Consider the following 139,910-nt stretch of genomic DNA (forward strand, 5'->3'; position numbering starts at 1 on the left):
CACGTAGAAAAAGACGTTTCAGAAGTTAAGAGTCATCACAGTGGTACCCATTACTATCACAGTGATGTCTTGATCACACTGTACCTGTAACAAGACTATTGCCTTATTTTATACATTATGACCCTTCTCTCCAGGTCTTTCATGGTTCTTTCTGTCCTGAGACTATTCTTTTAGCTTCCCTCCAATTCTGAGAGCACCAAATAAAATCTCTTTAATCCCTCATTGCTTCAGAGAGCCAGAGCCCATCTCTATTACTTGCTACTAAGAACCCTGACTGATTCAACAACATCCCATATAGGATAAGTGGTGTCACAAAGAAGAGAAGAACCTGCATGATTTTCCAGGTGTCCTCTTTTGTGTCATTAGAAGGAAGAGATGGAGGAATGGAATCTTTTTCTGGAGATCTCAAAGAACACAATGATGTAGTATCGTCATTGGCAGTGGTTCTGCTAAAAGGATAATAGATATGGCTTTTTGCACCTTATTAATAGCTTTTTTGATTTCAACTTGGTTAGATTTTAGTTCTTTAATTTCTCCAGAAAGGGCTTTAATATCTCCAGAGAGGGTTTCTCTAATATCTTCCATGCCTTTTTCGAGCCCGGCTAGAATGTTCAGAATCGTCATTCTGAACTCTTGATCTGACATATTACCCATGTCTGTGTTGATTAGGTCCCTAGCCTTTGGTACTGTCTCTTGTTCTTTTGTTTGTGGTGATTTTTTCCGCCTTGTCATTTTGTCCAGATGAGAGAATATGAAGGAGCAAATAAACTACTAAAAGGGTGGCAAAGACCCCAGAAAAATGCGCTGTAACCAAATCAGAAGAGACCCCAAATTGTGGGGGGGGAGAAAGGGGATAAAAACAGCTTCTGAAAAAAAAAGAAAAAAAAAAAAAGAAAGAAAAAAATTTAAAAAATAAAACAAATAAAAAATATAAAAAAGAAAGAAAAAATATATATATTTAGATGAACTAGTCAAAAAATGTTAAAAAAGAAAAGGGTAAAAGTTTAAAAAAAAAATTTAGCAGAAGAAGAAAAAAGAAAAAAAAATTGAAAAAAGAAAAAAAAATTGAAGTAGCCGCAAGACTAAAGAATCATGGGGAGAAAGCCATGAGTTCCGTGCTTTGCTTTCTCCTCCTCTGGAATTGCTCTGCTGTCTTAGGAATTGAATCTGCTTTCTCCTTGATAGATGAACTTCATCCTGGCTGGATATTTTGTTGATCTTCTGGGGGAGGGGCCTGTTGTAGTGACTCTCAAGTGTCTTTGCCCGAGGCGGGATTGCACCGCCCTTACCGGCGGCCAGACTAAGTAATCGGCTCGGGTTCGCTTTTGGGAGCTTCTGTTCCCTGAACGCTTTCCGTAGAGTTCTGGAGGACGGGAATGAAAATGGCGGCCTCCCAGTCTCCAGCCTGGAGGAGCCGAGAGCCTGGGGCCCCACTCCTCAGTGCGCCCCCAGAGGACAGCACCCAATCACTCCCGTATCCCCAGCCTCTAGCCGCGCTCCGAGCTCACCCAGCCCGCGACCAGTTCAAGGTAACCCCGAGCTGAGAGTTTAGTCCTCGGCTCTGTCTCTGCAGCCGGCTTCTCCGTTCTAATACCTGCGAGCTCTCCGACACTCCGACACCCCCGATCCTTCTGTGACCCTGCGGGGCCTGGGGCCACGCTGGCCCCGCGTGGGCTTCACCCCGGTTTAGCCCCTGGAGCAATGTCCCTCAGTGGAACAGACTTTTAAAAGTCCTGATTTTGTGCTCCGTTGCTCCGCCGCTTGCCGGGAGCCGGCCCCTCCCCCCGCGGTCTATCTTCCCGTCGTTTTAGATTCACTTCTCCGCCAGTCCTACCTTTCAGAAAGTGGTTGATTTTCTGTTTCTAGAGTTGCTGTTCTTCTTCTCTTCGCTCTCCCGTTGGATTTGTAGGTGTTTGCAATGTTTAGATAAGCTATCGAGCTGATCTCCTGTTACCTGATGTAGTCTCAGGCTGCTACTTCTCCGCCATCTTGACTCCTCCCTAGATATGGCTTTTTATGGTTTCTTTTCCTCAGGATTAGATGACTTGTCTGTACCACAGATGTTCAGTAGGAGAGTGTTGGACACAGTCCCTGTGTCCAATAGCCTTCGTCCTATCTTTTCTTCCCTGTGGTGCCCAAGGAGAAAAAACCAGATTTGCTTAATATTTTAAAATTAAGCATAATACATTAGCCTTGCTAGACCAAGAACTGCCACCTCCCTCCCCAACAGAATCATACAAATCAGTTTGTGGGGAGGGGCAATAATTTTGGTGACAGATAGCTATGCATCAGAAGAAGGTAGTGGGTAAATGTAAGCATTTATTTGGCATTCAAAAATGGTTCTCTTGTTGATAAAATTATCCTGGACATTTCTCTACATACTTGACAGCATGAGACAAAACAGTAGTGGCGGAGCTTCTGGGTGCTCAGTGGGTTAAGGTCTCTGCCTTCGACTCAGGTCATGGTCTCAGGGTCCTGGGATTGAGCCCGCATCAGGCTCTTTGCTCAATGGGGAGCCTGCTTCCTCCTTCTCTCTCTGCCTGCCTCTCTGCTTGCTTGTGAGATATCTCTCTGTGTCAAATTTTAAAAAAAAGAAAAATCTTTAAAAAAAAAACAAAACAAGTGGGAACGAATGGCACATCTTAGAAGAAAGATTAGGATGTATCAGGCTCCAAAGTTAAGTCTTGCTTGGTGCCCTCAGTGAACTGTACCAGCAGCATCCCTCAGTGCAGGAACATTCAGAATTGCCCCATCTGAAGGTGGTTTCGAGGTTCTCAGCAGTCTTACCCTTGTGTCTCTGCAGTGCTGTGGGGTGGAGTTGAAGACTATGGCCATGGTTTCTTGAGTTCCGATCCATGTGGCTCTCTAAGCCAGTGCTGTGCTTCCTGTGGGAGTTAGACTTCTCATTCCCTCCCCAAAAGGAGAACCCAAAATGTGAATTATTCTTCTAGTAGAGGCAATGCATTTGACTGGCTGGGCATATTTTTTTCTTATACAACCAACCAGGCTTAGCAGCTTTACCCCAGATGCTGAATTAGCCTCAGAAGCAAGTTGACAACTTGGTCCTGGCCTAGAGAACCCAACAGGCTGGCCACTAAGCTCCTCCTCCTTTTCCTCAGTGTTACAAGAAGTGAATACAAAGGGATCTTTCCTGCAACTCTTGCTCTAAAATTGGCAGGAGAAATTAAAGCAACAGTGAAAGATTCACTTGCCCAGTCAGGAATATTTCTGTTAGTTAGGCATAGGCTGAAGAGAGATTAAAGAAGAATACTTGTGCAAAGAGGAAAAAAAACATGAAAGAGCTGGAACTTAAAGGTAAGTATCACAGATAAAGAGCAAAGCTAAGGTAGTCAGTCTCTGACTCAGCGCTTCTGAGTTTCTTACTCAGAGGTTTCTTTCCTTAATGAAATGAAAGTTGATGCTTTAAACCTTATGTGCTCACATTTCAGTTTGGGGAGGGTTGGCAGGGAGATGAAAATCAGGTCCTGTCCTAGTGTGAAGGAGGAAAGATAGCTGGGAGTTGAAGAGCACAACTGGGAAGAGGGTAGGGTACCCTGAAATGGGTGGGAGGTGTCCGAGATGAGACTGACCCCCTTCACTTGGTGGTTTAGAACTGTGGTCCTCAAATCTGATGTGCGTCAGAGTTACCTGGGGACTCGTTCCAACACCGACCGCCAGAGTCCACTCTCAGGGTGGAATCAGGAAGTCTGGGTTGCGGACCAAGAATTTGTATTCCCCATGAGTTCCCAGGTAAGGTGGATGCTGCTGGTCTAGGAACCACACTTAGAGAACCACTGATCCAGAACCCTGTGCTGGAGACAGCAGGTTGAGGCAGAATATGGAGCCTCATGATGTCTGTTGTTGGCTAATACCCATGGCGGTCACAGCACCTGGTTTGCAGACCTATTTAGTTCTACACTTGGGCCCAATCTATATTATGGGTACTGGTGAAAGGCTCAAGGGGTACATCGTAGAAGGAAGTCACATACTTTCTTGGCTCTCTAAAGTACTCTAGAATTTATTCCCTGTCTCGGACAATATTTCTGCACATAGAAGATGTTAGAACTTTTCTCCTGGAGGCTAGAGTAGCAAGCACATCAGGAGAAAGGCCAGGCCCAGTTGTCCATGGCATTATGTAAAAATGAAGAAATGTGGGAAGCAGTTAAGATGGCGGAGAAGTAGCAGCCTGAGACTACATCAGGTAACAGGAGATCAGCTCGATAGCTTATCTAAACATTGCAAACACCTACAAATCCAACGGGAGAGCGAAGAGAAGAAGAACAGCAACTCTAGAAACAGAAAATCAACCACTTTCTGAAAGGTAGGACTGGCGGAGAAGTGAATCTAAAACGACGGGAAGATAGACCGTGGGGGGAGGGGCCGGCTCCCGGCAAGCGGCGGAGCAACGGAGCACAAAATCAGGACTTTAAAAAGTCTGTTCCACTGAGGGACATTGCTCCAGGGGCTAAACCGGGGTGAAGCCCACGCGGGGCCAGCGTGGCCCCAGGCCCCGCAGGGTCACAGAAGGATCAGGGGTGTCAGAGTGTCGGAGAGCTCGCAGGTATTAGAACGGAGAAGCCGGCTGCAGAGACAGAGCCGAGGACTGAACTCTCAGCTCGGGGTTACCTTGAACTGGTCGCGGGCTGGGTGAGCTCGGAGCGCGGCTAGAGGCTGGGGATACGGGAGTGATTGGGTGCTGTCCTCTGGGGGCGCACTGAGGAGTGGGGCCCCAGGCTCTCGGCTCCTCTGGGCCGGAAACTAGGAGGCTGCCATTTTCATTCCCGTCCTCCGGAACTCTATGGAAAGCGTTCAGGGAACAGAAGCTCCCAAAAGCGAACCCGAGCCGATTACTTAGTCTGGCCGCCGGTAAGGGCGGTGCAATCCCGCCTCGGGCAAAGACACTTGAGAGTCACTACAACAGGCCCCTCCCCCAGAAGATCAACAAAATATCCAGCCAGGACGAAGTTCATCTATCAAGGAGAAAGCAGGTTCAATTCCTAAGATAGCAGAGCAATTCCAGAGGAGGAGAAAGCAAAGCACGGAACTCATGGCTTTCTCCCCATGATTCTTTAGTCTTGCGGCTACTTCAATTTTTTTTTCTTTTTTCAATATTTTTTCTTTTTTCTTTTTTCTTCTTCTGCTAAATTTTTTAAAACTTTTACCCTTTTCTTTTTTAACGTTTTTTGACTAGTTCATCTAAATATATATATTTTTTCTTTCTTTTTTATATTTTTTTATTTGTTTTATTTTTTAAATTTTTTTTTCAGAACCTGTTTTTATCCCCTTTCTCCCCCCCCACAATTTGGGGTCTCTTCTGATTTGGTTACAGCTCATTTTTCCGGGGTCTTTGCCACCCTTTTAGTAGTTTATTTGCTCCTTCATACCCTCTTATCTGGACAAAATGACAAGGCGGAAAAAATCACCACAAACAAAAGAACAAGAGACAGTACCAAAGGCTAGGGACCTAATCAACACAGACATGGGTAATATGTCAGATCAAGAGTTCAGAATGACGATTCTGAACATTCTAGCCGGGCTCGAAAAAGGCATGGAAGATATTAGAGAAACCCTCTCTGGAGATATTAAAGCCCTTTCTGGAGAAATTAAAGAACTAAAATCTAACCAAGTTGAAATCAAAAAAGCTATTAATGAGGTGCAATCAAAAATGGAGGCTCTCACTGCTAGGATCAATGAGGCAGAAGAAAGAATTAGTGATATAGAAGACCAAATGACAGAGAATAAAGAAGCCGAGCAAAAGAGGGACAAACAGCTACTGGACCATGAGGGGAGAATTCGAGAGATAAGTGACACCATAAGACGAAACAACATTAGAATAATTGGGATTCCAGAAGAAGAAGAAACAGAGAGGGGAGCAGAAGGTCTATTGGAGAGAATCATTGGAGAGAATTTCCCTAATATGGCAAAGGGAACAAGCATTAAAATCCAGGAGATGCAGAGAACCCCCCTCAAAGTCAACAAGAATAGGTCCACACCCCGTCACCTAATAGTAAAATTTACAAGTCTTAGTGACAAAGAGAAAATCCTGAAAGCAGCCTGAGAAAAGAAGTCTGTAACATACAATGCTAAAAATATTAGATTGGCGGCAGACTTATCCACAGAGACCTGGCAGGCCAGAAAGAGCTGGCATGATATATTCAGAGCACTAAACGAGAAAAACATGCAGCCAAGAATACTCTATCCAGCTAGGCTATCATTGAAAATAGAAGGAGAGATCAAAAGCTTCCAGGACAAACAAAAACTGAAAGAATTTGTAAACACCAAACCAGCTCTACAGGAAATATTGAAAGGGGTCCTCTAAGCAAAGAGAGAGCCTAAAAGTAGTAGATCAGAAAGGTACAGAGACAATATACAGTAACAGTCACCTTACAGGCTAATAATGGCACTAAATTCATATCTCTCAATAGTTACCCTGAATGTTAATGGGCTAAATGCCCCAATCAAAAGACACAGGGTATCAGAATGGATAAAAAAACAAAACCCATCAGTATGTTGCCTACAAGAAACTCATTTTAGACGCGAAGACACCTCCAGATTTAAAGTGAGGGGGTGGAAAACAATTTACCATGCTAATGGGCATCAGAAGAAAGCTGGGGTGGCAATCCTTATATCAGATCAATTAGATTTTAAGCCAAAGACTATAATAAGAGATGAGGAAGGACACTATATCCTACTCAAAGGGTCTGTCCAACAAGAAGATCTAACCATTTTAAATATCTATGCCCCTAACGTGGGAGCAGCCAACTATATCAACCAATTAATAACAAAATCAAAGAAACACATCAATAATAATACAATAATAGTAGGGGACTTTAACACTCCCCTCACTGAAATGGACAGATCATCCAAGCAAAAGATCAACAAGGAAATAAAGGCCTTAAATGACACACTGGACCAGATGGACATCACAGATATATTCAGAACATTTCATCCCAAAGCAACAGAATACACATTCTTCTCTAGTGCACATGGAACCTTCTCCAGAATAGATCACATCCTGGGTCACAAATCAGGTCTCAACCGGTATCAAAAGATTAGGATTATTCCCTGCATATTTTCAGACCACAATGCTCTGATGCTAGAACTCAATCACAAGAGGAAAGCTGGAAAGAACCCAAATACATTGAGACTAAACAGCATCCTTCTAAAGAATGAATGGGTTAACCAGGAAATTAAAGAAGAATTGAAAAAATTCATGGAAACAAATGATAATGAAAACACAACAGTTCAAAATCTGTGGGACACAGCAAAGGCAGTCCTGAGAGGAAAATATATAGCGGTACAAGCCTTTCTCAAGAAACAAGAAAGGTCCCAAGTACACAACCTAACCATACGCGTAAAGGAGCTGGAGAAAGAACAAGAAAGAAACCCTAAACCCAGCAGGAGAAGAGAAATCATAAAGATCAGAGCAGAAATCAATGAAATAGAAACCAAAAAAACAATAGAAAAAATCAATGAAACTAGGAGCTGGTTCATTGAAAGAATCAATAAGATTGATAAACCCCTGGCCAGACTCATCAAAAAGAAAAGAGAAAGGACCCAAATAAATAAAATCATGAATGAAAGAGGAGAGATTACAACTAACACCAAAGAAATACAGACAATTATAAGAACATACTATGAGCAACTCTATGCCAACAAATTGGACAATCTGGAAGAAATGGATGCATTCCTAGAGACATATAAACGACCACAACTGAACCAGAAAGAAATAGAAAACCTGAACAGGCCCATAACCAGTAAGGAGATTGAAACAGTCATCAAAAATCTCCAAACAAACAAAAGCCCAGGGCCAGACGGCTTCCCAGGGGAATTCTACCAAACATTTAAAGAAGAACTCATTCCTATTCTCCTGAAACTGTTCCAAAAAATAGAAATGGAAGGACAACTTCCAAACTCATTTTATGAGGCCAGCATCACCTTGATCCCAAAACCAGACAAGGATCCCACCAAAAAAGAGAACTACAGACCAATATCCTTGATGAACACAGACGCAAAAATTCTCGCCAAAATACTAGCCAATAGGATTCAACAGTACATTAAAAGGATTATTCACCACGATCATGTGGGATTTATTCCAGGGCTGCAGGGTTGGTTCAACATCCGCAAATCAATCAATGTGATAGAACACATTAATAAAAGAAAGAACAAGAACCATATGATACTCTCCATAGATGCTGAAAAAGCATTTGACAAAGTACAGCATCCCTTCCTGATCAAAACTCTTCAAAGTGTAGGGATAGAGGGCACATACCTCAATATTATCAAAGCCATCTATGAAAAACCCACCGCAAATATCATTCTCAATGGAGAAAAACTGAAAGCTTTTCCGTTAAGGTCAGGAACACGGCAGGGATGTCCATTATCACCACTGCTATTCAACATAGTATTAGAAGTCCTAGCCTCAGCAATCAGACAACAAAAAGAAATTAAAGGCATCCAAATTGGTAAAGAAGAAGTCAAACTATCACTCTTCGCAGATGATATGATACTATATGTGGAAAACCCAAAAGACTCCACTCCAAAACTGCTAGAACTTGTCCAGGAATTCAGTAAAGTGTCAGGATATAAAATCAATGCACAGAAATCAGTTGCATTTCTGTACACCAACAACAAGACTGAAGAAAAAGAAATTAAGGAGTCAATCCCATTTACAATTGTACCCAGAACTATAAGATACCTAGGAATAAACCTAACCAAAGAGACTAAGAATCTATACACAGAAAATTATAAAGTACTCATGAAAGAAATTGAGGAAGACACAAAAAATGGAAAAATGTTCCATGCTCCTGGATTGGAAGAATAAATATTGTGAAAATGTCTATGCTACCTAAAGCAATCTACACATTTAATGCAATCCCTATCAAAATAACATCCATTTTTTTCAAAGAAATGGAAAAAATAACCCTAAAATTTATATGGAACCAGAAAAGACCTCGAATAGCCAAAGGAATATTGAAGAACAAAGCCAAAGTTGGTGGCATCACAATTCCGGACTTCAAGCTCTATTACAAAGCTGTCATCATCAAGACAGCATGGTACTGGCACAAAAACAGACACATAGATCAGTGGAACAGAATAGAGAGCCCAGAAATCGACCCTCAACTCTATGGTCAACTAATCTTCGACAAAGCAGGAAAGAATGTCCAATGGAAAAAAGACAGCCTCTTCAATAAATGGTGCTGGGAAAATTGGACAGCCACATGCAGAAAAATGAAATTGGACCACTTCCTTACACCACACACGAAAATAGATTCCAAATGGATGAAGGACCTCAATGTGAGAAAGGAATCCATCAAAATCCTTGAGGAGAATGCAGGCAGCAACCTCTTCGACCTCAGCCGTAGCAACATCTTCCTAGGAACAACGGCAAAGGCAAGGGAAGCAAGGGCAAAAATGAACTACTGGGATTTCATCAAGATCAAAAGCTTTTGCACAGCAAAGGAAACAGTTAACAAAACCAAAAGACAACTGACAGAATGGGAGAAGATATTTGCAAACGACATATCAGATAAAGGGCTAGTATCCAAAATCTATAAGGAACTTAGCAAACTCAACACCCAAAGAACAAACAATCCAATCAAGAAATGGGCAGAGGACATGAACAGACATTTCTGCAAAGAAGACATCCAGATGGCCAACAGACACATGAAAAAGTGCTCCACGTCACTCGGCATCAGGGAAATACAAATCAAAACCACAATGAGATATCACCTCACACCAGTCAGAATGGCTAAAATTAACAAGTCAGGAAGTGACAGATGCTGGAGAGGATGTGGAGAAAGGGGAACCCTCCTCCACTGTTGGTGGGAATGCAAGCTGGTGCAACCACTCTGGAAAACAACATGGAAGTTCCTCAAAATGTTGAAAATAGAACTACCCTATGACCCAGCAATTGCACTACTGGGTATTTACCCTAAAGATACAAACATAGTGATCTGAAGGGGCACGTGTACCCGAATGTTTATAGCAGCAATGTCTACAATAGCCAGACTATGGAAAGAACCTAGATGTCCATCAACAGATGAATGGATAAAGAAGATGTGGTATATATACACAATGGAATACTATGCAGCCATCAAAAGAAATGAAATCTTGCCATTTGCGACGACGTGGATGGAACTAGAGCGTATCATGCTTAGTGAAATAAGTCAATCGGAGAAAGACAACTATCATATGATCTCCCTGATATGAGGACATGGAGAAGCAACATGGGGGGGTAGGGGGACAGGAGAAGAATAAATGAAACAAGATGGGATTGGGAGGGAGACAAACCATCAATGACTCTTAATCTCACAAAACAAACTGGGGGTTGCTGGGGGGAGGTGGGATTGGGAGAGGGAGAGCAGGCTATGGACATTGGGGAGGGGAGGCGAACCATAAGAGACTATGGACTCTGAAAAACAACCTGAGGGTTTTGAAGGGTCAGGGGTGGGAGGTTGGGGCAACCTGAAGGTTTTGAAGGGTCAAGGGTGGGAGGTTGGGGGAACAGGTGGTGGGTAATGGGGAGGGCACGTTTTGCATGGAGCACTGGGTGTTGTGCAAAAAGAATGAATACTGTTACGCTGAAAAAATAAATAAAATGGAAAAAAATGAAGAAATGTGACTTTAAGAAAAGATATGATAGAACAGATCCTATAATTCGGAGCAATCTTGATATTGTCAAGATGCTGGCAGCATCCATCCTTTGAATCACAAACTCCTGCTCTTGGACATGCTCGTCTGGGATGCCCTGGCAGACTGCTGGTGGCCGCTGTGGAGATGAGGATGTCATTCTGGCTCTCATTAGTGTAGATGGATTCTTCTTGTTATGAGCAGTTCAAGGACTTCTGCTTCTTAGTGAATCAGGCAAGATATTTTTGGCCTGCTAAGAACAGAGGAATGTATATGTGTGTGCATCTTAGAGCATAAGTTTTCAACTGTTCTGTTCTATGGGCCCCATTATACTCTTAGAAATGACTGAGTACCCCCAAAAGTTTATGTTTTCCAAAATAAAAATAATTAGGAGGAGAGTAGCATTGTTTTACGTTTTTGCAAACCTCCTTCATATCTGGCTTAGAGAAATACTGGATATTTGCTACAGTAGCTTGAAAAGGGAAGAACATTTGACAAACCTTTTCAGATAATTGTGGATATTCTTCTTTTTTACTACATCAAAATTTAACCAATGGCAGTTTCTTAAAGATCAGTTGCAATGTAGAATCCAAACCCTATCAATGATCTATTAATATTCTGTTGTATTTGAACACTAAGCATGAAGAAAGATCTGTCCAGGGTGTAAGAAAACTAGAAATTTTACTGCTTCATCTAGGGTATCCTTAATTGAGGCTCTTTTTCCCCCTCGGAGTTTTTGATGAGGAGGAATTTAATGACTAATGACTGGTTTGTGCGAAGACATCAACAGTTGTACCCACCATTGCTTCCGTATGAATGTCAGGAGAGTGGAAAAGGTAAATAGCACTTTAGTATCATTAGGAAGATAGTTTTAGCTCCATGGACTCCTGGAAGGGTCTCAGCAACCCTCAGAGGTTCATTGACCACAGCTTGAGAACCACTATGCTAGGAGAATGAGGTAACAATTATCTCCTATATTTTTATCTTACTGGCTCTTTGATCCTTTCATCTTTCAGTGTTATTAATGAAGAAAACCCCAAGATCACATTAAAACTCTTCTAATTTATTCACGACATCTAATTATAAGGCAAAACAAGTCACCAAAAAAAAAAAGAAAGAAAATTACGAAGTCTCTTGAATGCAATAAAAATAGTAATTAGTAACCCAGTGGGGAGTTAGCCTCTTAGCAGTCAGATAATGAATACAGTATAGTCTAGAATATGTGGGAAAATATAAGATCGAACTTGCTGTAAATTTATGGGAACCATCACGAGAAACTTAAGAAAAATAGAATATAATCATGTCCATTATTTTTTTGGTCCTTCTATTTGGTAGAAATAATGGGTATGACTGGGACCTCTGAAAACCCCATGATGCTATGGGGGAGAGGTCAACCACGGAGCTAGGGCTTTGGGGATGACCTCTAGGGAAGGTGTGGGTATGAGGACTACTGAAATGTAAAAAGCCCTTATACCAAACCTAGGCATCCCGATCCTGAGCTGTGTCCAGCATCCTGCTGACCTGCGTGTAGCCACTCCAGATTCATGAGAGATCAAAGAGCAGCAGAGTCTAGCTTCTCAGTCAGTGCCAAGGTAACAACCACTTTGGCTCCATGCCCTATATCATCCTGGATCCTTGTCTTCCCCTGACATAGAGGCTTAGAATTCCTCATCTTGACGCCTTGTCCTATAGACCTCCAACTTGACCTTGACTCTACAACTTTGTATAAAGCATTCCCCAGGTTTGGCTCTTAGGGCTTCTGGCTCTTTCTCACCCCATACCCACATAAGGCTGGTCTGTGATCTCAGACTTGAATTGAGAGCTGGTGTTTCCTTGGCCTTGGCTCCCAAACTTCCTGAACTATTTGTATTTTGGTATAGATATCTGGTTAACAAATCTCCAAGGCCAATGGGATTCCTTTGGAACCTCAAGAAACTCAGAGAGCGATTTGTGGTACAGGTATGGCCACGATGGTTAATGAATTGTAATGAGGAAACACAAAACATACTTAAAAAAAAAAAAAGTCTCTTCTCAGAGAGTTTGTTGGCACTGCCCATGCTTTTTGACATGTAGAACCAAGGCAACCCAGGCCACCCAGTTGCTCCCCACCCCAACCCCGATTGAAACAAAAGTGAGCATTGGGAGTCTTTCTGAGGATTAAATTCGGGATTTGACCCTTCACACGATGACTGAAGTGATCTGAAATGAATTGAATCAACAGCCAAGGGAAACTTCTGTAGAAACATCAAAATTACACACGATGGAAGCATGACTTGTGAAGGAACCCCAGAGACCACTGAATGCAGCTCCGAGTGACGGAAATGTTGCTTGTCCACCGCTTTATCTTCAGAGCCCATCCAAATGTTGAGCACATACTAAATGCTCAATAAAGATCTGATGGGTAAAGCAATGAATTAATGGATCATCTGGACAAGAGTAAAGAGATCTTCGGACATTAGGGAGAGGGAACTCCTGTCTCTCTAGATCTTCGTCCCATGAGTTTGGATTTTAAGGTGCCTCAGTGCAATCAATGATAATTCTAGGCAACGAAGATAACCTCAGCCCTTTGGAGATAGGCAGGGAGCAGGAAAAAGAAGTAGGCATCCTACAAAGCATGAGATGACAGGATTTTAATGCCACATGGTCTGGTTGTATGTTAGTTTCTTTATTTCTCTTTTGTCATCCAAAAACTTTTTACTATTTTTTTTTACTATTTACTGTTTGTTTGTTTTTTTTTACTGTTTACTATTCCAGTGTTATTGCAAATGAGCTGTAAGAAATGGATGAAAAGAGTTTATATCCACACTTGGGCCAAAGCTTTAAAAAAGAGCAGGTCCTTTTAGGCTGGCCTAAAGTAGCTGTAAAAAGAAGCCTCAGCAGGGAGGCAGGTGTCACAATTACAAGGGCCCAGCTGAACCTCTTTGGTGATTCTTACTTCATTGATTCCATTTTTTTTTTTTTTAAGAAAGTCAAATTTTTGCCTTGCCGTATTATCTCCGGCCTACCGGACCCTGTTACTGTATACAGCTTGGCACAAACTGAGGGCTTGTAGGCGGCAGAGTCTAGAACACATGCACGTGGCATTAACCCAGGACTACTTCTAACGTCTGACTGCGATAGGTCACAGGGCTGTCCGCACTGGATCACCCATCTCGGCATGGGCGTGGGAGAGGGGGAGCCACCCAAGTGACAGGAGCAAATGACTGCCACTGCTTTGGAAACGTGTCACCTGAGTGCACGCTCTTGATACCAACATTGTTGGGTGACACACTGATAAGGCCGAGTATCGGTGAAGGGCACGATGGTGGTGTGGGCAGCTTTTGGCCATGACTGGTTTTAAGTTTTAATGCAGTCGGCCCTTCCACAACTAGATATTTTTCAGACAAGTGGCCCTCCCAAAGGGGGGCGAGCTCGTTCTAGCTCCTGACTAAAAGCAGTGAGGAGCTCTGGAGTTCATTCAGTTCTACAGTTGGGTACATTCAGAGATTACAAGGGCAGCTTGATGTGAAAACCCTCTGAGAAACTGGCGGCTGTGGCTGGCCTTTGGAAACTTCCTTTGTTTCGCAACTCGGTATATGATAATATATTTTAAAAATCTGTACCAGATTGAATTAGAAACAAATTTGATACCACATTCATTGGCTTGATCTCACTCCCTAGACTCCCCGGTACATTTTGTCATAGAGCTTTTTCTCAAGGGCAGTCGGAATCACCCAGAACAATAGCCATATGTTTCCGAGGTACAGAACTTGGGCCCTGGAGGTGGACAGACATGTTCAAGTCCTGCTTCTACTGTATGGGCCACATCTTGGGCACCTCTGCCCTCATTTCCCCATCTACACAGTAAAGAGGGTAACAGCCGCTCGCCAGGGATCATAAGGATTAGTGGCAATCGATGTGATGCACCCAGAAAATCCCCTGAACTGTAATAGGGGGTTCAGCAAATAATAAAAGCCACTTTTGAGAATTAACATTGACCATTCATGTCACTGACACACGCCTTCCATCTCCTAGGACACTTCTACTTTAAAATGTCCAGTTCCTTTCTGAAACCAGGCGAGAGAACAGGTGTTCAGGAGACGTGGTCACTTCCTGCGTCCCACACCCCCTACTCCCGCTTTCCCTTCCATATGCCGGGGGCCTCCTTCAGGCAGCCCCTTTGTGGGACCCATGTGCCGGGCGACAAGAAGGGGGTTTGTCCGAGCAGGTCCCTGGGGCTGCTCTGGGATGGCAGACTGGGGAATCTGTGAGATGTGCCCTCCTCGAGGGGTGCGTGGAGCCACTCACTGGGCGAGGCCCAGCAGGGGGCACGCGGAGGGCACGGGGTCTGCCTGTTGTCGAGGCCCTTCCGTGTGGAGCGCTTTGTTTCCCCAGAGTGGGCCTCGGACTACGTGTGCGTGTGGTGTGGTATCGGTGTGTGGTGCGTGAGCCTGTGGTGTGTCAGTGTGTGGTGTGCCTGTGGTGTGGTGTGCGTGTGACGTGTGTGCGCTGTGTGTGGTATGCGTGTATCTGTGGTGGTAGGAGATCTGCGTGTGTGGTGTGCCTGTGGGGGGGGTGTGTGTGTCTGTGTAAGCACGTGTGTACACGTGTGATGTTCTTGGCTTTGTAAAGAGGGGCCTTTCCTGAGTTTCTTACGTCGTGCCCGCAGCCGGCAGTCTCCCCTTCTTGGCACCCAGCCAGCCTCGCCTGAGTGCTTCAGGCCCTGGCACCTGCGCCTTTTGGATCTTCCACCCGCTTCCCAGGGAAAAGCAAGACTTTGCCCCAAGATGGGAAGATGCCAGCTGCATTCCTTGCTTCAAAGCGAACCAGCCTTTCCTGAGCTCCACAATGAGAAGCCCCACCTTTTTCCTGGCCTGAATGTTTACTCCTTTTCCTCAAGCGTCTAGGGACTCGGGTCCAGCTCTCCCCACTTCAGCCTCTTTCCAGCCGCCTGGGTCAGGGGCATTCCCATCCGCAGCCTTCCTGGCCTTGCCTGCTCCCAGAGATCGGGTGGGATCCGCCGCGCAGGCTCGGGTGGGATCTGCCAAGGAACTCGCCCCCCATTTCCTGCCTGCTGCCTCAGAGTCTCCAGGTTCAACCTCCTCAGTCTGCCCGGGATCAACAGAGCTTTCGTAAATGCTCTCTACACAGTGTGGTTTGCCATGTGGGAGGGCTCTCGGGGCCACCAGCTAGAATATTTCCAGTCAGATTTCCTCTGGGCAGGGGGTGGGGGGACCCGGAATGACCATCCTGCAGTGAACTGTCCATCCTGGGACAAGGGTCTGGGGGCTGCACTGGCTGCCGTGAGGTCCCTCCGTTCTCCCTCCTGGGGGGGATTTTGTCCCACGGTGGCTTTTAAGGGAAGAAAAAAGCAGATTTGGAATGAAGTCTCCAGGACTCGCTGTGGTTCTGAGGGATTATTTCCCTCCTCCTTAATTACTTCTAAGCCATATGCCTTCCGCCCCTCCCGGTGAGTGACCTGCGTGCCGCCCGCTGGGGGCGCCTTCCCCAGGCCCTGACTTTGGCACCAGCCGGGCTCGGCCATCTCCCATGCCTGCTGGCAGCGGGGAGGAAAGACTTTGCTCAGGAGAAGATAGATTAGTTTGAATCCAGCCTGAAATTGTTTCCTAAGTCCCCACAGGCTGGGGGATCAGCGCTGGATCCGCATCTAGGGAACCACAGGAGCAAAATCTCAACTACCCTGGAACTCGGAGAGCCAACATTCTCTGCCCACGCTGCAGAGTGGGAGGGGTGCCCTGCCTCCTGTCCTTCCGCAAGGTCCCCTCCAGCTCCTGCCCCTCTCCTCCGGCGTCCTCCTCCCTCGCCTCCCTGTTCTCTTCACGCTTTGGCGTATGATCGTCTTAAATACAAAGAGCAGATAGGAGAAAGGTGACTCGTTCCCGTGCATGCTGTCAGGGAGACATTCCAAAATGGAACACCGTGATTGTGCCCCTGGAAAAGGCCTTAGTCGCTTGACCTGGAAATCCTTGGTGCCTAAGGTTTCATGATGATCCCCGGGAGCCACGCAGGAAGGTAGCGCTGGGGAATGCAGTTACTGAAAGGCTGAGAAGAGTCTCCTTGCACGTTTTCCCTTTTCGTTTGCTTTCCGGGCAAGTGCAAAGCGAGGCTGCAGCGAGGTTCCCAAGCATTTCGACCGCATCACGGTGTGCTTGACTGGTCAGATAGCGGAGTTCTGTGATGCTCGCGCTTCCCAGGGATGTAGAATTGCCGCAAGACCCTAGATTTCCTTACATGGCCCCAACTCAGCCTCTCCAGAGGCCATGGGCCCCTTCTTTGCCACTCCTGTCCCCTCACAAAACAGCACACAGAGGCTGTGGCCAATGGGAGGCCTATCCTGAGCGCGAGTCTGGTGGCTCCTGTCGCGTCTGGGGACTGCCAGTGACAGCATCCCATGATCTCAAGCCCTGACCATTTCATGGTCACTTTGTGGGTGGTGGGATTTTGACTGGACCGGATTCTAGCTAGTACCTTCTGAGCTCTTGGTCTGCTAAAGCACCTTCTCACTTAACCTTCAAACAATCCCGGGCGTCTGTGCGGCTCAGTCAGTTAAGTGGCTGCCTTCGGCTTCTGGGATGGAGCCCCGCGTCAGCTCCCCCCGCTCAGTGGGGAGCTGCTTCTTCTCCCTCTGCCAGCCCCTCCCCCTGCTTGTGTTCTCTCTATGCCAAATAAATAAATAAAATATTTTTTAAAAACCTTCAAACAACCCCACACTATAGGTATTACCATTATCCCCATTTTTCAGATGAGAGGACTAAGGTTCCACTAAGTTGAGTACTTGGCTGACGTCACACAGCTTGTTCACTGAGCTGGAACGCAGGCCAGATCTGTCACCAGAACCAGAGTGTTCTATTCCCCCTAGGACTCTAAGACTGAACAGTAAGCATGTAGGAAGGAACTCTACCTGCCTTCGCAGAGACAGTGTGTCTGACCCTACGGGCAGGGATTCCTTCCTGGGGCTCATGTTCATGTCCAAAGCTGGGCTTCAGCTGCCCCTGAAAGCCCCCGTGAAACTGTGTGCAAGGTGCTGTGGGTATGTGTGGTGTATTTTTTTTTCTGAAGAAAGAATGCATGATTTCAGTGATTCTTGAAAGCCTCGTGCCCCCCTAAGGTTTAAGAACCCCAGACATTGTGACACAGGGTCACATCAGTTCCCTCCATTGTCTGTCCCTCTTTTAGGCTTTCTCTTGCCCCACCCAACCCGTGCTGCCCACTCTGTTTTGTTTCATCACTGGAAATCCAACCCAGGGCCCGTTTGATGGTAACAGGAGGTGAATGGCCACAAAGGCAATTGACCTCGACTCTCACACCGCTAGCGGACGTCCGTATGCTGCTGCATCCTTCTGACCTGCTGCCCAAACTCCACAGATTCGGCACCATCCCTGGGGGTACACAGTGGACACAGAGCCCGAGGAGGCTCCTGGCCAGTCTACTCTGAGGTGTTACAATAGGGTGTGAGGGTCTGATCTTACTGGTGTGAGGGGCGGTGGACCAGCCAAGCTAGTGTCCCTGCCTCCCTCTGCTGGATTCTCACTGGCAGCTTCTTTTGGAATCATAGGTGGCCTCACCCATCCTTTAGGCAGGATCTTGAATTTGAGCACAGGGATGTTCTGAGAGTCACATGTCTGACCCTAGCCTTTTTGACTCATTTTCCTGAAGTAGGAACTGAAAGAGGAATTTCCTATGGAGCAAACTTGAGCGGGGTGAGGGGTACAGAAATGAAACCCCAAACACCAAACGTTCCTAAATGATAGTTTTCTTCTGAATCGAGGTCATTTTAGAAATAAAACCCTGTGAATTATGGGCAATCATTAGCACCCTGGACCCCGGTTAGTGTGGTCCAAGTTAAGAGGAGGCGTGATGAAAATCTGGCCTTCACTTCTCATGCTCTCTTTTTCTGAAATTGGCCAGAAGGCCATCACACCTTCCATCAGTTTTCCCATTTGTCTTTCATTGAGGACAACTGGCCTTCATAATCAGGAACAAAGTCCTCTTTAATCATTCTTCCTTCATCCGCGCCCCATTCCCCAACCTGAAAGCAGCCTGGCTTTGATGGATGGAGACCCCATCTCACTCCTCAAAAATGCCCACAGTAAGAGAACTTCGTTCTTTACCTTAACTTGTCTGATCGTACCTGACACAGGATGCCAACTGAGCCTTCCATAGAGTCAGCTTAACAACAGGTCAATCTATCTGAAAGTCCTTTGGGAATTGGTTTGCTTGAAACGGAGAATTGATTTTAGCCCTGAGCTGACTTACATAATTTTTGGAAGAAGGCACGTGGAGGTAAATCCATATAAGATTTGGACCCCGGTTCGCGGCCAGCGGTGGACCGCAGGCTGGATCAGAGGGTGAGCCACGTGTCGTGGGTCACACCATTTTTGCATGTTCACTGGTTGGATAGAAGAGAAAGGTCCAAGGGAAAGCCCGGTCTTAAAAGAATTTCTTTCCTTAATCACAAGTTTTAACAATTCATAGAGAACAGAATACAGTGCAAATAAAGCACTTCTTATTCTGGGCTTTTGGGAGAACTGAGTCAGAGATTTGAAAGGGGGATGGCTTGTTTGGAGCCACAGGGGAGATACAGATTTCCAGGATGGGTTAACATTCCTCATTCAGAAACTGACTTCGGGTCCTGGACCTGGTTCTGCCCCTCCCAACCTGTGACCTTGAATAAGCAGCTTAACTTCCGTGTGCCCAGTTCCTTACATGTAATATGGGGGTAGTAACTTGCCTTGTAGGGCTGTCTTGAGGATTACAGGAGTTAATGTATATACTGCAAGAGTTGAAACTGGCTCGTGGAAAGCACTAGATAAAAATGACCCATGATTGAGGCCACTGCTGCGATTGTTGTAAATACTACCTTCATTTTCGAGGATGCCAGAGTCTGAACCTCCACGCTTTTTAAGGGTGTGGTCCCCACCAGCTCATCTTTCCCTGGCCAGAGTCCCATCACCCCAGATAAAAGTCTGGTTCTCCTCATCTTAAAGGTCTCTTGGAGAGGAGAGTCCACCAAAGCCTCTGTTATCTGATCTGTAACCATCCTTTGAGTCAGAAAGTTTTCCTTATAAGTAAATTAGCTTCTCTTCTTGAAATTAAAGCCATTTTCTCTCATTTAAACCACTTTAAGATGGAGAAGTGTTCTCGCCTTAAAATAACTCTCCTATATTTAAATGCTTGATTAAATCCCTTTTCTGCCTTTTCTTCTCCTGAAAAGAATCAGAGTCACTTAACTTTTCCCTGGGGTTCATTTCTATTACCTACTTGAATTGTTCATGTTCTTGCCTTCCTGTTTTCCGTCCCTCCCTCTTAAAAACCAAAGCCATGGCTGAAAAGAGTCAGTTATGACAGTCATTGCTGATGCAGCGGGCAAGGGAGAAATTTCTTCAAACCTCTTGCCCATTCTATTCCTGTTGTCTTGGTATCTGCCTTGCTTCCATGGCCACAGTCAAACATACCAGTGAATGATGCCCACACTTCAGCCGAGGGGACACTTCTTGACCATCTTTGGTGTCTTATCTTGCTTCTACTTATCGTTCACCATCTTCAGCTCTTCTGGTCTTTCTGAGCCTGTCAAGGTTGCTAGACTCACATCCAAATATGGAGTTAAATCTAATGAGCAAGAAGGTGAGCTCCCCGAGGTAGAACCTTTGACTCTCCATCCCGGGACTCATCATGATGACTAGCTCACAGTAGAGCTTCAGCAAACTTTGTGAAATGCATTTCCTAAGTCACCGCCAACAGCATGAGGTCTCGTTAGGACTGAAGTAGGCCCTGAGGACTAACATGACATTCGTGGATAGATGTCCTCTCCCCCTATTCCCATGTGGAAATGGCTGGGCAGATGTAACATCTCTTAAGCAGGGTGTACCCACATGGAAATGTGGTTTGTAGACTTTTTTTTACCAGAGTGCTATTTCATCTTGGAGTTGGGCAATTTCAAGAAGCATTTACAAAGCCTCACAAAAAGAAAACTTGATCTACTTCAGGACTGGATTCCATTCTGATGAGCTCTTCGGAGAGATATGGAAGGGAAAAGTAGGACATTGTGAAATCAAACCAACAATTACAATGTCTTATAACTCCAACTTGGTTGGCAATTATTGGTTCAAGTCACACTTTCCACAGGGTCAGTGTCTCAGAATAGTGTTCTTCAAAGATTACACAGCCACTTGTTAAATATGCATAAACCAGATTTGTTTCCATCTACCCCAGTATGTGTGCCCTCCCCCACAATCAGCTGGCCATACTCTCTGCTCCTGGTTCTGTCTCTTTCCATGGCTTTGTTACTTCTGTGTTTTTGTTTTTGCCAGGGATGCCCTGCCCCTTCTCTAGTCCAGGGACATCCTGAGAAGCATTTAAAGCCACCTTGAGGTCCTCCTTCTCACTGTCAGTATCCTCTCTTTGTTCATACGTGCAAGTGTTGTCTTCCCAATTACTCATCATTGAAGGTGGGCCAGCAGCAACACTTTTTCCCCAATTTTGTAGCCCCCAGCAGAGGGTAGTACAGAGGACAGAGCTCCCGATCAGTGGACTTTAAACCTAGTCAGTTTCCAGAATCACCTGAGCCGTTCTTAAAAATATCTACCAAGTCAAAATCTCTGGAAGGGAGGTCCAAGAATCAGCTTTTCACATTTTTTTTAATGTTTAAATTTTTTTTTTAATGTCGCAGGTAGTAAGTCTGATGATAGGTCAAATTTGAGAATGACCAATGATGTGAAAGGACTCTGTGTCAAGTTTTTGGCTGTTCAAAATAGAGCTTCTGAGTCTTTGACTTGGCCTAACAAAACCAAAAAGCTTTCTTCCTAAGAGGTGCTCCGTGAGTCCTGACCACTGGAGTCCATGAAAACATTTGGCTGCTATGATGCTACACGCATGGAGATATTGGCTTTCTCTTCCCCAGAGATATTTATGTCTTTCCTTACTTCGCATCACATCTGCCTCCAAACTAAACACCACTGGTCTTACTAGCCAGTCGATTTTGCATCCAGATGAATGGGTTTTGCTTGGCAACTATCATTTTCCATCTCTCCTGCTATAAAAGATGGCTTTTCCTTGGCCAACAAACAGGACAAGTTCTCTTCAGCTTTAGTGCTTAGTAATGGTTTTGTTCATGACGTGCTTGTCCATTCTCAGAAGGGCCAGTCCCAACCACTGTCATGACCACTTTCACCATCTCTTTTAGACAGTGCCCACTTAAATGTGGTGCTGGGCCACTCATCTGTTCAAGGACAGCTCAGGCTGCAGACTAACCTTTAGACACATGCAGCCAGCTTTGCTCAGAGGTTTGCCTGCTGTCTTTCTAATCTGTGGTTGGGACTCTCCTATAAGCCTCTGACCTTGGGCCTAGGATATGATTTAATATGTTGACATGAAAAATTTTCTGAATCTGAAGGCATCAAATTTAACTTCTCGTGTGCTATCCATTTCTTTTCTTTCAGCTTACCGTAAGGACATAATATCAGTATTAATAAAACCATTTATTGAGAACCTAATATGTGTGAGACAATGTACTAGGTAGGTTCTGGGACTGCAAAGATTCATAAGATAAGGTCCTTGCTCAAGAGAGGACCACACTCTGATGAGAAATACAGGATTCCATTCATAAAAAAGCAATTTACAAAGCCACACAACAGATATCAAGCCTAAGATGAATGGTTCAGGCACTAACCACCCTTAGGATTTGAAGGAGGACTTGACCATGCAGTGATTGAAAGCCTGGGGGCGGGGAAGGGACTTCCTATAACATGCAGGCTGGCATACAGCAGGTACTCAGTAAATGCCTGCCAAACAAATAAATGAATGACAAGCTGGATGGTGGGAAGATAGGAACAGGGCCTTGGAATATAGGAGGAACATATTCAGGAGAAGGGCACGCACACACACACACACACACACACACACACACACACACACACACACCCCAGCTGCTGTATCAGTGAAGCATGAACCTGTTTCACTGGGGAGTAACATGAGTGAGAAATTTAGGAAAATACAGCTTTGTTAAGGTCAATCTTTTTATTGTTGGGAATCATTAACTGGGCAATAACTAAATCAATAACACTAAACATTGTTTATTTAGTAAATTATTAGTAAGCAAATTATTAGTAATTTAGGAAGTAAATTCTTTTCACTAGGTGAACACACGCTGTGTAAATTCATTGGTTCACCATTTCATAGGACGCAAAGGACATGCCTTTGTATAGATGCCTTTGCTGAGCTACATTTGGTCACTACCTGATTTATTTTGTAAGCAATTAATTTCTATTCCACCTTTCCCTAAAACAGATTTAATATTAAACAATTTATGAGACCTAAGCTAGGAAGTAAGATACAAAGAGGCAGAGAGATGAAGCAGAAAGGACTGAAAAGCCACTGGACTCGTTGAATCTTCTTGCAGCTTGGGCTAAAAAGAAAGCACACGAGTGACTGAGAACGATGAATCAAAGAAGTTTCTGGGAGAAGAACGGAACAAAACCTTTCTCCTTGCTCCAAATTTCTGAAGAAAACATTGTCATGGGGCTGTTTTTAACCCTGATGCCTAGTTAATTGCTGCTTTTGCCATTTTGACTACCAGTGAGACTCTTAGTGCCAGGTAGCCAGTCAACTTTCTCTGTGCCCGGCACTGTGCTAAATCCAATACATGCATTAAAAAAAAAATTTAATCCTACAACTGCCCTGTGAGTAGGTCCTGTCCCTCCCCGCTCTTGCCAGAAGTTCTTTGATACGCGCCTCCCTTCCTAAGAGCAGCTGGCTGCTCTCCCTGAGCTGGTCCTCTCCAGTTTGGGAACCCTCTTGCAGAGAGCAAGCAGACTGCAGCCAGCAGGACCCCTGCCCACTGGGAGATAAGAAGATCCCCCTGCAGAGACCACTTTGATCCAGACAGTGGAGCAGACCCAAAAGCTATGTCCCATCCGAGCAGCTCAAGGAGACTCAGGAGGAGGTCTTGAGACTACACAAGAGAAGAAGCATCTCTGGTCATTGGGGACACTGAATGGTCAACCACCATCTTAGTTGTTTGGAAGAAACCATGTGCCCTGAACTCAGAGTCAAAGAAGATGTTTCCAGCCGTGAACACTAGAGCAGGTCACTCCACATCTCTTAGCTCCAGATTCCCCTGTGAACAGCGGCAGGAAAGGAGGTCCGCCCTCTCCAGTGCGGATTCCGGGGGGCCGGACTCGGAAGTGTGTGTGAAGCATCGAACGTGAAAGCTACAACATATGATTCTGCTCCAGTTCAAAATTGTGCGTGTTCTTGTGTCTGCATGAGACCAGAGAGTCACTAAGAGTTCCTCTTATCTGTGCCTCAGTGTGTCTTCTTTTATTCTTTTTGCTACCTTCGTGTCCCCTTCAACCTGCCCCAGGTCCTGGTGGCTGGCTGCTTCTCTGCCCTTCCTGTCCTCTTCCTGTCATCACTTCGGGTGGCAGGACTGACCGTAGATAGGAAAGGAACGGAAAACGGAGGAAAAGAAAAGTGAAGAGAAGAATATTATTTATAAACATCCTTATTTTTTTTAAAGATTTTATTTATTTATTTGACAGACAGAGATCACAAGTAGGCAGAGAGGCAGGCAGAGAGAGAAGAGGGGAAGCAGGCTCCCCACTGAGCAGAGAGCCTGATGCAGGGCTCAATCCCAGGACCCTGAGATCATGACCTGAGCCGAAGGCAGAGGCTTTAACCCACTGAGCCACCCAGGCGCCCCACATCCTTATTTTTTTTTTAAAAAAGGGACAGTTGTGGAACAAACACTCCACCTCTGTGGTGTCACCCTAACCTACCAGCTCACCCTTTGCCACACCCTCGCGTTTGTTTGTACGCGGTCGTGATTTTCAAATGTCTGTGATCACAGAGAAGCTGCGCGATGTGGCTCTGGGAGTTCTCATGGAACACTGCCTTGAACGGTTCCCAAGCTGCTGTGTCACTGTCATCATTATTTTCGCTACTGGCTATAAACTAGCCCGTGGAGTAAAGTGTCTCACGATGAAGATCTGAATTTTATAATTGTTGGACATTTAGGTTGATTTTAATAAGTACCACCAGCCCGAACACCTTGTGTATGTAGTCTTCCTTCCCCTTGTGAATTAAAGGAAAAAGTGTTTATAATTTTTTTTTTTTCTAAAAGCCAGGCAGAATTTTCTAAATTCCCCCCACACTGAGGATTTATCAGCCTTTGCTGACCTATTCTGCCTTATCTTGCTTTATCCTCCTGGGATCTTCTGGTCAGTGAGGCAGGGAATTAGCTGCTGTTCCTAATCATGACTTTTCTCTATCAATAAGTCTGTTTGAATGTTGTTTCTTGTACTCTCAAAAGGCCAGAAGGGGCGCCTGTGTGGTTCAGTGGGTTAAGCCTCTGCCTTTGGCTCAGGTCATGACCTCGGGGTCCTGGGATCGAGCCCTGCATTGGGCTCTCTGCTCAACAGGGAGCCTGTTTCTTCCTCTCTCTCGCTGCCTGCTTCTCTGCCTACTTGTGATCTCTCTGTCAAATAAATAAATAAAATCTTTTAAAAAAAAAAAAAAAAGGCCAGAAGAATTAGGTAGCTAGCCAGAGAGCACTTGCCTCATGGTGGTCAACTTTGGAGACATGATCCTGTCCGAAGTACCCAGAGGAAGTCTACCCAACAGAATGACCATGTTGCGCAGCAGCGTCCCGCTCAAGCGCTGGGGAAGGTGTTGGTTCTTTGGCCCTAAAGCAGATAGATAGATAGCTATAGCCATTGGGGTCCAACCAGAAAAATGAGAACTACTCTAAGAATTTAATATAGCAAGGCAGGGACATAGATAATGGAAAAGCCAAGAAACCAATTGGGAGTGGTGAGGCAGTTGAGTGATCAGCGGAGGCGGGAACTTACTTCTATCCCCAGGCTGAAGGACAGAGCCAGGGTCATCTGGTAGAAGCTGGGCCCAGGGAACCTGGTCCAACAGCACCAAAGTTATGGCAGAAGAGACGCAGCCCTGCTGGAGACACCATCCAAGACACAGAGACACGGAGAAATACCCCGGCTTTTCCTCCCTCCAGCCTTTCAGTCTCCCCACAACGCCTCTCCTTGGTGGACTCAGCTGGAAACCCTGTGTCTCAAGAGTCTGGGACACATGGCTTGCAGGGGTGAGCACTCCCTCCCCCTGCACTGCCGCCATGACCCCAAGTGAAGTAGGGAAGGGATGAGGAATGAGCCCCAGGGCAAACAAAGAATAAGCACAAAATTGTACTGCCAAATAGTCATTCAAAATGGCACCGAGGCAAGAGAGGAAAATCCTGTGACGTGCTGGCCAAGAAAGCAAAAGAGAATGAAATGGTTTGGTTTTAAGTACCCGGATCAGCCATATGCAAGTGAATTGCTAGTTGCAAATGGTGCCTCTAGCTCCTGGGAGCCAGAAAATGACTTACTGAAGACTATTAGTAGGTCACAGAATCTCTAGGAGCCCAATGTCAGGGGTGGAAACTTCAGGAGCAGGAGGGAACACAATACAAGTTGCGCTGGGGTGGGGGTGGGGTGCAGGAGGAGCTTTGCTGTGGAGGCAGGGCCAGGCCAGGCTCCTGGGCTCACCCAACAGACAGTCTGCACAGACAGCTGCTTCTGAGAGCTGGTGACTCCTGCCAACCAGCACCGACCTCCTGTAGAGTGGATTCGTCCCTCTTCCTGCCTCCCCCTGGTCTTGACTAAGTTGAAGGCAGCCAAATGCCCAGCCTGTGACACACACCTGCACCCCAGCTGCAAAGGTGGCTGGAAGAGAAAGTCTGGCTTCTACTTTCAGGGAGGGTGACTCCCATGGAGTGAATCATGTTGCTCTCCCCACTGGAAAAAAAAAGTCCTGTGTTGGAGCCCTAACCCCCAGTGTGACTGTTTTTGAAGACTGGGATTTTAGGAGGTACTTAAAGTTAAATGAAGGCGTGAGAGTGCGGTGTCCATCTGATAGCAGGGGTTGCCTTACAGGAAGAGGGAAAGAAACACACTGAGGAATACACACACCCAGAGAAGCCCACTGGAGAAGGTGGCCGGGCGGTGTGCAAGCCAGGAATTGAGCTCTTGCCACACCCTGACCGTGCTGGCACTCTGATCTCCGAATTTTAGCCTCCAGAACCGTGAGAGAATGCGCTTCTGTTGCTGAAGCCACCTGGCCCATGGTATTTTGTTATGGCAGCCTGAGCAGACTGAGACAAGGACTCAAGGCAGGAAATCCAAGTGAGGCAAAGGAAGATTGTTCCCAAGACGCTGAGTGGCCATGCAGAGGATAAATGCCCACTACGCCCACATTACCAGCTTGTGTTTCCTACAGAACGTTATCAGATCTTGCCACCCCTGTGACCATGAAAAAGGACACAAATAAGTGCACAGGTGCTGAGACAGTACCGTCCCAGTGCCCCTGCCCCACGAGAAAGCTGGTTCCTTTTGCGCCCCAGACCTGCTGGGGGCAGATCTGCATCCCTTGGCCATGTGCTGCTCTGTCTTCTGATGGGGTCACACCAGCGAAAGTAGGCTTTATCAAACCTTAGCCTGAGAAAGGGAGCTTGGAGAATATACTGCCTGTACTGCCTCTTTTCCACCCAGTGCCAGATTCTTCCAAGTCTTCTAAGAGCTCTAGTTGTTACAAGGATAGTCTTTTTTTCTTATTTTGTTTTATTTTTCAGAAAGAGAGAGAGAGTGAGAGCCCAAGCAGGGAGAGTAGCAGGCAGAAGCAGCAGGCTCCTTACTAAGCAAGGAGCCAGATGATGGCAGGACTCGATCCAGGACGCTGGGATCATGACCTGAGCTAAAGGCAGATGCTTAAACGACTGAGCCATGCAGGCATCTCAAAGATTGTCTTTTTCTAACTGCTACTTGTATTTCTGCAAGGAGGCTCTTCTTCCACAAATTCAAAATTAAAAGAACAAGTAACAAAGAAGGTAAAAGATTCGTCCCCACTCAGGGGCAAGTGTTGGAAGGACAGAGCCAGGATCATCCCTGGGAAGGTTATTTCAAGAACATCTTGTTTTCCGGGAGTATCAGACAATCTTCCATTCATTTCCTTTGAGATTAGGCTCCAGTAGAGAAAGTCTGCCTGAGTTATTTTTGTAGTAGCCACTAATGGAGTGTCCAGTGATGTGTCTTTTACAGCAGTAGGTTCTGGGAATAAACAGTTGAATAAGATAGCATCCTTACTCTCAGAAAATGCATAGTGCGGTGAGAAAGGCAAGCGTCGAGATCCCTGGCTTGCAAATATAAGAAATACAAGAGAAAAATGAACAAAACATGATGATGCCTGTAGGAGGGAGAAATTGACTGTGTTTGGAGAGACCCAGAGAGGGTTTCAAAGACAAGGGGCATTTGGGGATGAATGGAGAGAGCCTGAGCGTGCGTCCAAGGCTTCTATTTGAGAGAATGGTTGGACACAGCCACTGTGGTGTCTTGGGGATGAGGTTAGGTAAGCTGGGGCGGTGTGCCTAGGTAATGCCTCAGTAGGAGTTTCTCTGATAAAGGAATAACTAAAATGGAGACTCAGGGCCTGAATCTGGGGTTGAGTAGGTGTATTTTCCCTAGGCTGATCTTTAGAGGTTCTTGAAAGGGACTCCTTGTTCCTTTCTTCCACCTCAAAAACAAACACCCTGCCTACAGTCTCTGCCACATCCCCTCCACCCCACTATTGTAGTACCAAAGCAGCCACAGCTGGTCCAGAGATGAGTCAGTGTGGCCGTGTACCGATAAAACTTTATTTATAAAGCATCTGGATTTGGCCCAAGGGTCATGCTTTGCCAACTCCAGCTCTACGGGATCAGATCTGAAAATACAGTCATCATGTACTCCCGGTTTGTGATTTTAAAGCCTGTTTTGAGGTTCTATCTGCAGATACTGGGGAAGGGCACGGGGAGCTCAGGAAGGAAAATGAGGTGCAGATCAGAGAGGTCTTAGCTCTAGGGAGGAAAGGGCCAAGGTGGAAAGCAGGTCCCACTCATTCTTCCTCTTGGAGTGTCTCCTGGCCGCCAGCCGACTGTCTCACTGCGGCTCCGACTGACTGTGTGTGTTTGGGCCAGCCGCCGCCAGGCAGGAGCTGAGTTCATCCCCGAGGTGACTGTGCACGGGATAATTTATATTTTGGTGTAAACCCACCTCGAGCTCCTTTGAGATGAAAGAGTCTATATAAAACTGAGTTATGACCCAGCTTCATGGGAGCACTGCTGAGTTTTTCCAAAAGTGGAGTTAAACCCCTCTGGCATCTGGGAAGGGCTGGCTGTAAAGGACGGTTGGCCATGTCGGCGGCTCTAGCTTTCGCTGTGGATCTGTGTGCGATAAATCATTCTCCTCCTCCAAGTCCAAGGCGGCATTCGTATTTGCCAAGACGCTCAGGAGGAAGATCTCCAACTGGTCTAAGCTGAGGCAGATCTTTGCTTTTTAAGTTGTTTGGGAAGTGAGAACACACACACATTTGCACTTGCTCATGTACACACACACACACACACACACACACACACACACCCGTTAAGCTCCCGTGATAACGTATTCCAGAATAGCTTTTCCCAACCCTGTAACTTCACATGGATTGTCAGGACACTGGTTTTGTTTTTATGCGAAAGATGTGAGCTGGTCATGCTCCTTCGACATCCTGTCCTTTTTAACGCCCGGAAGACTCGGTTTTGGGGGAGCAAAGCTGTCTCCAGGTGTCCCCATCGCTCACAGAGGCCCAGGGCTGCCCCTCGACAGTATCGGACAGGGCATACCAACGTGCCTTTTTTTAGAAAAGACCGTAAGTGTCTTATCTTACTCCTTTGGAATTTTCCACAGTTATTTAACCTCTAGTTTAGGAAAAGTGGGTTTGAGGGTTCTTCAAATTGTCGCCGAGCGCTTACATCAGATCTGCGAGCTCATTTCACTTGAGGTGGATGGCGCTCCTGCTTGCCAACCTACCTCATTTCCATCTCTCCTCCCCGCTGACTAGAAACCTTGTGGTTAAAATAACACACAGCCTCTGTTCGCAGCTCCGACTTAGAGCTGCTATCGGAGGCAGATTGGGGATTTAAGGAAGTCTCAGAAGATGCTTTTGAGTTGCTTTCTCGGTGTTCAATTTAGACTCTCGTGAAGAAATCGGGGAGCTGGTCAGGTAAAGAACTTCTTTTCTTTTTCATTGTTTTGTTGGGGGCAACGATGAAGAACACTGTGTCCATCGCTTTGGAAGAAGCCGGCTGCGTTCTCGCTGTTGACTCTTGAACGGGGCTTGTGTCTATGTCTCTGAAAGGGGAGTAAAGCGTGACTCGGGAATCGTGCTGAGAGACTGCAGTGGCGAGTCTCTGACGGCGGAGAGAGAGGGCTGGAGGCTTGGTGGGGACAGATGTGCCTCCTTGGGGGGAGCAACAAACCGCCTTTGGGGGTGTGCAGGTCAGAAAAATAGGAAACAGCAGTCGGGTTGGTCTGTCTCGGTGCAGCGTCTGGAGTTCGGTGGCGTGAGCGGCGTGCCTGGCAGCGGTGCCCAGCCCTATCTGGGCATCACGTCTTCTTCCCGAAGAGAACTAAGCCCATTCCCTTCCCTTGATACTTTCTCCTCCAATACTGGGTGCCACCATTACCTGTCTGTCTGTCTGTCTATCTCCCACCTCTAAATTGTTGTGAAGCGTCGCTCTATCTCATTTTTAAATATGTTTAAACTCATGCCTTTCTCCAGTGATAGAACATTGAAGATTGTCTTACATCTCTTTGTCAAATGTATTAACATTTTCCTTGAACACCTGTAACTATGGCTTCTTGAAATAAAATAACACTCGTTTGTAGACTGAGCCATTTTTTCAGAAGAATTTGCCACCGTCCCTCCAGGTCTTTCTTCAATTATACTTATTTTTCTTTTTCTTTCTTTTTTTTTTTTTTGCAAACATTTATGCCTATGAAGTATTTCAATATATCTCACCCCGGCTGAACCAGGTGTTTACTTACTTGATGATCTTTCTCTCTCTCCCCGTCCCTCCCTCTCTCCCTCTCTTTTCTTCCCTTCCCATCTTCCCCTCCCTCCCAGATCATGTTCCCTATTATGTCTTAATTTGAAGAAAATTCTATTCCTATTTGGTGTTAGAGCCAAATCAGTCAGCCAATCAGCCAATCAATCAGTCACTCACTCAGTCCCTCATCAGTCAAACATTTGTTCGAGTGCGGTCCGCACGCTCTGTATTGGGATAGTCACCCGGGTTGGGGGAAGATCTGTACCATCCCCACATTTATCGTGTGTATGGGCTCCTCCATACAGTCAATAATTAGCAAATACCATCTGTACAAAATGAAGGGCTAAATTTCCAACTTCGGATTATGGGACACTTCGAAGTAATGACACGCCGCCATTCCCGAGAGCGCACTACGCACCAGGTGCTGAGCTCAGCACTTTGCCGTCATCTAGCTTGATGATTCTCTCGACAGTCTTCCTGTTTCAGGGCAGGAAACTGAAGCCTGGAGAGAGGCTGATGTCCAGCTTCATACGACTGATAAGCAGGGGACTGGATGCACAAAGCTTCAGTCCCGCCAGGGCGCAGGCTGTGGCAGGTGTCAGAAATTGTGTGCGAGAAGTGGTCCGTGGGCTGGGCCCCAAACTGTTGCCCAGCCTCCAAGAGGCAAGAAGGAGCAGCTCGTGGGCGAGGGTGGGCAGGGCAGGGAGGAGGGTCAGTGTGGCTGGGGGCTCGCGCCGCAGGGCTGCCGGGGAGGGGAGGCACAGGGAGGACCTGGGTCGTGAGAGGCAGCGGTGCTGGGTGCAGAAGGAGCCTTCTGCTGCTGGGCTTAGGCAGGAAACAAGGAAGAGGGTGGGATCCTGAGAAATACTGCTCAGAGCCCAGCGCAGGCTTTGCGGCTCCCTGCCTTCCCCAGGTACCGCAGGGCTCAAACCCTCCGCCTCTGCTCACAGAGAGGGTTCTCCCTCATGGGACAAGCTTCCTGGACTCTCCTATTCAAGGAGCAGCCTGCGACCACCCCTGTTTGCTTCTTGTTGTGGTAAAATAGACATCACATAAAATGTAATTTTTCAACCATTTTCCAAGGGACAATTAAGTGGTATTTAGTACCTTCCCACCCTCGCGCAACCATCACCGCCGTCTAGTTCCAGATAACACTGCCGTCAACCCAAAGGGATATCCTATACTCTTTAAATCCTATATCCACTCCCCATTCTGCCAGCCCCCCAGGCCCTGACCACCAAACCACCGATCTGCTTTCTGTCTCTATGGCTCTGTCTGTTCTGGACATTCCACATAGACAGAATCGTTCAATACGGTCTTTCGTATCCGGCTTCTTCCTCATAGTGTAACGTTTTCAAGGTGCATCCCTGACGGAGCCTGAATGGTCCCTCATGCCTTTTCCTGGCTGAGTGGTACTCCCTTGCATGCACAGTCACATGCTGTCCGCCCACTCAGCTTCTGGTGGGCACGTGAGTTTCAGCTACCGTGAACGGTGCCGCTGTGACGTTCATGGGCCAGGCTTTGTTGGGACATGTGTTTTCCGTTCTCCTGGGTGCGTATGCAGGGGTGGAACTGCTGGGTCATATGGTAACTCTATGTTAAGTTTGCAAGTTGCTGCCAAACCCCAACAGCTGTGCCGTTTCACTTCCCACCGCCACGGACGAGGCCTGCAGTGTCTTCGCATCCTCGCCAACACTGGTTACTTTCTATTTTTCTTTCCTTGCAGCCGATCTGGTGGGTGTGAAGTGCCATGTCGTTGTGGTTTTGATTTGCATTTCCCTGATGACACCGAGCATTTTTTTTTTTATGTGTTCATTGGCCATTTGTCCTGTTCCATTTTTATTCCCTTTATTTGGCTCTATTCTTATTTTTTAAAGATTTTATTTATTTATTTAACAGAGGAAGATCGAGACAGAGAGAGCGCGCATGAATACGAGGACGGGCAGAGGGAGAGGGAGAAGCAGACTCCTGTTAGCAGGGAAGCCAATGTGGGGTTCGATCCCAGGACCCCGAGATCATGACCTGAGCCAAAGGCAGATGCTTAACTGACTGAGCCACCCAGGTGCCCCTTGCCTCTATTCTTGATACATAAGTCCTAGGTTTACCTCTTCTTGTTACATTACATGTTCAATTACTTTCTATCTCTCCTGTGACTAAGTAACCTTCATGAGGTAGGGACTCTGACTGTGTTGTTCATTATTGTATCTCAGTATCTAGGACAGGCTTGGGTATCACAGTAAAAAAACTCAGTATGTATTTGCAGAATAGCAGAATATCAAACTATGGCTATTGCCCCCAGCCCTGGGCCTAGGGCTTCTCCTCCCTGCTGGGGGCTCAACAGATGGGCAGCACAGGGAGGGAAGAGCCACAGCTGGTGCCTACACCACTCCTGACCGAGTTCCCACCCTCCCTGCCCCCAGCCCAGGTGGCCAGAGCGACAGTGCCCTTCCACACCCAGCCAGCCCTTGGACTGTGAGAAGTGGGAGCAGCAAAGTAGTCACAGAGATATTCAAGGTTGAGGTCGCGAGAGCCAGAGCTAAGGCGGCAGCAAGGAGAACAGAGTGGGAGGAATACAAAGGAGGGGGATATTTAAGGAAAAATCGGTAGAACTAGATGACTGGCTGAAGTGTCAATCAAGGTAACTTCAAATTTTGAACTTGGAAGGTTGGGAAACCGGGGGCACCATTAGCGGTGAAAGGAAGTTGGAGAAAAGAGTCTCTGCGAGCAGGGGAAAGGAGGATGGCTTTACGCTGAGTTTGAGAAGGCAGGAGATCAGGCGGTGGCAGACACAGCCCTGATGCTGAAAGGGAGAGGGGAGAGGGACCCAGAAAGGGAGGGCAGACCCGGAAGTGTCGCTATGGTGAAGATGGGTGGAGGAAGGGGGGTGAGCAAAGGGAAGAGGGGCAGGGGGAAGGGCGTGGAGAGAAAACCAGAGTCTGGAGATGTTGGAGCAGAAAAGACAAAAGGAGGGGATGTAGAGCACAACAAAGGAAATGGGTGTGGGGGGCGGTGAGAGGTGGTGAGAAAAGGAAGAAGCAGTGAGGGGTTGGTATTCCAGAATATTTCCCACCCGTTCAGAAGCAAGTAAGAGGGAGGGGCGGGGAACAGGGAGATTTGCCAATTGACCTGGGGGTCCATCTTCTTTCCTTGCCCTCCCCTTTGCCCCCATCCAGTCTCCCCAAACACCCCAAAACTAGCCTCTCCTAATGACCTACAGCCCAGGACCGTCCAGGTGAAAGGCTGTTACTGAGTAAAGTCCAGACTTTCATTTAGAGAGTTTGCAAGGATATCCTGAGACAGGAAGACTTTGAAGCCTAACATGGCTTCTTTGTCCCACGGAGCGCTAGTCCTGCTGTGCCCATGGGTGTGCTCTGCACTTTGCAGAGCGGTGCTGGAGCGAGACCTCGGTGCACATGACAGGAGGTATCTAAAGATCCCCAAGCGCGGGGGGCATGTGAGAGAGGCGGTCTGGGGAGAAATGAAGGTGCTCGGTCCCTGGAGGGGGGGTTCCGAGCTGGGAGATCCGCTCCGAGGTCCTCTGTCTACGACTCTGGATCAGGCATTTCATTTGGCCAAGTTGCGCCAAGGACTCCAAGCTCAACTTCATCCAGAGTCAGGGTGAGAAAAACATCTCCCCAAGTGTCCAGTGAGGAGCAGGTTTATGGGAACTTGCCAAAAGCCTAAGCAAGCTCACTCCGTTTTTAAATGTTAAGGACATGGGAGTTTTCTCTTCCGTCCAAATGTAGGCTGAAATGTATTCATGAAGACAGCACTTTCTACCCAGGATGGAAAACTCTGATTTGGGGAAGAGCATTTTGTGGCAGAAATCTAATCTCTCACAGACTCAGTGGAAACTCCAGTGAGGGGAGGATCCCCGCCATCTGCCCTGCTGGCGAAGGACCCCAAGGAGGGTGCCCATGTGTGAGGACCTGAATGCTGGGGACAATAGCGTAGCTTTGTGTCTTTGTGAGCCTCTCACTTTGAGTGTTTAATATTGTTCCATGCCTGGAGTCCTGCTGATAGAATTTTCACATCTCTGTTGCAAAGTCGCGTTCACTAATCATAAGACTGGATGCCTACACTTCCTCGGCTCTGAGCCCAAATAAAGAGGAAACTTCTGAAAGTCAAGTGCACTGTACAGAGACTCCATGACAGCCCCCCCGTATGTGACCACTCTTATCACAGAATAGGCTCCTGACGTTTTTCTGGAACCTGACCTACTGACCAAAGTGTCCTAGGCTGTAGAAGACCTGCCAGGATAGGGTGCATGTTTTATTAGATGGTACTGCCAAACATTTTTTAGACTTTGCAGGAAGTTGTCCCTTAGGCAATTAAAAAGCAAATAAGAGTTTTGTCTTCCTTCTGAAATGCTGGCGCTTCAGGACTGGTGTCCTTGGATGTTGTGTTTTCTGATGTCATTCAATCATTCCCTCATTTATATACTTATTCAACTAACAAATATTTGTGTAAGCTCACCATAAGTCCCACTGGGAGAAAGAGGCAAGACCCTATCCCTGTTCTCAAGTCTTAAGAAACAGTCCAGGATTGCCAGGGGGATGAAAAGAGATCACGGAAGAGAAATGTACAGAAACCAGGTTCTGGGGAGGGCGAGCGAGTAGGGCTCCTTCATACAGCTCTGACCTCCCCGCATTTGAGCTGAGGGGCACCGCCCTAGCAGGTCCAGCCAGGAGGATAATAACTGAGAAATTAAATGGGAGAATGGGCACCTTGCACGTCATCCAAGCTCAAAGATCTACGGCCCTTTGGGTTCATCCCGATCGACCCTTTGCGCTGCTGCAGACCTCGCAGTGACCAAATTCCACACAATGTGCTGCTTTTATCTGAGACACCCTTCCCTGCTGCAAAACATCTGTTCAAAATCATAGATGGTGTTTAATGCATCATCTGGAATAACGGTTTTAATGTTCCAGAATGGCGCTGGAACAGAAATACCGGCTGGGGTCTTAGAGCCCTGGAAGGCTGTGTCCTAAAGGGAGGGACGTGTTCCTTCCTGGATGTCGCCACGAGGACATAAGTGAGGAGAAGGGCTAGCACGGTTGGGTGGATGCTGGGTCTGAGCCGTTGGAAGACCCTTGGTGGACTTCAGCACATAAATTGTAAAAATCAGACTTTGACCTTTTATATGATCAGAAGCGGTAAGGTCAATGAAGGCCAATGCTCATTTATAATGGCAGATGAGGGGCGTCTGGGTGGCTCAGTGGGTTAAGGCCTCTGCCTTCAGCTCAGGTCGTGATCCCGGGGTCCTGGGATCAAACCCCGGGTAGGTCTCTCTGCTTGGTGGGGAGCCTGCTTCCTCCTCTCTCTCTGCCTGCCTCTCTGCCTACTTGTGATCTCTGTCAAATAAATGAACAAAATCTTTAAAAATATATGTATATATATAATGGCAGATGATTAGCATAAAACAACCACCTCACAGGCTTTGAAAAACATTATATGAATTATTTTATAATAGTCTTACCTTCCTGATTTTTAATTTTCTTAAATTAATATTAAAATTATATTTATGATTTCAGCACATACAAATGAAGGTGAGGAATTGGGCCAGAAAATTGGCAGAAGGACCCCCTTAGGGGTTAGACTTCATCCACAATAAGGGGCTGGTGATAGACATAGTGAACTTCAGCTTTTGTCGTCTTGTCATCCTTTTTGATACCAGCCCTAAAAGGGTGTCTAAAAGTTATTTTCACCTTTCCCCTGGGTACTGCTCAACAAAATCATTGGCAGGTAGACTTAGCAAGCCAGGGCAATCCCGCCCCGTCAGTAAGAGGGTGGATTTAGAAACAGAACCCACTTGGTTGGTTCTCCAACCTGCCTCTCCCTAGCACATTGACTTCCCTAAGCTTAGGTTTCCTGATCTGTAAAAATCAAAATAATAAAAGCTCCTAGCCCTCAGGAATGTTATGACAACGAAGTAAGTTAATGTATGCAAAGCTCTTAGCACATCCCATCCATGTTAACTCTTATCATCGCAGGTAACCTACGAATAACAGAATGAGCCCCCGTCTTTAGCCAGCTGCCAGCCTGCCTCTCCTCCCTCCCGTGAGTTTAGCCAGAAAGCTCAGCTCTGATGAAGTTACTCCTCTGCTTGAAACCAGGGAAGGAATCAAGTCCCAACCACCACAGTGTGGGGGGTGGGGGCGGGCTTGGTAGGGAGTGCTTAGGAAGGTGCTTCGCTCTCTCTTCCCAGCAACCTGCACTCCAGCACCCCCTAAAGTCACAGCCCTTTCCTGAAGGAGCCCTAGGCTCCAAGGCCTCTGTGGCTTAGCTCCAGGTTCCCTCAATCCTGGGGCCCCTTCCTCCCCATCTCTGCCCAAGCGCGGGTTCCCATCAGAACCAGTCAAGCGGGAGTTCATTCCTTCCAGCGCGTTTCTGTGATGCCCCCTGCCTTCGCTGCAATACCAGCCGCGCTCACTTGGAATTGATGTCTCCTGCCGTACACAGGGAGCTCCTTGAAACCTGCAACAACGTCTTGCTTATTGTTATGCCTCCTGTGGTACTTTGGTGGTGTTTTGCGCATAACCGAATAGCAGAAAATGTTGGCTGAATTGAATTGAAACATCGATTCTCTAATTGTAGGTCATTCCGGGAACAATAGGGAAGCTTGTTAGGGATCAAAAGAATGGGATACTTGGAGCGCCTGGGTGGCTCAGTGGGTTAAAGCCTCTGCCTTCAGCTCAGGTCATGATCTCAGGGTCCTGGGATCGAGTCCCGCATCAGGCTCTCTGCTCAGCGGAGAGCCTGTTTCCCTCTCTCTCTCTGCCTGCCTCTCTGCCTGCTTGTGATCTCTGTCAAATAAACAAATAAGATATTAAAAAAGAAAAAGAAAGAACGGGATACTTAAGTCTGTGTGTGTGCACGTGTGTATGTGTGTGTGATGTATGTACAGACACATTTCCTCATGCGCGAAATAAACATACGACGTGTGGCGTTCCTCCCGACTCAGAATCTATGAATCTAAGTTATGGGCTTTCCTCACCTTACCCCACAACTCTAAATATTGAGGCAAAAGCAAAGCTGGGGCTCTGCCCTCTAGAGCCACGGGAAGTTGACTAGGCAAGACGTGAGTCACCGAGAGTGGTCTGAAGAGCAGCGTGCCTGCCTCCCCTGCAGCCCAGCTGGCCTTCCTCGGCCGGTGGACTTGACTCATGATTTCAGTCCCGCTTTTGATGTCAGAAGTGGCAGATTTTCTCTTCTCCCTGTAGCACCTCACAGCCATGTGATTACCTTGCCCACAGGTAGACACCCCATAACTGTCTCTTGAGTGAATGAGCAAATAATCCTTACTGGCATCCAGTAACAATAATGACAATCATTCTAAATACATTTATGACCGGAGTCTGTGCTTAAACACAAAGCCACGGTTTCTGCCGAGTGATGAGTCCTCCTCTAGACATTATACATATATTACCTCACTTAACTGTCGTGACATTCCTGTGGGTGAGGGGGCTACAAATTCAGACTTCTCCGTTGTATGTAGCAATGATCATGTAACATTATTTGTTGAGCTTATCACTATGTAAAAGCATTCTATGCTCATGTTTATTATACATCTCCTTGTTAAATGTCATCCATGAAGATAGGGAGTTTTCCCCTCATTGTACTCATCGCTGTTTCCTTAGCACAGTGCCTGGCACATAGGAGAAGCTCAATAAATGCTTGCTGAAGACAATTGTAATTTATGTCAAGAATTTGGTACTAAATAAGCTCTATGAGAAAGAGAAAAATCATTTAATCGTTGAAGGAAACTCATTCTGAAAAAGAGAATGAAGCCTGAAATTGATTGGGTTTAGGGAGGCGGGGTTAAGGCTAACAGAAGTTTGTTTGTTTGTTTGTTTGTTTGTTTGTTTGTTTTTGCCTCTGATTTCTTGATGGGGGCAGGAATGAGACAAAAAATGGGAAGACAGGAATCCCCCTGAAGGTTTTGGAAATGATGATCTAAGGCTTTTCTTTCATAATATTGTTCCCCCTTTGGAAGGGAGGCAGAAAGAAGAATTGGGGAAAACTGTAGGTTTCATTTTCCCCACTTTATAAAACTCTGAAGGACAAGAATAAAAACTAGGCAGATTGGAAATTCAGAGGAAGTCTACAGAAGAGATCACAGAAAAAGTCCGGGTGGAAAATAAACTAAAAATCGCAAAGGACAACGCAGCTCTCCTGGCAGAAAGACAGCAAACGGGGAGTCCAGAGGCTACCAGTGAAATCGAGTGAAGGAAACAGTGGGAGGAAAAATCCAGAAAATGCATCGTTAAGGAAAGCAGCACAGATGAAGTTAGGTTCTGCCAGCACGAGTCCTAACTGTTGAAAGGAAACGGGAAGCTTTGGGGGCGAAGGTAGTAAGCGGAGCAAATAGCAGAGTGGTGGGTGGAATTTTTAGGCTGGAGATTTCATGGCAAAAAGTCACGCACAGTAAGAACCTTGGCATGGCAGTTAAAGGGAAGAGCCATTCCAGAGACTAAAGGGGCTTTATGAAAAAGACATGAACATGTTAGGAACTGGAGGACAGTTGTCCCACTAAACACCCTACACACAAACCAGAATGCATAATTCATTCATTTGGCATTTATTAAGCCTCAGCCAGCTACTGGGGGTAATGGGGGTACAAAGGTGGACGGATCAGGCCAAACACAAGCCCTACTTCTTCGAGTTTGCAAATGAATACATCAGAGAGTCTCACGGATGAATATATAAGTTCAAGTTGGTGTTCTGGGCAATGGAGTCCAGACGGAAGTGTGGATAACAAAGGAACCAGGTCTACATGAGCTGGGGAGGGGATGGACGTGTAACCGGGCTTTCGAAGGAGTGGCGTTTGAACTGGGATCTGGAACAGGAGAGGAAGGAGGTTGGGTGGAAGAATCCTTCTGGATAGAGGGAACAGCGTGTGCAAAGCAAGTGAGGTGGGAGGGGCTGACAAAGTCCCGTCAGGCAGTCCAGGGAGTCGTGGTCCCTGTCTGAAGTTTCATCCCAAGAGCAGGAGGACATCAGAGGGAACTATGACTTCTTCCTCCTGGGAGGAACAAGATGCCCCCAGTAGCTGGACTTTTCAGATAACCCAAACTCACCCACTGGTGTGCGAAAACCACCTGTATTTTTCCCACCCTTGATGGACAAAGGTCTTGGAAGAGGCTCGCCAATGTATTTCCTATCCTTCCCAAGGCTTACTCCCTGAACTCTTAGCATTTTCTTGATGGAGCAACGCAGCAAAACCTGTACTTTCGAGGCACAAAAGCTGCTTGTCCTTATGCTCAGGAAGCCTAGACTGCTTTTCTCTTTGAGTCCTGGTCTGTTCTTGACCTTTTTCAATTCCAGCGGCTGCCGCTGCGTCTGCCTCATTGTCTAGTTGAATGCCCCAGTCTGTTGCAGAAGGAAGAATCAGAGAACCAAATCAGGAGGCTTCGGTTCAGCTGGAGTACGTGGGGTTCGTGGCTCCCCGGGTGCATTTTGGGTGTCCTTCGGTGTGCACCGATGCTCTGAACAGCAGGGCGGCTGGCGTGGGCTTCAGCTGGTGCCCTAGGGCTGTGCTGTACAGTACGGCAGCCATGGCCACACGTGGATTTAAGTGGAATTAGTTAACACTGACTAAGTTAAGAATTCAGGCCTTTGTCTCATTAGGCACATTTCAGGTGCTTGGTGGTCACATGTGGCCAGCGGCCACCATACCAGACAACACACGTCCAAACACTTCTATTATCACAGAAAGTCAAATGGGGCCGTACTGTCCCAAGATGTTGGTGGAGACCAGGAACCAGATCATCTTCACTATTGTCATTAATATTTTTAAACCTCTATCTGACAGTGACTCTAGACACGGACCAAATGCAGAACTGAATGTGGCCTTTCCTATGCCTCCGAGCTGACAAAAATACAACCCGCAAATTATTCCTTTAGAATTGTTATAATTACTGTAATGCTATTGAAGAAATGCTTAGAGATCTGCTATTTCCAGCAGAGCAATGGACTCAAAGCTCATTAAAATTCTACAGTTGCTCCCTGGAAAATCTGAGCTCTTGCTCAGTTCACCTTCCCACAGCGTCTCCAAATAGACACACGTCACATGCATGCCATGCAGCCTTAACGATGTGTTTGAGACATTCCATGACCCCCCTCCACGAGCTGCTGTCAGTTTATACCCCCACCTCAGGAAACCAGGTACATTCAGGAACCTGAGACCTTGGCACAAGCAGATGCTCATTAAAAAAAAAAAAAAATCAGCTTGTTGAACTGATGAGATACTTATCCTATGTTCTGAGCTCAGAATAGCAAATGAAGAAATAGATCGAAGATATTCTGGCTGGATGTTATATGAAAGTCATGTCAAGGTGTGATGAATAATGCATTAGAGAGTCCTTGATTTTCATTATGTGGCAGCTTGAGAATGTGGTCTGTGCCCGGAGGTTTCCCTAACCAGCACAGTCATAATGACATGTATACGGGATCACTAATCCCTGTGATGGCTTCTGTAGGCTAGGTAGCCTTCTCATGGAACAGATGAGGAAACGGGTTCGGAGAGATGGGGTTGATGGCAAGCAGGAGTCTGGCTCTCAGCTGGTGTGACTCGTATCCCCTCAGGACTAGCCACCCACACCCCGCTGCTGCTCTCAGGCACACGCTTCCCTGTCTCCTGGGAGGTGGGCTAGGAAAATGCGTGCACCAAGGCCAAGGGACAGAGAAAGGAGCCCTTTCTGGTCCTGGCGGCTCAGATCTTTCTGGAAGCTTCTCCTCATTGTAGCTCCTCAGGTGACAGTATGACTTGTATGCCCTGAACCCTAGCTTTTACTGACAGTAGAAGAAAAAAGTAGAACGCAGCATTCTTTCTCTGACTGTTGTAGTCAGCTGACTCAACATGACATGAGTTTCAGAGAGAAGTTCCACTTTATTTAAAAGCGAACAAATAAGCAAACAGAAACAAAACAACCTGCAAAAAAGTTCTCCAGGACGAATGCGAACAGCCTGTCTCTTGCTGATTTGGCCATGTGTCGTGACCACTGCTGCCGGGAGAATGCACCGTTCAGGGCAAGGCTGGGGTTTCGGGGTTTTGTAAGGGTTCTCCTCTAGAGAATCTCAGCTCCTAACCTGAGTGGCTCATAGATTATTTTCTGAGCAGCTGTCCTGTGTCGGGCTCTCAGGATCCAAGGACGAGTGAGGTGCAGTCCTTGCCCAAGAGGGGGCTGTGGTCTGCCCTGGGAGAGCCACAGGTCAGCAAATAATTAAAACACCGCAGGATAAATGGAATGATACCAGGACGTAGGAGGTGCAAAAGATACATGAGTACAAAATGCCTACTTTCAACCCCAAACCCCAGGTTAGGGCAGTTGGATGGGGATGCAAGCTTAGAGATGGGACAAGCTAGGAGCGGGCTATAGGCCACGATTAGCGCTGAGCCATCTGGACAAGGCACCTGGGGCACAGGTACCCATTCCTGAGGCCACAGAGGAGCTGGCCAGGACCTAACTTAGAATGATGGTCTTATAAACCACGGTTCACTCAGGGATAGAATCAACCTTAATAACCGATTGGTAAATATCTATCAGCAATACTGAACGAGAAGTGAAGAAATGGGTCTGGGACCAGATAGTGATTTCAAGAGTTGAGAGTCACGGGCTCATCCATTGGGCAACACTGGGAACCGCAAGTTCGAGGCGGGAGAGAAGAAAGGGGGGCATGGACCCGGGAAAGACCCAGAGTTCTAGGGCACGAAGAATGGACGTGAAGTTTGCCCCAAGGCCACAGGGAAAAGGATGAAATGATCAGAGGGACTCGGCATCACAGCCCAGTCTACGAGGCCCCGGCCCGAACCCACCCCGGACTGAAGTCTGGAGCACCGGGTCCAAGGTCCCCCTCAGACCATCGGAACGGGCCTTGCCTCTGCTGAGAACCAGATGCCCTCCTCGATGGGGGACTCTGGAGGCTCGTTTCCAGAGGGAGTGTGGGAGGAAGAAAAGATGGGACACCACCCCACACCTCAGCGAGAGCAGGGAGGGAGAAAGCCGTGGGGAAAAGGAGAGGACAGGCAGGCTACATCTGTGACGCACGGGCCAGAAGGAAGGGGGTGGGAGTGGGCGGTTGGCCTTTGCGAAGGCCAGGATGGCGTCTCGGCTTTCAGCGGCCAGAAACCCAGTTTCTCCCCGTAAAGCCGCCCTCCTCCTCCCCCGGGACTGCGTGAGGGAGGGCGCAGGCGGCAGCTCAAAGCTCCTGCGCTTTCAGCCAGAAGGCGGTATTCTGCACAGATGCCGGGGCAGCGACACCAGCCCCCCAGCGGTGGTCGGACCTGTCCCAGTATGTCCCAGAAGCCCCTCTCCCCCCACACGTCATGAGTTTTCCTCTCCATACAAGGGGTGACGGGTGACAAGGCAGGAAGGCCCGTTCCCAATGACTTCCTCACGTTCCTCCCTTTCGGCTTCGAGGGGCCGCCTCACCCTCCCAGAGTCCCTGTGGGCCCGGTGAAGTGCTGCGGGAGACAGACGGCACCAGGGAGGTCCCCTCCCTCTATAACGGGGTGCCCAGCTCTCGGCCAAGAGCCTCAGGATGGCAAGCAGCAGCCGATAAACCGATATCCGACACAGCCACCGTGTTAGAGTTTCCTTCCGAGATGCTTATGGAGGAACCTTGACCTTCAAGTAGTCGCTGCATCCTGAACCCGTCCTTGGTCCCTGGGGGGCCCTCGGCTCTATTGCTGTCACCTGACTGAGGGCCCGAGGGGCCAAGTACTGCCCTGACCATCCACGAGGGTCACATACCAGGGGCTGGAGCTCAGCAGGAGCTGGGGGGTGCCAGGCCCTGAGCCCCCCCACCGGCCGATATTCCTCATGGACTCAGCAACTCTGCCCAGCCCCTTTCTCCTTGCGTCCTGCTGTCCAGAAGGGACCAGCTGTGGGCCGTATGTCTGTCTCACACCTCTCCATAGGCAGCTTGCATGCCCCAACGATTTTGCTGAGTCCTCAGTTCCAAATGACCCAAACTGACGTGGTTGTCCAGATGTGGCCAGCAGCGGGCGTGTGAGCAGCGTTAATGCTGGACACCCAAAGTCAGTCTAGAATGAGCGCGCCACTGGGATCTGCACAGAGAAGTTAGGAGACCATCTGTGGCCTTTGTCAACATTTAAACCATGCCCAGTGTGAGTGACACCTTGGTTTCTGCTGAAGGCACATTGCTGTTGTTATTAAGTCTCCGGATGTCAAAGCACAGCACTTTCGCATCTCAAAATGGGAAAGCACAGCAGACTCAACATCTGGGACCTTGGGTATCTGCACGTAGGGCACTGAATTCCTTCTACAGTATATCCTTTCCATTATTTTTTAATTTCTCAAAAATGCCTATTTTCTGGCTAAAACCCGTGGCTTACTTAGGGCATTTTGCATTCTTTCCATTTTCAGAATCAGCGTATGTAGTTGGCTTTCTTTACAGACCCTTTTCCATAACAGAATTCTTTCTGGAATATTCATAAACATCGCCAAGCTGCGGGCAGGTGCCGTGGGCTGAGCTTCTGACTCCTGGCTGCTGCTCAGGTCATGATCTCCGGGCGGTGAGTGCAGAGTCTGCTCGAGATTCTCTCTCTCTCTCTCTCTCTCTCTCTCTCTTTCTCCCTCCACTCGTGCTCCCTCTCTCCCTAAAAGAAATCATTATAAGAAAGAAAAAGGGTTACCAAGCAGAAACATGGGGAAACCTGAGTTGAAATGCAGACAGATGCTAAGACGAAGGCCGAGCTCATCGCCAGCTAAATCGCTCGCCCTCACCCCACGCAATCGCTCTCAGACCCTTCTAGTGTCTCAGCCGAAGAACAGATTAGTAAATGTCACAGATTTTCGGGGTCATTCACAGAGGGTCAAAACCAGGAACAGTCAAGCGGCAAGTGCACACCGGCTCTGGCCCTGCCATTAATTCTGCCCTCGGGAAGAGAGAGGCTTCTTTCTGGAAACCTTGGACCACTCCCAGTGGGACACACAGTGCGGGGCTCTGTGTTCAGAGCTGAGGCCTTCCCTCAGGATGTTGGCCATGGGGGCAGGTGCCCATGAGGAGAGCCCTCAGGTTGGCCTGTTGGCAGGGCCCAGAGAGAAGACCGGGGGAGTGAGGGGTGCTGGTGATGGTTTCGGCAACTACGGAGGCTCCCAGCTGCTCTGCTCCGCCTGCCACCAGAAGCCAGGAGCTGCGGATGGGCACTGCCTGGCCTGTCTTCAGCCCTGCCTCCTTGTCACGGCCCTGCTCGGATCCCCACATCCCACAACGCACTCCCCAGCCCCTGCCCTGCTCTCATTTCCACTCTCCACTCGCCTCTCTCCTTCCAGAGGCTCACTCTGTGTTATAGAAAATGGACTCTGTGATTTCGACAGAAAGGAGGTTGGGAGGGGAGGGCACTTGAATAGAGTTTAGAATCTACTTATTGCCATCATGAGGAAATTCAACTAGTTTTCTATGCCTTTCCACCTCCTTAACTCCTACACCCATCCGAGACAATTTGACGTCAGTTCCCATGTGTGAGCACCCCCTCCTTCTGACAGGAACTTCCTTGAAAGATAAATTTAAACAGAAATTCCATTATGCCATTAGAATCTCATCCAGAATTGCATTTATTTTTGAGAAGTTTTTTCTTAGCGCTGTTTAGTGATCTTTTAATTATGCCAAACAACTGTCAGAAATCATATTGCTGGGCTTCTCGAAAATGTACCCGTCGCCTTAAGTCACCATATTGCTCTTCCTCCAGAGTATCACTGCTTTTGTTCAGCCACGAAGAGGAAGACAAGCCTCTGGCCCCCCGAGGCCCCAAAGGAGATGAATGAGCATGGCTGGGAGGGCCCAGACCGGCTAGGACTGCGTCTGCGCCATTTCTAATCTTGCCTGGGGCCTGGCTCCAATTCCCTCTTGTGCCCCCGATCTTATTTATCAATAGTATGTGAATTAGAGCAGAAGCTACCAGACAGTGAGCTAATCATGGCCTACCCTTCTGCCTGAGGACAGCTGTGTCCCAGAGGTCAGGATATACCCCATACCCTGCGGTGACTGGATTTCCAATTTTAAGGGTCCTGCTTCTCAAGAGTGGATAGGGACCTTTGATTGAGGACGGAAAGGGATTAAGGAGTAGACAAGGATACGATCTAGAATGTTCACATTTTCTTCCCTTAACTCTGTCTTCTATCCACCCGTCCCTCTCTGGCTGCCTATCACCCGTGCAAATTCTCCTAAGAAGTTCGTCAAGCCGCCCTCAAGTAAGCCAGGTGGTGTCCAGGCTGAGTTTTGGACCTTGGTGTATTCTTAGAGTATTTTTAGTCGTCCTTGGCTTTGGAAACAGAAGGAATTTACAGAACACCATTTATCACACTGCCGGACTAGAAGCTTTTTGGCTAAATTAAACCCCTAAATTAGTTAAATAGGTTCCCATTAGATTGAGAAGGAAAATATCAGCAAATTCTCCAGTTGTTCGTAAAAGTTAACCGGGTTGTGGACTCTTGATGTTCACTACTGGGACCCAGACATTCTTCTGACCATTTTCATAAACATAACGGGGAAGGAAACAAATGAGTCATTTTGCATTTATTTGGAAACAATTGTGTTTTCATATATTGCAAATAACATTTATACAGCGGAGTTGATGTGCGCGAGCGCGCGTGTGTGTGTGTGTACTTTAAGAGTCCCCAAATACAGAAAAGTCTTGCTGTTTGCTAGACAGCTAGCACCTGCTGTCCTATTCCAAGTGATTAACTCATCTACAGTGACTTCTCTTTTGATAAATCAGACAGCGTCCCTGGCTCCCAACACGGTGGTGGCCGGCCTATATTCTATGAAACCATTACCCAGGGACCTCTAAATATTTTGATGCATTTCGGAAGGGACTTCCACAAAGGTCTTCCAACATTGCCGTCCCTGTCCCTGGATAGCCATTAGCAGCAACGTAAAAAAAAAAAAAAAAAGGAAGGAGCATTCCCATTTCACACCCTTTCTCCCCGATGCTCCGCTGAGATCTGACAGATGGAAACACAGCAGTAGTTTCGCAAGTGGCTGCCAAATAGGGCAACCAAACGAGGCAGGGAGAGAAGGGGTGCTATTCAAGATGCCGAGAGCTGGATACTCCTCCTGCTTTCTCGCAGGTAGCCGCTCACCATGCCACGGCGGTTCCGCTCCGCTCGCCAGACCGAGGCAGCTGGAGGTGGGAGGCGCAACCTCACCACCGAAGGAAGAAAGCCACCCAGCCCTTCGTTTCACAGATGGGGAGACCTTGATGCAGATGGGCAAAGTGGCTTATCAAGGACATGGAATGATTCAGGAAAATTCCAGTCTCTCGACTCCCCGTTCCAGTGGTCAGGCTGTCACACCCCGTGCGCTGTGTCTATCACAGAGGCAAAGCAGGGCTTGAGGCACGAAGGCCTTCTGCTGTCCATGGCTTCTAAAGTTTGTCCTAAAGGCGGGGTGGGGGGGGGCCTTCTTGATTTTGGTTCATGAGCTTTATTGTTTATACATCCCCTCCCTCCTTGGGATAGAGATCAAGGGCTTGGAACCAAATGGACTTTGCCTAGTTCCTGCTTTTGAATCACTGAGTTTTTGAACCTGATCAGCTTTTTTGTTTGGTTTGGTCTTTAAAGAGAAAGAAACTGAATTAGAGCCTTTATCTTACTATCTCCCAAACTATTTGATTTAAAGCCCGAACCCTGAGCTGCCAAATCTGTCCACTTGCTCTGAGTAAACAGAGGAACCAGGAGGCCTGCCGTGAGGGCTGAGACCAGCAGACTACACAGGGTTGTGTTCTAGCACGTCTAAGGGACCCTTTCTATCTGAATGTCCCGTGGGGGGAAATACTGCCATTTTCTATGCTAATACCAATGATCTATCTTTGGGGGCCTAAAGTTGGATCCACAGCTTCAAACTGCTTATTTATACTGTTCATACGCGACTACTTTGCTTTTTCCCACCAGCTCCGCTCTATCTTTATTAATTTTAAGCAAAAATTTACTCATGTTCAAGGAGGTTCCTGGCACCATACTAGGTCTTTTTTGAAGAGAGACGAAGGAAAAACAGCCCTGACTTTTCCCTTGCCACATTTGGAACCAGTCGAGACAGGCAATTGTGTTACCGATAAAATGATATTGGAGAACGTGGTTTCAGTCTACTGGCCAAGCGGGCTCAGTATCACGCCCCTAAATTAGACCTGCTCTCAGCTGTAGACAGCGTTGGTGCTGAACAACCATGACCATGTGCCTGGAGGACCAACTCACAGGGGGGGTCGGGGGAGGAAGAAAGAAGGCGCTGAGCTGTGTTCAGTTCCTCCCAGATTGATAGTGAGATGCCATTTTGCCTGCTGCTTGGGGTGCAGTGTGCGCAGTGGGGTGGAGAGCCTGGAGTCTGTGTCACCAACGGAGATTAGGGCTCCCTCTGTCTTACTGGTGTTCCTACGTTGGAAGAGCCAGGATTCCCGCCCAAGTCTCTAGAGTCTGGGGTTCAGTCCATTATTCCTACCCTACTCTCTTAACAGGGGACAGCAGAGTTCTTTAAGTGAGACATAAAAATCTACCAAAACTAAGAAATTTACTCTATCTTTAAAAAAAAGAGAGAGAGGTCTAGCAATATGCCTTTTAGAAAGCTCTTTCTGACTTCTCAGATCGATTGGATTTCTTTGTTTATAAGAAGCATTGAACATTTTTTTTTAAGATTTTATTTATTTATTTGACAGAGAGAGATCACAGGTAGGCAGAGAGGCAGGCAGAGAGAGTGAGAGGGAAGCAGGCTCCCTGCTGAGCCGAGAGCCTGATGTGGGACTCGATCCCAGGACCCTGAGATCATGACCTGAGCCGAAGGCAGCGGCTTAAACCACTGAGCCACCCAGGCGCCCCAGAAGCATTGAACATTCTTAAATCCGATGCCTCACATTGGAAAGAGTTCAGGTTTACTGGCTGGAAAAGCTAGGTGGATGTCTCCCTTCTCTTCACCCAATGTATGAGCTATGGGAAGGACTGTGGTCAAAAAGTTAGGACACCTTTTGTCAGTTGGAAGAAAAAGCACTGAACGGCTCTTTTCAATAGTGGGACTGGATTTATACCCAGGCGAGGGAGTGTTGAATGATACGGCCTTGGGATGTGACTCTCGGCTTGCAGCAGTCACTGCTGAAAATCAAAGCGAAGATATCTGAGCTTCCCACCTTGGGCCTGCTGACCTCATCCTGCAGGCAAACCAAGAGAAGTGAGCTCTTGATTGATTTATCTAACTAACGCAGCTCATTTCGAACTCAGTACTAGACTCTATTATCTGCCCTGTCAGTAAAACGTCCCCTTTGGGTTAACGGCCCGCACAGCTGACACATCGTTTACTCGGATTTGCCTGCCAAAGGACAGCTCAGTCCTTTGTGGAGGGGAGATGTCCAATGTCCCCACAGAGGCAGATAATAAGTAGACTTTGTTTCTAATTGTTTTGCTGAGCAATTCATCTTTTGTGTACTTCATTTTTCCTGGAGGAAAATTTCTTTTATGAAAAAAATTAAGTGTACTGGTTTATTTTTCTGGTGACTGTTTGATGCTAAGAAATAGTCTGAGCTTTCCATTTTTCAAAAGAGTTGGCAGAGATACAGAGTTTTATACATTTTGTCCTACAATCCCACCCAATTTGCCATATCCTTTCAATTCTTAACCTTTCAAAGGAGTTCATTTATACAAACTAGAGGGAAGACTAGATTGGGGTTATAATTTAACTAATTCTCTCTGCTGCCATAGACTGATGTACAGGTGAGCAGGGGTGGCACTTTGAATTCCATGGATTGGGCACCATCCCCTTAGATCCATGGGCACTCTTAGATAGAATAGGTAAACTGAGTCTTCAGTGATACCAGAGATTGGGCTCTTGGCCTAGGTGCAGTGACAGAGGGAATCGTCAATGTCAACCCATCATTCCCGAGTCACACATACAGTTTCCAACATATGACATTGGTTCTTGAAACTTATTCTCATTTCTTTGGCTCATAACTCACATTGTCCCTCACTTGGAATCCCTTCCTTCCTCCCATCCTGTAAGGACATTTCGTTCCCTTCAAGTCACCCTTTGTGATCACGTGGCTCTCACTGGCTTCTATCTTCTCTGAGTTTCTGCAAAGCCTGTGTCCTATATTGCAATCCAACACATCTTCTCTCGAACTTCATGGTAAATGTACAGAAATCGATGACTTTTATTTATTACAGAATTTTTGAGCTAGAAGGAATCTTACAGTAAAGGCAAAGGGGCATATGTAGTCACGCTAAGAGTACAGACCAAAACAAAGTCACATAAAAATAGTGGCAGATAAAGCAGATGGTCCACACCCAACTGGGCCACAATGTGCTTGTTTTATAGTGGATCATTTTAGTTAAGCCTTGCCTGACTTCACAGTTTGAGGCACTGACTTTAACACCAAGTGTCCAGGTCAGACCGCAAGACAATCAAATTACTCCTCTTGAAAGCGTGAAAATGTAGAACTTGACCTTGAGTTCACAAAGAAACCAAAGGATTAATTGGACAAAAAAAAAAACCAAAAAACAAAAACCAGCTTATATGACTGGACGAAAGGACAGCCGTGAAGAGCAGAACTCCTGCCTTTCGCATTTCTAGTGTCAGGATTCGAGAGTAGTGCCAGGTCTAGTCCCAGGATTGTGACTTGACTTTTGAGGGAGAAGAGACGAGGGCAAGCCAATCTGAAGACCATACGCAGGCAGAAAACAGAACGATCATGGACTGGGTGACTGTGATGATTTCCAGAGTGTAAATGATTTTATATTAAGTCAATTTAATTTCCCTCTTCCACCTCATGGATAAGAGACATTCTCAGATTCTTTAAAACTGTTTTGTCCAATTGCATGTTTTTTCTGATGGTCTACAAGGCTGCGTTTCTGTCGTGATTCAGGACTGACTTCTGTAAGGGCCAACAGAAGTTTCATTTGATGCCTGTGTAAAATGATGGATCAAGTTGTTTAAACACAGATGGCATGACCTAGCAGATAGGCATTTGAGGTTTAACTCTTAAATTAAAACTCTCCTGGCCTTCTGTAGCTCTGTAGTCCGGCGTACACGAAGAACTCTGCTGTTTCTATAGAGTAAAGCGAGACACCCATAAATAAAAATATTTGAAATCTTGAAAACTCTTTGCAGTTATGTAAAATGTTGTTTAATGCTTTTATCAAACCATTCCATAGATCCATGTAAATGCACGTAGGCAGAAAATCTAATGTAAGTGACCATTTATAGAAATGGTCCTTTAGAAAATGCCCGCTTAGCCTTGGGTGGAGGCGGAGGGAAGGCAGGGGAGAGAACGCTTGGTTTCCAGCAACTGCTCTGTTTCTAAACCACGGTCTGGCCCTAAAGAAGTAACTTGCTTCATCTGTAATGACTTCCGAGGTTTCTCCAGAAGAGTTTTCTCTGGAAAACTCTAACTTTCATAAAATAGATTTTTTTTCCTCCTTCTTATGCTTAACATAAGAGATAAAACATTTCTACAGATGAGGACAGGAAGAGTAGGCATTTCTGGAAAACCCTGGAAATGGGTACCTGGAATTGGTCAGGAATTAACTGTATCACCTCTTAAAACACATTTGGAATTAAGTTTCAGACCATTTGGTCAGAAGCCTTTTTTTTTTGCATTCGGTGACATTCCTTAATAACAAGTTGTCATAGCCTTCCCATAGCAAAATTTTTACAAAGGAATCCATATCCTAAGGGATTAGAATAAGTGAGAGTTTTTCTTAGCACTACCTGAGAACTGACTGTATTTTTCATCCTTTGGGAGGCTGCGTTTGACAGCTAATGGATCTGTTTTGTTCTAAAACTACCATCTGCTCCACGGCACGTTTAAAGGTTTCTCTCATCACCATTATGTGGGAGATGTATAAATATATATTCATAATTATGCATTTCTAAGAAAAAGGCAAAAACACAATTACACTTCGGCTTCAAGGAGGCAATATTTAAACAAATACACCCGCAACTCCTAGTTCCACATGCATTTGATACCGCTGAAGATGCCCAGAACATTTTATGTTGACTCCAGGTTGGCAGGCAGCGCCGGAGGTCAGAGCAGGACTGAGGGCTTCCAGGCACCAGTCCACGAACTCCAGGAGCGGCTGCACGGCCGCTGGGTGCCGTCTTCCCAGAGGCGTGTCCCGCCACAGTGGGCTCCCTTCTAATCCAAGACACGCCAGCACCAGCGTGCTACCTGCCGGCATTTGAATTCCGGCTTCTGATTCAACCCCATGCTTTTCCCTACTCCATCTGTGTGTCTGACCCTTTCTTCAGCCCCGGGAGCCAGCTCTCTCTCTGATAGGCCATACGCTGGTTCACACTGCATTTTGGCCATTTTCAGTGAATGATTCCTGACTGATGTATAAAATATCAAAATAGAGTGGCCCTCTGTTCTAGTTTATTCCCTACTCTCTAGTTAACTTGGGAAACTAGTCCACGGTATGAGTTCGCCAGGGGCCAGTAAGGTCTTATTTCTCCCAAACAACATAGATGCCTCCTAAACTTGACCTCAGGAAGCATTTGCCTTCCCCTGGGGAACTCCAGGTGGTCCGCAGGAAGGGGGTTTTGGCCACGGGAAGCTGTTCTCTTGTTCTTCCGTGAGTCTGGAATATGCACAGTGCCTGGTACAGCCTTAATCCAGGACCACCCTGGTGAAAGAGTTTGTTTTCCTCTTTCTGTAAGCGGAGAACAAGTCTTGGTAGACTCCTGGTTTCAGGTGGGAAAGGGGCTCCAGAAGCCAGCTGGGCAGGAGGGGCCACAGACAAGGAGACGCAGGCTGAGGGGGAGGAAAGCGACTCAAGGAAGGCCTCCGTAGGGGCAGGCCTGTGCTATAATCGTAGGGATTGCTGCTGGGACTGGGATCCAAGGGGTCCCGGAGGATGATGAGTATGGGGAGCATTCCAGAGGCGGCAACGGCCTGTCGAAAGGCTGAGAGGGGAGCAGGCCTAGCACAGTGGACGGAAGAGTGGTCGGATGTAGGAGGGCGGACTGGTAATCCATGAAGCACACGAGCGGGAATTTAATGTAGGAAGCGTGCGACCTGGGATTGGAACTCAGCAGAGGCTCTACCAAAGGTCTGCCAACAGAGGAGTAGGGTGATCCGCATGGGGTTTATGACAGATTGCTCTCCAGGCGTTGTGCGGGAAATCTGCAGCAGTAGAGGAAGGCCAAGGGCAGAGCCCCAAATGGGACACCATTGCCAGAACTGTAGGAATAGTTTGGAAGGGACGGGCTAGAAGGACGCAGAGTGATGACCTTCTGTTAGGGGAAGAGATGTGCGGGCAAGGAGGGGCTGCAGCTGATTCTGAGCGGAGAGCCCAGGAACTGAGAGGAGGGCACGTTCATGCAGTGCTTTGAAGACGGGAACAGGGAAGGGGTGAGGGAAACACCTACTCTGTAAGCAGAAAGGGGCAAGTGATACTTTGAGACCTAGTGGTTCTTCTAAGACGAATTCCGAAAAGAACAATTTTTTTTCCACTCAGTGACCATTAGATCAAATCACTGGACGGTGAGAGGATCGATTCCATCTGGACTCACTGTAGGAAACATCACAGCTACTCAACTCAGGTAACTCATTAGGGAAACTTGCTTAGAGATTTTTTTTTCCTGCCAAGACTTTTATGTGGATATTATTTTCATTCTTGTTCTTTCTTCAGGAGGGGGGTGTTGTTTGAAAAACTGAACAAATGATGAATAATAACCGGCAATAACCGTGGACGTAAGACCTGACCTGAATTCTTCGGACGTATTCTCAGTCCACGGAAATCCTTCTGAGTTTTAAGCAAGGGAGACAAATGTGAAGTCCTAGTGTCTGGTTTTTGCGAGTTAAGAGTTAACGATGAATGTATGAGAACCATTAACCACAGGTGTGACACTCCAGAAACCCTCTTGCCCACTGCCCTTTAGTATCTGAAGGGGAGCAGCCAGGGTGTGCGACACGTGACCCAGCCCCAGCCACGCCCACGGGAACCTGTCCGGGGAGCTGACGCGGGTCAGCCAATCTGCGGCTGGAAACCTGGGGAGAAGTTTCTGCACAGGAGATGATAGTAAGCTAATCAGTTTCTTTCTCTTAGAAATTTCCTTCCTTAGCAACTCAAAGACCAGAAGAGCCTCACCAGTGTCTGACAACTGGAGGCAGGAGCCAGATCTGTGGAGCTCCCACGGCCATGTCCACAGTCTCAGATACGGTTGGCTGCTTCCGGGGCACGCAAAGATGACCGTGCCATCTCACCATCCATTGCAATGGTGTATCTAAGATGCCTTCTCTCCTGAGTGGGGCCAGCATCCATCCCCGCATCAGGACCGCCATCCTCCGAAGTGTCACCAGGGAGAAAAGCTCTGATATATCTAGTTCAAAAGAGGAACACATGCTTGCCCTGCCGCCTTTTTATGTAGGAGTATAAAGGGGCCTGCTGCCCCGATCACCCGAGAGGCAACTTCTCTGATGGATCCTTCCACAGACAGCTCTTTCCAAATATCACAGGTATAATTTACTGGCCTTGCTGTTGGGTCAGAGCAATCAGCCTTTCCCTCAAAAGCAGAAACCCTGGCCATGGTCACCTTCTGTCTAGCTTTTCAGCCATGAAAGAATCTATTTCAACTATCTTCCCGGGCCTGATTTGCCTGGGTTTGCACTAAGCGGCGGGTCTCGGATACTGCCACATTAACAAAGGAAACCCTTCATCCGGCCCGCTGGGAGTGCAAAGTGTCTTTCTTGATTCAGATGTTTGCCTTTCTACAATTGCAATCAGTCCCCGTGCACTATGTGGTTGTGACAGTTACAAGATGAAATCCCCGCAGAGCGGCTCTGAGATTTGTCAGGAAATAGGCTTCCCACGCGCCCTGTTTGGCTGACCAGGGCGAGCTACTGAAATTTCAATGGAAAAGCCATTCCTATCTTTAGTGACTCGGTTATTAAGAGCGTGGAACGCAAATCAAAACCACAATGAGATACCACTTTGCAACCATCCGGGTGGCTATTTTAAAAAAGATAAAAGCAACAAGCGTTGGCAAGGCTGTGGGGATATTAGGACCCCGTTGATTGGGGTGGGAATGGGAAATGTCTTGGCCAGTGTGGAAGATAGGGAGTGCCTCAGAACGTTAAACGTAGAGTGACCCTATCATACGCAGCCCCGCTCACTGCTGAAGACCACTGGAGGCAGAGACTCAAACAGCCATTTCCGCACCACTGTTCACAGCAGCCTTACTCACAATTGCTAAAAGGTGGGACAACCCGCGCCCATCCATAGGGGAGCAGATAAGCAAGATGTGGTATCTACACAATGGACTGTTTTTCAGCCTTAACAAGGAATATAATTCTGGCACATGCTCCAACGTGGAACCTTGAAAACTCTGTACTGAGTGAGATGAGCCAGTCACAGCATGAAATGTATTATAGGATCCCATCCCTACACGGTACCTAGGAGAGAGAAGTTTCTTTTTTTTTCTTTTTTAAAGATTTTATTTATTTTTTTGACAGAGAGAGAGATCACAAGTAGGCAGAGAGGCAGGCGGCAGGGTGGAGGGGCAGGCTCCCCACTGAGCAGAGAGCCCGATGCGGGGCACCATCCCAGGACCCTGAGACCATGCCCTGAGCCAAAGGTAGAGGCTTAACCCACTGAGCCACCCAGGCGCCCCTGTTTTGTTTTGTTTTTTAAGATTGTATTATTTAAGAGAAAGGCAGAGTGAGAGAGCGAGCGAGCATGAGCATGAGGGGGAGGGGAGAACAGAGGGAGAGGGAGAAACAGACTCCCCACTGAGTAGGGAGCCGGATGCCGGCTTGGTGCTAGGACTCCAGGATCATGACCTGAGCCAAAGGCAGATGCTTAACAGACTGAGCTACTTGGGCACCCAGAATAGGGAAATTTAAAGAGAAAATAGACTAGTGGCAGAGGCTGAAAGGAAGGATGAGTGGGCAATTACTGTTTAATGGCTGTGGGGTTTCTGTGAGGGGTGATCAGAAAGCTCCGATCACGGACAGTGGTAGCGGCTGTACACCGTGGTGAATGTACTTGATGTACCGAATTGTACGCTTAAAGATGGTTGAACTCGTGAGAAGAAATATATGGAAAAGTACATTTCTCCTGTTCAGTTCCTTGCCGAGGGCAGAGGCAGCTCCGTTCCGCGTATTGTCTTCTGCTCAAGGGTTGGGAAAGAAGCCACACCCCATGTGTCCCCTTGTCACACAGAAGACTACAAGCCCTGACTCTGGGAGGCAGGTTTCCCTGGACCATTCTGGCTGGCCTGCAGCAGCCAGATTAATATTCTCTGCCATTCCAAATGTCTTCTTAGATTTTTTCCAGGCTCAATCACATACGTGCCCATTTATTCGCCTGCCATTCCGGGCAAGCGAGTTCTGCTGGGGAATGTGCCTTCTCCTCTCTCTGAGAAACCCTTTTAAAATGAATAAAACATGGGCCTGAGCAATTCAGCCTTCCCAGCTGGTTCTCACCAGCTTCGAGGATGTCTTTTGTTTCCTTCCACCCTTGACAAGCATGATGGTTTTGCTCTCATGCTGACTTTCATTCCTGTGAAGCTGAGGAAAACGGGCCTTCTGTCTGTCCCATCAAATACAGACTCTCGTGATCTGCAGTGCGGTGCTACCCGGGACTACACGTGTGTCCTTGTAGTGTCCTAACCGCACACGGAGCGCGCATCACCACTGTGGCACAAAACTCCAGCAGGGCCGACGGGCCAGCTCGGGGATGCATCCCTCGCTAAAGCGGCAAGCCCTGTTCCTACATCTGGCCGAGGGAGACCCGCCGCCTTGGAGGACTACACTTGGTAACTCAGCTCCGGCTGTGGTTCCTGCAATCAACGAACACCTGGACAGTGGCGCTCTTTCAACAAAAGAAAAGCATTGGCATTCTATCTCTAGAAAGAAGAAACTGTCCTGATTCTGGGTGGGCACCAAATGCTCAAAAAGTCCTGTTTGAACCATATTTGTAAATTAGAAGTGAAAACACTTACGCCCCAGGAAGCATCAGGCTAACTCCATTTGTCATCTCAGTCAAGAAGATTGGGAACAAATGGCAATGTTGGGAATAAGTGTTCTACTATAATGAGGAGACAGCCGTGACAGGAGAACAGAGCAGACCAGAGGCAGGACAGCTCTGTTGATTTTACCCTGATTCTTCCAGGGGACTTCTTCCCCCTTCGGCAGATACTAGTAAAGCAAAAACAAGCTGCCCTAATTTCGAGGCCATCTCCCCGACATCCTACTCACTTCAGTTTTTTTCCACTGTGCTGCTCCATGATCTGACGGCATGAACCTGACGGGTTGGCATCTGCCAGTGTTTGGTGCTTGGCATTTCTGACGTGACACCGACTTGCTTGTATGGAAGCATTTTTATCCAGAACGATTGTAAGTTCCTAGAGTGGCTATGGGGTGCAGCTTCGCTTCGAAGTCCAGCAAAGTCGGAGCACCCCTTGGGCACTGGATCTCCTTAGAGGGCCCTCAGCTCAATGATTATGTGACAGTTACCCAGGGTCATGGGTCCCGACAGGAATGTTAAATCAGTGAAGCCGTTCCGTAGAACTGGGAGAAAGCCGGGTGAGATGACACCAGACTAACAGGTCTAATGAGAAGAGCATGTTGTTCCTCAGGAATCCTACTAAAAACATATTGAAAGCAACATGTCACAGAATCTCTTCTATGGGCTTTTTCCTGGGAGTGGAGGGGAAATGTGCTTGTGTTAGAGCCTTCATTTTCAAAGCACATTTCTTTCCCTTCAGAGGTTAGGACAACCCCGACCCATTCCATTCTGGATTCCAAGACCTTTTTTCCCCATGAAAGAATAAGATGCTTCCTAAGAGTCCATATAGATTTCCTGTTTGTGTAACCAGAATTTAAATAAAATAAATCTTTTAAAGATAGTCTGAGGTCAGAAATGCAAAGGAGGGGGCCTGCCTTCTAAGAATAAGAAGGTTTTGCTTCACATAGGAGAAGCATCCTGTGTTGGGATGTGATGGATACAGGGAAGGGAAGGGTGGGCAAGCCACAGGTGAGGTACGCTCCGTGACCTTCCTCTCCCACAACCCAGCTCAGAGCCTTTTTGGATTCCTCCTCCACAGGGGGATCCCTGGCAGCTGGGGGTAAGCACACAGCTGCAGATCTTGCCTTTCCCTGGAAACCGTTGCTGAGCTGTTTGCATCAACACTCCCCCTGCCATGACCCACTCATACATGAGGTGAGACGCTGCCTGCCTGGGAACGTTTGGAAGCCAGGCTCAGATAGCCAGGCTGACCCTTCTGGATGTTTAGGCCGGAGAATTTGGCCCAAGATACATTAGGGTACTTAATCTTGAAATCACTGAAACTTTCAGTAGGTTTATAGTCTGGTTGCGTTCCTTTCACCTTGGTCAGCTGCCTACGGGGCGTCCTTCCATTACATTTGGAAGGAAGGGGTGAAAGGCGGTGCGGTAGTGGGCCAGCCACAGATACAGTAGGTGTTAATATCTAGAAGAAGAGTCATGTAAATTTATCCTGCTCATATATGCTTCAAAGTATATGCTTGGCTTAGTATCAGATGGCTATTTTGTCCACAGTATTTTTGTCAAGATTTCTAACACATTTATTCATCCTCTCGTCACTGGGCCAAAACTGGTCTTCTGAATCCTGAAAACTAGTTCTTGTACTGCCCTCCACGCATATACACACAGAGCCATATGCTCCGATTAAGCTCTGAGAATTCACATTTCGCATTAAATAAGAGTCCTTTTATTATTTTTATTTTTTTATGGAGCCCAACACGGGGCTTGAACTCAGGACCCTGTGATCAAGACCTGAACTGAGATCGAGTGTTGGACACTCAACCAACTGAGCCACCTAGGTGCCCCACCGAGAGAGCTCTTATTAAAATGTTCTCTTGGAATCTTGTGATACCTGGGCTCCCTGGAAAAATGAAGTTTTTTCTAAATATCCTGCTTCACATAGTATCTGGACTAAACTCTTTATTTCAGTACCCTTAAGGAGTTCTAACACTTTGTTTTAACCTGAGAATGCACATGCTCTCTGCGATACAGTTCCCTCGCCTGGAAGGAAGAACGGAGGGAAGGAAATGCCAATCTTGCTTTCCATCTAAAAGGCTAAGTGGAACAGTCTTTCTTAAAATTTGTTAATCGTCTAGTATCTCTGTAACATTTTTTCCTATAAAAAGCAAATGAATATAGAAATAGTTTCCTCCCTTGCTTCTCAACAAATGAAGGCACTGTGCTCATAAGTTATATTTAGTTGCTTGAAACTGAAGACACTAATAGCTCGTGTTTGCAGAGGGCTATGACGTGCCAGGTGCCCTGCATTTCCCTCATGCATTCTCACACGAACCCCATGAAGAGGGCAGCGAAAGAACAGCCTACACTTATGGAATGCTGACTCCGTGCTGAAGACATCCACAAAGTATCTCATTTACTCCTCAAAACCAGATTGTGGTTTGTCATCATATAAACTGAGGCTCAGAGAACGGAAGACACCCAATTCTTAAACAGCCCCATGGAGCTCCAAGCCAAATCTGCCTGACCCCGGAGCCTAAGTATTTCTTCCTTCAGGTTATATCACCTCCTGACAAGCAGGGGAACTGGGAGGCACGTTACTGTCAAGGCACTGAGCTCCCCCAGCCGGGGGGCTGGTTGCCTGGCGGCTGGTTGCCTGGCGGTTAACGAGACCTGCGGAGCCAGCAGAAAGGGGGGACCAGGACAACCTGCCGGTAGGGGCAAATTAATATTAGGATAGGTCACGAGCTGCCCCTCTTAACCTTCGGGGCTCATTAGAATCCAGGAACTTGCTTAAAAGGCAGGTTCCCGGGCCCCGCCCCTAGGTTCCTGGCCGATGACCTCACACCACTCACCCTTCTGCAAAGGGCCCGCAGCTCTGCGGGTTTATACTGCAACAGATTCAGACGGTGACGCTTCTCATCTTCGTGGTTTCTGTTGTGAATGGCAGCTGTCCTCAGCTCTCTTGCCCCGAAGGAACTCCCAATCTGGCGGGATGAAGGAGGCCTTTGGGCACATAGCCATGCTGCAGGAAGGCAGGCGCTTATTTTGAGATATTAGTAGACTAATAAGTGGGAATGTTCAATAAATAGACTTACCTCAGCAGTGAGAGTTATGTGGGAACTAAAGATGGTTCATGGCACCTGCCTTTATGAGGGAGGGCGAGGATTTGGTCTTCCCCAAGTGTGGGGTCTTGCTATCTTTATACTGGCATTTCAAATACACCTCAGAGAAAATCTTTTAGCTTTTAAAGATTTTATTTATTTATTTAGAGAGCATGAGTGAGGGGAAGGGCAGAGGGAGAGAGAGAGTCTCAAGCAGACTCTGTGCAGAGCCTGACCCTGGGTTAGATCTGATCTCAAGACCCTGAGATCATGACCTGAGCCAAAATCAAGAGTCAGTTGCTTAACTGACTGAGCCACCCAGGCTCCCCTGCTTTTTAACTTTTAAATATATTCCCTTAAACATAGTTATTATACCTTAAAATTTTACATCAAATGGCTGAAAATCAGATTTGCCATCCTGCAAATGGTCCCCACGTTCCTAACTTTGGTCCCCATGTTCCCACCTCTGTCAGGATTTCCCTTCCCCATGTGCTGGTGCCCTGTTCACACTACAGTTCATTAGGAAATCTGGGAAAAGTTAATAACAATAATAATAATAACAATGGAACAATTTGTTATGAGGTAGCAGCAAAGAATTTATAACTATGAAACACTTTTTTAAAAAAAATTTGAGAATGTGCATGTGTGTATGTGTGTGTGTGTGTGTGTGCACGTGCGCACCAGCAGGGAAGAAGGGCAGAAGAAGAGAGAGAAGCAGGTTCCCTGCAGAGCAGGGAGTCCCATGCAGGCGGGACTCAATCCCAGGATCCCAGAATCATGACCTGAGTCAACGGCAGACGCTTAACCCACTGAGCCACCCAGGCGCCCTAGGAAATATTCTTCTACATTTTAAATTAATCCTTCAACATATAACATTCCCTGCTCTGCAGGGAACCTGCTTCAACATATAAAATCCACTATTACCTTATATAAAGGTTTGCCTACTGATAAACAGGTGGCCCTTGACCACGAAGAAGGCAGGTTCTCTGGAAAGGATATTAGATGCATTCGTGAGTATCATCTGTTCCTAGAATGTATGGTATCGCAGCGCCAGTGTATGCTGCAGAGAGAGGGGGAGCAGAGCGGGTTTCGTACTCCTTCTGTGACTAGTTAGTCATGGTAACCTTCAGGTATTTGGTGGTTTGAGCAAAAGGTCTGATGCACATTCCCGGCATCCAGAACTGTAGGGAAGACGGTAAAAATGTTTAGACAAAGAACGAAGACACTTGCTAGTTTGACAAAACCCAAAAGTACGTGCGGTTCCAGCTGACTTCCGAACTGTGCTCCGTTCAGCTTCCAATGGCAGAAGTGCGCTCTAGGTTCCCAGGCAGGACCGAGGCTCTGGAATGCGGAGTCTTGCTGGGTCTTATCGGCAAAGCCTGCAGACGCACCAACCAAGTTATCAGGGGAGGGCGGGTGACGAAAGAAACATTGCAGCCGCTATCGAACGTACTCACCAACTTTCGAGCCGAATGAGACACTGGCTTCAGACTTCTATTGTTTCTTCCATTGTTACTTTTTGACCATTGCTGATGAAAAGCTGACTTTCACTGATGATTTGTTTTCTTTTCTCTGAATTATGTTTCGTGTCTATTGGTTGCCTTCCTGCAAACTACTAATTACTCCCTTTGTCCTCTCTTTTTTGCATGTTTCATACAGTTTGCTTTTGGAAAATTTAATTTCTGGTGGATTAAACCAAAGAGACAACTAGCATGCCCTCTGGGTGGTATATGTATCACCCAGGTACTTAAGAGGTCAATAAACAGAGTTTGAGGACAGTAAACTTTTTTAAGGCATAACACGGAAAAAACAAAAGTAACACTCAAAAAACAGACTCACAACAAGCAAATAAATAATTCAAGGAAACTGGTCATTTTCTTAGAAGTGCTGGCCGGTTTTCCTTTGGTAAACTCTGACCCTCAGCTGAATGTTTTGGCCCCATTCGCATGGTGAGGATTTATTGCTCAGGACTTGTACGGGTTGAGTTTCTGTGATCATTTTCCGCTTCAGAGACAGTCACCAATTCAGCTCAATGGACAGTTGTCTCATCTAGCTGCCAAGGATATGGGGCTAGGTTGGGGCAAACAGAGGGACTGATTTGTACCTGGGTCTTGATTTAACAAAGGTGACTGAGTGACAACGTGGAGAGGTCGGCGCCACTGAAAGCCGAGTGTAAAGTTACTCACAGTTGCCCTAGAAACGCGAGGCGTGGCACGCCATGCAAGGGGCACGGGCAGGGTGGGGGACACCAGTGTCCACCAGGACACAGAAAGGAGCATGGGGAAAGCACAGACCACGGCCTTTATTGGGGTCTCGATGTATAAAAGGCAAGGCAGGGTTAGGGGAAAAAACTGAGGATCGGCTGGTCTGAAGAATTCTAGTAGGCTTCGGGGTGGTGGGATGGTCCCAAACCAGGGGACATACTGGCTTGGAGTGTGACAGTTTGGTACCGAGGTGGTCTAGAGAATGGGCTCTGCATCACAGGGGGTTGGAAACAGCTGTGGCTGGTAGGTGGGCCCTGCACTGTAATTCATGGATGCGGAACAGACAAACGCAGAATGGAGGAAAACACGTTTGGGGCGGGGGGTGACCGATCCTTTCCCCTGGGAACTCAGAATCTAGGAGCTGAAATGCAGCGTAGGCCGTGGTCCATCCTCGCAGCTTAAGCAGAATGCTGTAGGGGTCTCACGGAGGCAAACGTGCCAAGTCATAGAAAGCTTTCTTGTGTGGGAGATTTCCATTCTCTTCGATGCTCAGCTGGCCTCACTGCTTTGCAGTCATCCCACTCCGGTAATGGATGTTGCCCTTATAGACGTGGAAGGATGCAGATCAGGGCCTATCAGCCTCTGGCATAGAAGAAACATGAAATAAAAGGTAGTTCCCACTTGTCCGGCACAATGCGGTGTCATTTCTGTGTGGCTAGCCATCGCCGTCTTACTAAAAGGCCAATATGTCATTCTCACCCCAAATGGAAGCTTTTTTTCCTTTCTTTTTTTCTTGCAATTAATATTGGTAAACAACTTGTTTTGTTGTTGTTCACATAGTTCCCATTTTTTTAAATGAGAAGTCACACGGGGTTAAAGAAAATGCTAGAGTTCTTTTTGTTGGTTCCTGATGAGCCTGTGTGTGATGAGAAGAGAGGCAGCTCGGGGGTGCCCGTGTCTGGACAGCCACAACATTGTCTTCTTGGGGCCACATGTGTGTCTCCCTTGTACCAGTGGGATCCCAGCCAGCCACTGTCATTCCCGGGAGGATAGGAAAACAGGATTTTCCTAATGAATCTGGCCAAGAATCGCAGACTGCAGGCAGGGGGATGCTTGGAATGTTCTGTCAACCACTAGTAAACAGCCACCCTTCGCTAGGGTGGTGACAGGGCTTGGAAGAGAGGCAGAGAGGCTGTTTCCCATTAATGCGTAGCCTCAGAGAGGAAAAAGCTGACAAAGAAGTAGCAAATAATCAAAAATGATTTTTCTCATGCAATAACTCTGCAGATTCACTTTCCTTAGAATGAATGCATAGGGTTAAAAAATATTTGTTATTCTCTTAATGCCCAGGATTAGAAGCTTTCTGTCTGGGCTGGTGCCCTGACAGCCCTAACTGTTGCTGTCTAAGTCAATGGTTAACAGACGCCTCCTGAATTTTACTCCCGAGGACATTGCTCTGGTCTTTCTTGAATGTTTATCATGGGCTAATCATTCTGTTAGGCTTTTGACACACGATTTTTATTTCTTGTGCTCTATCCCCGCTTCTCAAACTTTCCTGTGTGTAAGAATCATCTGGACACTTACTGGACATTCACGTAAAGTGTAGATTGCTGGGTCTCAACTGTAGTAATAAGAAATTCTGATTGTGCCCGATATGGATCAGGCCCAGGCACCTGGCTATCCATCAAACCCCCAGTTAATCCTAAACGAGGTGGTCCATGGAACGCACTTTGAGAAACAGACTTCTAGTTCATGGTTAAAAGTAATTATGCAGACTGCTCTCTGAATTAATATATAGCATGGCACTACCTAAAAAATTAGGTTTATTGGCACCTGTTCCAGTGTTTGTATTATTATTGTCTGACTGTTAGAACGAGTCAACAAGAAGGACTTCAAGGTTTTATCAGGGACATTAATCTTTTAAAAAAAATTGAGGACTGGTAGTGTTTTTTCTGACAAAGAAAAACATCAAAGAATATCTAAGTCAACTAAAGGAAACCTTATAGTAGGTCATCACAAAACAGCCCCAAAGCAAGGAGGGAGGAGGGTTATTTTAGGTCCTTGAAAAAGCAGGGAATTAAACAACAGTTTTGTCTTTTTTTTTTCTTCTTCTTTTTTCTTAAGTGGCCATTAAGCATTCTTTCTCTGGTCATCGCACATCTGCCCTGATGACTCAATAATCCGAGTTCCTTCCTGAGTCTGTGAAATCCCTTCTCTCGGACTCAGAGGAAGGCTGGGACATTCGGGCGCCCAGAGCTGGTCCGGACACACGTTCCCTGGGCCAGTGCTGGGTTTCTAAGGGCGTCATGCTCAAGGTTGGTTTAAATCATAATTTAGATCACATATCACAGAAGCAGCAGATAGATATTCTGTGTTTAAACCTCCCCAAATCAAGTAGGTAGGAAGAAGGGACTGAAATTGCAGGAAAGTGGGGTGGGTGGTGAGGAGAAGGACTGTGATTCTTCCTACCGCCAAAATGAAACTGACGCAGGTGGTTTCTGAGTTACAGAGTCCCAACGTACAAAAGAAAAATCCTTTTTTTTTCCTAAAAACATAACAACCAACAAACACATACATGCATGTATAGACAACATGAAACTACACGCGGCTGTGGATCTGGTTTCTCACGTGCCATATCCGTGGTCTTGTGGCTGTGTGCCGCTCACCAGTTGGCCCAGTGGACGGACCTTACCAACTTTTATCCTCCTCTGGGGAAGCACCGCCCTCCCCTGCACCTCTGTCTTCTTACATTGTGATTCAGACAACCCAACCCTCCGATACTTATGTATCTTTTCAACCTTAACCTCCTTCATCATTATTCTATTCTCAAATCTTCAGAAAAAAAATCTCCCGCCTCCCTCCTTACTCCCCAGCTCCTGTCCTGTTTTCATTCTGCTTGTTCATCTCAAATGGCCTTAGTCATGGCTGGGAATCAGCAGAGCAGGGCTAGGGCTTTATCAGTGCTGGAGAAAGGGGGAAGCCAAACAGTTTGAACTGAGGTTGTCGTGATAAAGAACCAGGGCTCAGCGACCACAGAAATCTTCAAAATCGCAGAGTCATCTTCAGAACCCACAGTGGCTCAATCTCATTATCTTCTTCTAATTAAATCTGCCCTTACCAAACTTGCTGCTGAAACATAATTTCTCATTAAACTTTATTTGGGTGGGTTTAGCTTAGTTTCTAGCATCTCTTCAAAAAAATTTTTTTCCTACTGCAACCATACAGCATTTCAGTTCCATTGTACAACTTCTGCAGGGTTGACCCAGAAAACCCAACAATATCATATTGTTCTAATCGGTTTGCTGGCTGATAAATGATCTCGCAGGAACATTTGGCTCCATATGGGTCTGCAGAGGGCTGGACACGTATAGGTGTTCCACAAGAAGGAAAAGTTATTTCATTGAGTTGACAAATTGAGGACAAATGGGAATTGTGTGTCATTGAAACATTCTGTCCCTGAAAGACATGTTTATGGCAAGAAGTAATAGCACCACCGCCTAGGACTATGATTTTCCACAAAAGCCTCTGCAATTCATTTTCTCTTTTTCTCATCTTACTCCCTCAGTCTGGAGATGATACCCTTCGCCTCTGCCTAGACCCAAGGCAGCTGTCCTTCCGGGCCCCCCACAAAGCCTTCCCCGGTGGCTCCAGACCACAGAACAGTTAGTACAAGCACCATGGTAGGAACTGTCAGTTTCTGCACGTTCACTCTGTGACAGTACTATGGCTTTCCTAGGACGTGAGCACTATCTCCTTCTCCCCATTTTGTCTGAGAGGAGATTGAGAAGGACAGAAGTCAAGTAACACATCTAGAAAGTGACAGAAGCACCCCAAATTGGGATCTGTGCCTTCCTCAAGCACCTGATCATGCTGTCCTGTCTGCCCCCTCTCCCCGATGGGATTTACTCAGAAGCCCTGTAGATAATGCCACACACCGCACTGGATCATATTGTTTTTCTTCTCCAGCACTAGTGTGTTTGGCTTTTTTTTTTTTTTTCCTCTCTCTCTTAGTTTATATGCTCCTTGTGGCTAGTGTTCAGAGCAAAGGTCTTTGGCCAGATTCTGCAACTTCTATCTGTGTGCCTCCCGGAGCTCCAGTGTTCCATGCACCCTCCCCCCACCCCCCCACCCCACAATAGGACTGTGGTGAGGATTACCAGAAAGTAATGCATATGAAGGGCTCAGACTGGGGTCATCCACAGTGAGAGGCCAAACAACTTTATGTATTACTGGTGTTGTTACAGTGAGCACAACCCTAACTCTAAGAGGTTTTCTAAAAATTCGTTCTGCAGGGATTCCTGTCTGCTCTGCCATCCATGTTCAGCTCTGGGGACTCGACTTAGCTGACACCCTCTCCCTCTCCTCAACTCATCAGCAAAATTGAACACTTCATGTCTTTTCTCCACCCTCCAGAGTACAAGGCTTTTGCCCTTGAACGGACCTGGCTGCAGTCTAATCACAGCTGCCAGGGAAAAAGAGAGTGGGCTAGGAGGTAACTGTTCATTCTAGCCTGAACTCTCCCACTGACCTCCTCCTACTCTTGCCTTTAGGCAGATCCCACTCCTGGCCTTAGTTTCCCCATCTGTCACAGGAGAGGATAGACTGACCTCTAAAGTCTCCTGGGGCCCTATAGTTAAGACTCTTAGAGGTCTTTTTTTAAACAAGGAAATCCCAAGCACTAAGCCGTTGTCACTGGCACTGTTTTCTGCTCTTCACCACTTCCATGATTGTGTTTTTGTGAAACGGTGTGTACGGGTGTTTGCGTGTTTTATGCGTGTCTTTGTGTCTGTGTGTGTCTGTGTGTGTCTATGTGTGCGAGCTTGTATGTGACTGCATATGGGTGTGTTGGTGCGCATCTGTGTGATTATACACGAATGTGGATGCATCCGTATGTGAATATTTTTGAGGTGTGTGTGTGTGTGTGTGTGTGTGTGTGTGTGTGTGCGTACATTAGCACAGGGTCGAAGCCGTCTGAACCCAAGTACAGGAAGAGAGAAGGCTGTTCAGCTCACCTGTGCCTTTGGGAGGACCCACCCAGGCAGGGCCCGCAGGAGGCGGGGGAGCTAGGCTCCCCACCCAGATGCCGCCCCCCCGCGGAGAGAGAGTCTGAGCCTGGAGACCGCCTAGCGGGAGGGGCGGGGAGGAGGGCGGGGCGAGGCGGGCGGTGGGCGGGGATCCGGGCGGGGCGAGGCCGAGGGTGGGCGGGGCGAGGCCGAGGGTGGGTGGGGCGAGGCCGGGGGTGGGTGGGGCGAGGCCGAGGGTGGGTGGGGCGAGGCCGAGGGTGGGTGGGGCGAGGCCGAGGGTGGGTGGGGCGAGGCCGAGGGTGGGTGGGGCGAGGCCGAGGGTGGGTGGGGCGGGCGGCGGCGGCTCCGGGCATGCTCGGCGGTGGCGGCAGCGAGCGGGGCGGGTCGCGCTGGTCCCCGGCCGGCCGGAGTGGCGGCGGCGGCGCGGGGCAGCATGAGGGAACCGCTCGGTAAGTCCCGGCGTCTCTCGCCCCTGTGACTCCCGCAGTCCATTTGGCCCGCTTCCACGGTGCTACGCGGGCCTCGCCCCCAGCCTCCCGCGCTCGCCCCCAACTTCTCCAGCCCGGACGTTGTTCGGGTCTGAGCCTCCCCCAGCTTTAGGGGATGTCCGCACCCCCGTCCCGGGCGTCCCGCACGGTGCCCGGCCCGGCCGCCGCGAGCCCCCTGCCTGCAGCCTCGGGGTGAGGGAGCGCCCGCTTTGCGGGGAGGGGGCGGCCCCGTCCCTCAGCTGCCCAGCCCGGGTGCGGGACTCCAGGGTCCGGCGCCGAGGGCCGCGGCCGGCGTTAGCGCTCGCTTGGCCCCTTGCGCAGGGAGGGCCCGGGACGGCGGGGGTCGCGGGCTTTCCTCTCGGCGTCCTCCCCGCCAGCCCGGCTCCAACCAATCCCCTCTTTCGCTTGCGCGCCCCGACTTCGCGGACATCACCCCAGGAACTGACAGCCACTGTTCAGAGTCCCAGCGGTCCCCGGTTCCCACAGTGGCCACCTCCCCCCCTCCCCCGCCTCCACCCCGCGCGCCGTCCGGACCAGCCCGCGGGACGTTGAGAGCTCGCCGCCGCGCCCCGCGCTCCCTGCCTCCCTGCCTCCCTGCTTGGGTCTCTGCCGGGCCTTGCGCGCCCCGCTCTTCGGGGTCAGGACCGGGGATTAGGGCGCTAATCGCCGCTGCTTCCTAGCAAGTGCCTGGGGCTGCCCGGCCCCGGGCAGCTGGTGGTTAAGCCAAAAAAAAAAAAAAAAAAAAAAAAAAGGAATTAGAATAAGAAGAAGAAAAAAAAGAGAGAGAGAGAAAGGGGTGGGAGAAAGGAAAGAGCCCCGCCTGAGAGTGCTGTAAATCTCCTTAATCAGCTCGTTTATGGGATCTGGAGCCTGCCTGCCTGTCTGCCTGCCCGGCTGCCCGCCCAGGTCTCCGCACTCCCGACTTCCTGAGCACCCTCGCCCCCCGCCCCAAACCCCACCTCCCAATCGCCATCAGATCACCCTAGAATGCCAGGGTTTGCCTAGATGCCCTGGCCACAGTGGGGTTCAACACCTACGGCTGAAAGCTCCCTTCTTGCTCCCTGTCACTGGAGGTGGTGCCCGGCGCCTCGGATTCTTCTGGGGGGTTGAAAAAGAAGCTGTGATTTCACTACTGGAGAAAAAAATTTTAAAAAACGAGAACTCTACGCCAGCGCAGCGTGGTCATGCCCTGTTCCTTGCTCATCCGTACTCTGTAGGAGCAGAGGACTTCGGGGAATTAGCTTAGGCAAAACACCCTCCACTCCACCCCCATCCTCTGCCTGTCCTCCCGCTACCCCCATGCTCGCCTGTCCCTCCCTCAGTCTATCTGCTTGGCCTGTCTTGGGGAGAGGGATGAAGTCCTGTGGACCATACAGCTGCGAGGTTTTCCCTACATCTTCATGTCTTCAGTCTCTTGCTTTTTTCAGGTCTGCAAAGAAATTTGATTTGAGGTGAAGGTTGGAAGATGGGTGTATGGAGGGAGGGGAGGAGAGGTTTCCTGGGAGTAGAGGGACATAGGATTCAGACAGCCAGAAATACTTAGACAAAAATGGCAGACTCAGTATTCCAACCTGAGTGGTCACAGGCTAAACTTCAGGAAAACAGTGCCTGATGCCAGGCAGTTTTAGAATTTAAAATGACTGGATTAAGACCATGTAGCAAGGCAAGTGTGTACAGTTGTTTTAGAAATCAAATCCCATGCAATTTCTAGTTCAGGGGAGTTGTGATGGTTTGCGTGTCAAATCGAAAATTCAGTAAATTCATTTGGTTTCTCATACTGTTGTGTGGCTTTGAACATAATGTATTTACCTTGGTATTACGTGTCTTAATCTCGGCTACCAACTGAACAGCGGTCCTGAAGGTCCCTAACTATTACTCTGGGCAGACAGCATGTAGCAGTTTCACTTCCCCAAGAGTGGGTGAGCAAATATTTGTTGAAGGAGGCCTTAATCTGCTGGGCCTTCCTCCTGGCAAACTTTACTCCTGTGCTACAGAGAATGGAAGGTCAGGCCCTTGGCAGGCCCAAGAGATTTAAGGGGATTGGGTGGATGGAGAAAGTCTGTGCCAGAAGAAAAGGAGAGAGAGAGAATTTTGTCTTTCTCTCTCCTTGGAATATAACTTAAAAGTGCCTGAGTGTTCACATGCCCTGGAAGGCTTGACAATCTAATCAGAGTTATCTAATGACCCATCTGAGTAGTTACAGACTCTAGAAGCTTAGAAGCTTATGGCCTATTGATCAATAGCTATAAAATGCAACTAGAGATTGGAGGTACAGAAGGAGAATAAATAAGGACCAGGTTTTCAGCTTAAAAAAAAAATCTGAAAAGATCCTTGGAGTATAATTTTTTTTAAGTGCAGTTTAAAAATAAACTAGAAATGCTATCAGTAAACCAAGTTCTCATTGTCCTCGCTGGAGAGTCCTCTAGTCTGGGAGGACAGTAAACACCAACCCTGCTGCAGGAGTCTAGAGTTTCTCTTTTAATGAGCTTGGCGGGACTTCACACTAATTAATCTAGTGAGAGTTTAGAACACGGAGCGTTGGATTTGAAACAATTGTTCTGTTGTGGTTTTGATTTTGATAAGCAAAGACTATCTCCCTGAAATCCTATTTCAGGCCTGTGCTGAACCCATTACTGCGCTTTATTTGGTTTTTTAACAGCTGTTGTTTTTCACCTTTTGGATGGCAGGGGTTATCTCACTCATTAAAACCTTGCTATTGTGCTTTGTTTCAAGCCTATGGAGTTAAGGAATGCTGAGGGACAATCACTTGCTGGGGCCAGGGGCCTAGGGGAGGCAAGGTCAGTCTCCAGTACTTTGATATAGCCTTTAATATGCTAAAAGTCATTGAAAAACTGTAGGAACCACCCTGATACTAAAATCTCAATTATCTTGATTTAAATTGATGATATCTTGTTTAAAATTTGGATTGTAGGGCACCTGGGTGGCTCTGTGGGTTAAGCCTCTGCCTTCGGCTCAGGTCATGATCTCAGGGTCCTGGGATCAAGCCCTGCATCAGGCTCTCTGCTCAGCAGGGAGCCTGCTTCCCCGCCCCACCCCACCACCCCTCTGTCTGCTTATGGTCTTGTCAAATAAAATTTGGATTGTTTGCTTTTCTTAAATATATTTTTCCAAAAACTTTCTGTAGGTAATATAGCTGGGAACAGGCCAAGCTAGTAAAGATGAATTATCAGACCCCAAAATATCCTTGTAATTTGCTGCTTCTTGGTGATCTTTCTATAGCTTACCTCTAAGCTTGTTTCTTTTGTATATAAATGAAATAAATAGTTTATTATGAAGAGACACCAAGATATATTTCAAAGGAGAAAAAAAAGGGGGGAAGAGGCAGAAAGCAACTGTAGGTATATACAAAGAGTAGTAGGAGAAATGGAAACCAGACTGTTTCTTGGCAGAGTGGGGTTACTGGGAACTTTTACTTGTTATTGAAACACTGAATTTTGCAGTGTTTACTGCTAGTATAACTTTACATGACTTTTGCAATTAGAAAATAATGTACAAGTTATATGAAATCATTTAAACTTTGACATTATAGTAAGACCTTGGTTCTTTTATCCTAAAAATATTTTAAAAGAAAACTAGTGTGTTTTAAGTTAAATAGACCATATCAGGAATCTTAACACATGGAGTTTGATTTACATGATAGTAGTGGGATTACATTCTAATCTAAGTTTTACAGTTATTTTTACAAATAGCCAAAAATTCCAGAAGATTTAAAAAATCTTATCCAACTTCACTCCTTTTCTCAATGACTGCTAATCTTCCAGAAATGGAACTGAGGTACTATGGGGCTCCTAAGAAGAGGGTGAGGTCGCCAAAGCAGTAATGGCAGAATTTAGAGCTGAAAAAGATGATAGGAGTGCGTGGGTGTATGTGCACTTCTGGGTGTGTTCACACAAGCCTTGGGAGAAAAGGCAAAAAATTAGGAGAGATAATATTTATGAAAAAAATAAAGTGCATAACATTTGGTACTTTCCTTCTCCTTCTCTGTGTTTTGGAATCAGTGCCTTAATACTGACCCAACCCAGCAAGACTAGCATTCCAGGATCCTTTTGATCTCAGACCCAAGTTTTCCACCTCCCTTTTTTTTTTTTTTTTTTTTTTTTTTGGTCACCTTAAAGAAACTTAACTCAGTGATGTTTGCTCTCCTAAAATTATTACTTCACAGATTAAATACGCTTTTTTTTAAAGATTTTATTTATTTACTTGACAGAGAGAGATCACAAGTAGGCAGAGAGGCAGGCAGAGAGAGAGAAGAGGAGGGAAGCAGGCTCCCTGCTGAGCAGAGAGCCCAATATGGGACTCGATCCCAGGACCCTGAGATCATGACCTGAGTCGAAGGCAGAGGCTTAACCCACTGAACCACCCAGGCGCCCCTTAAATACGCTTTTTATGTTTAGGAGACTTTAACAACTTGAGGGCTCTGGCAAGAGCTGGCCATCACTGTCGTGTGATGGTAACAATGGTGTGTGGGCGCTTACTGGCCCAGAACTTCAGCTGGAACTATGGAGTTCTTGCCTGAGTTATTAAGACTGGGAAGAGAAGTGGCAATCCCGTTGCTCATAATAAAATACACAGTTCTACAATTAAAAAGAGAAACCCACAGAAAGCATTAATGTCCATTTATCAGTTAGCAATGAGTCCCATTCTGCTTTGTTTTAGGTCTTAGCTATTTACCTCTTGTTTAAAGAAAGTACTTTGTTATATATTAATCATAACATTAGACTGAGAAGTTGTCAGTTGAAGAAGTATTTACAGTGAACTGCCAACAATTTGAGGGACTAATTACATCTTAAGTATGGAATGTCAGTGAATATAACTGAAAAGTTTTAGGTTTTCAAGAAGAGTAACAATGTCTAATCAAGACCCTTAGAATGCTGTTTGTAATCTTGTATTAGATTTTATTAGCAGAACATGTAACTTTTGGCTCACTGGAAGCAGGTTAAGAATCTCTGTAGCAGATAGGACACATGTGCCGTATACTAGACTCGTAGAACCGTACATAATTCTCTGTTCATTTTTTCTTCAGTGTTTCTTTTATTTTCATGAAGTCTTCAATCTTTCAAACATACATTTTCCTATCCTACTTAAGAAACTGTTCTTAAAAATTTTTTTTTATATTTATTTTTAACGTAAACCCGACCCCCAATGTAGGGCTCAAACTCACAACCCCAAGATCAAGAGTTGCCTGTTCTACTAACTGAGCCAGCCAGGCACCCCTAAATTTTCTTCTGATGGTGAAATCATATCAGGTTAAAGTACATGAAAGTGCCAATATTTGACCATTTTTTCCCTGCAGCATGGCAACTTCATATGGTTCTACCAAATATATTTCATGACAGGACATCATAAAATGTAGTGAAGTATAAATAAGGACATTAAAAAAAAAGAAACAACTAGAATGCAGTACCACCTTTGATAATTTGATATGTTTTCTCTGGTGTTTTTTTTCTCCCGTGTGTGTGCGTGTGTGTGTGTGTATGAAATTACTGTTGTACTTAACATAGGGATATGTATCCTGTCTTTACCATTTAATATGGTACCATAAGCATTTCCCTGTGCCGTTGTATATCCGGAAACATAATTTTATACATACACATACATATCCAAGTCTACCATATGGATGTATTAGAATCTTTTAAATCATATCTTAAATGGACATTTATTCGGCCTAATTTTTTATTTATCATAATTAAGACTTGAGTAAGTATGTTTATAGATGACTTTGTGGGTATTTCTGATTATTTCTGTAGGATGGATTCCAAGATAAAAGATTATTAGCCCTCAGAGTCTCAGATTTTATAGCATATCAATCACTTTTAAGAAAGGAAATACACATTTACAACAGACCCCCCCCACCAACACAATCATACACCCACAAATGGGAGAGCCCATCATGTCCTCACCTACAACAAATACTGCCTTCTAAAAGCTTCAGTAATTTGATCAGTGAATACTAGCATTTTGGTTTAATTTACATATCTTTGATTACTAATGAGAGTAAACATCTGTTTTACATTTTTAATGGGTATTTATCTCTTTCCTTTATTAATTTTCAGTTCATGTTTTAGGCAATTTTTAACAAGGAAGGAAAGTTTTGGTTGATCTAATGCGCTTTTTAATAGTTTTATTTCACTGCCTCGGGGAGCCTTATGACTGTAAATATGAGAATAAAAACGGTTTTTATTTTTATAAATGTAAAGGGAGGAGGAAACGGTACATGTTACAAAGTAACATTCATTGGCCAGTCTCCACCTCTGATGATGAGCATGCGCGGAATGGACACACCACAACGTAGACCATAGCGTCAGCAAGGGAGGGCGTGGATGGGGCTTGTCTTTCTGATCTCCAGCCCAGAGCCCCGTGCCTGGCACGGTCAGTGTAAAGCAAGTGTCCTGAGTAACATAAGTTGGAAGACGTGTCCAGTACTGTGCTCTGGGACCTCTGGATGGAGAGTTGCTAGCTGCTGTACCCTCTGGCTTCCGCACCCCCCCACCCCCCCCACCCCCCGCCACTGCCTCTTCTCCCCGCGTGGCCGTATAGCTTAGCTCTCCTGGTTGCCCTTTCTGGGTGGTAATGGGGTTCTTTAACCAATAGATATTGGTTGGAGGAGATGACAGGTAATTTGATTTTAATTTAACCAACCCAGTCCCATAAAATTTTCTTTTTCCCAAATCACGTTCACAGTCAGAGGTTCTTTCTTCCCATGACCTCCTTAGCTTTGTTCTATGTCATGGCCACAAACTGTGTCCTTGTTACTGTGGCCAGCTGACTTAGAAAGGCATGCTGCTCATCACAAGGGTGAACAGGCTCAGGAGAGGGACAGATGGCTAGAGCTAGAAGGACCCCGAAGAACCTCTAGTTCAACTTTATTTTACTTCTTCTCGGGAAGACTGAAGCCCAAGGAGCGTCCCTCTTTCGTGCAGTGTCTCAGGCTCAGTGCGCTAGAACAGATAGTACTGAGCCACGAGGAGTGACAGAATCTCCCCCTACAGCGAAGGGGCGGGCAACCCTGCGCGGAAACACTCCGGGCTGATATTTAAAGGATGCAGAAATCTACCACAAAATAAGATTACTGGAAGTGATCTCATTCTCATTTTTTGGATGAGACAAATAATCAGATGGAAAATCCACTTGAAAGTGGGATTTGGGAAAAAGAAAATTTTATGGGACTGGGTTGGTTATATTAAAGTCAAATTACCTGTCATCTCCTCCAACCGATAGCTATTGGTTATTTGTGATCCATCTCTCCTCAATGAAACGACCATCAGCTTGGTCACCAAAGACTAGAATCCATTGTACTTCCACTCCTTGTCCCCATCCCCTCTGTTACCACCTGCACATGTTAGTAAAGAAACTTGTAACTACTTGTCCCCACGTCTGTCCTTGCTCTAACCACTTTCATCCTCCACCTCCCCACCACACTGACTGTCAAGCAGTCTTTCCCGTTTGCCCACTCCTGTGGTTTCCCAGGGCCTGCTCTCACGAGGTGCAAATTCTATCCGTGTTGTATGTAGAGCGACTGTTTCTATATCGACCATTTTTCTTTTAGAATTTAATTTTTGTTTTTTTTTTTCTTTCTAAAAGTTACTGGCTCCTTTCCCATTTATCATGGATGTAGTTTGTCTGCTTCTCGGAGTCACCCAACAAGTTTTACGATAGCTCTGTAGGAGGCTGACTCCAAAAATGATCCGAGGTCCGCTGAAGGTCTTGAAGCGATGACACGGTCTATTTGTGAATGAATCCTATTACTGAGCATTTAAAATTAATGCAAGCCCTGCCATCAAAATACCACAGGCAAGTGAGGCAACGGGCCCTGTGCCTGTGTACGCATATGGGCACACAGGTGTGCTTGTGTGCACGTACGTGTGTGTGCTGGCCTGTGTGTGCCTGCTGTGCATAAGGAAGGAATCCAAGAGCCATCTTAATCCAGTGGAACAAAGGAGATCTTTTTTTTCCTTTTAAATACAGTTTCCATTTTAATGCCGCCATGACTTCATCTTTTCTTGTTTATTTTTATGCATTATTTAGTAAATTAAGAAACTTGTATTGTTTGATAGGAAGGAACTTGAGATGGGTGAGCCTAAAATAGTAGCAAGTAGCAAGGGCTTTGAAGCTAAACAAACCTTGGTTTGAACCTCAGATTTGTGCTTCCAAGCTCAGGCCCTCAGCCTCAATTTTCTTGTCTGTAAATTGGAGACATTCATGGCTACCTTAGAAGTTTGCTGAGGGCATATAGTGAAATAAAGTTGTTTGTTCTTGTGTTAAATGTTTCCTCTGTATGGATGATATTTAGATATTCATGGAATGAAAAAGATATTTAAAGTGGGTTCCTTCATCTCTTGTTGTGTTCGGTCCAGCCCATGCTAGAAGCCCCCCCGTAGCTGAGATTGTATGGGGACACCGGCACTGTTGTGACCACTCTTCCGAGATGTTCCACTATGAGTATTTGCTACAAGGAAACAGAAGTAGCAAAGGAAAAGTTTTCTTAAATGAACCGCCTGGAAAATCAAACTTACAGTGTAGGTCTACCTTGATGTGGAGGATTAGTTTGGCTTAGAAGCAATCTTCCAGAAGCTTCCTTGACCCCTTGAGATCAGGTTAGTCTGCCTATTTTCCTGCAGTCTGTACAGCAAGACAGTAAGATTCTCAAGGACAAAGAATGTGTCGTCTTCATTATTATCGTTGCAGGGCCTCGTGCATTATAGGCACTCAGGAACTGTGTCTTAGTGTTTCAGACTGTGTAAGGTAACACTGTTCTAAGTGACTTGGAAGGAGGTCGAAGTGTCCATTCGCAAAAGACAAGACATATGGGTGATATAAAGCAGGTATGACCTTGGAAATCAAAAGTTACATCCTAAGTGATAAAAGAGGAATTGGGAAATGGTCTGAATTTCAAAGGGAAAATTAACAATGAATGGGAAGTCTTTTCATAAGGCAGGTAACTCTTCAGAGACAAACTAGGGCCACTGTAGCATGCTACATCCACCGTCTTGTGTCTGCGCGGTGACTTACACTGTCACAAGATCTTATTCGGTCCTCAGAACAGCCTGGTGGGATGGAAGAGAGTAGCCATGCCATTCTGCAGGTCAGAAAACTGCCGTCTGGTGCAGCTAGCCACTGCCTGCAGGGGTCCCAGCTGGGGTGGGTGTCAGCACCACACCCGATACTGCGCACTTTAACTGTACGTATACATTTCCAAGTTGTTCAATCTGTTGTTAGAATAACTGACATTTATGTCGGATTTTGCTTTGTGTTTGTCTTTACAGCAATGCCTTGAGTTGGTGGGTGGGCGATCAAATTAAATACTGTTGATTTAGAATGCTGGTATCTCAGGGTCAGAAAGAAACTCTAAAAGGAACAGCTTTTTGCCCAGAAGTTCACTGGAGGCCTGTCTCCTCAGCACGTCACCGTCTTCTCCTGGTGGCCCCTGGGACCGATGTGTCTGTGATGGGGTGCTTGCTACCTCTCAAGGCAACCCATTAAGTATTCAGTAGATAAGGGTGCTGAAGAAAGTTAGCCGAATCCGATCGAGATCAGGAAGAACCACAGAGCTGTTCAGAAATCGGCTCCAGGGGAGTGGCGATGCTGAGCAGGGGTGTGGAAATGAGGAGAAACCCCAGCTCTGAGTTGGGATTAGAAGGTGCAGAGAGTCGACCAAAGGGAGAGACGTCCTTGTGGACGGGATGGCGGCTGGGAACACTCGTTTGGGTCGTGGGGCTCGTGGGTCATCCCCTCTGGTCTCGGCCCACCCGCACGGCTCCGGGCATGCCCATGCTGTTGTGCTTCGTACTCCTGCTCCCCACGGGCTGCTGGCCTCTGTGAGACAGAGCAGGTTGGACGTTTCCAGTAATTGGTGCACTTTTGACCTCAGACCTGTAAGGTCAAGTCATGGCTCTTAGACTTTGAATATTTTTCGGAAGATGGCTTGGCTGGATTGTTGTGCCCCTCGAGGGCTTGCGAAGCAGAATAAGCATGCTGACGTGGCCAGACTAGACCAACTAGACACTGACTCCTGCCTCAGGAGGATGATGCCACACATGCATGCTTTGTGCGGCCTTTGCTCCTTCCCCCCGGCAGCGGACTGCAGCCCCACGGGCTCTGCGGTGGACGCTGTCCACTCCTCCAAGCGTGGCGCGGCCACTTGGAGGACAGCACGATTGGCTTTGGAAGAGCCTGACCCAGTATGAGAGAGAGAAGCTGAGTGTAGTGAGACCCAACTTCCCCTGTTAACTCTGGTGCCCCCTGGACGTGTGACATTGAGCCAGTCAGTGTGGGGACCCTCCCTGGTGGAGGCCACCAGGATTTTGCTGGCATGTTATTTCTTTACTTCTGAGATAATCGTTCCCCAAGTCTATATTCCCTCTCGGACACCCAGGCATGCAGTTGATAGAGGGAGCTCCTTGTCACTCTCCAAAACCTAGGTGGGATGTCCCTTTCTCTTATCTGTGCGTTCTCTTTCCTGAGAGAGCCTACCGTGTGCTGGATGCAGGGGAGGGGGTAGCCCTGAACCAAACGAGGACCCTGGCCTCGCGGCCTGGCCTCGGTGTTCCTCTAGCCCTGTGTTCGTCGTGGGATCACTTTCTCCGCAGGTTCTAGTCCAGTCACGTGCTCAGTTGAATCAGAGAGCAAATGCTCGCCTCTCTGGTCCTTCCATTTCTATGTGAACGGCCCAAGTGGTCCAACCCCTCCGAGGCCTGTAGCAGGAGCGTCAGGAGGGTAGGACTGTGCAGTAACCGCCCGGGCTCGTCAGCCTTCCACGAAATGGGGGGGACCTAATGGGAAATCGACCGCTTCCAAAGTCCGATGTGCTGACGGCCGGGGCTTTTGGGCCCCCATCACCCAGCATGTGATAAAGAGCGAGGACGTGCCTGCTCAGCAGAACGGCGGTGGCCCCAGTCAGAATGTGCAGCGACAGGAAGCACATGTGTCTGCCTTTCACCTGCACCCAGACCAGCAGGCACTTCCTGGCCATTGTTCGCGGGGGCTGCCCCCGCGCGCTTTCCGCCCACCGGTGGCCTGGGGCTGGCGCGGGGCCCGCTCCTGTTGCTCTTCCAGGCCCGGCCTTTGCGAGCTCCCGCCAGGCCCGCAGCCCATCCCCAGAGCCACTGGAAGACGCAGGAAAGAAGATTCCCTCATGTAAAAATAAACATGGCAGCCCCACCTGCTTTTACACCGGCTCCCAAGTTCCTTGTTCCTTTGTTCTCAGCAGTGCGGGGGGCCTTTGGACGGTGGCCCCAGGGAAGGAGGCGCAGTGGAATTCATGTACCCTGCAGGGAGCTGGGATGTGGCCCCCGCCCCCCGGGCTCAGAGAGGCTGGAAAGCTGCCCCAGGGCTTCCTGGGGGAGAAACATGATTCTTGCATATTTCCCGGATGAGGGGAGACATGTGGGGTCCCCGCTGTGGTGCCATCCAGAGGCTTCCCAGCCTCCCTTCCTGGCTCCGGGCTCTGTGCTGATGACCGGGCCCGCCCCGCCCTCGCGGAGCCAGAGGTAGGGCTCGGGATGGCAGCGCCAGGTGTCAGGAGGTGAAGCCAGCTCTGGTTCCCGCTCTTCTTAGAAACTCCCAGTTTTGAGAAACTGCAGCTTCCGACCCGTGTTTATTTTGTCTTGGCTGCTTATGCCCAGTGTTTTCAGAGAACGGGGGCGAGGGAGTGGTGGACACTGTTAATCATATCGTTGCTTAAACACTGGTCCAGACTCTGCTACAGCAGGGCCCCGGCCTCAGGTGGGGCCTCTGGTCTCCGGCCACGTCCGCCCTCTCCGGCTCCATGGGATGGAGACTGACTTCAGGTGGAGCCTCCGCGCTTCCTGGTGGGGCGGCCACTGTTCCCTGTGCGTAACCGGGCTCTGGTTTGGGTCGGAGTAAAGGGAGCGGGAGGTGTCAGGCGCATTCCGGGGACCCTCGGTGACTCCTCACAAAGCCTTTCTCTGTCGTCCCTCCAGTGTGGGTCCTGCCAGCGCGACGGTCCCAGGGACGGGGCTTTGATGAAGCGGGTGCATTATGTACAGCGTAGAAGACCTCCTGATTTCTCACGGGTACAAGGTGTCACGGAGCATCCCTGCGCCCCCCGGGGATGAGCGCGAGGGCCGCCGGCAAGCCAGGAGCCGCGCCAGAGCTGGCCAGGACCTGCCCAACGGGTGCGACGACAGCCGGGCCGCCCTCGCACGCAGCAAGCCGTCCCAGGGGAAGGGCCGCGCGAGCACCTCAGAGAACAGCCACCGCACTCCCAGAGCCCATGGAGAGCCCCAGAGCGCTTCGGCTCCCAGAGCTCCTGAGCTGGGGTAAGAGTCAGCGCAAACCCACCATGTCCTTTTGTCTGGGGGACCTGGCAGTGGGTGCAGAAGTCAGGTCCCCGAATGCCGTGTGTTTGGCAGGAGCCAGGGAAGGAGAGGGTGAGAGACAAAAACACTTCCTTCCACTGGAGTATGTGGGGTGTTCCAGCAGCACAGAGCGCGGGGCCTGGCCACAGGCCTTCGGTAAATAGTGGTGAGTAAATGAATGCGATCACATGAGACACACGGCATTCTAATCCCCCCTCCGTTTGCCCTTAGAAGCCCCTCGGATTGCCTCAGCTATGAATCATGTCAAAACTCCGTAAAAGCTAGTTCCTGTCGGACGCACATTCCCAATCCATTAGGCTTCCTTATTAATTGGTTTTAGTCCTGCATGCGTCGCAGAGTTGAACGAGGTGTGTCTTCTCCTCTGCGTGTGAAGAATAAAGCCTTTCTTCCTGTATATTCATATCATTCCACTGGCTTCTGACCCATCTTTCCCTCGCATACACTGGCCCCGGTGTGGGTGTCCCGTCTGAACACAGCTGTATCTGGGGGTGTTTCTTATGACCAAAAAGAAGGCGGGTTGGCTGGGGGAAGGGGGACTAAAAGAGAGGGACTCCGGGCAGCTGGCCACAGAGCCAGCATGGGGGAGGAGCCCTGCGACCCCCACGCACACAGTTTCAACCGAGAGGAAACCCGTGTCATCACTTCATAAAAGTGTGTTTGTCTTCAGTGCTGTGCTGGGACCAGGCTCAGCCTGGGGAAGGGGGGCTCTGCGGGGGCGGAGCGTGTCCTGTAATTGTGCATAACCCACGACGACACGTGGAAGCAGAGGCCGGTCTTCAAGGGAAACAAGCAAACAAAACACCAAGCAAACAAAAAGTGGAGTGTATTCCGTCTAAGACAATGAACCTGCCTTCCGTGGTTCAAAGTCACCTTTTCACAGAAGGGATCATGAAAACGGGAGGGATTTTATTCTTAAAATATAGAGCATTCCAGGGGCAACTGGGTGGCTCAGTGGGTTAAAGCCTCTGCCTTAGCTCGGGTCATGATCTCAGGGTCCTGGGATCGAGCTCTGCATCAGGCTCTCTGCTCAGCAGGGAGCCTGCTTCCCCGCTCTCTCTCTGCCTGCCTCTCTGCCTACTTGTGATCCCTCTCTCTTTATCAAATAAATAAATAAAATATTTTTTTAAAATGTAGAGCATTCGGCACCTTGGTTCTCGAGTGAAAGCAAAGGCGAACAGTTGCTTTTCTGGTGCCCAGCGTGGTCCAAGCGGCCTGATGCTGCCCTGTGAGTGCCGGGTCTCTAACCACTGATGTGGCCGCTTCAGGAGGAAACCGGGATGGAAAGGGACCTGAAGATGTTTTTTAACCTTGCCCTTCAGACTCACACTTGTGTCCACTACTGTCTTGGGCTTCAGTCTCCTTTCAGCCCCGTGCCCGGAAAAACCTGTGCGCCCTGGATTTGGGGAGAGGCTGCTTACGGATGAGTTGGCGGAGACAGGGCAGCCTTAGTTACCACTACGCAGACTTGTGCCAGATTCTGTCCTGCTTTCTGTCTTCTAGCTTTGTGCTGAGTGTGTCTGTACCTTCCACCTGGGATTTCAGGGCACTGAGGCTCTCCACGTTGTCTGCCCCTTCCTGTGTATCTGCCAGAGAGCTTGTTGCGGTACTGCGTGCCTAGTGTGTTTAATGTGTGCTCACGGATTCGGTTCTTTCTGCCACCGTTGTAACAACTGTAACAATTCGAGGCGGTAGAATCCCTGCAGAGAGGCCTGGTTGGCTGTGTGGGTCTCCCTCCGACCCGGAGATCAGAGTACAGGTCAGTAAAATCCCCTGGAGAGTTCTGGGTGGGCTGTGTGTCTCCCAGCCTCATCCACAAGCTCCTCAGGACTTTCTCGCCCCTCTGTGCTGACAGGCTGTTGAGGACCACCAGCGCTCACAGCCCAGCCTCCAGGCAGGTAGGCATAATGGGACCCATAGGCAGTCTTTCCTTCTGTCCTGAGTAAAGTGCTCAGATGGGTAGCTTTTGGGAGTACTGCATGTCTTGACATCCAGTTCTCGACAGATCTGGCCATCTCTGCCCATTTCTGAGGTTGGCTGATTAACTTACGAGATGTAGGGTAGCTTTCAGATGGAAGCTTGCCTTACAGGGTAAAAAGAGAATATGCATACATGTTTGCAAAATTCCATGCCAGTGTCCAGAGCTCGGAGACCAGCTGCAAGGCTTCCTGGGTTGAACTGAAAAAGGTATTTTCTTTCTTCAGTAGCTTATACGGAGCTGGAAACAGGAGGCAAACGGAAAAGTGAACTGAAAGGTAGGCAGGAGAATTCCTTTTCAGGAAACAACAACAAAAAAAATAGTGCCTCGAGAGGAAGTAAATAGGTGCTAGCAGTTAGAGCCTGGAAGTTGAAGGAAAAGAAAACCCAACAATACTTTGGCTTACGTGAATTCTGAATCCGGATGAACGAGTGGTACTCTGCCAAGGCCCAGCCTTCAGTCTGGACCAGTGAAGCTGAGGTCTTGGGGTGTGCCTGTCCCACACAGTGATGCTGTGGGGCTGGTCTCCGGGCCTGGAGGGGCCAGTAGGGCCCCCAACCCCAAGCCAGCAGACCAGAAAGCCTCAGGAGGGCCTCCTCTTCTGGCGGTGCCTCCGGTGGGGTGAGGTTTGCTCTAGAGTGTGTCCCCACACCACAGGCCAGTCCTCCGTACCCTAGGGCCTCCCTGGAGAAGAGGGTGGTCAGAGTGGTTGGAAAGGCCTCAGGGGTCAGAAGAAGGTGGGATTGTTTTATTCTGGTAGGATGGCAGGTTAGCAGTGTCCTGATTTTATAGCCAAGGGACACGAAGGCCAGTGCATGTTGGTGACTCGGTAAGGGCCACTGGGTGCCACAGCAGTTGATGCCCGGCTCAGTCCCCAGGCTCTGGGCTGCCAGGCAGGCTGGAGGCGGCCCCATGGTTAGCAGCGTCGGGCCAGGACAGGTGCTGCCCCCGTCCGGGAGGGGTGCGGGATTCTGTGAGCTCCTGTCAAAGCTGCCCCAGGGGTGGGCTGTCCTTGCTTGCTTCCTCGCCCCCCCCCCCCCCCCCCCCGCATGCGCGGATGTGCAGTGGCTCTCGGAGCACAGCCACGTCCCTTTCCTGCCGGGAGCTGCTGGAGGAGCGCACGTGGTGGCACCCAGAGGAGATGTGTGTGTGCAGGGCTGCTGCCCCGTGTGCCTGGTAAGGGTGCTGTCGTCGGGGGTGCGCCGGGAGCATCAAGATTGGTGGTGGGCACGCTGGCACTTTGGTCTTTCTTCAGGAATTAACTAATCTTGCCTTCTAGCAGAGTGCCTTAGGTAAGGGCTGCTTACATCCAGTTCAGTTCAGAAAAAAACAAAACAACAAACACAGCCCTCACATCTGGAGTCTTGACTCAATTTTCCAACATGCGGTGTATGTGTTTCCCAGCGCGCCCAAGGGGCTGCACTCCCGGCTGGCACTGTTCCCAGGTCAGGTGATAGCGCGCTCCCAGGATGAGAGGATGCTGGCAGCTGTGTTGTGTGGGAGGGAAGAGGAGGGGAGGGGAGGGACCGGACCTGCTAGCTCACCCAGAAACTCTTGTGCTGGGGGTGGAGACAGGACCAAGTCTCTTCTTCCTTGTACACAGGTATCGGGATCAGTAAGAAGACAGCGACCGCTTCCCAAAGCTCCAGTGGGTGTGTTCTGTGCGTGTCAGGGCTGGTGCGAGCTTTCAAGTCCCTTCCTTGGTCCCTTTTGTCTGCGACATTATCCCCCAGCTCTGGAGCGGCCCATTGGCCTCCTCCTCCAAGCCCCAGACCCTTGCCCTCTCCTGGGCACACCGCCGTGTGCCCCCAGTGCACCAAGCCCTGCCTGGGAGGCCTCCCTCCCTGTCTCCCACCGGCAGCCCCTCCTGCAGTTTGAGGACTTCTGCAGCTCCCCCTGGGGTGTTCTGCCAGCCCTGTCTTTTGGTCCCCAGGACTGTCCGCTTCCCAAAAGCTGACACCATTGCGAATTCATCTCTGGTTTTGCTGACTGCTATTAAGGAATTTTGCATTTATTAACACTCAAGAAAAATTTTTAAATAAATCCGATGAAACCTAGTACTTCCGTACCAAGGCGGTTGTGGAAATGCTGAGTGTTTCGGAACATTAGGATAAGACGGAATGGGAAATGGAGAAGGTTTTTCCTAGCGAGAGGATCTGGGCGGGGCTGGCTTGGGAAGGTTCCATGGTGGAAAGGAGGGGTACTGACTTTCCAGGCTGAGCAGCCGAGATGGCAGTTTCTATGGCTTTGTCCACACAACTACCTCCTGGGGACAAAAAGGGAGGAAAGGAAAGGAAGGAACAGACACAGACGCAGCACAACTCCCAAGAGGCTGAATAGCCTTGGCGGGGAAGTTTCCTTCCTTTGTAGATTCTGCAGGTGCAAGACCCCAGCCCACTCCGGGGTGAGGGTCGAGGTGTTGTAAGGCTATCACCCGGAGTCTCAGGAGCGCCCACGGGGAGGAACAAAGATGAGCGGGGCCTCACTGGTGTGGGCATGAGAAACCTGAGACCCAAGATTGGTAGTCAGTCGACCTCTCTCGGGGCTGTGAGTTGTTCCCCTGGGGAACTCTTCGCTCTCTGTCCCCCGTTGTCGCTGGGCTTGCATCTCCCCGTGCTTCTGCTCCCTGCTCTGCAGAGGAGCCGATTCCTATCACCGGCAGCCCCTACTCGCCAGGACTTTTGACTCACGGTGACTACTTGTGCTGTTGCTTCTACACGGTGCTTTAGCTCCAGACGCCACTAATGACTCCTGCCCGTGCCTCTGCGGTTTTTGAGAGAAGGAGTCAGTGGTTGGGCTTGGGCTTTGGTTAGCACATCTCAGCCCTCTCCCATCATCGGAGACAGGGAGCAGGGGCTGGGTAGGGAAGGGAAGGTGGACAGGGAGGAGGGGTGACCGGATGTGGCTCTGTGATCTTTACGCACCCTCCATAAAGGGGCTGTGGATGAGAGAGAGGGGTGCCGAGCATGCATCCCGAAACCTGCTCTTTTCACAGGTCATTCGTTTAGTAACTCCACGTACTTGGCGTTTCCCCCTTAAGTCAGATACTCCGAGCACTTACCTCAAGGCTAACCACTCCTGAGTGGTCTCGCTTAGCAGGCTTAGCAGATGGTGAGATGGAGCTGGCTGCAGGCTTTGCACCAAAGCTGCTCACATGGTACAGGGAAAAACCTCGTGGGCCCCGTCAGATGTCGCTGCAGGATTGACACATTCATAGCTGGAAGACCGTGGCTGTCGTAAAGCTCCAGATAGCATTCTGTATACCAAATGAGTTGGTGCTAGATTTTTAGCATGTCCTCGTTTTTGCCGTATAACCGACAACAGATAACTTCTCAAGTGCATCGTGTGTGGTGCCTGTGTCCCCCCCTCCCCCCGCCAGCATGGAAGGGATGCTCCTGAAAGCTCACGGTTGCATCTGTGTTCAAAGATTTTAATGAGAAGTACTGTTTAGCTCGTCAGTTTGCACGAAGTTGAGCAACTGGTGCACGTCCTGTGTCGTTCCGAGGCTGGCTTGTGAGCACGTGCACGCGGCGAGATTAAGGAGAGAACAGAGGAAGCGGGCACAGGGCAAGGGCGAGCTGTTATCTATACGTGGAGGAAACTGCATGTTTAAGATGTAAGTAGCCTTTTCTGAATAATACTTCGCTACCTTTAAAATGTGTAAAAGGCCGTTATCAGGCATTCCCGGCTTCCTTACTATGTTTCCGCAAAGAGCATAATCAGAGGAAGCTGTAAAATAACTTAACGTAGCAGGAGTTTGGGTCTGAAAGTCATACCAGCGTAGGTTCTTCCCTGCGTGGCCCCAGGAATTCTGGTAAAGCTGTTTGTTAGCTAACCACGAGAATAACTAGCAATTACATCTTGTCATCAGCGGCAGGCGTCGCTCAGGAGAGGCGCACCATCTAGACGGGGCTCTGATGTGGTCGGCCCTCATCCGAGGAGCTTTCCATGTGATCAGCCAACATCCGTTCTCGATAGGGCTAATGGGTGTGGTAAACAGTCACTTCTCAGAGGCCTTTCAAGCTTCTCTCAAGACATCGCCTGCTCATAATGGTTTTCCAAAAAGGAAGGCCTCAAGTTTAACATCTGTTTCCACGTATCTCTTTTTCTTCACAAAACTGTATCTCCACAGACATTATTTGTCTTTGAGTCGCTTGCTTCATTTCCTAATTACTGGGTGGTGGTATGCTGACCTCCTCACAGAGGAAAGTCCGAATTGTTGGAGCCGAGGAGCTCGTGGGCACACACACGGAAGATTCTGACCCCTGTGTTTCCCACTGTCTTTCTGGTAAACCCTTCTCGCGAGGTGCCTTGTTCTGGCTGTTAAGCGCTGCCACCATCCAGACACGCCTGCAGCCGGTCCCCCGCCGCACACCCTCTCCCGTGGCTTTCCTGTTACCAGGCCTTCCCGACAAGAAGCAGGTTAGATCCTTTGAACGCGAGACTTCTGGAAGATCAGCCACGAGGATGAGGAGGTGTCCCTAGAGCTAAGGGGGAGACTCCAGCAGCACATCCTGGAGCTTCACCAACCTGGGTAGCCGGACCCTCGTCAGTGAGTTGAGTTCCTCCTTCCACCACAGAACTGGGTCCTGAGGGAAGCCCCAGATACCCAGGTGAGAGGCACTGAGTGGTGAGGAGATGAAACACGGGTCCAAACAGAGCGTTGAGTGCGTCTGCAGTTCCGGCTCACTCTGGGAGATGGTGGTACCTCTGAGTTCTTGAGGAGGGTCAGAGAGCCTGAGACCAGAGTGGAGTGGATGCACTGACGTGTTCTTGTTGTACTTGACGGAGGGCAGTGTCTCGTCTGTCTATGCAGAGAGCGGACTCGTTCCTTCGAGCCCCTTCTGGCTCAGGTTGACCTTCCTCAGGGGCTGGCTCCCCCGCTTGGCACTGCTCTAAGCTTAGCCTCTGAGGCACGGAGAGTGCTCCTTGCACGTCCATGTGCGTGGTGACAGGATCGTGGGGGAGAAGCCAGAGACTAGGGATGGTTTTCCTCATTGTTGATGGTGACATTGTATATGCATCGGTGAGGACGTTTTCACGGTGGAGCTATGTCTTTATTAAAGAGAAAACATGAAAATTCAGTATCTGCCTCACCTGTTGGTGTTACATGCAAAAAAATGGATCAGAGCTTGCTCTTCCTGCTTGTTTTCACGAACTAATATTGGTTTGTTCTCCACGATCATTGTGGAAGCGGGTGTAGCTTCTTCCTTAGAGACCAGCCCTCCCCAGAGGGGCGGAGTCTTGTTATGACAGTCAGCTTTATCATCATTTCCTGTTATTGTGAAGGCCCATTGATTAGGACTCCGAAAAGACAATGCCCATCTAAAATAATCATCACATAAGACAAACACTCAGTTCTCTCTTTCCTTTGTGCTGCTTACCTCCTTCCTCGGACAACGCAAGGAAAAGAATTTTCAATATGATCGTCGCTGCGGAGAATTTATTTTAATTGGGTTAATAATAGTAATACTTGTTTAAAAAAACCGAGGGCTTATTGTGTTAGACGCTTCACCAAACAGTTTAAGTGTATTTTGTCATGAAGCCCTCCCAGGAAACGTAGAGAGGAAGGAACTGTTCCCATCCCTTGAGTAGAAATGAGGAATCAGAGCCAAAGTGAAGGGAAGTGATGTCGCGGAAGGCACAGGCGGGGAAGCCCGGCGTCCTGACCAAGTGCTCGGGCTTCCCTCTGGGCATTAGCAAACCCTCCCTGCTGGTGCACGGAGAAGCCCAAAGCCAGCCATGCTCCCTGTAGCTGGGTGTGGGCGCCGAGGCCCTGACCCTCCCTGGCGGCAGACCCGGGTTTGCTGGGCTCCTTCTGGCCTGACCACAGCCACCAGCTCCTCTCTGCCCTCTGCTCTACCGTCTTCCCGAAGCTGGGAAATAGATCAGATGGCGACAAGTAACCGGTAGTAAGTACAAGTAACAATTCTTGTTCAGAGTGAATTTTTGCTCAACTGTGATACTGATCCATAATGTTTCCAGAACCACCTTGTCTTCTCCAGTCTTCATGCTGCCCTCCATATGTGAGTCTTAATCCTCTCTTGCCCTCACGTTTCCCCATTTCCAAAATCCCCTCTTTATTACCCTGGGTCCGCGGGTTCTTCCACAGTACAGCGCATTGAGTATACCGAGGCACCCTGAGAAATAAAACTGCAGGCTTCCAGGCCCGGAGGGCATCGAGAGCAAATTCCATAGCAGTAGATGGCTGACCGATCACAGAAACATGTCAGACATCTCACACAGGGACTGGTGAGTCTGAGTCACTCTGAAGGGATGGCCCGACGCCTCTGCCAATCTGGACGGAGAGAGCTTTCCCTTCGAGGAGTGGGAGGCTTTTAAGTGGCCTTTATGCTCAGACTCTGGGTCTGGGTCAGATGGGCCCAGCTGGAATAGGGAGTGGCTTCTGAAGGAATAGCATTGGCCGAGTGCCACGACTGTCCCCCATGTCCTGTAGGATGTGACCGGTAGGGTGGGAAGGCGATCGGCAGCACCTGCGTCTGCTAGACTGGCAGGCTTGCCAACTGGAAGAACTCACGGGACCTGGAGTCCGCGTCGGTGGAACCTGCCACCCTCCACCTGGACCTCCAGCAGGAAGCACAGTTGGCCAGACCCTGGCGGCTGCCCCTGGGGGAACCAGGTTCAGGATCTTGTTCATGGAGGAGTATCGATAGTATCGACACAGCTAGGCTCTCGTGTGCCCGGATGATGAGTGGGTACAGCTCCTGAGAACCTGAGTCCACAGAGAAGATGGTCCCGGAGCGTGTGAAACTGTGGTTCCAAGTCACGTCCCGTACTGCCGTTCTGAGTAGGCTTTTTTTTTTTTTTAAAGGAGGACAGTATTTTCTGTTGTGGTTGAAAATGAGTCATGAGTGTACTAATAGAAATGTCTCCTAACTTTTTTCATCGTTAGCTTTTATATATGAAGTGAACGTGCTTGCCTCTTTTCCTTCCAACATGTTGTTTCTCACGTGTTCACCTTTCAGATACTTTCCCAACAGTTTTTAATCCGTTGTTTGGCTGACATCAGGTCTCTTCTCTGTGATAAGGTGTGGGGCTGTTAGCAATGTAACGTCTGTCTCACCTCTGTCCTGCTTTCCCAGGGGCTCCATAGAAAGACCCTGCTTGTCTCTTTGAACTTGGCCACACAGTTTATTTGAGTTCTCACATTCCACTTTGTTTTTCTTATCTTTTTTCCCACCCTGTATTAATGTGTTCAGCTTGTTTTTGTAAAACGTCCCATTGTTAACTTTTTTAAGATGTAAATTATTAGCTCTCATTTTTTTTTAAAAGAAAAATTTGATCTCATCTCATTTCCTCAAAGGTGTGAGAAAATCTGTTCTTGGCCCTGAAGCCATGCAGAGAATGGACATCAGATATCAAAGCCCGTAGATACCCATGCTTGAAAAGTTGTCTGAGGGAGAAGCTGACCAGAACTGCCCCTGGGTGGGATCCACTTGAACCTGTCAGAGTCAGGCTCATCTTGGGTATAGGGCAGATGTTTGTTAAACAGGCTCTTTAGCATTTTCTATTATATATATTATTAATATTTCCCAGATGACCTGTATTTACCTCGTACAAATAGAAAAAAGTTGAATCCAATATGTTTAGCCACTTTGATCGGTTTGGGGCAGTTTTGACAAAGTTGGGTGATACAACATCACCTTTCTTGGTGGGGTAGAAAAGGGACTACATAACTCGTGGAGGTAATTATGATCTGTGATCTTGCCCTATTTATGTCCTCCTCTATTTGTCTTCCGGTCGTGCTCACGGTCCATCCATAGGCAAATAGCCCCTGAGGGTCCCGGCCACCTCTTGGCCCTTAAGCACCCCACACTTTTACTGAGAAGCCAGAAGCATTATCCATTGAGAAAATGAGCGGAAGCCACACAGTGTGGTTTTTTTCATTAAAGTCAGGTGCCCCAGGAAGATGGTCACAGGACTGGAAGGAGTGAGCGCGGTGCTTATTAAAGCCGTGTGGTTACAAAGCCCACCCGCCAGCTGCTGAAGAACGGGGGCAAGAGAGAGTCTTCGCTCTCTCTTAATTGGGTCCGTGACAGTTGTCACTTCTTACTGAGTTCAAGTCTTGCCCTTGGGCTGTGCACAGAGTCTGAGACCCCAGAGTCCGTTCGTCTTCTGCTGCTTCTCAGGACATCCGTGATGGACGGGCAGTCACAGGGGACTTCCGGAGGGAAGGGCCTGCGGCCTCCAGAACTCACGGTGGTGACTTGCTGCCCCTCACCCCAGGTCAGGGCTATGAAAGGAGGGCGGAGGCGATGGCTTCCACCCTGCCAGGTCCCTGAGGAACCTGCCCAAGAAGGGTTCTGCTAAGCATTCAGATCCTCAGGGCTCGGAACAAGATTTCAGTAGCAACAAAAGCAAAGAAGCCGACCTTCAGCCAGGCCCAGTGTCCGGAGAGCCGCCACTCTGTATGAAGAGTCAACACAGAAGCACTTGGGCTGCTCTGCGGCAAATGCTTTACCTCAGCTTGATTTTGGTATTTTCTACTTCAACCCGTAGCTCAGTTTTGCTTTAAGCAGCTGCTGGAGAAGGTATCTGGAATGGGGATGGGAGCAGGACTTGAGGCAAAAGAAGTAATTCCGAAGTACCGTTCCTGCTCCCGCACTGTTGACCGTGTGCCCGGGGACAGTGTGGGTTCTGTCAGGGGTCTTGGGGTTTCCCAACACATATTTAAGTCACGCACACACCACACCATACGTGCGCAGTAGTGTTCCATCTAAACAAGCAGAGCACGTAACTTAATTTAAAATATTGCTAAATGGGCGCACCTAGCTGGCTCCCTTGGTGGAACATGCGACGTTTGCTCTCAGGGTCGTGAGTTCGAGCCCCATGTGGGGTGTAGAGATTACTTAACGAAATTGAAAATTAAAAAATTAAAATATTCCTAAAAATGCTAACCACCGTCTGAGGTTTCAGCAAAATCATCCTTTTGCTGGAGGAGGATCTTGCCTGGAGGTTGGTACCTGCTGAAGTAGGGTGACTGTGGCCATTTCTTAAAATAAGGGACAGCAGTGACGTTGGCCACACCGGTCGCCGCTACCTTCCGTGAACGCTTTCTCTGTGAGAGGTGATGCTCTCTGACAGCATGGGACCCCCAGCAGGACTTCTTCCACTCTTGGACTGAACCCTCTCAAGGCCTGTGCCTCTCAGCTCAGCGTCTGTAGTGTTCTAAGTCCTCTGTTGTCCTTGTACCAGTCTCCACGGCGTCTTCACCGGGAGTGGGTTCCACCTCCAGAAACAGCTTTCTTTGTTCGCCCATAAAAAGCGACGCCTCACCCGTTCGTGTGTTCTCACAAGAAGGTCAGTGATTCATTCCTGTCTCCAGGCTTCGCTCCTAGTTCTTGTTCTCTTGCTGTTGCCGCCCTGTCTGCGTGACTTCTTCCCCTGAAATCTTGAACGCTCAGTTTGTAAACAAGTCTGCAAAGCACAGTAAAGCGAGGTATGCCTGTGTTAACGATGATGATGCTCGTAGATGTGTATTAGTCATTCACCACCCGGGCCCCCGCCGAACAGCAGCCTCTTCCCTGTGCATTGGGAATGGTCCCCCTTCCGCCCGTCCCTGGCAGCTGCTCCCCCACAGCCCCCCAGACCTTCACCTGCTATTGCCCAGAACCAGCGGCTCCAGAGCTCCCCCCCCCCACCACCATCCTCACACCACTGTCAGCTGAAAAGTGGGCTGTGTTGTAGGAAGCCTTCGAAACCACAAATGACACCTGAGTACTGTTGGGGGCCGGGGTGGGGGGAGGGACAGCTACCCTCACTAGTAACCAATGAAATGCAAATTAAAACCAATCAGAAGTTATTTCCACTTATCAAATAAGGAAACAATTTAATTGTAGTGACCAGAGATGGGAAAGGTTCAGCAGGATAGGCCCTCCTGGCACCACGGAGGGGAGAGTCAGTTGGAACCATGGATGTAAGGGCAGATTTGGCCATACAGATAACACAATGCCCCCAGTCTACTAATTCCTTTTCTCAGGATGTATTCTAAGCTGAGACCTGATTAGTGTTTGCGAACAACAGCGTTCCTCAGAGTGTTTCAGAATGTCCTCTGGAGAGGCCCAAGAGTGGTTAAAGGGATCTGTTACAATACTGTTCATCTGCTAAAATTATGCACTTGAGGAATTTTGCGTTACATTGGAAGAAGTGAAACGGAGTGGCTACCTGAATGGGCTTTATTTGGTCACACTTAACTGTCTTTGAAGCTGTCCCTACTCCTTACAAGCTGTGCGACTTGGGAGAGATGTCGAACCTCCTTGTGCCTCAGTTTCCTTTCCTGTAAAAGGGAGAGAGAACAGTGGAAATATAGTTCGTTTGGCATCTTTCACACAGTGCCTGACACAGCATAAGTGCCCAAGTGCATGTTAGTGTTAAGTTACTTACCTTCTGTGCCTCCGTTTCCTCCTCTGTCCAGTGGGGAGGACAGCAGTTCCTGTCTCAGGGGGGCTGGTGCACCACGGACAGAAGGCATTTGGCGTGGACTGAGCACCTGGTAACGTGTGTCCACGTAGGTGTCCGCGGCTGTCTGCACTGTGTATGCAGGGAAGTGTCTGCATAAACCAGATTCCTAGCAGGCACCAGGGCTCTTCAAAATCCACATCCTCACCCACACCAGGACTTGATGGTATATATCAAAGTAACTCTCACTGAGTGGAAGGATGACAAGCAATTTTTGCCTTCTGTACTTTCCTCTATTTTTCCAAATTTTTGACAACAAATGCATATTGCTTTTATAATTTCAAAAACGAACAGCGGTTTTGGAGTTGGACCATTGTCTGTTAATCAAAGCAGTTGCGTGGGCCACGCTGCCTTCAGGCTGATGGTTTCTCCGCAGTTTGGAGAAGTGAGCCTCGCAGCCCCCGGTCACTCGGAGCAGCCTGCGACCGTCGCTGCGCCGGGCCACAATGCTGTGCAGGTCTCTTCAGCTGCGTTAGAGCAGTGATTCCGAACTCCAGCGTGTGCTGGAATCACGTGAGGGGATGTTGCAATGTCGTCCTGCTGGCCAGACGGGGGGCTCCCAAGGAAACTGCCGTGTGGCCAGGTGAGGGGGGGCGAGCTGCTAGCAGGCTGGCCCCGGGTGCTACCATCCCCTACCTGCCCGGGGCTCCTGCCGCACGGACAGAGCCCCCCTTCTCCTGGTGCCTCTCCAAGTTGCCCGAGCAGTGTTTCCCACATCACCTGTGAGCACCTGACCCTGACACAGAATGGGAACTTTTACCCGAGAGACTTGGTAACGTGTGTGTTTAATGAGACCACTGGGGGCTTCTGCCATCAAGGAAGTTACGGGAACTCTGTGGAAGCCGTGGTTCTCTCTCAGCCACACACTGGGAGTGTGGGGTGCCTGGAGAGACCCCACTGTCGGGTCTGCCTCCCGCCTCTCGGACTCTGACGTGATGGAGCAGGGCTATGTGTGGGCCTCAGGACTTGGGAAGTCCCTCTGGATTCTAACGTGCAGTCATGGTTCACAGCGACTGGCTGTGATGGTTCTCAGAGTGGGGTGCCTGGGACCCCATCGCTTGGCAACGTGTTAGAATTACAGTTCTGCGGAGTCCCGCCCGGAACTGCTGAATCAGAAACTGGGAATGGGACCCGGCAGTCTGCGCCTGAGCAACCCTTTCTCGTGATTCCTGCCCACACTGCAGTTAAGAACCACTGCCCTAGGGTGGGGTTCTGAGAAGCAGGTTCCCAGACGGACTCCCAGGAGAGCTCAGTGGTTAGGACGCGGAGGGGAGGGGACTCCCGGGGGCCCATGAGCACACTTGGAGGAATACTGCTCTCCAGCTGACCCTTGTTCGCTTAGGCACTTCCGAGTTCTAAGAGCCTTGACCTCTCAAGGACCACCAACGTCCTGATGTTCTTGTGGGCAGCCTGTTGCTGCCACTCCTAGGCCCCTGGTGGGAAAACGCATGGCTGCCTTCTGGCCATAACTAGTGGGCCACGTTCTCCTTAAAGTCTGTAAGAACTCTGGTTGGGAAGATACTTTGCAGAAGTACTGACCCGAGTTTGACTTGGAACACCAGTCACAGAAGCAGAGAAGGACATGTTCCTTCTGTGTGGTTCCTCCCGGGGTATAACTTCCCATGCCTCTTTGTTTTGTAGGTTTTATCATCAGCCCGTGCTAAGGTGGTCCTCCCAGCTCCAGCCTGCTCCCGACCACACCTACCGGAGAAGAAGAGGAAAGGAGGTCAGTGGCGTGCTGGGGCCAAGGGACCGAGAAGATCTGGAGGACAGAGCAATGGCCCAGGCGCACAGTCTGCCCGTCCATATGAGGGAGAGTCCGTGGGAAGTTGGAGGAAGGACAGAGAATGTGATGAAGAAGGCAGTTTGGGAAGAAGAGCTAAGAATGGCGGGACCTGCCAAGTGGCAGAATACCAGCCTTGAGAGCTGGAATCAGCCAAGGAAATTAGGGCGGCAGATGTCTGATGGTGACGGGGAGAAACTGTTTCAAGAGCTATACCCATTCATGCAAGGAGAGCGAGCACTGAATTCCCAAAGCAAAGGGAAATCCCAGTCCCTGCCCAGGGTTCTTTTGCCCGAGGGCCTGAGCTGCATGGACATTCCCATTCCGTTAAACGATGGACATTTTCCAGGTGTTCCTAAAATGCCATTTTATCCCCCAAATTGTGCACCAAATTTGGAATCCACAAGGAACCCCGAGAAGAGCGCCGCCTCGGCCCCTTTACCCCGGCCGAAGTTCGGGCGACCCCTCAAGCCCCCCTCTTACGACACTCACCAGCACAGCCGGGTGGCCGCGGAGAAGAGCGACTCTCGGGACAGTCAGCAGGCGGACCTGTGCGTCTCCTACCTGAGCAGGACTCACGAGCCCCGGCTGGAGCCGTGTGCGTCCGACTCCGGCTTGGAGCCGCCCGTGTACGTGCCTCCGCCGTCGTACCGCTCACCGCCGCAGCACATCTCCAACCCTTACGGGGACTATGCAGCCCCCCAGCCCGGGTGTGGTGGTCCCCGTCAGCCGCTGGCCCCGATGGAGCTGGCCGGCTCTGGTTGTCAGGTTCCTCCCAGCCCCCCGCGAGCCGGGAGCACGTATGGGGTGAGCCCACGCTCGCCTCGCAGCTCCCCTCGGCAGCCGCGGCCCACCACCGCTTACGACAGCTCTGTTCTCTATATTCCCTTTGACGACCCGCGGATCCGACATTATAAACTCGCCCACCCCCAGGGTTTCTGTCAGGAAACAAAGGTTGAGGAGAAGCCCTACAACTCCAGTCCCAGCGCGGTCCCCACACCTGCGCCCGGATGCAGTCAGCACGATGGTGCCATCCTGAGCTCACAGGTGGTGACGACCCTGCCGGGCAGCGTGAGCAGCTCCATCACCGCTGAGCCCAGTCCCCAGTGGCCGTGGGGCCAGCTCCCCAGGGATGTGGAGAACGGCGGCTTTCCTGACCACAGAGACCACGGCGCCACAGGAGGACGGTGGCCTGCTGTGGGCCGCAGCCATCATGGACACACAGAAGGCCCAGCCTCCTCCCCAAGCCCACAGGGCGAGAGTACCTGGGAAGCTCGAACCAAGCTCAAGAAGTTTGAAACTGGGATTCAGACCAAGAAAAGTTCAAAGAAAAAAATGAACGAGACGATATTTTGTTTGGTTTCCATCCCAGTTAAATCCGAATCACATCTGCCAGATACAGATACGAACAACAATGACTTAAAACAGAGCACCGAGAAGAAGAATGGGCTTGATAAGAGCGCGGCTTTGCAAGAACAGAGTCTGCTGAGCCTGTCTTCCACCGACCTGGAGCTGCAGGCTCTCACAGGAAGCATGGCTGGGAGAACAGAGTTCCAGAAACAAGATCTGGGGGAACCAGAAGAAGGCAAACAAACACATGACCTCAGATTCATCCCCCCTGCAAAACACAGAGAGCTCAAGTATTCTGGCTCGTGGCCAGGGCACCAGTACCGAGATCAGCAAACACAAACCACTTTCACCGAGGACTCCAAAAGCCCGCGGCACCCCCCTGCCGAGAAGCCGGGAAGGTCCCCCAAAGCCGTACTGACTCCCAAATTTTCAGACCCCATGGCCTCTGACACTCACGTGCCCATGGCGTTAGCTTGCAGGGACCACAACCAGGGGCCAAAGGCCCCTCCCCTCAAAGGCCAGATGTCCCTGAGCCCCTCCAGCAACAGCGCTTTCTCGAGGACTATGTCCTGCACACACCAGGCACCTGCTCTGAAAGCAGTGCCGGGTCAGGCGGGCGTGGACGGCCGTGGCTGCGGCACCAGCCCCAGGCCCCAGGGTGAGGTGGTGAAGGGGGAGACCACCGGCCCCTGCAACAGCAAGCAGCCGTTCGGGCAGTTTCTCCTGAAGCCGGTTAGCCGGCGCCCCTGGGACTTGATCAGCCAGCTAGAAAGTTTTAACAAGGAGCTTCAGGAGGAGGAGGACAGCGGTCAGAGCAGCAGTGACAGTCGCAGTGAGGACAGTGACACAGAGTGGCCGTGCGAAGTCCACGCTGATGTCCCAGGCAAGAACTGGGGCTTCAGTGAAGACAGCCGGGCCTGGAGAGCTGAGGAGCCCCGAAGGAGGCCAGTGTTGGATGAGCCCGGGGCCCAGCCGGGGAGAGTGAAGAGTAAGTCTGAGAGCTGGAGTGATGAGCAGAAGCCCAGCTGGTCCCCGGCCCCGCCTCTGTCCCCAGGCACTGCGACAGTAGGCGGCGGCAGGGGTGCAGCCTCGCTGTGGGCGCACAGAAGCATGGGCGCGGAAGAGGGACACCAGGAGGTTGAGCACAGAGCGAACAAGCTAGCGGACAGCCCGGGCCTGCTGCACAGAGGGACATCTTCTAGGTCAAGTGACACAAAACCAGCGTCCTCATCAGATCCCGCTGAACTGCAGCCGCCCCAGGGAGGTGAGGAGCTGCTGGCCGGTTCCATCTCGCTGGAGCTGAGCGCAGCGGCCCCTCGGAAGGCCGGGGCCGGAGGGGAGAGGAGCCCGCCGCCGCAGCTCTCTCTCGCCAGCAAACCCCGAGGACTCTCCGCGCCGGACTTGAGGTCGGTGGGCCTGCCGCCCGCACGAGAGCGGAGTGCCCGGAAATTAGATGGGTTTGTAGGGGAAGCGAGTGCAATAGAAATCCCCCCGAATGAGTCCCTTCAAGCGAGGGCTGCAAGGATCCTGGGCATTGAGGTGGCCGTGGAGTCCCTGCTGCCAGGCACCAGGAGAACGGGACAGAACCAGCACCCCGAGCCTGACGGGAGTGCCCGCGGGCCGGAGGCCCCCAGGGAGGAGTCAGTGTCCAGCTCAGTCCCACCGGATAACCCACTGCTGTCCACGGACGCCTTTTATGGCAGGAGAAAGTGTGGCTGGACCAAAAGCCCTCTCTTTGTCGGGGAGAGGGACAGTGCCCGTCGGGCTCCCCTGGCCGCTGAGCGCTCCAGTGTGGACAGGACCGTCCCCAGTGAGGCCCCCAGCCCCGAGCCTCAGCCCAGCCGCCAGGAGTCCCAGCCCTTCAATCATAAGGACGTGGGGACAAAACCACCCTTCAGGTCCACGCTGTTCCATTTTATAGAAAGGACCCCAAGTGTGCCGGGCTCCGAAAAGCGGCTCAGAAGCACTTCCAAAGTGATCGAAAGTTTACAAGAGAAACTGGCCTCCCCCCCGAGGAGAACAGACCCTGACCGCTTGATGAGGATGAAAGAGGTGAACTCCGTGTCTCGGATGAGACTCCTGAGCTCGCGGAGCGCGGACTCTGTGGATGAGGCTGAGGACCTGAAGGCCGAGAGGGGCCCCAGGGTGCCGCCCGGAGGCCCGGTGTCTCTGAAGGCCGGGAACAGCCCCCCTGCATCCAGTGGCAGCTCCCCGCTGGAAGAAGACGGGCATCCGTCGGCGCAGAGGGAGGAGAAGGACGTCCTGCAGGACTTTTGGTGCCCAGGTGAGGGGTCAGGCGAGCCGGCGGTGTGCAGAAAACCCCGGGTTGGTGGGTGATGAAAATCCTGAGGTTGTCAGTTATTACTGTACCAAAAGAGTCTTCCTTTTATTTTACAAAGAATTATCCAGAAGCTTTGCTTAAAAATCAAGATCCTGTGTGTATTGTGAAGGACTATGTCTTTGTGGACATGATCTATGCAAACAAGTATAGACAGTTACCTACAGAAACAAATTTTGGGTGCCTTACTGTGGAGAGGGAAATCAGTAAAGCGTTCCCGCCTTGGTGGGACCTTGATGAACCTTGTAGGAGGCCATCCTGTGGGTAGTCTGCGCTCTTGCCCCAAACAAGCCTTCACCCAGACCACCAGCACACACTTTATTCACCTGGTAAGAAAGACGCACCGAGGTAACGACCTGTACTACGCCGCCTGTGATGCCTGGTCTTACTGCGTACCTTCCAAAACCCTTTGTCCCACACTTTTATCTGTTTTTGCTACCATACCTGTTTTGAAACTTGAAAAAGGTTTAGTAGTTAAAAGGATCAGTTTACACTTTCTGGACACTCTGCCCCTAAAAGGTTCACCCACCAGCTCTGTCCCAGGAGGCCCCCTAAGGTCTGAGTGCTAAACCCCAGGACAGAGGGTTTTACCTTTGGGCCTCTCCCTTCTATCACCTTAACGCCTTCAGAGCTGCTCCAGGTCAAAGCACAAGGCAGGTTCCTGGTGGCAGCAACCGGGATTTCCCCCAAACGTAGTCTCATCCTCCCAGCACTGCCACAAACTGGCATCTCTGTTTCTAGCATTTTCTTCAGGGGCCGGGGAATCAGCAATGATGTATTCTAGAACTAATGAGAAAGAAGAGCAGAGGGACATGTCAAAAGACCTGATTGTAAACTGTAGACAGGAAGGGACCTTGACTCATTCAGCAGACCTTTTTACAGTAAGGGGAGACTCTGCCCTTGTGTGACCTCGCTGACCCAGGGCCCCGGGCCCCTGTCCTGAGCCAGGCCTTCTGGTCTCTTACTGTGGGGCTGGGCCCCTACCCCTCTCTCTTTCCTACTCTGAAATCCAAGGATTTAAACAGGAATCCTTGTTTCAGCTAGAAATGTCCAGAATTTTTGTTCCACAAAACCTGCCCGTGGCACTTTTTACATTTGCCCACAAATGCAGTATGATTGTTAGGAGCGTTAGTGAGTGCTGTTCTGTTGCTTCTACAAAATACATGTTGGAAATAACCCATTTGTCGGGGCCCTCTTGGGTCATCCGACTGGACCAGTTTGGTCTTTGCCAAGAAAGACAACAGTAAGGATGTGCAGCTCTTGCCACAGTGATGGAAAAAGGTGTTACGTGGCCCATTTTTTGAGTTGTTGGGATTTATCGGGCTTCTGCCTAATTCCTCTCCTGCTCCCTCCTTCCCCACCCGAAATATGCCCACCTGCTTATAAGTGTGAGTTAAAATGAGTTTCTCCCTCAGTCCTGCCTCATCCCAAGAACTGTAAGGATTTTAAAATGAGACAAATCCTGTTACAATAATAAATGCCAGTTTGTCCAGGTTCCTGTGTCTCGTACACGGCCCACGTATTTCAAGGAGGATTTTATAATACAAAATGGCTAGTTCAGTGAGGCACTCCCTCCCGTTTCAGCTTGACCATTCGGCATGCGAATGCGGGTGGGACGGGTATCTGAAAGCATGTAGATGATGCCAGCTTTTATGTTGGCCGGCCCTTAGAAACAGCTCTGCGAGACCCTTTTTTTTCTTAAACAATAGTTACTGACAGAAAAAAAAGAATTTTTTTCTCTCTCCATCTGATGGATTTCTTAGTACGTAACAAAGTGACCCCAGATAGAAAGGCAGAGAGCTCCTGGGATGCCACACAGCTCACATTGGCACGATTAAATAATTATATAGCAGGACCCTATGAGGTTTTGTCCATGCCCCAGGGCTCAGGTGAACCTCCACAGCCCCTCACGTGACAGTCACCAGGCCTGTTCAAACTCATTCTGAGAGGAAGCAGATCGTATAATCGAGATGGTCAAACTTGGAGATATGTTACCTTTTCCCCTCATTGTTGCTTCACAAGTTTATATATAGTCTCATTGCTTTTTTTTTTGCTGATAAACTCTTAGGTTTTGTTTTCCTCTTGGTATGTTTTATCGTTCTACACACAGAAATCATCATCTCAGTGCCCGTCCCGCCCCTGTTCCCACCATCCCAGTGGGCAGGAGCCCATTCACCACGCCCGAATTCACAGCCCACTTAGATTCAGAGTTTGTTCTGGAACTTTAAAGATTTTTTTGTATTTATGTATTTGACAGACAGAGATCACAAGTAGGCAGAGAGGCAGGCAGAGAGAGAGAGAGGAGGAAGCAGGCTCCCTGCTGAGCAAAGAGCCCAACGTGGGGCTCGATTCCAGGACCCTGGAATCATGGCCCGAGCCAAAGGCAGAGGCTTTAGTCCAGTGAGCCACCCAGGCGCCCCTGTTCTGGAATTTTAAAATAAGTTTATGTCACAGATATCTGTGATGTTCCCCTGCCCAGCGTACACACATGTGCCCTTCTAGAACTTCATGATCTGTGTGGTGTCGTAGTACCCATTGTATCATAGAGTAACTTTATTGCAATTTGAAGGTGGTCCTTTCGGGTCACCTCGGTGGCTCAGTGGGTTAAAAGCTTCTGCCTTCTGCTCAGGTCATGATCCCAGAGTCCTGGGATTGAGCCCCACGTCGGGCTCTTTGCTCAGTGGGGAGCCTGCTTCCTCCTCTCTCTCAAAGCCTGCCTCTCTGTCTACTTGTGATCTCTGTCAAATAAATAAATAAATAAAATCTTTAAAGGTGGTCCTTTCAGCTGACATCTTTTCCATGGTCTGTGGGGCCTCGGACTAAGAAGGCAGCGCCTCAGAACTAACTCAGGTGACAAAATTCCATCTCTGCTGGATGGATCCTGTTCCAGTTCGGAAGCATAATCCCAGGCACTGGCAGTGTTCGGAGCCTGCTGGTTCCGTAGCCTCCATGGCCGACACTATCCGTGTGGGCACAGGAGGAGAACATGGAGAGAGATTCAGGCCGGGGTGGGGGGTGTCCTGGGAGGCTGTGAGGTGACAAGCAGTGCCGCTCAGGGGAAGGCTGGAGGTCAGCCTAGCTTCAAGGTCACTAGCTCTGGAGTGTGTTAATGCACAAAACACCCAAAAGGGTAGGCCTTCATGAGTGGTCTCCCGCTGAAATACTGCCCACCGGTGCCAGGATTCTCATGACTCCAGTGACCCCTCTGTCCGCCAGACCTCCATCAGCCGGGATGGTAGGTCCTGCTTACGTGTGGGTCCTTGAGCATTTGAAATGGGGTTCATCCAGATCGAGAGGGGCTACAAGTGTAAACTACACAGCAGGGTTCAAACACTTAGTCTAAGCATTTTTGGGGGGTTTCTCAATTTTTATATTGATTACCCGTTGAAATGATAGTAATTTGGGTCTCTTTGGCAAAATAAGATATATTATTAAAGTTAATTTTACCTGTTCCCTTTTATTTGCTTTAACACAACTTCTAGAAAAATTTAACATGAGGTTATGGGCCCACATCCTCCCGGATCTGCAGAAGGAGCCTGTTGTCCTCCAGAGCTCTTCCCCAGCTGCCCGGCTCCGGGTGGCGAGCTTTGGCAGCGGGGCCCTGGGGCGCAGGCCTGTTGTGGGGTGGTGTCTCCCTCTGCCCGGTGGAAGTGGGCGGCCCCATGCCCTATATACGGACCCAGACGTTCCCTAGATGCTCAACCCCTTCCCTGCCTCTGGCCTCCGAAAATGCACCCCACCCACCGTGCCATCCGTTAGGACCGCCCACCCCATTTTCCGGGAGAAAAGGAGGTTTTTGCTCCAAGTGGGTCACCCTCGGAATCCGCACCCGGGAGGCTGACGGAGCACAGGGATGCGGCCCAGCTGTCCGCAGCCTGTGTCGTCACATGCCAGGTGGCCAAGAGTCAAAGATGTGAAGGAGCAGACCCGCCCGCACCCTGCCAGCTTGTGGCTATGCGGGCGGCTTTCCACATCTCGTCCGTCTGGGTTCTCCTGCCCGACTCGGCGCTGTCCGCACGGTCTTCGTTGTCACGGTCGCAGAGGGATCGTAGCCCGGTTGTGGCAGGCAGAGTTGAGACGGTGTGAGTGTCTGGCTGCTAGAGAAGCTGGGAAGGATCTCGATGGCTTTCGTCAGGGACAGTGGCCCAGACAGATCAGAGCAAAGACCGTTTTGCAGTAGTGTTTGTAACTGCCGAGTTCGGCCAGTCCTTCTAGATTCTGTTACGTGTCTTCTCTTAAATAGTCATGACACCTTTGATGGGCTGTGGCAGGAAATTCTGGCTGTAGGAGGCCCACAGGTGAGCACGAGGCTGACCTGGTCCCCGAGATCTGTGAGTCTGGAGGGGGTCGGATTGAGGAGGCCGCAGCCCTCCGACCACATGACCTTGTGTATGGGGTCCCGTTTTGGAAACCCGGCTCACTTGGGCCCAGGTTGGGATTTTCCCATGTGGGCTGTGGCATGGGTCAGCATGGTGGCCCAGGCTTGTACACCTGGGTACGTGGGAAGGCCGAGAAGAGGCTGTTACCAATCAGGAGTCCATCCCAGGCCTGTCCACTGGCTGGTGGTGGTCGGGGGTAGGAGGCTTCTTGCTGTCGGCCAGGCAGTCAGGATTTCAGCGTCCCCAAGCTTGCATTTGATTAGAAAGATGCTTTTTTTTTTTTTTAAGATTTTATTTACTTATTTGACAGAGAGTGAGAGAGAGAGAGAGAGAGCATAAGCAGTGGGGGGAGGGGTAGATAGAAGGGGAGAAGCAGACTCCACGCTGAGCAGGGAACCCGATGTGGGTCTCCATCCAGCGACCCTGGGACCATGACCTGAGCCGAAGGCAGACGCTTTACCAACTGAGCCACCCTGGCGCCCCACAAGGATGCATTTTTTTAAAGCAAGATTTCATTAGAGTTGTAATTTACAAAGAGAGAGAAAGAAAAGAAAGAAAGAAAAAAGAAAAAACTCCTGAGTATCAGCCAGACTTAGCCCTGCAGGTTTACCAGTGTTGAGTTTCAAGTTCCTGATGTCCTCCTGTTCCACTGTGGACAACAGGAAAGGACTTTCAAAAGTTAAGCAACTCCCATGTTTCCATCTGTGATTAGGTAACGATCACACGTGTCCTTTTAAAATAGTCTTTTAATGATAGTTTCTTACTCCTCAGTGAAATCAATGTTGTTTAAATATCTAAGCATTCACTTTACGCTTGTGGATTTTTTGTTCCCTCAACATACTTACTTGTGGTCTGAGGATTAAACAGAAAACACACTAATTGAATATACCACTAATTTTTTTTTGCTTTTTTTTTTTTTTTTTTTTCCCTTTTGCTTTTTCAGATTCCTATGACCCTAGCAGAGTGGAGAGGGTGTGAGGAGATGCCAGTGAAGCCCGAGATTGCTAGAGTTTCCTCACAGGGTGTCGTCTGGCCTGCCGGCCCAGCTCGCCCCTGTGTCGGCTGGAGCCCACTGGCCTATAGTATGCGGTCACAGCCTCTCCCACTGCCACCAAGAAACTCCTCGTCGCTCCAGAGTCACTTTGCGGAAATAAAGCAGTAGTCCGTTGAAACCATCTGTTTTCATAATACGAAGAGTTAATACCTATATTTAGAAAGGAGCCACACAAATTCTCCATAATGATGGACTTAGCCAAGCTGGTAAATAGTTTGGTGTTAATCTGGTTCTATGTGAAAATTCAGACGTGAATGATTTTGAAAGGACTGTGAATGTCATAAGTTCCCCTCTGCATCTCTACGGCCTGTCATCCCTGCTCGCGCTAAGGAGTTTGGGACTTGGTCCAACTGCCTGGTGTTCCAGCACTTTGAGTTGAGGGGAAATGGATGAATATATACGACCCATTTCTAATCAGTCTGGCCTTCTGCTGCTGCAAGTAACTCTATTTATAAGTAACTTGCCATCAGAGAATAAAAGCAATATCTTTTTAAGTTCCTAAAAGATTAAAACTTGTACCATAATGTACTCAGAGTATTATTTATCTGGCGATGAAATACTTTGATCATTCGCAAACATGCCATCGTCTGCTTTGCCCTCAGTATTATCTATTTTTATGTTCTGTATGGATGTTTAGAAATTCTTTATATGAAAAATAATTGCTGTTTAAAATAGACCATTTTAACAAAGTAACTATATTTCTTTTTACAAAAAAAAATGCTATTTTTCTATGATGTAAACAATTGTGAGGTGGCAGATTTTTAAGGAAGTATTATTTTATTTAAGAGTCTGTATCCCTTTGTGTGAGAGGAGCCCAGAGGGGTTCATGTCTGTTTTAAAGCACACATCCCTTAACCCCTTCACTGCCCAGCTCCTTTTCTTTTGTCTTCGAAAGAGATGTCCATATAGACATTTTACAGGGTTAACAAAATGAACTTTTCACAAAGATGCTTTTGCAAATGTAGCTGTAAGGTGATATTTGAAAATAACTTGCTCAAAACCAGCCAACACCCTTACAACTATTTTTGCTGCCATATCCACTAGAATGACCAAAAAACACAGCTTCATCTCGGAATGCCTGTGGGGCTCTCCCCTGAGACCAGACTTCCTTCCTCCCCCCACCCCCTGCTCTTTTAGCATATATTGTATTTTTGTCTAGAATGACCCTTAATTATTAGTCTCTGCATATTTTTTAAAAGCGCCAGAGACGTTATATATATGCCAATACAAAATTACTACGAGGCCTATGTATTCAACTGTGTTTACTGACACCGTAGCCTGCACAAACGACGCATTTTTATGCGTTTGCCCCTTCTTTCCAAGTAAGGTGTCTTGTTAGCTAACACTTCCTGAGCGGTTTCTTGTCGCTTTCCTTCCTCCTCCCCTCGCTTTTCTTTCCTTCCCTCTTATTCTCTCTCCCTGTTTCTTTCTCTCTCTTTTTCTTTGAGAAACCACTTATCTATTTTTAGACGTTTCAAATTCCTAAAATGTGAACTGTTGGGTGGTCTGCAGTTTGGCCCACAAAACAACTCCGACTGGCCTGTTTTTATCTGTACCATATGACTTTATTTCATAAGAACTTCATGTCTTTGGACTGTAATAAACCACACAGAATCGAAGTCATACTGAACAATCGTTTCAAATACACTTATCTGCACTCTTGGTTCTTACTCTTCTTTCCAGATTTTGGCTCTGGGGAAAAGCTGTCGTGGGCTCTTGCTTTCCCAGCAAATGAGATGGGCCAAGTCTCAGCATTTGGAATGGCGGGAACTTTTTCCCGAGAAACATTTAATGGGGAAGAGGTCAGTCTGTTATAGTTGGTGAATCACTCAAGTCATCTGTAGAATCAAACGAGGGTGGCGACCTGGAGGTCTTCGTGGGGCATGCCTCCCTCCTTCAGCTGCAAATGGGAGAAGGTGTTTGTAGACGGACCTACACACGGAGACACACGCGCATATACGTATCTGTGAACTCTGTCCTGACTTCCTCTGCAATATGCTGATCCCATCTAAGAAGTTCTTTTAATGAAAATAACTAAATTTTAGCTTATTCCTCGGGAGAAAGAAAAGGATCCTGAAGAGAAAAAATAGGGTGACCTACATATATCACAAAGCAAAATAGGATACCCTTTCAGTTTCTATCCTACATTGTACCATCTTTCTCAAACCATTCTGATTCAGTTGAAATTATCAATATTTATACTTTGAACCTTAATTTCTGGATTCCAGCCTGTATATACATCTTGTGGTGTGTGTGGGGGGGGGGGATAACTTTGACAATTTGACTTGTAAGCCTGCACACTCTGAGGTAAATAATATATTCTCTAATCCAAAATAGCTTTCCCAGAAGTTTTGAACTGAATGCTACTTATTCTTTTATTATTACTACTTATGCTTATATAACTCTCCATTATCATTTGTGGCTGGAAAAAAAAGTTCTCATACTTTGTGTTTGTCATTGTTTTTCTCCTACGTATGCTAACTGTTGGTGTTTCCTAATTTGGGGCTCGCTGTAATTAAAATTCTACCTTTGGCCATTCAGACTCAACATTACATGAGGAATTGCACATGAAATGTATTTGTACTTTTTGATTTACAAGAGAAGGGAAAACAGGTTGGTAATAGAGCTCTAACTGGCTTGCTTTGAAGGAAATTTTGAAATTACCAAAAACCGAGTATCTTCATTATACCATTTTCAACCTTAGGTCTCTGTGGGCCGCAGAAAACTGCCCCCGCAAGGGGCATCGCTCCTGCATACATCTGCCGAACACTTGTCCATCGCTTGTCACATGGAATTCTTTTTTTTTTTAATGCTATTTATTTGAGAGAGAACAAGCTCTCTTGTGCATTGGAATTTTTTAAAAAGTCCCTGAAAACGTATCTGCTCTCTGAGATCCTGGTTTCCTTACTAGAATCATAGGTGAAGGTCTTGATCTGAGTAATTTCTAAGCGAACCTTTTCTGTTTGACTGTTGGTTGAAGTGTGGTGGTTAATGAAGTTCTAGTGTGTGAACTCCGATGACTCTGGAACTCGACCCTGACTGCGTTTTGCAGCAGCAGGATGACAGACCCTGGTGGCGGCTTGGCTTCGGGCTTCTGGGGAGGAAGGGTACAGCTGACTCACTGCTGACACAGCTACTCCCCAGCTCTCAGCAGAAAGGACTGATGGAGAATAGGATGAAGCCCCCATTTCCTCTGTGACCCTCGCCGCAAGGACTGTGTTTGTGTGTCTTGGCTGTTTTGCTTGGTTGGTTGGTTTGATGAAGTAGGACACAATTAAGTATCAGGTTAGCAGCTCTTGGAAAGTGACCAGTACAGCCGAGCTCCCACTCTCTAAAGAGCTGGGCTCGGAGCAGCCCTCCTGGTTTCCCGAGTTCTCACAACCAATTACCGACGTGTCCGGGCCACTTTCTGCCAGATCCGTCTGTGCTCGAGGGACGGGATGAGTCTCCGGCTGCGGCCTTGCAGGCCTGGGGGATTTTCACATTGGTTTTTTCTTTTGTTTGTAACTGTAGATTCTGTACATCTGTTTGTGGGAGGAGAGTTGCTACTCAGGACAGGATTTAAGAGACAGATTCCAAGTGACCTTTAAGAGTCTGCATGGTGGGAGGTCCTGTTCCAGGAGCGTGGGCTGGCCCACTGTGGGACCCACCAAGCGAAGAAGGAGGGGGATGGTAAAAGAAGGTTAAAGAGAGAATAGGTCTCCAGCCTTCACACTTTATTAAAAAAAAAAAAAATCAGGAAAGGCTACAGTCCAGATTGAGGCCTCTTCAAAAGGTCAATACGGTCTAGCCAGCTGCCCATTGAAACAGTCCTTGGGTTCATCAGCAGTGCGGAGAGGCGGGCAGAGTGCCTGCAGATTCCTGGCTTGGACTTTCGAGAGCCCCTGTCGCAGTTGTGTTTATTACAGAAGACAGGGAGGCCCTTGTTCTGTGGCCTCAGCTCAGTGACTGAAACTTGAACCCAAAGGCAAGTCCAGACTGTCCAACCGTTCATCCCATTGCCTTGATGGGGGGGAGGGTGAGGAGGAAGAACACCCCATAGGTGATCCGTCCCCTTCTCCATACAGAAGCCTGGCCTGCGGGGGCTGCACTCCGCCAGTGGGGCGAGACTTCTCCCCTTCACCCACCCTGTGGCAGAGCCCACATGTGTGACACTCACTGTCACGGAGCAAGAGAGACAAAAGCAAGTTCAAGTTGAGAAGCATATGGCAGAAATTAGAAATGAAAACCATATGTCCTAGCCAGGGAGAAAAACGGGAACCTACAGATTATAAAAATGACTTACTATCCACTTGGGTCAGCTGAAATTTGAGTCTTCTTGCTCAGTCCTGTCAGAAAAGCTAAACAGAGGCATCATGAAGAAAAAACAAACAAAATAGAACCAAAATTACCTTCCCAAGTGTGGTGACCACAAAGGCCCGGAACCCCACAGAAGCTCTGTATGTGCCCATCATTTCTTTGGGCACCACGAAGACAGGAGGAGGCCAGTAGAGAGGATCCCAGGAAAAGACACGACGGGTCACATCCAGTCACCAGCTGTGGCTCGCCGCCCCCAGATCAGGCACACCAGAGGCCTTAAGGTGACGAGAAGTGGAGATGGGTGAGGAGAAGTCATGATGCCGGCAGAGCCCAGATGAATGTCTCCGGGGAGCTCTTGTTTCTCTGCACAATGTAAAGACTTGCTAGTTGCGGATGGTTGGCCGGCTCAGTATCACACGTATTCCAAATAAACATTTTGCATGAAAGTACCTCTGTCCATTTGTCTTTGGCTGTGGGTGCACGAGCTGCCCCATGAGCCTTCAGGGCTGGGCCCTGCGCCGGCGGCCGCTCGGATGATTCCCCAACACAGGGATGCGGGGGCCACAGACTGCCAGTGCCTCTTGGTCTCCTGAGCTTTTCCTGGGTGTTTAAGCTCCCCTCACACCTCCCCCAAAAGACGCACCACAGGGTGGAAAGAGACCTACGGTCAGTTTGGGACAGGGTTTGAATTTGGGCTCCATTGTTAGCCAAGTGGCCCTGCCTGTGTCCCTTCCCTGGCCTCTGTTTTCCTCATCTGCCTCTCCTGCTCTGTGAATAGAAGAACCAAACATCTAGAAAAGCCCACACTTTGGATCTTCAATGGATGGAGCATGGAGTTAGACCTGTATCTTACAGGGTACGGGGGAAATGCTTGACTGCGAGCTTGTAGGTTTGCAAATCCAGGACTTAGTGCTCTTACGGGGATTCACCTCCTCATTTCTAGTACCCTAGCTCTGGAAGCAGGTGCAAATTCCATACCGCGTCATGCTCTCGATTTGTTTCTAGGAGCCTAGGAAACCTAGAAGCCATTGTCTCTGAGTTTTAAAAAATGACTTGGTCCTTCTTTCCAGCTTTAGCTCTTTCTCCTCCCCACTCGCCTCTGTAGACCTGTCCTCATTCCGTCTTCCGCCCCACGTGTATGGGTCTCCACGCTCGAGGGCTCCAAGGCCCTCTCAGGAGTCTGAAATTTCAGATCCTGTTCAAATGCAGGTTTTAAAGTAAGAGCTGTTCCCAGCTGGTTGGTAATTGAATCCATGTAAGAAAATAAAACTGAGAAAGACGTCCCTTGACCAGATTAATGCCATAAGATGAAACCCACAACCTAGGGATCGGGGGACCCATCCCAGGCCTGGCTCTACATTCACTAGCCGGGACTCTGACTGCCTCCCCTGCTCTCTCCGGAACACTTCGCAAGTGGAGAAGCGAGACTGAACTCAATTAACCGGTCTCTTCCAACTCTAAGATTATATAATTATTTTTTTGGCAAAGTTGGAAGTCCGTAGGGTCTCGCCCCGCCAGAAGGGTCCAAGAGGAAACTGATGTGAAAACTGCCGCTGCAGAGGCCTGCGGACCGGGTCACTGCGGGGGTAGGGAGCCCCGCCATGATTTCGCTCACCAGGGTGGTCCGTTTCCCCACTCCAGTAACTTATCTTACTTCTCTCCCCCTTGCCGTACTTCAGAACCAGCCAAGAGACGGACAATATTGAATTCTCCCAAGCCTATTTTTCTTATGTTAGAGCAGGGCACAGGGCGTTTACGAGGCTGGCTGGCAGCCCAAAGCATTCATCCGCAGTGTCCGTGGAGAGCGCATTTCACACAATCTGCCTGCTCGGGGTCCTTTAAGTGGAGTTTTCAATGCAGATGTTGATGCTTCTCCCGCTCACTCGGCCTTCCTGCCTCTACCCCACACACAAATCTTCCCTCACTGGTCAGCTTGTGTCCCACAAGCTGGAAATGCTGTCCCTCCCCCCAGTGCTTAGCCTTCAGGGGACAAGAGCTCCGTGGGGTATGGGGGGCATTCGCCCTCCCTGGTCCCGTGGGCCTCTGGTTTGGTGTCAGGCGGAGAGTCCAGCCCTGCTCCGAGTGAGAGGAGGTCTGTGCCAGATCACACGAAGACTCCATTCGCTTCTCCTTCTGGCAACTTCCCTCCAGCCTGCGCTCCCGCTGCCTTCACTGTGGCTGTTTTTAACCTAGCCTAACCCTACCCGTGTTTCCCCACAGATGACGGCAGAGTCAGCTTGTAGAGAAGTGAACTCCAGTGTGCATTTACCTAGAGTTTCTTTTGAGTATTTCAAATAAAATGCTCAACATGGGGATGAGTGTTGAGTCATGGTGGACTCACTGTTGGGTCCCTGTGGCGCAACGGTTACGTTGTATGCACGAATTTAATGCATATCACTTTTCGAAAGACACACGGGTACAGAGAAGAGGAGATTCAAAGCAGCATGTGGCTAGCTGCAGAGCAGGGTTCCAACCTAAAGTCCACGCTGTGCAGCTTAGCCTGCTGCCTCCCAGGAGGGTGAGACAATGACCCTCCAGCTGGGAAACTCAAAGGTAACAGCTTACAATCCCAAGTGAATTTGTTAGGATCAGATTCCGCGGCTTACACCAGAAAGTTAGAAACAACGGTGGCCTGGGGCGCCTGGGTGGCTCAGTGGATTAAGCCGCTGCCTTCGGCTCAGGTCATGATCTCAGGGTCCTGAGATCGAGCCCCGCGTCGGGCTCTCTGCTCCGCAGGGAGCCTGCTTCTTCCTCTCTCTCTGCCTGCCTCTCTGCCTACTTGTGATCTCTCTCTCTGTCAAATAAATAAAATAAAAATCTTAAAAAAAAAAAAAAAACAACGGTGGCCTAAATGAGATGAAAGCTGATTTTGCTCACATTTCAAAGGAGTCCAGAAGCTGACGGTCTAAGGCTAGCATGTCCGTAATGAGGGATAGCTGGAAGAAAGGCAGACAAGGGACAAACCCCACCCTGCCTCATGCCCTAAAAGGAAACCGCCCTTGGGGCATGTGGGTGGCTCAGTGGGTTAAGCCTCTGCCTTCCGCTGGGGTCATGAGCTCAGGGTCCTGGGATTGAGCCCCGCATCGGGCTCTCTGCTCAGCAAGGAGCCTGCTTCCCTTCCTCTCTCTCTGCCTGCCTCTCTGCCTACTTGTGATCTCTCTGTCAAATAAATAAATAAAATCTTTTTAAAATATAATAAATAAATAAATAAATAAATAAATGAAAGGAAACCACCCTTAAAAGCATTTTATATCGCCCTGGAAGGAGCCCTCCACCCTTTTCTTTCCCACGTGATAGGTAGATGCAAAAAACCTGATTGGGTGACAGGCTCCCGGAGGGTGAGTCAGATTAAAACAGCCCACCAACAAGCCCATCAAAACCCCTAGACTTAAAAACTCCATGACAGCCCTCTTGGGCTATCTCCTTCCCCCAGAGCTTTGTACTATCACTCAATAAACTTTGCTTTGCTGTCCAACACCCTTTGTCTGATCTATGTCTTCATTCCCGAGATGTGGGTAGAAATCTTGTGAGAATTGCCCAAGTTTTCAGGAGATTGGGACTGAGATCTCTCGAGATTTGGACTGAAATCTCACAAGATTTCCCTGACATCTCACAATATTTGGAATGAGTTCTCACAATATTTGGGTAAAAATCTCATGAGAAGTGACCTTTGTGAGGGGGAGAAATGGAGGAGGAGTGTAAGTTGTTCAGGAGCCTGAGGAGTGGCTCATTGTGCTCCCAATGGAACACAAGCCCCAGTGAGCCTTCCCTGGTAGCGGCGGGGTCCAGGGAGGTGCTACTCACCTGGTGGCCCATCCTGGGCTCTGAAACCTGACCCGGTGAGTCACTTGCGACTTGAACCGGGGAATTCATGAAGAAAACAGAATCGACCCTAGAAGGTGCCTGCATGCTTTGCACTCGGACAACTCCATGGAGCAAAGGAACCCATCACCCGTGAGGAGTGTCAGGATCCCTGAGGGTGTGGGCTTTGCTTCGTAGGAAGAGGTTGTGTCTTCATCCTTATCTGAACCAGAGCTGTGTTGTCTGGTTATGGAGACCCCGACCTTTACGTGACCACGTCATCATCATTGTTATTATTTTCAGAAAGCCATCTAGACATTGACTTGGAGATACAAATATCTAAAGGAAAAACACAAGGTCAAATAGATCTATGAGGACCGAACTTGTGGCGCCTCTCATTAGTATGGCAACGTAGGGCTGCCCGGATGAGAAAAAACATGGAGTTCTATGTGGATCGAAGAGTGCTATGCACACGGAGTGCTTTATTCTATCCTTTTCCTTACTTCTCTGAAGGGAAAATGGAGTGGTGCCTGGAGCTTGGTTTCTGATTTGAAGGAATGGGAGACAAGGGATCTGAAAGAGCCGTGCTCATGCTGACGTGCTGCTCCGTGCCCAGTGAGTGAGGGTATGAAGCCTGGACTTGGAAGCATTGGTGTTCAGGCAGGATGTGGCCCAAGTTTCCGACACACAGAGTCACCGGCTGGTCTGCCTAAACGGACCTGTTCCTGCCTTTTGAAGGGCAGCTTGAAGGTGGCTTGAAACCCTGGGGGCACTTGAGGAATGATCTGGAAGGGACACCTGGATGGGCTAGTGTGGACAAGCCCAAGGAATTCCAGAGCTGACGACGAACGTTTCTGAGGCTGGAGTTGGCTTCTCTGTGAGCAGCTTTGCGCTGGAGAGGGAAGCAGTCTCCGGGTGTTAGGAGTCACCGTGTCAGCAGGTGTGGGCCTGGCAGGGGAGTCAGATCAGAGCTGGGAGGTTGTGAGCCATGGCCGTGGCCTTCGCTCTGGACGCACAGGCCAGCTTGCTCCAGGGACGGGGCTCTGCTCCAGCCAGCCCTCCTGCTGCAGATGTGGTAGGAAACTGGCTTCCCTTTGGGTTCTCCAGCCCTCTCTCAGCAGCTTGGTGGGAAGCAGCCCCACAGGCAGCATTCTGGATTCCTTGGACGAGGCACCGCAGGTGTCCTCTCCTGGCGTCTGTGAATTCCGCCCGCAGAAGCTCTTTTTCCAGAGCCACACCCCTGAGAAATCCTCCCCTTTCCTGTGCCGTGTGGAAGAGGCCAGTTTTCATTTGGAACTGAAATCTCAGCTCCTGCCGTTAGGTTCCAAGGCCCCACGACACACCAGTCTCCTCGGAGCTCTCCTTCCACATGGGGCCCCACGTGTGAGACTGAGACCGAACCTGGGTTCCTGAAAACTGTGCGGCAAAGCCTGGTTTGAGATGACGTCCCAGGAAAGAGGACAGGTGCACATTCTGCCCCAGTCCAGGAGGACGCCGGACGTCTGTCGCAGGTGGCTGGTGCAGGGAGGACAGATGTCTGTTTCCCAGGACCTTGGCCAGAGGGAGATTTGGACCCTGGGATGCTTCTCTGCTCAGCTTTCGCAGGTGAGGACAAGAGGTAAGGGGAGGACGCGTGTATGCTCGCCTGGAATGGAGGAAGGTGTCTGGTTCCAGGTTTCATGTGCAAGTGGATTCCTCTTATGGCTCGTTTTCCTGATGGTCTTCACGGTGCCATAGGGGGACCCATTGTCTGGGGTTCCTGGCTGTCCAAGAGCTCTGGTCACCCTTTTCCCCAGGGCTCTGGACTAGGAAATCAGAGGGAGTCAGTGGTGAAACCAGCCGAGTAGGGCTCCATTTCCCCCTTGCCGAGATGGTCTGGTGACTGTGATAACTGCTGTGGAAATAGAAAGCAGGAGACAGGGCTGGGGTGCTGACGGGGAGGTGGCTGTGGTGTTTGCTATTCACAGAGGGGCCAGATGGGCCTTCAGTAGGAAGGTGATGCTTGAGTCAAGTTCAAAAGAAGGTGGGTGATATCACATCTAGAGCCTTCTAATGGAAGAGAAAGCATATGCAAAGGCCTTGGGGCAGGGGCATACCAGGTATGTCCAGGAGCAGCAAGAAAGCCCTGTGGCCACAGGAGACAGCTTAGGACATGACCTCCGGGAGGTGACATGTGGGTGACAGAAAGCCATTGCAGGGCCGTGACCCCACGGGACTCTGTTTCACTGGGCCATCCTGGCTACAGTGTTGAGAACAGAGGACACGGGGTTGAGGATGGGCAAGGGAGGTCAATGATGAAGCTTTTCCAGGAACACAGGCAAGAGATGGGCTCCAGTGTGGATCAGACAGGCAGCCTTGGAAGGAGGGGTTAGTGCTCTTCCGGGTACCTACTGAAGATGGAGCTCACAGGATTTGAGTTTGATGTTGCGAATGGGAGACAGGAGGAACTGAGGTAACTCCCAGCTCTTGTGCGTTGTCCCGAGCGAGGCGAAGGAGGACATTTCTGGGGGAAGGAGGTAGTCCGCGTTCCACCCGCTGAGGAAGGTGCATTTCCCAGTGGACCTGCTGATGTTTGTGTCCGGGAGAAGTCTGAACTTCTCCCCCCTCTGCAACTTTCACATACAATCTCCCCCACTTTTCTCAGAGTTCCTGGTAAGACACTTGGCTTTTTGGAAAGATCTATGTTATTACCAAGCTCCAGTAGCGGGAAGAAACCTGAAGAGGATTTCCCTCCTATGAAAAAAGTCAAAAAGTGGGCATCGCGTTCAGCGTCTGTTTTGTGGGGAACCACCACAGAGGCAGCGCGCACCCCAACCAGCTCCTTCCGGGGCACTGCTCTCCGCGTCCAGCCACCAGCGCTCTCCGTTGTGTCTGTGAGCATCTGCTGTGCTTTCTCTCCATTCACTCTGGGCTTCCATTAGCAAGTTGTGTCCTGAGGCCCAAGAAGAGCCAAAGAGAAGAACTTTTGGTGTCTGAGCGTGCTCACTCATTTTTCTGTAGAAATGAATGGTCATTCCCTTCTCAGTTTACACCATTTCTGCTGTGAAAGCTTTCCTAGGAGCACTGTACTTTCAAGTAGCGGGAGAGCCTGCACCCCATCCTGCAGGGTGAGCTTTCGTCTCCATGCTGCACAGAACATTCCATGACGTGCGGACTTTATCACTCAAACATGGCGCCTTGGACCATCTTCACCCCTTTCCCCCCACCATCCCAGAATCGGCCACCACCCCTCTGTCCTCAGTATGCACGCGTTCAGTACTTTTTTGATTCCATGTGGAATGTCCATGAGAGCCTCCGGTGTGTGTCTTGCTGTGTCTGAGTTACTTAGCACAATGCTCCCAAGGTCGATGTTTCCATGTCTGGTTATTGTGAATACTGCTGCTGTGCACACGGGACTGCATCTCTCTTTTGGAAGGAGTGCTTCTGTGTTCTCCAAAGAAGTACTCAGTAGAGCAGCTATGGGTCATGTGGTGCTTGTATTCATTTCTCTCCCAGAACCTCCATAGCGTTTCCGGCAGTGGCTGTTCCCATTTCCATTCCCACCAACAGTGCACAGGGTCCCCTTGTCTACACACCCTTGATCGCACTGGGTGTCTGTCTCTGGGACGATTGCCATTCCCACTGTTGTGAGGTGACAGATGATTGTGGTTTTGACTTAACGTTTCCCTGACAACGACTCATTATGTTGAACAACTTTCTCAGTGTCTGTTGCCCACCTGGATGCCATCTTTGGAAAGTGTCTCTTCACATATTCTCCCCAGATTTTACTCAGTTTGTGTTTGGATTTGAGGGACTATCTTGTATACTTTGGATATTAGCCTCTTCTCACACATGGGATTTGCAGATATTTTTTCTCTTTGGGGAGGTTGCCTTTTAAGGGTTTGACGGTTTCTTTTGTCATGCAGAAATTTCAGCTTGATGTCCTTCCACTTGCTTATTTCTGCTTTTGTTGCCTTTGCTTTTGGTGTCTGATGGAAGAGACTCTTCCCCAAAACCAGTATCAGGAAACTTACTGCCTGTGTTTTCTTCTTGGAGGTTTAGGGACTCTGTGCGTACGTTCAAGTCATTCATCCATTCATGATTTGCGTGTGCTGTGTAAGATGTGACCCCATCATGTTCTTCTGCACTTAGCGTCCAGTTTTCCCAGGACCGTTCCCTGAAGAGACAGTCCGTTCCCCACTGTGTATTTTCTGCTGCTGTGCGGTAAGTTAAGACTATACATGTGTGGGTTAGCTCCTGAGCTTGCTTGCTTGCTTTTTCTCCCTTTCTCTCTTTCTTTCTTTCTTTCTTTCTTTTCTTTCTTTCTTTCTTCCTTTCTTTCTTGTCTTACAGTTTATTTGTTGGGAAAGTAGTTTTTCTGTCGGAATATATGCAGTGTGGGCTTCATTGGCAACGTCTTCACACTCTTTGTTAGGACTTTTCTCTGACATCTGTGTTTTTGTAAATAAGTAACTGGATCTGTAGCTTTCAACAGGTTGAGCATTTGGGCAGAACTACTTAAGTAGTATTCCGTTCTTCCGTCAGACACCAGATTGTGTCTGATTGTCTTCGTTTGTGATGTTCTCAGTTGTGATGATGATGGATACCTATATTTCCTTTTCCGTGGTAGGTTTATTAAGTGAATTTAATTTCTCTTAAAAGTGTGGATTCTAAGTCATCCTTATTTTATAATATGTATTTATATAAAACAGCATGTTTATTTATTTTTTTACAACAAACATTAACCCCCAATGAGACAGATAGAAACTCTTTTTTTTTTTTTAAGATTTTATTTATTTATTTGACAGAGAGAGATCACAAGTAGACAGAGAGGCAGGCAGAGAGAGAGAGAGGGAAGCAGGCTCGCTGCTGAGCAGAGAGACCGATGCCGGACTCGATCCCAGGACCCTGAGATCATGACCTGAGCCAAAGGCAGCAGCTTTTTTGTTTTTTTTTAATTTTTTTTTTTAAGATTTTATTTATTTATTTGACAGACAGAGATCACAAGTAGATAGAGAGGCAGGCAGAGAGAGAGAGAGAAAGAGAGAGAGAGAGAGGGAGGGAAGCAGGCTCCCTGCTGAGCAGAGAGCCCGATATGGGACTTGATCCCAGGACCCTGAGATCATGACCTGAGCCGAAGGCAGCGGCTTAACCCACTGAGCCACCCAGGCGCCCCCAAAGGCAGCAGCTTAACCCACTGAGCCACCCAGGTGCCCCTAAAACAGCATGTTTAAAAAATGCATTTATTGGAAACAAACTTTGGAGCAGGACATCCATATTATTCATTCCCATTCAGAGTTAATAATTCTATCAGAGCTAAGTTTAAATACACCTTTAATATACTAATGAATAAGCTTTGCCAAAAGTACATGATTATCAGTTTCCGAGCTTTCTGTCATGTTCCATTGACATGCGTGTCTGTTTTTATGCCAGTCCCATACTGTTTTGAAGATAACAGCTTTGTAATCAAGCTTGAAATTGGAGTGTGGTGACTCCAGCTCGCTTAAGTCCTGGCTTGCCTGCTTGCTTTCTTTCTTATCCGTGAGATTATTTATTTATTTTTACTTAGTTTACATTTGTATTCTAAATGTTTTTGTATTTTTGTGGTATTCATTGTAATAGCCCATCTTTCTTTTTTTTTTTTTAAGTTTTTCATACTTTTTTTTTTCCAAATAAGAAATAGACATATAATCTAATAGAACACGTTTTAATTTAAATTCAGTTAGCCAAGGTATAGTTTTTGATGTCATGGTCAATGATTCATTAGTTGCATATAACACCCAGGGCTCATCACCACAGGTCCCGTCCTTAATACCCATCACGCAGTTACCCTACCCCCCAACCTACCTCTCCTCCAGTTTGTTTCCTATGATTAAGGATGTGATTAAGAGTCTCTCATGGTTTGTCTCCCTTTCTGATTTCTTCCCATTCAGTTTCCCTCCATTCCCCAGTGGTACTCCACACTATTTCTTGTGTTTCACATATGAGTGAAACCATGTGATAATTGTCTTTCTCTGCTTGACTTATTTCATTTAGCACAATCCCCTCCGGTTCCATGCACGTCAACGCAAATGGCGGGTATTCAACCCTTCTAATGGCTGCGTGCTCTTCTATGGTACGTATGTGCCACATCTTTTTTTTTTTTAAAGATTTTATTTATTTATTTGACAGAGAGAGATCACAAGCAGATAGAGACGCAGGCAGAGAGAGAGAGAGGGAAGCAGGCTCCCCGCCGAGCAGAGAGCCCGATGCGGGACTTGATCCCAGGACCCTGAGATCATGACCTGAGCCGAAGGCAGCGGCTTAACCCACTGAGCCACCCAGGCACCCCTGTGCCACATCTTCTTTATCCATTCGTCTATTGAAGGACATCTCAGCTCCTTCCACAGTTTGGCTCTTGTGGCCATTGTTGCTATGGCTATTGGGGTGCATGTGCCCCTTGTTTTCACTGTTTGTGTATCTTTGGGATAATAACCCATTAGTGCAATTGCTGGTCATAGGTAGCGCTATTTTTAAAAAATTTGAGGAATCTCCACACTGTTTTCCAGAGTGGCTGAACCAGCTTGCATTCCCACCAACCATGTAAGAGGGTTCCCCTTTCTCTGCATCCTTGCCAACACCTTGTTGTTCCCTGTCTTGTTAATTTTAGCCATTCTAACTGCTGGAAGGTGGTATTTCATTGTGGTTTTGAACTCCCTGATGATAAGTGATGTGGAGCATTTGTTCATGGTCTGTTGGCCATTTGTGTGTCTTCTTTGGAGAGTGTCTCTTCCTGTCTTCTGCCCATCTCTTTTTTTTTTTTTTTTAAGATTTTTTTATTTATTTATTTGACAGAGAGAGATCACAAGTAGGCAGAGAGGCAGGCAGAGAGAGAGAGGTGGAAGCAGGCTCCCTGCTGAGCAGAGAGCCCGACTCGGGGCTCGGTCCCAGGACCCTGAGATCATGATCTGAGCCGAAGGCAGCGGCTTAACCCACTGAGCCACCCAGGTGCCCCTTCTGCCCATCTCTTGAGTGGATTCTTTATTTCTTGGGTGTTGAGTCTGAGAAATTCTTTATAGATCTTGGATACCAGACCTTTATCTATAATGCCATTTGCACATATCTTTTCCCATTCTGTAGGGATTTAGCTTTGTTCATTGTTTCCTTTGCTGTGCAGAAGCTTTTTATCTGGATGAAGTCCTGGTAGTTCATTTTTGCTTTTGTTTCCCTGGCCTTTAGAGTCATGTCTTGTAAGAAGTTGCAGTGACTAGGTCGAAGAGGTTGGTGGCTGTGTTCTCTTCCAAGATTTTGATGTAAAACAGGAATCAATTATCTTTCTTTCCTGATTGTATTTGAGCCCTCTCTCTTTCTTGGTGAGTCTAGCTAAAAGTCTGTCAGTTTTGTTTATCTTTCCAAAAAGGCAGCTCATATTTTCATTGATCTTTTGTCTTTTTAGTCTCCATTGGATTTCCACATTCCATTTTGTTATTTCCTTATATCTACTGATTTGGGGCTTTGCTTGTTTCCCTCCACCCCCCTTCTTTCCCATGTAAAATTAGTTTGGTTGTTGGAGAGCTTTCAGGTGGGTTGATGAGGACCTGAATTTCTATGAACTTCCCCCTTAGAGCTACTTTTGCTGCATCCCATAACTTTTCATAGGTTTTCTTTTTCATTTGTCCCAAGGTACTTTTAAAATTTCTTTTGATTTCTTCTTTGACCGTTGATTGTTTACTAGCATGTTGTTAAATTTCCACGTGTTTTTGACTGTCCCATTTTCTTCTGGTGACTGATTTCTACTTTCATACTATTGTGATTGGACAAGATTTGAACCAGAGCATGAAGAGAGCATTCAGTTTAAAGCTTAGTTTCCTGGGGTGTTTTCTGAGGGCAGACCACGACTTCCATGGGGACAGAGGAAGGTTTTGTGAGACTGGTGGGGGCAGTCAACCCGTGTTAGATTACTGACTACTACCATGCAGGCTGTGTACCACCGTTCACACCATAGTCCTGACGGACTTGTACTTCCTCAGAAACATTTTGTGGGAGGTGCAGGGTGGCCTTCTCTAACAGAAAGGTGCCATGTGGGTTCAGGTGATTCTACATCAGGCTAGATGACGCAAGGTATAGTTTCATGGCAAACATGATAAAAAAACATTGAAATGACAGAATAGTATGTAGTTAAACGTACTCTGTACTATGGCAGTGACCGGAAAAGTGAACAGTGGGGTTGGAAAAGGGAATGGGCGTTCCAAGAAGCAGGCTGGAGTCGTCAGGGGGTAGGCGGTGTCTGGTGGAGGAAGGGACCAGGAGACTTGTCACAGGTTCCAACAGTGCAGCGTCAGGGTGTGCGCTCTGCCTGACCCACGACCCCCAGGGTCATTGACGGACATTCTAGCTCCAGAGCATCTGCAGAAATGCAAACTGGCCTGAGCAGAGCCTCTATGGTCTGTCTTCTTGGTTCTTGGGTGTGGTTCTTTCTCTGCTTTCTGGAGGCTGTGGATTCTCTTTTTGTTTTCCTCTGAGCCGCACTATCTTGTGTGGATTCAGAACTGTTAGTTGACACAAAATCCACCTGAAAAGCAGTGGAATAGAAACGACCCTTGTTTCCTAAGTAGACCTGAATAGATTCCATAGTAATAGCCTTTTCCCAGGCTCCTGGGCCTTCATCTGCTCGCCCACTCTGAGGTTTTTGAAAACGTCTTCTATTTTTAACAGGTTGAAAGAATTAGTTTTGTTTTTTAAAAAATTCAACAAAGTCACACTTTTCATAATCTACAAAATGATCTGTTAACACAGAATGAACAAGACTTGACAGGATGAAGGAAGAATTGGCTTTGTAGAGGGGTTTGCGCCAACGTTTACTCACTGTTGCCCCCGTGTGGCCACTCTCCAGATAGCACGTGGCTGAATGTGTTCCAACTTAGCAGATTCAAGGGAGAGTAAGACGAAGAAGGTTGGACCCTGAATTCTTTAGCTCCTAAAAACCATCCTCTAATTTATGAGCGATGTTCTAAATAGAGCATATCTTAACTAGCTATTAGGGTTAGGGTCAGGGTCAAGTTGCATACATTAACTAGGGACAGCTTTTTGTATGTCTCTTACCTGCCTAAAGTGTTTTTTAAAAATAACATGGGAGGGCGCCTGGGTGGCTCAGTGGTTTAAGCCGCTGCCTTCGGCTCAGGTCATGATCTCAGGGTCCTGGGATCGAGTCCCGCATCGGGCTCTCTTAGTCTGCTTCCCTCTCACTCTCTCTGCCTGCCTCTCTGCCTACTTATGATCTCTCTCTGTCAAATAAATAAATAAAATCTTTAAAAAAAAAAATAACATGGGAGAGGATAGAGCCACCAAGGCACCGAGCACATTTCCTGTCCCGGGAAATAGGCAACTAAACATAAGTATTGTTTCATCTTAGCTGAGGACCAGGAACTGGTCCTGCAGGTCCTCAGCAGGTAGCATCTGTGGCCAGCTGGCCATCTCCCCCCGACACCCACACCCAGCCCAGCACATCCTCTGCTCTGCTCAGGGGCAGCAAACAGACGGACCAGGTGCAGGGGGCTCCCTCCTGTCAGGCACGGCTTGCTTCCGACAGGCAGCTCACAGGCACATGACGTGTTCCTTTGGTTCCTTGCTATCTGCTTCCCCTTTCTGTCACCCTGGTCCTGAAGCTTTAGCTCCTGGGAGAACGTGGGTTTGCAGGTTTCTGTTGACCTTTCAAGTGTAGATCTGTGTTGCCTTTGTTCCCTGTACTCGGGTCGGAGACGAAGGCAGGAAAAGCCATCCTACTCTGAAAGCAACAGAAAGAACTATCAAGTGTGCTCTGTCCTGGCATCTAAGGCTTGAAAGCAATGACCAGCTACGTCCTTGATGTTCTACACAATCAGCTTTAGGGACTCACAGATGTGTGTGATGTGAAATTGTGCTGAAAGGAATCTCGTTACTGAACTTTTGCCTTGCAGGAGACAGTTTAGGGACACCACCCCTCGCCCGCCCTGTCATTTCTGGTCTGGCCAATTCCTGGACACACTGACACGTGTAACCACACAAGGGCACAACTGTGACGTCCTCCTGGAGCATTCCCAGACCTCTGCCCCCCAGTCTGGCCAACCCTGCACACCCCCAGGCCTCCCGAGCATTCCCTGTAGTGACACAGCTGTGATCATCCTCCTGGAGCATTCCAGGGTGCCCTGCCCCCAGGTTTGGCCAAACCTGCACACCCCCAGTCCTCCTGAGTATTCTGTGCCTTGGCACTTGTCACACGAGACTGTCATTTGTTGTCTCGGTCTGTCCTTTCTGCTTGGGGTAGATCTCACAGGTGCCTGGCTGGATGACAGGTGGATGAATGGTTTCGGGATCTTTTGTCCTGGAAGAGCAGGCATCCTTCAAAACCCTGATGGGCACGGGGAGTCTCTGTCCCTCTATGTGCCTCAAGCCTTAGTGGAACCTAGTGTCCAGGACAAGGGATTTGGGAGTCCGCCCAGATGAAGTTTGTTCTTGAAGGTGGCTTCCTTCTGAGATCATTCTGGAACCACATTGTGTTGCCGGCCATTCCTGTGGGACAGAAAGCATGCTACTGTATTGTATTCTCCTCATGCACTCACACTCACAAGTTCACACTTACCCCTCCGTTTCTGAGCATCACTACCATGTACATGACAGCGAATTCCTGCTAGGCTGCAGCCCTGTAGACGTGCCATTCCAGGTGTCAGTAGAGGAGGATGGAGATGGAGTTATGGCTAAGAGGATGGAAGTCCTTGCCTCTGGGGGTGAAAAAATTAGATTTTATCCAGAAGGAACTATGTTCTACTCAAAGAAGTGACATGATCTTAGGATCTTTGAGACCAGGGATTGACACAGACTTTTCTGGAAAGTCTTCTGTAAAGATTTTCTTTCAGGTGTTACAGTCCATGTGGTGTCTCTGACAATGACTCCACTCCTGCATTGTGGCTTGACAGCAGCCACAGACCATCAAGAACTCATGTTCTGGCCACATTTGATTGAGAGAAGACCGGGGGGTGGGGGCGCGTCCCATTTGGCCCATGGGTGGTAGTTGCTCACACCCCAGATCTGCAACATGATGGGTGATGGGGAAGAGGGCACTTCTTTTCCAGGGGCAGAGTGGGAACACACTGGGATCTATCCTACCTGACCCTGGCCCCTGTACTGGAGAGGAAAAAAAAGCTGATTGTAAGATTGGCCAACACTTAAGGCCTCAGGAATTCCCCCACATTTCTCTGTAGGCCTCGAGCTTCCTACAAGATGTTTGTCTGTGGTTGAATTCCATGTGGGTATTGTTTGGCTGAGTATGTCCCCATTGCCTGGTGGGTATATCTTACAGGTTCTATACCACACAGATGGTTGTCTTGTTCAGGTCAAGACCATGAGCGCATGTAGGGTTCTCCTGAGCTAACAGAGGATCTAGCATCTGTGGGCTTCAGGACAAGTCCGATTCAGCCCTCAGCAATGTTATGGAGCACCCGGCTTCCTGGGCCCTCTGTGGTACTGGCACGGGCCTGGCCTAGGCCACTTCTGCAGTTGTGATGGAAAAGCCCCTAGCCTGGGTGGTCCACCCCATCCTTGGCTCTGCAGGCTGAGACCCGAGATTCCTCCCACCTCATTGGCTGGAACCAGGTCACGTGCCCATGCATGAGCCAATCCCTGGAGCCAGGGAGTAGAGCCGAGGAATTTGGCACAGGTTGTTAGGACCTCTGTTGTAATGACTTTTCTAATGGCCATGGTGGCAAGATCTTCTGGGATGCATTTGTTAATAAAACGAATATTAATTTCTGATAGTAACTGGGTCCAAGGTGCTGGCTTAGCACCTAGGACCTCAGTCCCAGCACCTCGGTACTCCTGTACTACTCTGCAGAGACAATGGCTGAGAATGAGCAGAGTGGATGGAAACTGGTCCAGAGTACACAAGGGAAGGGTGTGTGTGTGGGGTGGGGGTGTTGGGGATAATAGTTCTGGCCAAGTACCTCCAGTTTACCTAGGTTCAAGGAGGTGCGGGGAATCCATGGTGTTTCACCGTCTGTCATTTTGCAGATGAAGAACATGCCTTTGCATGGAGTCTGGCAAGACTTGTTCCAAGTCTTCTCTCTTTGGTATGGAAGTCGGGGAGAGCAGCACCCTCCATCTGCTAGGATCATCGCTGAGTGTTCTCAAAAAGGAGTCTGGCTTTTGCAGGGCTCACTGTGAGCCGGTGCACAGGGTTGACAAGGACGGTTCATGGTTTTGTTCTGAGGGTGGTGTCTTGGAAGAATGCGGTGCCCTGTGTAATCCCAGGAAGGGAACAGATCTGGAGTCCACTGTAGAGCTACTTTGTGGGAGTGGTGGTGATCCGCTTCATGAGATGTCTGTCCTTTACTGAGTTCTGGGTGTGGTTTCTGTGACTTTGTCCTAATGGCTGGGATTTCCAAGGGGTGGGATTTTTTGGCATCACTGTAGGAGTTAGTCCACCAGGAAAGGGCAAGTCCTCTTCTGCTGCTGAGAAGTGTGTCTCTAGCGGTTGGAGTGTGTATTACAAGCCTAGAGGTCAATGGTGAGATGGTTACAGTGGTCAGCTGGCTATTGTTATTGATGATTTTTATGGGTGAATTCCAGAGGATGAGAGGTTAGATCTTATGGTTATGGATCCTCATTAAGTGCCCATAAAGGGTGCTTTTTCTGAGGTTCATATTAAATATCTTTTTATTGCTGCTAATAGCCCTCTTTGTACTTTGTATTCCAATGAGCAGTGCATTATAACATTGCCTTCATTTTACCTGTGTGTTGATGAGGATTTGAGAAAGGAAAATGTTGTCAGTGTTTCCACAAATTAGACACTGGAAGAGCCAAGTGATAAAATTTTATTTTTGACACAAAGTAGGAAGTATCGTGCTGTGATTCTTAGTTTAAACCTGGGGAGGGGACCCTCTTTTGGTATTGGTAATGAGTACCATAGGCCTTCCTAGGGACCATTATCAGATTCTATCAGAAATTTGGTCTTTGTTATTGTGAAAGAATCAGGAGTTGCCCAATTATTTGTCTCCTATTTCATTTTCCATGAACATTTACACGATATTTGGTTTCACACCTCTACCATTGTGAAATCGTCACAACCTTGGCACCAGTTCACCCTTCTCTATGAAGGGTATGTTTGGGCCAAGAGAAAAGCTGCTTCTGGGTGACTGGGAGACTCTAGCCTGACCATACAGCCCCAACTGGAACCCTGAATCCCAAACCTGAAATTGAACCTGAGGACTGGAATTTGAACCTGAGCCCTCGACCCAAACCCTGAACCGCAAACCCAAACCCTAAACCAGAACTCTGAGTCATGGACCCTGAACCCAAAGCCCAGCATGAACCCAGACCCCAAATTTGACCTTGAACTTTATCCCAGAAGCCCTGAGTCTTAAACTCTAAGTCAGAAACCTAAAGCCCTAAACTGTGCCTGTTCCCTTTCCCCTCACCCTAAATTCTCACCCTGACCCTAAACCCAAAGCCTGATCTAGAACTCTGACTGAAACCTGAACCAGAACCCAAATTCAAACACTTCACCACACTTTGTTTATGCTTTCACCACTGATGGATATTTGCACTTTCTACATACTGTTTCTTGTTTGGGTTGGGGGCTAGGTTTAGGGTCTTGGATTGGGGTCAGGGCCAGGCTTGAGAGCAAGTTGAGGTCAGAGTGTGGGTCTGTGTCAGGGCCAGGGTCATGTTCGGTGACACTGTTTGGGTCAGGGACTGTTGTCACTCCATATTGTTTCCAATTCATTGTTCCTTAGCTATTTTTGGAGAAGTTGGAGGCATATTGGGCTCCATGCAGCTTGAATTTCCACAATGAGCTGGCTTCAGCTGGACCCCAGGACAGAGCAGGTGCTTCCTTTGAAGGGGGAGCTCCCCGGTCCTGCACTGCCCTCCGCCGCCTGCAGAGGGCGCTGGACCCCAGCTCCCGCCCTTGAGCCTGGCCTGCGCAGCCGCAGCTGGGACGGCAGCCGGCCTCCTCGGCACACGCTGTGGAGACTTCTGGAGGACGTGGTGCGGCTCCCACGCTAACAGGACAAGCTGGGGAGGACGTGGGGTCGCTTGCGCACTGACAGCAGTCCAGCCCCCTCAGGACAACCACTGGAGAAGGTGAGGAGAAGCCGCCTCAGCAGGGACTGTCGTGGGGGTGCGTGTTCTCAGGAGGCCATGGAGGAAACCTGCCCTGTGTAGACCGTGGGGTTTCAGTGGCTTCGTGTGCAGGGACGTGGCCTCCTGTGGTGCTGCGTGCGGGGCTGTGGGGTCCCCCCTTTCTGGGCTCGGATGCTCCTCATGTCCCATGACCGTGTCTGTGCGCCCACGGATTCTGTTCCTGGGGCTCCTCAGACGGTCTGCAGCCAGGGAGCGGCCGCCCGCCTCGGGGCTCGTGCTCCCCCCGCCTCGGCCCTGCAGGGTCCTTCCCGCGTCCACACCCGCTCCAGGGCTGGCCCGGGGTCTGGGAGTTCGGGAGCGACAGCGCGGACTCTGTAGACGGCTGCGGGGAGAGCAGGTGTTTTCCGGGGTCGGTTCTTCCCTGAGCCCAGAGTGTCTCTGCGTCTCCTAAGTCTCCCTCCATGCGCGTCGTCCGCGTCTCACGGCTGTCAGAGGACAGGCCGGTCACCTCCTGGGTTCAGGGGACTCCTAGGGGTCTTGCTCTTTTGGACGCAGAAGTAAATGAGATTGTTCTCCGTAGTCTCTGATGGTTCCTTCCGAGCACGCAGAAGTGCCATTGATTTGTGTATATTGATTTGTTCCTTGCAAGTTTCTTGAGTTTATTCGCTCGGGTCGCCTTACACTCAAACTGCCAGTTATTTGAGCAGCAACACGGGTTCATCTGGGAAGAGCAGAGAGTAGCAAACTGGGACGAGCACGCTACAGTCCCATCACCGGCAAGTGCAAGCAACAAAGGGGAGGAACAGTATTTCAGGGAGAAGGACTTTGAGGGTATTATTTTATCTATTTTTTTCCTTCTCGTCTTATGCTTTGGTGTCGGATCCAAAAGCATTGCTAAATCCAAGGTTATGAAGATTTATCCCATTTTTCCCCCAGAGTTTATAATTTTGCCTCTTACCTTTAGGCCTTTAACTTATTTTGGGTTAATGTGTGTATGCGGTGTGAGGGAAGGGTTCAGTTCCACTCCTCGGTACATGGACAGCCCATTGGCCGGCACCCTTTGTTAAAAAGACCATTCTGTCCCCCCAGTGTAATGCTGTCCACCCTTGTCAAAATTCAGAGGACCATAGAGGAAGGGGTTTATTTCTGGGCTCTTGGATAAATCTCCCTGATCTGTATGCATACTTTAAAAAAATTTTTTTTTATTTTATTAAAATTTTTTTAAATTTAAATTCGATTAGTTAACATATAATGTATTATTTGTTTCAGGGTGCATGCCTACCTTTACAACAGTATCACAACGTTTTACTTACTGTTGCTTTCTATAAAGATTTGAACTTTGGAAGTATGACCTTTCACCCCTGATTTTCTTTTTCAAGGTGGCTTTGGTTATCTTGTGGTTCCTTAAAATTCCATATGACTGTTATGATTAGCTTGCGCGTTTCTTCCCAAAGGCCTTTGTGAAATTTCTTGGGAACACATTGAATTTCCACATTGCTTTGTGTACTGTTGCCATCTTATCAGTGATATGTCTTTTCATCACCATGAGGTGTCCTCAGATTTATTTAGGTTTCCCTGACTTTCTCTCAGCAATGCTTTGTAATTTTCAGTATACCAGACTTACACCTTGATTACATCTATTCCTAAGTATTTTGTCAATGTTGATGTTCCCTAAAATGGAATTGTGTTCTTAAATTCCTTTTTGGATGATTCATTATTGGTATATACAAATAAGAGAGATTTTATTTATTTATTTATTTGAGAGAGAGGGAGAGCATGAGAGGGGAGAAAGTCAGAGGGAGAAGCAGACTCCCCTTGGAGTTGGGAGCCGGATGCAGGACTCAATCCCGGGACTCCAGGATCATGACCTGAGCTGAAGGCAGTTGCTTAACCAACTGAGCCACCCAGGCACCCTTAAGAGAGATTTTTGTGTATTGATATTTTGTCCTGTAACTTTGCAGAATATTACAGAGGTCAGTGGGTTATGCAGGGGGCTATAAAGTTCTGGTCAATCATTGTCTTAGGGTCCATGTTACGGGGTCTTGCTGGTGTCTGGGAGTGGCTATTGCTTGAGGGGTCCTTTTTTTGCCCGCCAGGTCTTTGACTTGAGTTAACAGATGAGGCGGAAGGAGGGAGGTCATCAGTTAGGAAGTACAGACGAAGGTCACTCTGAGAGCAGGGGAGCTCCGAGCCTCTGCCACACAGCTTGCCTTGCTCATCGCTTCCAGCTGCCTGGTCCTGAGTTCTGTCCTTTTAATAAACTGGTCGACTAGTAAGTAACATGTTTCCCTGAGTTCCATGAGCCGCTCAAGCAGACTATTCGAACCTGAGGAGGAGGTCGTGGGGACCTCCAATCTGTAGCCCATAGATGAGAAACATGGTGACCTCTCTGCCCAGCCACTGGCTGACCACTAAGTTAACAGCACAGGGATCCAGTGACCACACACAGCAAAGAACACAGACTGGACAAAGTTAGTTTAGAAAAGTCACTAAGCCAACAGTAGCAACCACCACATAACAAAGCCTGGTGTGAGGAAGGTCTGATTTCAGGATGCCTCCACGATGATATTCATCATCACACCCTGGACTTGTTAGTGGGGCCAAGGCCCTGGGCTGGGGGTCAGGTAGCTTCCTCCATGTTCCTCCTGCCTCTCTCTGGCTCCCCCAGCCAAGCATAGGCCTGTGCTGCTTCCCACAGAAGCCATTTTAACCAAGGTCAGGAAGACGGGATGGGTTATCCTGACTCCCCCTGCCACCACCCCTTGCCCAGGGCTGCAAGAGAGGAAAGTTTCCTTCAGGTCCTCTTAAGGTCCCTGGCTGGGTCTGGAAATTGACAAAGACAGATGAACCGGAGATAAACAGGCAAAGACACAGGGGTTTGGACTCGGGCTGGTAAATGATAAATAAGTAACTGGGAAGATAAAGGTTAGTTTAACCAGGTTTGTTCCTACAGACATTGTGGCCCTAAATTCCTTGACTCTGGTGATCAGCAGGTCCTCCCTGCGGTCTGGGGAGAGAAAGTGCCACATGGGAGTATTCCGACCTGCTTCAAGGAAGAAGGGCTGATGGCTGGTGATCAGAGGAAACTTGCTGCTTCTGCTCTATGCACAATTCGATGGACAAGGCGATGGGAGGGAGGAAGGGTGGGTGATGCAGTGGGGGAGGGAAGCGGGGTGGAGGGGAAGGAGGGGGGTAATGAATGAGAGAGTGAATAAGTGAGGTAGGGAGGGAGGGAGTGAAACCACGAAGCTGGGTGCATACATTAGGAGCCATTATTTGGAATGAGGTCCGAGGGCATCACAGCCCGGGCCCTGGATGGTGGCACGGGGCTCGTCCATCTGTCCTCCCAGTGCTGACCTTCCTTCTCCTTGGCCTTCTGTCATTCTGGATCCTCTCCACCTCCTCAAACAATTCTGAGTGTTCCCAGGAGCAGGGTGGCAGGAGGGGGTCTCAGGAGGGGCTTCCCGGATCCTGTGTCTGGACAGCACCGGGACGGTAGCTACAGAACATTGTATCATGAGGACTGGGACCGTGGGTCCCATCCATCTCCTTGGGCATTAGCATCGTTCCATTCCCTGCTCTCTCCACCACCACTGTGCTGAACACTCCTGACAATACATCTGTGAGAAACCGCACCAGAGTTTCTGGGGATGAGTCCGAGGCCAAGCACTGCTAGGTGAGGGGTGCTCCTGCAGCCTGGGATGGGTGCTGCTCACTGTTCTCCCAGACAGTGGTACTCATCACCCTTCTCTCCAGGAGACCTGCAGTGGACCTCCGGTTCTTCACATTCTGCAGGTCCCCAGAGCAGACACCTGCCGCTCTGAGGGTGACCAGCACTGCCTCTATAGGGTGTCCTTTGCCAGAGTCCTTCCCAGGAGCTGCCGCACCTCTGACACTTACTCCCCACATGCCTGTCCTCCCCCCCGGACTTGCCTGCATTTGGTCTGTCCCTATGAGACCAATGACTTGAAGCCTGGTTTGGAACAGAATCAGGTAAATTTTTTTCTGGCCTTGGGTTGTGAGCGATGTGTTTGCCCTCTGTGGTATGTCTTCCAGTTTTCTGCATTTCCCTGGTTTCTGTGTGGGCCACCGGAGGAACCAGCCATGTCCTGTCTGGAGTCAGGCTGTGGTGTCCCAGCAGGAACAGGGGTCTCATCCCCAAGATTGTGCTCATAATTCCCAAGGGGACCTCTATGATTACATCTCAGCTGTAATCCATCAGGGGTTTCAATATCGAATATGTCACACAAACACAGAAAAAACAAGTTCCCTTTGAAAATCGATGGGCAGACACAAAGGCACCTATTGCGTGATTTCACATACAGAAACATCCAGAACAGGTAAAGGAACAGAGAGAGAAAGCAGCTTAGGGGTTGCAGGGGTCTGGCCTGGAGGAGAAATGGGCAGGGAGGGCTTCTGGTTCAGGGTCTCCTTTGGGGAATGAAAAATCCCGCGGTGATGTTCTGTTGTGTGGTGGCACAGAGTTGGGAATGTACTTAATGCTCATGACATGGTCAAGTGAAAACAAGCAATTTTACTTAAAACAATGATAAACAGTATACAGAAAGATAAAATAACAGCTAATATGTACCAGAGAGAAAGAATATACTGGCAGGTGACAAAACATTCCTACAGGCCGTCAGGGCTGGGGGATAGAACAATGGATAGTTGTACAGGGAACAGGGCTCTGGGCTCTGGATGTGGCTCTGGGAGCCCCACAGGAGCAGGAGTCGGGGAGGGCTTGGGAGAGGGGCAGGGACAGGAGCCGGGACAGATGCAAGAGCAGGGACAGGGGCAGGATCCCAGGCAGGAGCTGGGGCAGGGGCAAGAACAGGAGCACAGGCAGAGGCAGGGGCTGGGGCAGGGGCTGAGGCAGGGGCAGGGGCCAGCTCTTCCTGGACAGTGTCAGCCTCTCTGTGGGCAGGTGCCCGGTCACCTGCTGGCTCCTGGTCTCCTGCTGGAGTCCCTGCAGGGACCATCCCCCACTCTGGTCAACCCTTGTTGGAATTACTGACTACTACCATGCAGGCCGTGTACCACCATTCACACCGTAGCCCTGATGGACTTGTACTTTCTTAGAAACATTTTCCGGGAGGTGCAGGGTGGCCTTCTCTAACAGGAAGGTGTCATGTGGATTCATGGCATGGTCCCAGGTCAGCAACCAGGATGTATGGTAACTTGGGGGATCAGAACCCCACTTTCTGTTGGAAGTGGCAGAAACGGGGCATGGTGTGCTTCCTGACACTAGCCGAGATCCCGAGTGACCCACTGGGTGTTGGTGGTGGGTGGGGTAGCGGGGCCTGTGGATCTGTCTAATATCCTGTGGACTTCAGGGACACCCTCCTGTGTGTTGAGTCATGCGGAGACAGGTGGACAGCCGTCTCTGGCCAGGCACGTCGGTTGTCCTGGATCGCCACCAGGGGGCAGTGTGCGGGGCCAGCCTCTCCTTCATTTCCATACAAAGGGACCGGGCTCTGTGACTATGGTTCCTAGCAGCAGCATGGGGAGAGGAGGGCAGTCTCTGGACTGTCATGACCACAACCCACACTTCATGACTAGTCTGGAGCCCACCGAGGTCAGCCATGCCTGGCTCAGAAGGCACCCCGTCAATCTACCTGTGGGCATGGTGCCCGTGGTACTTCTGAGCTGGCACCCCTGCTGCCGCCTCCTGCTTTTCATCATCTTCATGGTCATGAGCCTTTGCTCTGCCCCATGGCCCCCGGGGCATTGCCCTCCCTCTAGCTGGCCCTCCTGCCTGGGGCCCTGTGCAACCCGATGCCAGGGCAGCTCGGTCAGTCCCCTGACAGAACACTTCTGTGGATCCCCTGTGAGGAGAGGACGATGCCCTGCCCTGGAAGGGGGCTGCAGGTCCCCAGTCAGGAGAGCCACATCTCCGTTTTCAGCCTGGCCTGCCCTCCCCTCAGTCCTCCTCAGGGAAGCTGTCCCCACTTCCTGAGCTGACAGCTCTGACCTTAAAAGCTAATATTGCTTTCTGTTTCTCCATGCCTTAGTTCCTCCACGCACGTCCTTCAGACCTGTTAGTGGGTTCAGCACTCCTGCAGGGCTGTCTGCTCGAAGACCAAATGACCTGGGAGGGGCAACCTTCCCTCCCACCTTCCTCAGTGTGTCCCTGAGCCTGGGGCCAGCTGTCCCACTGAGGGTTGAGGCACCCGAGCCAGCCCATCCTGAGCCCAGGTGTCAGCTGTGTAGACTGATGTGTGCCAGGAGCGGTGGGCAGGTGGCATGGGCCAGAGGCAGTTTCTCTTTCTCATTCCTTCACCCCTCTCTCCCAGAGGTAGCTCAGAGCAGCCTCCAAGCCTCGCATCTCGAGATTCCATGACCTGTGCCTCCTGCCTTCATTTGGTGACCTCAGTGGTTTCCTGTTGCTTCTGTCTCGCATACCCGCTCCCATGGCAGCTCCTGGATCATGGGAGGGATCGTACCCTTGTCTGTACTTGGACCTCTTCCTGTCCTGCACGGAGCCCACCCACCTTTGGACCTTCCATGGATGTGCTTGGAAGCACGCTCATCCGCAGGGAACTATCAGCCAGAGGGATCCAGGGAACGACCGTTGAATTAGTGATCCAGGATAGAGAACCAGCCTGCTCTGAACTCTGTCCCACGCTCTGTGACTGTCTCACACTAAAGCAGAAACAGTAACAGCTTTCTGGACTGTGAAGTGGCACTTGTCTCTGTGTACACCATTGAATGCCTGGGTGCTGAGCCGGGACAGAAAGCGACCATGGCTCCTGTGGGCTGGGATCAACAGTTAAAGTGTAAGAAGTCAGTGAAATTTGAATTCGAGGGATAGAGTGAATACATATTGTCGAGGAAATACTCCCAAGGATGGCTTACGAACATTGCACAGCAAAAGCTTTTTCAAATAGGTTACTGAAAGAACAATCTTTTTTATGTTTTGTTGATGTAGCATACAGTGGTGTATTAGTTTCAGATGTACAATAGAGTGATTCTGTAATTTGGTATATTACTCTGTGCTCATCATGAAAAGCATAATCTTAATCCCATTCACCTAGTTCACTCATCCTTCCGTCCACCTCCCCTTTGGTAACCATCAGTTTGTTCTCTGTTGTTAAGAGCCTGTGGGGCGCCTGTGGGGGCTCAGCTGGTGAAGCATCTGCCTTCAGCTCAGGTCGTGATCCCACGGTCCTGGGATGAAGCCCCATGTGGGGCTCCTTGCTCAGCAGAGAGCCTGCTTCTCCCTCTCCTTCTCCCTCTGCCTGCCATTCTGTCTATTTGTGCTCTTTGTCTAGCTCTCTGTCAAATAAATAAATAAAATCTTTTTTTAAAAAGTCTGTATTTTGGCTTGTCTCTTTTCTCCTTTATTTTTGTCTTGCTTAAATTCCACATAAGAGTGACATCCTATGGTATTGCCTTTCTCTCACTGATTTCACTTAGGATCACACTCTCTAGTTCCATCCATGTGTCTGGAAATGGCAAGATTTCATTCTTTTTTATGGCTGAGTAGGATTCCATCACGCATGCACACATGTGTGTGTGTGTATATATACATATCTATTGTCTCATTTATCAATTTATAAATAGACAGTTGGGTTTCTTCCCTATTGTTATATTGCAAATAATGTTTCAAGAAACAGGGTCTCATATATCTTTTTCAATTTATCGTTCTCCTGTTCTTTGGGTTAACACCAGTCATGTGATTGCTGGATCATAGGGTAGTTCTCAATTTGATTTTTTGAGGAACATCCTTACTGTTTTCCACAGTGGTTGCAATAGGTTGCATTCCCACCAAGAATGCATGAGGCTTTCCCTTTCTCTATATCCTCCCAACACCTGCTGTTTCTTGTGCCGTTGATGTGAGCCATTCTGATAGGTGTGAGGTAATATCCCATTGTACTTTGGATCTGCATTTCCCAGATGATGGGTGATGGTGAACATCATTCACGGGACATTTGGCCATCTGTATTTCTTCTTTGGAGAAATGTCTGTTCATATCTTCTGCCTATTTTTTAACTAGATTCTGTTTTGGGGGTGTTGAGTTTTATCAGTTCTATATATTTTGGACACTATCTCTTCATTTCATAGGATATTTGCAAATATCTTCTCCCTTTCAGTAGGTTGCCTTACGATGATTATTTTTTCATTGTACTGCTCTGTGGAAACTTTTTATTTTGATATAGTCCCAATAGTTTATTTTTGCTTTTGTTTCCTTTGCCTCAGGGAACATGTCTAGAAAAATGTTGGTGCGGTCCATGTCAGAGAAGTTACTGTCTGTTCCCTCTTGTAGGATTTTTATGGTTTCAGGTCTTCCATTGAGGTCTTGAAACTTTTAAGTTTATCTGTATGGTGTAAGAAAAAGGTCTAATTTCATTCTTCTTTGCATAGCTGTCCAGTTTTCCCAGCACCATTTTTTGTAGAGACTGTCCTTTTCCCTTTGGTATTCTTGCCTGCTTTGTGGAAGATTAATTGGTCACATAATTATGGGTTTATGTCTGAGCTGCTGTCCTGTTCCCTTGGTCACTGCATGTATTTCTGTGCCAGGACCATACTGTTAGGATGACTGCAGCTTTGTAGTACAACTTGAAATCTGGAATTGTGATTCCTTCAGCTTTTTCTTTCTCAAGATTGCGTTGGCTGTTCAGTATCTTTGGTGGTTCCATACAAATTTTTAGGAGTGTTTGCTTGAGTTCTTTTTGTTTAACTTAAACTCAATGAGCTAACTTAGAGTACCTCATTGGTTTCAGATGCAGTATTCAGTAACAGATCAGCTGTCTGTAACACCCAGCGCTCATTGCATCACGTGACCTCCTTAATGCCATCACCCACTTACCCCACCCCCGCATCCACCTCCCTTCCTGCAACCCTCAGTTTGTTTCTGTAGTTAAGAGTCTTTCATGGTTTTTCTCCCTCTCTGATGACTTCCCATTCAGCTTTCCCTCCCTTCCCCTATGATCCTCTGTGCTGTTTCTTCTATTTCACATAAGAGTGAAACCCTATGACAATTTTCTTTCCGATAGATTCATTTTGCTTAGCATAATACCCTCCAGTTCCATCCAGGTTGATATGATGGTAAGTATACATCCCTTCTGATGGCTGAGTAATAGTCCATTGTATTTATGTATTCATCTGTCTGTGCACATCTGGGCTCTTCCCACAGTTTGGTAATAGTGGATATTGCTGCAATGGACATTGGGGCGCAGGTGCCACTACTTTTCACTCAGTCTGTATCTTTGGGGTAAATACCCAGTAGTGCAGTTGCTGGATAGTAGGATAGCTCTATTTTTACCCTCTTGAAGAAACTCGATACCATTTTACGACTGGCCGTATGAGCTTGCATTCTCACTAGCAGTGGAAGAGCGTTGCCCTTTCTACGCATCCTCAACATTCGTTATTCCATGACTTGTTAATTTTAGCCGTTCTAACTGGTGTCAAGTGGTATCTCATGGTTTTGATTTGTATTCCGCTGATGGCTGGTGATGTCGAGCATTCCTTCATGTGTCTGTTAGTCACTTGTATATGGTCTACAGGGAATGCTTGTTTCGGTTTTCACCCATGTCTTGAGCTAGGGTTAGGGTTAAGGTTCAGGAGCACAGAAGGTGTGATCTGCTGATGAGAGCAGAATGTCACAGGGGACTGATTTGAGGGCTACAGGTAGGGAGAATATTGGGCTCAGGGTTTGTGTTCAGTGTGGTAACAAACATAGACATAAACAGGGATTTGCTGATTATTTCAGTCAGAATTCTCTTGCTCTGAATCCCTTCTGGAGTTCCAAATGGCTCAGTTTCTTTCTGGGTGGAAGGCTGAGTCCTCTGGTATGGCTCAGGTGTCCCCAGTCTGGAGGCCTTGGGTGCCAGGCTGGGAACAGAAGCCTGAACCCCAAACTAGGGTAAGGTTTAGGGCATAGGGGCATGGCAGACCCAGTCTGCCAGCACTGAGGCAAACTCCCCAGGGAGCTGAGTTGAGGGCATGGGTTAGGCTGAGTGTCTGGCTCCGGGTTTGTGTCCAGGGGGCCGCTGAAGTTGGGGGTGGCTCTAGATAGGCATGTAGATTTCTCCTGCTCTGAATCCTTTGAGGAGTTCCAAATGGCTTGGTTTCCTTCTGGGTGGCAGGCAGAGTCCTACAGTATGCCTCGGGTATCCCCAATCTGGAGGACTTGGGTGCCAGGCCTTGGGCACAGAAGCCAGGAAACCCAAACTAGGGTTAGGGGTAGGCCCTAGGGAAATTGGGGTTTGATCTGCTGCTGCTGAGGTGAGCTCCTGTGGGGGCTGAGTTGAGGGCATGGGTCAGGCTGAGTTTCTGGCTCCAGGTTTGTGTCCAGGGGACCTCTGAAAGTAGGGGTGGCCTCGAGTGGGCATTCAGATTTCTCCTGCTCTGAATCCTTTGTGGAGTTCCAAATGGCACAGTTTCCCTCTGGGTGGAAGTCAGAGTCCTGGGGTATGGCTCAGGTGTCCCCAGTCTGGAGGGCTTGGGTACCAGGCCTCAGGGTACCAAAGCCAGAAAACTCAAGCCAGGGTTAGGGCCTCGGGACATGGCAGGCCTGATCTGCAAGCGCTCAGGAGAGCTCCGGGTGGTGTTGAGTTGAGGGCGTGGGTGAGGCTCCGCTCTGCCTCTGGTGGTGGCAACCTGCATAGCTGTGCCACACATGGCCTCGCACTGCAACACTGCCTCTAGTGGCGGTAAGCAGCACTGCAACGCCTTCAGGCATCCCTCACACCGCAGGGGACCACTGCTCCAGTGGCAGGAACTGGCAGTGCCACACCTTCCAGCTCCTCGCACTGCAGCTCACCAGTGCTTCCAGGGTCAGGATACTTCACTCACACTCCTTTCAGCATCTCGCATTGTAGTTCATCACTGTCTCCAGTGATGACAAGCTGCAAAGCCACGCCATACATGGGCTCACCCTGTCTGACAACACTGCCTTAAGTGGTGGTAGGTAGCACTGCAAATCCTTCGGGCTTCCCCAGCACTGCCGCTGACCACTGCCTCCAGTGGCGGGAACAGACACTGACTCTTCCTTCAGTGTCTTGCACTGCCTCCAGTGGTAGGAAACTGCACTATCCCTCCTTGCAGCATCTTAAACTGCAGCTCAGCACTGCCTCCAGTGGTGGGATACTTCACTTCACTCCTTCCAGTATCTCTCATGGCAGCTCAGCACGGCCTCCAGTGGTGACAAACTGTACAGCCACACTGCCTATGGACGCACACTGCATCTCAGCACTGTCTCTAGTGGCCATAAGCAGCACTGCAAGGCCTTCAGGCATCACTTGCACTGCAGCTGACCACTGTCTCCAGTGTCAAGAACCTGCACAGCTATGCCACAGGGTCTCACACTGCAGCTCACCAATGCATGCAGTGGTGTGAAAGAACATCGCAACTTCTTCCAGCCTCTCGCCCTGGAGCTCACCACTGCCTCCAGTAGCAGAAATCTCCTGGGATGTGCCTGTGTTATCGTGAGATTTGGACAGAGTTCACAGGATTCCACTGAGTTCTCATGATTATTGAAATGAGTTCTCACAAGATTTGGACAGAAATCTCTTAAGAAATGCCCCAGTTCTCATGAGATTTGGACTGAGAAATCAGGAGATTTGGACAGAGATCACAAGATTTGGACTGAAATCTTCCATGATATTATGAGGTTTGGGTAGAAATCTAGTGAGAAATGTCTGAGTTCTCAGGAGATTTGGAATGACATCTCATAAGATTTGGGTAGTTCTCACGATATTTGGACTGAGATCTCATGAGATTTGGACTGAGCTCTCAGGAGATCTGGGAAGAAATCTTGTTAGATGTGCCTGACATTTCAGGAGTTTGGGGACTGAGACATCACAAGATTTAGAGATCTCCTGGGATTTGACTGAAATCTCATGAGATTTGGACAGAGATTTCATGAGATTTGGACGTAGATAATGAGATTATCTAGATATGTCATGAGATGTCAAGATATATGAAATGAGTTCTCATGAGATTTGGGCTGAGATCTCACGAGATTTGAACCATGAGCTCATGAGATTTGAATTGCGATCATGAGAATTGCTCGAGTCCTCAGGAGACTTGGACTGAGATCTCTCGAGATTTGGAATAACCTCTCACCAGAGTTGGACTGAGATCACAAATTTCCCTGAGTATTCATGATATTTGAAATGAGTTCTCCTGAGATTCTACCCAAATCATGCTCCTATGTGCTCATCCAGGAGTCAAGATGGATTTTTCCTCTTGATTCCTGTGATCCTATATTGCCCGTGGTGTTCACATGGTCCCTGACCCGTTTGCTCCACTGTAACTTGTCTTCCGTTGCTAAATCTTGTGTTCACTTTTTTGTTGGTCACTGAGAGAGGCTAATGTGAATCTGCCTCTGGACTTGAGTTTGGGGTTCCCCCAAAGGCAGACCCCAAATCAAGGACTTATGTGAAGGTTGTTTATTTGGAAAGTGGTCCCAGGCGAGGATGTGGAACAAAGGAAGGCAGTGAAAGAGAAAAGCTGATGAAGTTTGCATTAGCAAATGGGTCATTGCTGTGGGAGTTGGGGCTCAACCCTGCTGGGCCGTTCTGAGAAAAGATAGCACCCCATCTCAGCATGGTTCCTTCCAATGACCAAGGGTGGGGACATTCTTCCACAGTCTCCCCTCCTGCTGCTGTTTGAGGGGTGTCCCTTGAGGCCTTCATGCCCCCCATTTCCAGGTTGGCCTTTTGAAGGCTAAGCAAGCTCCTGGGAGGGCCGAAAATTACTCCCAGAGGGTGTGAAGGGGTGTCTCAGTCAGCTTAAGCTGCTGTAACAAAATACCACAGACTGGGATGCCTAAAATCAAATTTATTTTTGTACCATTCTGGAGGTGGGAAGTCTGAAGTCAGGGTTTTGGGAGGGTTGGTTTCTCCTAGGGTCTCTCTCTGTGACTTGCTGGCAGCTGCCTTCTTGCTGTGTCCCCATGTGGTATGTGCACAGTGGTAGGGTTTCTCTCTCCTGGTGTCCTCTTGTATTAGGGTCCCATCCTTAGGACCACCTTTAACCCTACTATCTCTTTAGAAGCCCTTTCTCCAAATACAGCCACCCTGGGGAGTAGGGCTTCACATATGAATTTTGTGGGACCAGAATTCAGTCCGTAACAGCGGGAAGCTCTTCCCTGTGGAAACTGCCCGCCATAGCTGCAGGGGAAATGGGGGCGGGTCATCAGCAGTATTGCCACCCATCTGTTAATGTGATCCTCCTAATTGCTTGGTACATGTCATCACCCTTCTTATAATCATGAAGAAGCTCCACACCTAGCGCCACATCATACCGTTAGTGATAAGGGTGAGCCCAGACCTAATTCAGTTCTGACTCTCAGCCCATGATAACTATTTTGTATTTGAATTTTAATGTGTTCATGACTTACCTCAGTTCCTGGAGGGTTGGAATTTTCTTATACTTAAAAAAAAAAACCAAAAAAACAAAAAAACCATCCCATAGTGCCTAGCATACGACATTGCAATTAAGTAAACACTCCATAAACTTAGGCATTGAGGTTTTAAAAAAATCACCTCTTGGCGGTCTCTTTTGGAAATAGATTGGGATGGGAGGTGGAATCTATGCAGCTAAAAGGAAATTAAATCTGTTTTCATGGGAACATTGTAACCTTTGAGGGACAGGTCACCCTGGGTTCCCTGTGATGGTCCTTGTAGGGTATGGGCTGGGTGAGGGGCACAACCGACCAGCCTGAGGATGGGGAGGGCTTGCTGATCTAGGAGCAGAGGGGCCTTGAGGAAATTTCATTGGTAGAAACTGGACAGACTGCTATCCTAAGGGGTAATTATCAAATGATCAGAGCAGTGACTTTGATGCCAGTAACAAATGAGATGATTTCGGCTTTAGGTTCAAACAAGCATGTTAACCACGTCGATAGATCCTATCCTGTGCAAACCTCTTAGCTGCCGTCACCTCTTGCCAACCGGCCCTGTATTTTATCCGTCTCTCTAGGTGGAGAATGTTTTACCACCAGAAATGTTAACATTTGGAGACCAAAACATGCTTCAGCCATGCCTTTAGAGAAAGAAAACAGGCTCCACAGAACCCCTGGGACTGATTCCATCTCAGTGGAGCACCGTAAGTCCCAAACGTTAACCTACATTTACTAAGAGATGCTTATACCAACTTCACCAGATCCACAAAGAAGACAGTGAATTAATTCATGTTCTGCTTAGCGATTTCACTTTCCAAAAACTAATGCAGAAAATGTGAACGGAGAATTTTAGAAAGCCTGTCCATATCATGTAGGCTGTACCCTGGCCATGTTTGACTGGACCTAGCCAAACTCACTGAAGGCCCACTTGGTGCTGAGCAGGGTCTAGCCTCTCAGGTTGAAAAGCTGAGGAAGGACTGACCGCCCCTGCAGGAGCTCACAGCTTTGTTGGGGGGCGGGGAGGGTAGGACACTAGACTATGGATGAAAAAGAAATTTCCCGCACAGCAGAAATATCTACAACGTGATGCAACAGACAGACCTATGCTCCAGAACCAGACCTGCTGGGTTCCCCTGGGGTGCCTGGGTGACTCAGTCATTTTAGTGTCCCACTCTTGATTCCGGCTCAGGGCATGATCTCAGGGTCATGAGATCGAGCCCCAAGGCGGGCTCCAAACTCAGCAGAGAGTCAGCGTGGGATTTTCTCTCTCTCCGACTCCCATCCCTGCTCAGCCCCTTTTGCACATGTGTGCTTTCTTGCCCTCCCTCCCTCTCTCTCTCCCCAATAAATAAATCT

General features: G+C 48.6%; 1 protein-coding gene across 2 annotated transcripts; it reads left to right on the forward strand.

The window, feature by feature from the left end:
• The first annotated feature begins 29,628 nt into the window (after positions 1-29,628).
• On the forward strand, positions 29,629-107,778 carry JCAD (junctional cadherin 5 associated). 2 transcript variants are annotated; one of them, XM_046012648.1, is made up of 4 exons: positions 29,629-29,700; positions 79,274-79,612; positions 93,768-97,543; positions 102,920-107,778. In XM_046012648.1, the coding sequence occupies exons 2-4, from the start codon at positions 79,332-79,334 to the stop codon at positions 102,952-102,954; spliced, it is 4,092 nt and encodes a 1,363-aa protein (XP_045868604.1). In that variant the 5' UTR covers positions 29,629-29,700; positions 79,274-79,331; the 3' UTR covers positions 102,955-107,778. The 2 variants fall into 2 exon arrangements, with proteins under 2 accessions (XP_045868604.1, XP_045868603.1); XM_046012647.1 differs by lacking the exon at positions 29,629-29,700 and adding an exon at positions 67,149-67,274.
• Positions 107,779-139,910: the final 32,132 nt, after the last annotated feature.

The sequence above is a fragment of the Meles meles genome, chromosome 7 (genome assembly GCF_922984935.1).
Source record: "Meles meles chromosome 7, mMelMel3.1 paternal haplotype, whole genome shotgun sequence".
Taxonomy (NCBI): domain Eukaryota; kingdom Metazoa; phylum Chordata; class Mammalia; order Carnivora; family Mustelidae; genus Meles; species Meles meles.

Excerpts from the sequence above, each read along its gene's own strand:
- JCAD (XM_046012648.1), top strand. The coding sequence starts at position 79,332 with ATGTACAGCGTAGAAGACCTCCTGATTTCTCACGGGTACAAGGTGTCA. Across the intron at positions 79,613-93,767 it reads CCCAGAGCTCCTGAGCTGGG|GTTTTATCATCAGCCCGTGC; the intron begins GTAAGAGTCAGC and ends TTTGTTTTGTAG. Across the intron at positions 97,544-102,919 it reads GCAGGACTTTTGGTGCCCAG|ATTCCTATGACCCTAGCAGA; the intron begins GTGAGGGGTCAG and ends TTGCTTTTTCAG.